Source organism: Ricinus communis, chromosome 1 (assembly GCF_019578655.1).
Source record: "Ricinus communis isolate WT05 ecotype wild-type chromosome 1, ASM1957865v1, whole genome shotgun sequence".
NCBI classification, from domain to species: Eukaryota; Viridiplantae; Streptophyta; class Magnoliopsida; order Malpighiales; family Euphorbiaceae; genus Ricinus; species Ricinus communis.
Genome location: NC_063256.1, coordinates 2,847,610 through 2,970,784, shown reverse-complemented (window position 1 = coordinate 2,970,784; position 123,175 = coordinate 2,847,610). Strand labels below are relative to the sequence as shown.

The 123,175-nt window shown below is 34.0% G+C and overlaps 17 protein-coding genes and 1 long non-coding RNA gene across 37 annotated transcripts; 10 read left to right on the top strand and 8 right to left on the bottom strand.

The window, feature by feature from the left end:
- Positions 1 to 6,708: 6,708 nt before the first annotated feature.
- Positions 6,709 to 15,996, bottom strand: LOC8264553 (G patch domain-containing protein TGH). Of its 5 annotated transcripts, none has more exons than XM_015728977.3 (17): positions 15,689 to 15,985; positions 15,166 to 15,446; positions 14,981 to 15,071; positions 14,618 to 14,712; positions 13,996 to 14,099; positions 13,500 to 13,561; positions 13,332 to 13,406; positions 13,055 to 13,203; positions 12,149 to 12,224; positions 11,967 to 12,053; positions 11,735 to 11,812; positions 10,591 to 10,735; positions 9,859 to 10,345; positions 9,406 to 9,690; positions 9,196 to 9,324; positions 8,255 to 8,473; positions 6,709 to 7,926 (listed from the first exon to the last, which is right to left on the bottom strand). In XM_015728977.3, the coding sequence occupies exons 2-17, from the start codon at positions 15,298 to 15,300 to the stop codon at positions 7,141 to 7,143; spliced, it is 3,003 nt and encodes a 1,000-aa protein (XP_015584463.2). In that variant the 5' UTR covers positions 15,301 to 15,446; positions 15,689 to 15,985; the 3' UTR covers positions 6,709 to 7,140. The 5 variants fall into 5 exon arrangements, with proteins under 5 accessions (XP_015584463.2, XP_015584464.2, XP_002511999.2 ...); XM_015728978.3 differs by having other exon boundaries at positions 15,766 to 15,985; XM_002511953.4 differs by having other exon boundaries at positions 15,166 to 15,985.
- A 2,120-nt stretch (positions 15,997 to 18,116) lies between these two features.
- Positions 18,117 to 22,840, top strand: LOC8264552 (protein Dr1 homolog). Of its 3 annotated transcripts, none has more exons than XM_048375479.1 (6): positions 18,117 to 18,409; positions 18,535 to 18,608; positions 19,457 to 19,546; positions 21,390 to 21,460; positions 22,142 to 22,210; positions 22,490 to 22,840. In XM_048375479.1, the coding sequence occupies exons 2-6, from the start codon at positions 18,554 to 18,556 to the stop codon at positions 22,649 to 22,651; spliced, it is 447 nt and encodes a 148-aa protein (XP_048231436.1). In that variant the 5' UTR covers positions 18,117 to 18,409; positions 18,535 to 18,553; the 3' UTR covers positions 22,652 to 22,840. The 3 variants fall into 3 exon arrangements, with proteins under 3 accessions (XP_048231436.1, XP_015584487.1, XP_002511998.1); XM_015729001.3 differs by having other exon boundaries at positions 18,130 to 18,409; positions 21,366 to 21,460; XM_002511952.4 differs by having other exon boundaries at positions 18,138 to 18,409; positions 21,366 to 21,460; positions 22,493 to 22,840.
- A 148-nt stretch (positions 22,841 to 22,988) lies between these two features.
- On the top strand, positions 22,989 to 25,014 carry LOC8264551 (protein MIZU-KUSSEI 1). The gene has a single exon (XM_002511951.4). The coding sequence runs from the start codon at positions 23,888 to 23,890 to the stop codon at positions 24,656 to 24,658; it is 771 nt and encodes a 256-aa protein (XP_002511997.1). The 5' UTR covers positions 22,989 to 23,887; the 3' UTR covers positions 24,659 to 25,014.
- Positions 25,015 to 30,223: 5,209 nt separating this feature from the next.
- Positions 30,224 to 34,874, bottom strand: LOC8264550 (kinesin-like protein KIN-8A). 2 transcript variants are annotated; one of them, XM_002511950.4, is made up of 7 exons: positions 33,617 to 34,874; positions 32,813 to 33,086; positions 32,471 to 32,521; positions 32,265 to 32,357; positions 31,800 to 32,165; positions 30,967 to 31,641; positions 30,224 to 30,765 (listed from the first exon to the last, which is right to left on the bottom strand). In XM_002511950.4, the coding sequence occupies exons 1-7, from the start codon at positions 34,471 to 34,473 to the stop codon at positions 30,673 to 30,675; spliced, it is 2,409 nt and encodes an 802-aa protein (XP_002511996.3). In that variant the 5' UTR covers positions 34,474 to 34,874; the 3' UTR covers positions 30,224 to 30,672. The 2 variants fall into 2 exon arrangements, with proteins under 2 accessions (XP_002511996.3, XP_015584597.2); XM_015729111.3 differs by having other exon boundaries at positions 30,224 to 30,699.
- A 2,047-nt stretch (positions 34,875 to 36,921) lies between these two features.
- Positions 36,922 to 37,984, bottom strand: LOC107262510 (mavicyanin-like). Its single transcript, XM_015728609.2, has 2 exons — positions 37,719 to 37,984; positions 36,922 to 37,378 (listed from the first exon to the last, which is right to left on the bottom strand). The coding sequence occupies exons 1-2, from the start codon at positions 37,909 to 37,911 to the stop codon at positions 37,041 to 37,043; spliced, it is 531 nt and encodes a 176-aa protein (XP_015584095.1). The 5' UTR covers positions 37,912 to 37,984; the 3' UTR covers positions 36,922 to 37,040.
- A 470-nt stretch (positions 37,985 to 38,454) lies between these two features.
- Positions 38,455 to 42,639, bottom strand: LOC8264549 (piriformospora indica-insensitive protein 2-like). Of its 5 annotated transcripts, none has more exons than XM_048371228.1 (3): positions 42,545 to 42,639; positions 40,020 to 40,277; positions 38,455 to 39,694 (listed from the first exon to the last, which is right to left on the bottom strand). In XM_048371228.1, the coding sequence occupies exons 2-3, from the start codon at positions 40,248 to 40,250 to the stop codon at positions 38,459 to 38,461; spliced, it is 1,467 nt and encodes a 488-aa protein (XP_048227185.1). In that variant the 5' UTR covers positions 40,251 to 40,277; positions 42,545 to 42,639; the 3' UTR covers positions 38,455 to 38,458. The 5 variants fall into 5 exon arrangements, with proteins under 5 accessions (XP_048227185.1, XP_048227187.1, XP_048227191.1 ...); XM_048371230.1 differs by having other exon boundaries at positions 40,020 to 40,272; XM_048371234.1 differs by lacking the exon at positions 42,545 to 42,639 and having other exon boundaries at positions 38,455 to 38,778; positions 38,923 to 39,694; positions 40,020 to 40,931.
- Positions 42,640 to 42,848: 209 nt separating this feature from the next.
- LOC8264548 lies at positions 42,849 to 48,682 on the top strand. Its single transcript, XM_048371223.1, is given in 8 exon segments — positions 42,849 to 43,239; positions 43,498 to 43,684; positions 43,782 to 43,905; positions 44,015 to 44,355; positions 44,599 to 45,537; positions 45,539 to 45,860; positions 47,436 to 47,629; positions 48,013 to 48,682. Coding segments are annotated over 8 exon segments (2,280 nt in total). The 5' UTR covers positions 42,849 to 43,153; the 3' UTR covers positions 48,100 to 48,682.
- Positions 48,316 to 49,869, bottom strand: LOC8264547 (peptidyl-prolyl cis-trans isomerase CYP26-2, chloroplastic). The gene is made up of 2 exons (XM_002511947.4): positions 48,839 to 49,869; positions 48,316 to 48,518 (listed from the first exon to the last, which is right to left on the bottom strand). Exons 1-2 carry the CDS (start codon positions 49,723 to 49,725, stop codon positions 48,416 to 48,418), a joined length of 990 nt encoding a protein of 329 aa, XP_002511993.2. The 5' UTR covers positions 49,726 to 49,869; the 3' UTR covers positions 48,316 to 48,415.
- Positions 49,870 to 50,105: 236 nt separating this feature from the next.
- On the top strand, positions 50,106 to 54,368 carry LOC125369243. Its single transcript, XR_007214882.1, has 2 exons — positions 50,106 to 51,802; positions 52,102 to 54,368. It is a non-coding gene; the product is annotated as an uncharacterized LOC125369243 (long non-coding RNA).
- A 6,197-nt stretch (positions 54,369 to 60,565) lies between these two features.
- On the top strand, positions 60,566 to 65,630 carry LOC8264544 (single-stranded DNA-binding protein, mitochondrial). Of its 2 annotated transcripts, XM_015729105.3 has the most exons (5): positions 60,566 to 61,152; positions 61,464 to 61,690; positions 63,487 to 63,587; positions 65,028 to 65,115; positions 65,321 to 65,630. In XM_015729105.3, the coding sequence occupies exons 1-4, from the start codon at positions 60,889 to 60,891 to the stop codon at positions 65,105 to 65,107; spliced, it is 672 nt and encodes a 223-aa protein (XP_015584591.1). In that variant the 5' UTR covers positions 60,566 to 60,888; the 3' UTR covers positions 65,108 to 65,115; positions 65,321 to 65,630. The 2 variants fall into 2 exon arrangements, with proteins under 2 accessions (XP_015584591.1, XP_002511990.1); XM_002511944.4 differs by having other exon boundaries at positions 60,568 to 61,152; positions 65,028 to 65,630.
- Positions 65,631 to 68,750: 3,120 nt separating this feature from the next.
- LOC8264543 lies at positions 68,751 to 71,774 on the top strand. Of its 2 annotated transcripts, XM_048376630.1 has the most exons (5): positions 68,810 to 68,841; positions 68,906 to 69,180; positions 69,298 to 69,419; positions 70,916 to 71,089; positions 71,487 to 71,774. In XM_048376630.1, the coding sequence occupies exons 2-5, from the start codon at positions 68,953 to 68,955 to the stop codon at positions 71,587 to 71,589; spliced, it is 627 nt and encodes a 208-aa protein (XP_048232587.1). In that variant the 5' UTR covers positions 68,810 to 68,841; positions 68,906 to 68,952; the 3' UTR covers positions 71,590 to 71,774. The 2 variants fall into 2 exon arrangements, with proteins under 2 accessions (XP_015583262.2, XP_048232587.1); XM_015727776.3 differs by having other exon boundaries at positions 68,751 to 69,180.
- On the bottom strand, positions 71,724 to 75,196 carry LOC8264542 (protein YELLOW LEAF 1, choloroplastic). 2 transcript variants are annotated; one of them, XM_015728159.3, is made up of 5 exons: positions 75,047 to 75,196; positions 74,678 to 74,753; positions 73,735 to 73,946; positions 73,021 to 73,099; positions 71,724 to 72,194 (listed from the first exon to the last, which is right to left on the bottom strand). In XM_015728159.3, exons 2-5 carry the CDS (start codon positions 74,727 to 74,729, stop codon positions 71,995 to 71,997), a joined length of 543 nt encoding a protein of 180 aa, XP_015583645.1. In that variant the 5' UTR covers positions 74,730 to 74,753; positions 75,047 to 75,196; the 3' UTR covers positions 71,724 to 71,994. The 2 variants fall into 2 exon arrangements, with proteins under 2 accessions (XP_015583645.1, XP_015583638.1); XM_015728152.3 differs by lacking the exon at positions 75,047 to 75,196 and having other exon boundaries at positions 74,678 to 75,029.
- A 1,954-nt stretch (positions 75,197 to 77,150) lies between these two features.
- LOC107262684 (zinc finger BED domain-containing protein DAYSLEEPER) lies at positions 77,151 to 81,689 on the top strand. 2 transcript variants are annotated; one of them, XM_015728927.3, is made up of 5 exons: positions 77,151 to 78,121; positions 78,226 to 78,294; positions 78,859 to 79,110; positions 79,382 to 80,256; positions 80,407 to 81,689. In XM_015728927.3, exons 2-5 carry the CDS (start codon positions 78,255 to 78,257, stop codon positions 81,316 to 81,318), a joined length of 2,079 nt encoding a protein of 692 aa, XP_015584413.2. In that variant the 5' UTR covers positions 77,151 to 78,121; positions 78,226 to 78,254; the 3' UTR covers positions 81,319 to 81,689. The 2 variants fall into 2 exon arrangements, with proteins under 2 accessions (XP_015584413.2, XP_015584414.2); XM_015728928.3 differs by having other exon boundaries at positions 77,155 to 78,121; positions 78,892 to 79,110.
- LOC8264540 (translation initiation factor eIF-2B subunit delta) lies at positions 81,542 to 87,098 on the bottom strand. Of its 3 annotated transcripts, none has more exons than XM_025160128.2 (7): positions 86,250 to 87,098; positions 85,705 to 85,845; positions 85,201 to 85,559; positions 83,642 to 84,386; positions 83,450 to 83,546; positions 83,281 to 83,335; positions 81,542 to 82,028 (listed from the first exon to the last, which is right to left on the bottom strand). In XM_025160128.2, the coding sequence occupies exons 1-7, from the start codon at positions 86,773 to 86,775 to the stop codon at positions 81,996 to 81,998; spliced, it is 1,956 nt and encodes a 651-aa protein (XP_025015896.2). In that variant the 5' UTR covers positions 86,776 to 87,098; the 3' UTR covers positions 81,542 to 81,995. The 3 variants fall into 3 exon arrangements, with proteins under 3 accessions (XP_025015896.2, XP_015584411.2, XP_015584412.2); XM_015728925.3 differs by lacking the exon at positions 81,542 to 82,028 and adding an exon at positions 82,388 to 82,704 and having other exon boundaries at positions 86,250 to 87,092; XM_015728926.2 differs by lacking the exon at positions 81,542 to 82,028 and adding an exon at positions 82,763 to 83,151 and having other exon boundaries at positions 86,250 to 87,096.
- Positions 87,099 to 88,245: 1,147 nt separating this feature from the next.
- LOC8264539 (protein CHUP1, chloroplastic) lies at positions 88,246 to 90,959 on the top strand. Of its 3 annotated transcripts, XM_048370529.1 has the most exons (5): positions 88,246 to 88,341; positions 88,525 to 88,581; positions 88,678 to 88,739; positions 88,832 to 89,464; positions 89,574 to 90,959. In XM_048370529.1, the coding sequence occupies exons 4-5, from the start codon at positions 88,841 to 88,843 to the stop codon at positions 90,558 to 90,560; spliced, it is 1,611 nt and encodes a 536-aa protein (XP_048226486.1). In that variant the 5' UTR covers positions 88,246 to 88,341; positions 88,525 to 88,581; positions 88,678 to 88,739; positions 88,832 to 88,840; the 3' UTR covers positions 90,561 to 90,959. The 3 variants fall into 3 exon arrangements, with proteins under 3 accessions (XP_048226486.1, XP_048226489.1, XP_025015840.2); XM_048370532.1 differs by having other exon boundaries at positions 88,678 to 89,464; XM_025160072.2 differs by lacking the exon at positions 88,246 to 88,341 and having other exon boundaries at positions 88,366 to 88,581.
- Positions 90,960 to 91,380: 421 nt separating this feature from the next.
- On the top strand, positions 91,381 to 92,165 carry LOC8264538 (oleosin G). The gene has a single exon (XM_002511938.4). It carries the CDS (start codon positions 91,445 to 91,447, stop codon positions 91,952 to 91,954), a length of 510 nt encoding a protein of 169 aa, XP_002511984.1. The 5' UTR covers positions 91,381 to 91,444; the 3' UTR covers positions 91,955 to 92,165.
- Positions 92,166 to 96,114: 3,949 nt separating this feature from the next.
- Positions 96,115 to 96,991, bottom strand: LOC8264537. The gene has a single exon (XM_002511937.4). It carries the CDS (start codon positions 96,886 to 96,888, stop codon positions 96,373 to 96,375), a length of 516 nt encoding a protein of 171 aa, XP_002511983.2. The 5' UTR covers positions 96,889 to 96,991; the 3' UTR covers positions 96,115 to 96,372.
- Positions 96,992 to 102,022: 5,031 nt separating this feature from the next.
- Positions 102,023 to 118,555, top strand: LOC8264535 (suppressor of mec-8 and unc-52 protein homolog 1). The gene is made up of 16 exons (XM_015729063.3): positions 102,023 to 102,181; positions 102,269 to 102,479; positions 103,360 to 103,512; positions 104,747 to 104,795; positions 110,903 to 110,986; positions 111,612 to 111,715; positions 112,984 to 113,070; positions 113,149 to 113,202; positions 113,898 to 113,993; positions 114,567 to 114,694; positions 114,945 to 115,071; positions 115,166 to 115,225; positions 115,379 to 115,486; positions 115,662 to 115,762; positions 117,686 to 117,737; positions 118,291 to 118,555. Exons 1-16 carry the CDS (start codon positions 102,156 to 102,158, stop codon positions 118,387 to 118,389), a joined length of 1,539 nt encoding a protein of 512 aa, XP_015584549.1. The 5' UTR covers positions 102,023 to 102,155; the 3' UTR covers positions 118,390 to 118,555.
- The last annotated feature ends 4,620 nt before the right edge of the window (positions 118,556 to 123,175 follow it).

Sequence of the window (123,175 nt, the reverse complement as noted above, 5' to 3'; positions counted from 1 at the left end):
GCACAGCACATGCAAAAGTCAAAATTGGAGTTTTAGGAGTACCCAATTGAGCCATCCACCTACTCTTCTACTTCCTTCCTGTGACCATATTTCTTAAATGTATTTCTCTTTAAAAACTTGTCCACTTACCTAATTTTATGAATTTCGTTGACTTTAGTTTAATTCCTCACCTTCCCTTAATTTCAATTAACAAACTTATTTCTTTCATTTACCCCTAAATTATATAATTTTCTGACACAAACAAATTACTTTTGCTACAAGTAATAAAAATAGACCGTTTGACTAGTAATTTAGCAATTTCTGAACTTCTAATTATAATTATCCATTATCCTGTTATGATTATAAAATTAATTAAGCTGGTGCAAATGTGTATGAAACAGCACACGCGGTACCTCTCAATCAGGTGTTAATTAATTAATTAATTTTAAGAAGACATCAAATTTGGTGGCATAATTAGGTCAAAAAATAAAGCCTATAAACCAAATTAAAAAAAAAAAAAAGAAAAAAACCTTAAAAAGCGTACTTGGATGGCTGGGCTAATTATATATTTTGTTTAAATAAAACGTGGTCAAATCATTTTGGTTGTTTCCATGGATAAGCTGGCACAAAACACGTTTTCTACAAGTCACAGTGCATCCCAATACTTAAGATCAATAATTGCTTTTATGGAATGCTAATTCCATAGTCAAATGGTCATATGATTATAATTATATCATGCAAATTATAAACTTTTTTTTTTCTCAAGAGAAAATGCGCTTACATCTTCTCTTTTTTTATATTATTATCCCTTTTAGTACTATGTTATTAGCTTAGGTTGGGTTGAATTTCTCCCGCTACCTCATATGAGATTGAGTCGATCGGTCAAACAGAGTAGGAATAGAAGCCCTAGTTTCGAGAAAGACCGGATCAGAACATAAATTTTTAGGCAATACCCTCTAGTTGGCAAAGAGAGACGAGGCCTTAGAAGTCGGCAAGAAAGTTCGAGCGACTGTTTACAAAAAACACAGATCTCTGCAAAATCGTAAGACCATCTATGCGCCCTAGCTGGAGTGCTTCGTCTTTATAGTTACAATGCTAGTTAGAGAAAAAAAAAAGTCCATTCTTTCCTAAGAACCTAACGAACTATGTTGAGCATATTTGACTCGAGAACGATACTCTTTTTCTAATTTTGATATATTTTTTTTAAATATAATTTGCTAGTATTTCTTGGCTGAGATTTTTTTACTGAGGCTTGCTTTTATACAAGTTTTGGATTTCTTAATGAAGTGTGTGCGCTCTTTTGCACGAGCTAAATATGCATTACGAAGCCACACTAATTTGCACTCACCATATTATAATAAGTTACCCCCATTTTCTTTAATTTTTGCCCTCATGAGTTAAATGTGCCTATTCTTAATTTCAAATTTATACATTATGAAAGGATGCATTATTATTTTATCTATTATTAACATGAAAAACTGATGTGATTCTATTTAACTAAATTAAAAATTAATCCATAATATTGGTTTTATGTAGGCAATCAAGACTTGACCTAATGGTCAAGCTTGAGGCTCCAAATATCATCAGGTCTTAGATTCAATTTTTATATGGTGTGGGTTTTATTTAAATTGTTTGTTTCTGTATTTGGTATAATCCAATTATGTAATCTAAAATTGAATAGAGTGTATCTTAAAAGGGATAACCATCTTTGTATGGAACTTCACCTAATCTTGGCTGTCTCCTGTGCAAGCATACCTAATGGCCAAAATAACAATATTAATTTATATTTTTCACCTCTTGGATGGTAACACAACTATAATTTATCTTAAGAGTTAGTTAATTAAATTATTGCATATACGAATTAGTTATTAATTGTTTGCATTATCATATTTGGTATTTCGATTAATTTTATAAGTATTTTAAACAATTATATTTTTATCGTATATGACTCGTTCTTTAGAATTAATGGCAGACAATTATCCTAAAAAATAAAATTTTTCAAATAATTTAAATTTTAATATTTTACTATGAATTACCTTTATATTATAAATTACTTTTTTCTCAACTAAACAAAACTATGTGTATCCTATTTTAGGTAAACTTAACTGATATATCAAATATTAAATTATCATTATAATACAATTAGACTTATTTTTTTATTCTTTTAGTAATAGAAATTTTGAATATTTATTCTTTATCGTTTTCTTATTCTACTCAAATTATACATCCTAATTGGAATTAAATTTATATAAAACTATTTATCCTAAAAAATTAAAATATATTAATTCTTTTGATTACTATAATTATTCTTTAGCTAGTAAATACAATAATTTTTTTATCCTACAAAATAAAATATTAGTCTTAATTTATGTAATTATAGTTCATACATTAGTTACTAAGATAACTTTTTTTATAAGAACAATTAATAAGAATTTAATATGGATTTGATAATGAATTTATTTATCCAATCTTCCTACATCCATACTTTTAATATAACTTCGATGAGTTTGAGAACATACTTTTAAACTCGTGATACATATTAACTATAAGAGTTGAACGCAATATAAAAACAACTAATCTTCTTAATTAAAAAAAAAGTTTGATTGAAGAAGAAAAATAATTTAAATAACTATATCTAATATCCAAACTCGTAATCTTTCATTTGACTGTTTAATAAATAAATTATCATTAAATATAAAATAAAATGTTGATATAAAGAGGCATTAATAACATCCCTAACTAATTTAGAATTGGAGAAATTTTTTATAAATAAAATCATTAATATTTTCAGATAATAATTAAAAAAAGCAGCATGCTAAAATTATAATGTAACTAGTCGTTTATCCGTGCGTTGTACGATCGTTATTATTATTTCAATTATAAAATCAAGTTGATAGATATAATTTAATAAATTTTTAATATTTAATTTAATTTATAATATTTAAAAAACAATAGCAAAGTAACTAATCTTAAATATTTTTAATTTTAAAAAATTTAAAATTTTATTAGTGTAATAATATAAAAATTATTTTAAAAACATTAATTAATTAATTTTAGTATTATATAATTTAATAATATAATTGATATTACTATTTTTAGAATTAAAAACTTATTATATAATTAAAAAATTAATTTATTATTAAAAATATAATTTAAGATGTTTCTTTCTAAATTTTAATTAAAAAATTAATTTATTAGTTAATATAATATTAAAATATAATTAATGAGTTATTTTTTAGAATAAGATTAGTATCATTATCCTGATTAGAAAACTATTTATTAGTTAATATAATATTTAAATATAATAAATATATTATTTTTTAAGATTAAAATTAATGTTTAATTAAGAATATAATTTATTAGTTAGTAAATTAATAGAAAAAATTATAAAATTATATATAAGTTTGAGTCATATATACCAAAAATAGTACATATGTTAAAATAAAATTCTACATGTCAAGAATTAAATTCACGTATCAAAAGAATTGTAAGTCTCAAAATTTATATATATATATATATATATATATATATATATATATATAGATAAATTGATTAAATGGTAAAGGTGGATGTGAAAGAGTTGGATAATGTAATAATTGAGGAACAGTTCAGAAAGGATTTTGCCCTAATTTTGAGAACAAAAAAGGGCAATGCGTATGTATCTATCAATTCATATGAGTTTGGAAGGCCACCGACAAAGTAAAAGGGGGTGGGGTAACATCAGAACGAAGCCTGAACGCTGAAGTTAGGGCAATCCGCACAGCCACTCAATTTGGGCATTTTCTTAAGGCTGCGTATCGATTTGATACTTGGAGATAGGACCTACCATTATTATTATTATTATTATTATTATTATTGATACTCTCAATCCTTCAAGAGCCATAAAGAGAGAGTTTAGTTTTTTTATTATATTATAAAGTTAATGAATTCTAAAATTTCATAGTTATAATAATTTTTAATGATTTTATGTGTTTATTTTGAAAATTTATAAAATTTAGATCAAATTTATATAAAATATTTTAATATATAAAAATATTATTTTTGTGTAAATTAATTTAAACTTTTATAATTTTATTCTATAACTATATAAATGTATTGAAAAATTACTTATCATATTCTAGAATTCACCTATAAAATTATAAGAATAAAATATTAATGAATTCTAGAGTATCGTAGTTATAGTGATTATTTATTGAATAAAAATTATATAATTTAAATTAATTTATATAATTTTTTTTAAAAAATTTACATAAAAATAATTTAGTAAGTAATTTTATATAAAAAAAATTATATATTAAAATATTTTATGTAAATTTAATTAAATTATTGTAAATTTTTTTAAATAAATATATAAAAGTATTGTGACAGTCTAGCTTAGAGAAACAGTCTGATGAAGGTGGAAAGTGGATGTTGGGGTAAAAGATAAGATGCTTAGACAATGAGCATCGTCTGGCAGGCTTTAAGACGACAGTATTCTAAGGTACGAGAATATATGAATGAATCAAGTTGCACGTTGAAACGGGGCGGGAATGGTTGATAACATATATATAAAGAGTTTAAACTAATCATATGAGGCGTGTTTTGGTTATTGAGTCATAGGGGTTCCAAAGTTAAACGTGCTTAGGTTTAAAGAAATTTCAAGATGGATGACCTCCTGTGAAGTGCTTGAACCCGCTAAAGGTACAAAACCGTGAGGTCAATGAGGGGTCAAAGCAGACAATATCTCATGTAATTTGGTTTCGGATCATTACAAATGATATCAGAGTAGGAACCCTCTAGTAGATGTGTGGTTCGAGGATGAACCAAGCGGAAGCTGGTGGGCATGTGATAGTTTGACATAGAAAAACGGTCCGATGAAGGCGGAAAGTGGACACCGGAGTAAAAAAACAGAATGCCTGGACAAAAAGCGGCTTCTGGCAGGCTTCTAGGATGGCAGCACTCTAAGGTATTGGAGTACATGAATGAATCGAATTGCATATCAAAACGGGACAGAAATAATTGATAACATATATGTAAAAATTAGAACTAATCACATAAGACACTTTTTGGTTGTTTGGCTGTGGAGTAATAGGAACTTCAAAGTTAAACGTGCTTGGTTCAGAAAAATTCCAGTGGGGGGCCAAAACAGATAATATCTCATGTGATCTGGTTCCGAGTCGTTACAAGTATTATAAAATCATTGCAATTGCATCACTTTAAAATTCACCTTTAAAGTTTTTATAAAGATATACATTGATTAATATGTAAGGTTTTAATAGACTAGAGCGAGATATAAAATAACGATTAATGAACTAAAATAACTGAATTTCAAATTTTATTATTAAATTAATTATTTTATAATTAAAAACTAAACCATTGATAATCTATTTTCATTGAGATTGATAATTAGTTTAGTAATGTCAAGGAAACATTCCATTTAAAAAGTTAACTTTTGGATCATTGATATTTCGATACTATATTAAAAATTTATTTTACCTAAAAACTGAAGCTATTAGGTGAAACTCCAGTGATAGTTGTGTGTCTTTAACAAGTAAAATATGTCTCAAATTATAAATAAAACAAAGTTGTTCTGCACTTTTTATTCATTGAAGACTGAATCGCTTGTGGATAAATTATATACTAAAAATAGTCAATATAAATAGATAGAAAGACTTAAGACTTGATAATCCTTGACATGCAGTTTTGTTGTTTAACTGTAGGAATGTTGTCAACTGAGTGTGTAAAAGTTTATCAGGGTCCTGGATAAAATGAAATAAAATAAAATAAAGAAAATAAGGAAAGGGAAAGGGAAAGGGAAAGGAAAAGGAAAAGAGCACCACGTAGGCATAAGGGGACCAGAAATTGTCATATTCAAGGTACCAACTACCCAATCGTCACTCCATAAATTCAAACTTGTGCATCTTGGCGGTGATATCAGCTAATCTGAGCTTAGTAACAATAGCTACAGCAGAGACCAACCACTCCAATCCACTTGCACTTGTCAACAAGCGTCCATGTCGGAGAGCTCTCCTTAAACAGCCGATATCAATGCCTGATATTGAACAAAGAATCCGACACATTTTTAAAGTCATACTTACATTTATAGTATAATAGGATAAAGCTTGTTCCTGACAAGAAACTCCAATTCCTGAAAAATTCCTATCCTTCTCAGGCTCTCTTTTAATCATCAGAAACTTCTTTTCTGTAGAGAAATTTTCACTGTCAGTATCAGGGCTTCAAATAAAAAATTGAGGTCTACACTCATTGTTACACTCAGAAAAATCTCATGTTAAAAGAGTTCCCAATGATTCTGAACTTTCTATTTTTATTAAAGTCCATACTGGTTTTGCATGCTCATGTGGACCTGCATGGTTATTAGCTGTTACCAGAAATAATTTATATTATATAACATATCTATATTGAAGCACGTCCACTGAATCAGCTTCCATTTTCTATGCTGACCAATTGCAATTAAATAGACAAAAAGGTAGCATTGTTTGGATCTCAAGTTTTGTGTATTTATTAGCTGGTCTAGAGTAACAATCAACCAAAACAAAAATAAACAAAACCCAATTAAAGACACGCTCCATTACTCTTTCATGATCTACCAAGGAGCTTGTTTTAAGTATATAATACTCGACACAAATTATGGTGCCAGATAATCCAATCTTCCTCTTAGCAGCTAGCAACATACTGCATATCCCTTTGAGATGACTGATATCCTCAACCTGCCAGGAATAAAAATTTGAATGCATGAGAATGACATCCTCCCCATTGTATTCCCATATCCAAAATCGTTACATACCATTACACATAACCAAACTCTCAAATCTTCAATTTCTTTCAATGTTCAAAATAGTACTGCATCATGGCTAAAATACCAGCGCATTTGGATCCAAAGTACCAACATAAACCTATGGACACGTTGTAGATCAAAAATAGAGTTAATTCCCATCCCTTTCTTAACCCTTTTCGTTTATACATTGAGGCATTATTTAGATTTTGCCATGATTTGTAATAAGATATTTTGAATTTGTAAAAATCCCAGCAAAACGATGTGATGGCTATCAGAAGCCCAGGAAATGGCTCAAAGTACATTAATTCGCCCACTGAACTAAGCCATGCAGGCCATGAAGGCATATGCTACTCATTTTTCTGGCAAGTACTTCTATATGACAAAATTCAATCCCTCCATTTCCGCTTTTCTCTCTTGGACCCTGCACGCTCTTTTTCAGTACTAAGATGAGATCTTTCAGGCGAGTCCCTGCTTCTGTGCTTATGGCGTTTTGAATGCTTTTTACTGCTGCTCTTCCTTTCCCGAGAGGATCCTTTCTTCCTTCCTTTTGACCTAGAATGATGCCGACTCCAATCATCACTAGATGACTCGCTATATGAGTCACTACTACTATAACGATGTCTCCTGGAATGTTTCCTGCTCTTCTCATCTTCTGATGAACTGCCACTCAGTTTTCGGTGGCGACTGCGGGGAGATTTAGCTTTACTATCCTCTAGAGATGTCTTATCTAAATCAATAACACCAACTCTACTATTAGGCCCACCATGTTCCATATATCTGCTGCTACCACTTGGGGGGTTGCGAGGGGCGGACTCATTCTTTAGGGATTCACTCCCTTTAGCAATCTCCTGATGAACCCCTTCATTTCTGTAGGTTGCATTGGAAGCATTAGGGTTGGAAGATGACTTATTTTCAATTGGCAGGATATTCACATCCCTCGTATTGGCAATAGCAGAGTCTTTCTTAGAAGTAGAAGTCCCGGTTTTATTTGTTGAATACGGCATATCAGGGGGAACCTCTAGGCCCAGCTCCTTTCCCAATGATTCTAAAAAATCACCTGCTATCAAGCGATTTAACGTTGTGTGAGCCACTTCAACCTTTTTGTCTGGATCCTCCACCTTATTCGCAGTAGAGGCTTCAACCTCATCATCAGAATCATCTGAGAAAATAGCCTGGAAAAAAAATGATCATTAGCAGCAAGTGTTGCAGCACATCGAGCTTTACATGCTTGTATAAGAACAAAATTTTAGCTTGCTTGAACAATTTAGAGTTCTTGCAAAATTTACTCCTGCAGTCAACAATTTCTTGATGAAAACTGCATTTCTCGGCACTACAAATGACTAGCATAAGCTTATCCACATTATGGTGTTACACATGGCAACATAAGCTTATCCACATTATGGTGTTACACATGGCAACATAAGCTTATCCATCTCTTGTGCAAAGTTTTCTTACATGTCAATGAAATTCTAGCATAATCAGTTCAGCAGATTACTATACCTTGTAAAGGTCAACTGGCCTCTCCACATTTTCTACTTGTACCTCAACTACCTTTTCACTATCAGCTGCATCCTTGCTTATTTTTTGCGTGCCAGATTGAAGATTTGAAATTCGATCTCTATTTGCATTAGTAGTTTCTTCCAGTTTTGTGGGTTTGACAGAATCTGATGTGAATATCAAAGAATCCAACTTGCTTCGCATCCGTGGAGGGGGCGGTGGCTGTAAATGACAATATTACACTCCTGAATCATATACAAGCCAAATATGCAAAAATCTGAAATAGAAAACAGAGATCAAACTCCAGAGACTGAACTTTTACACTCCTGAATCATTACAGCTCCAATTACCAAGCTGGGCCCAAATTTAGATATTGGAACAGAGACTGAAGCAACAAACAGAGATCAAACTCCAGAGGGGGAAGTCCCATGATTTTAACAAAAATGACGAGAAATGGAAAAGAAATTAACTTATTCCGAGTTGAACAGCAGTGAAATAATTATAGAAATTAGAGACTCGGGAGAATAATCGCAGCATAGGTGTAGAAAACCACCACGAAAGAGAAGGGAGATCGAGATAGAGAAGAGAGTATTCCACCTTAATATCACATGAAAAACACGTGAAACAATCCAGGATATCGAGATTTTAAAAAGTAGATAGGAGAGGAAGGAACATGACCAGCTATGGTTATGCTGGAAAAAGTCTTGTCCTCCAGCGTATGTGCACGAAGTGGATGTATCAGTTGTCAAACCTCAAACCTACAACTTTGTTATTGCAAGCCCAAGACTTCATTGAACTAAACAATGGTCGTAATCCATGATATCACACACTGGCACAGATATGTACATACAAACAAACATACATACAAACAGAGACAGAAAATACAAATTTCCAATAGCCTTTTTGACAAATACAAACTAAGAAACCAAGCACAAGATGTATACCTTTCCCATATAAGGATCAATTAGATCAAAGCGCTTGCACAGAATAGGTAGAGGACGCCATTGGAATTCTTCTCTTTTGGGATAAATTTTCTTCATTAATAAATCTTCAGCATGAGCATCTTTTACTTGCTGTTTAAGAGATTTCAGTTCAGGAAAATCAACCAAGAGCAATTACCTCATAATCAACACTATTTGCTTTAGAAGTATTACCTCCAATCCACCAGAAGTAAACTGCGTCCCTCCACCGGTCGAAAACGCCATAAACTGTTGTGCAGAGAGTTTGGTCTCCTTGTTCCCCTTCCCTTTCTCTATTGCCTCAGCTGCAGCCTCAAAGTCCAATCTCTCACGTGCACGAGCTGCTTCTGACATATTGCTAGCTCCAACAGAATCCATAGAACGAAGTCCTCCGTAGTACTTTTCCTTGAGAAACTGCTCAAATCTCTCTTGCTTTGCAGGATCATCTTTGAAAGGTTTTGCTACTTCAGGCAACTCACTCTGAAGTACAGGGTATTCAAAAGGAAAAAGAGAATAGTTATACCTTAACCTTACAGAAGCCTCAACCAACCAAGAGAAATTGGTGATCAACAGAAAAAAGTTTCGAGAAAATACAATCTAGACCAGCAATACAGATTCTGTACTCTTCTTAAATTCATAGGTACTTACATAAGAAGCAGGCTTGATGAATGTATCTGAAAGATTGAACTGGAGATTAAAATCTGCAGAAGCAACAGACGAAGTATTTTCTTTCAAGCTTCTTTCTAAAGGCTTTTCCCCTAATAAATTTGCACGGCTCTCTGCAGTCATCCTCTGCACACTTGAAGATGATTTCCCATCCAAAGCAAGATGCTTCTGATCATTACATTTCTGGCATTCCTCCCACAACTTTCTAGCATAATATTCATGGCCATTTCCTCCATTAAGGAAACTAAATAATGGATTTGATTGATTTTTATCCCTGGAAAGGTCCTCAAATAATTTACCACATCGAGCAACTAACGTTGCAACCCCCTCGATTAAGAGTTTCAAATTATTGTCGTCTGGAGGAGGAACCTCAGGTGGAGGAGGAATAGTGTGCTTGTCATCAGCCTGGAGGGAACCAGGAAATTTATGGTGGGGCACAAAATCCTTAGGTATTACTGGAGGATCAAATCTGACAATGATTTGCAAAATGAGTATTACTATTATAGAGCATTAAGGCATACATATTACAAGTAATTTCAAATTATAACTCTCCACTCCATATTGTAACAATAATGATAACAAAAAGAACAGAACAAAGTAATTTCAAATTTACTTCATCCTCGCAATTACACAATTCCAGATGAACAATTGCTATTATACTGATAATTATATGCTCTCGACGAAAACTTGTATAAATACATATTTCCTAATTACCTCTCCAATTGGTAATCAGAATTTGATGCAACCCTAAATCCAGGCAGAACACCTTGCTCCTTCCATACCAGTTTTTGCTTATGGTCTGTGCTGATTCTCGCTGGCTCTTCAACTTCTTCGACACAAGTTTCTTCAAAATCATAAGCTGATCAAGAACTATAATTAGTAAGAACATGACCGTTTTGCTAGAAAACAAGAATGACATGCCCGCAGATATACCCTTACATAAATAACTTAATAACATAGATATCAGCATACAAAAGGAATTATAATAAAGCAAACAAGTATTAACAGGTGAGACACCAAAAACTATAAAACCATGGATATCAACAAGAAGTTTGCAGATAAATCTTGAGAGAAAAAATTAAACGCTAGTAAAGTAGCTGCAATTTTTCCATTTGGATGCTAAAATGATTAGAAAAGGTATTTAACATTTCAAAATGAATTGGACGGAGAAAGCGAGTGGATACACACACAGAGATAAGTGGAGACTAAAGCCAATGAACAGCATAGATGAGATAAATATGAACAAATAAAGAAAAAAAAGACCGATATAATGCTTACTCTACCAATTTTGAGGGAATACAAATGGGTTTCCTGGAACAACTGACCGCTAGTTTTCTTTCTGTTCTTGTCCATAAAAGGGGGAAGGCCAATCCAAATGAAGCATAAATAATGCCTATAGCCTATAAAGTATAGAAGCACTGGCGAACCCAGAAAATGAAGCTGGGGGAAAAATGTAAATTGAAAATAACTTAAGGAGTGGAATAACCATAACATAAAGTGAGAAGCTATAAATAAAAATTTGGGGAAGCAATAACATAAAATACTTATATTGCAAGGTTAAACAACCAATAAATATATTGCTAGGACTGGCCCCCACTGTCCCCTCGGGTTCTGCCGTTGTTAGTAGAATCCAAAGTTGCTTGTCAACATTGATTTGGAAAAGATAAGATTCATGCAACAAAAGAAAATATCCATGCTAACAAATTATAAACTGCAAAAGAGTGCATTTGCGCAAATCTCAATTCCAAAAGAGAAAATCAAGGTGATATTATTCACTTTAAGAGTAACATCTTCCTCACAAAATCAAACATGATGGCGGACAGAAAACATCATAAAGCCAAACGAGAGATGTACTAACCAGTTCCATAGAGATCCTCATCTTCAGCATCATATTCTTCCAATGCTCCAATGCCAAAGCCAGGAGCAGCCTTTCCTGCTGATGCATAGAAAGTAATTAGCTTAATAAAACTGAACATATATAATCTATGGATTGGATGCATGCATATAAATGAACAAATAAATAAGAGTTAAGAACAGAGATAACCAAGTTAACAAGGAAATGAGCACAGACATAAAATAATAGATCTTACACTTGAAACCAAAGAGACCATCTCTCATTAATAAAGCTTTTCTATTCCCTGGCTCTCTATTATCAGATACACGTGACCTTTTCTTCTCTGAAATGGGACAAAAAATAACTGTTAGGAGAGAACTGAATTAGCAAGTACCAAGTTATTCGCTATAGGCTAGTTTACTTTGAGAAACAACACACCTCTGAACTCAGGAGCATGCTTATATGGATCATACCCCAAACCATACAAATCCTGCTTGGGGTTGAGTACAAAAACCTGCAGCAAAGAAAACAAGTGATGCTCTAGTTATACTGCCTCTATGAAATTAATCTTTTATACATTTAATATTATAAGGTTTTTAAATTCATAAGCTTCTAGAACCCCCTATATCACGGAAAATATCTACATCAACTGAGAATCAGCATAATGCATCAATCTTGGCATAACACTCAACATCAGCCTATATCACATAGTTGTAATGAAATGATAGAAACCATAAGTTACATAAAAGTATAACTTTACAGAGAAAATGATCAAATTCTCTATTCCATTAAAATGAGGTGCGAAGCAAAAATAACTTCTCATTTAGAAAATAATCATATAAAATTTTAGCATAATGATTGAATGATGCACTGATTGCATCGCTATTAAATACATGTATGATTGTTGAGAATCCCATATGATGTTTTGGCCATCGTTACAGTAGAAAGAACTCTTTGACAGTTATTATGTATGTCCTTTATTTCTATTATTAGCATAATTAACAATCAGAAACACTTAGTGCCACAGCCACTACTCAACAATGCATCTTGGGTGATCACTAGACCCTCAAGCAAACTGGAACCTTAGTACAAAGAGGACACCCTTTGCATTCAACATTATTTAAAATAGTCATCTCATTCAAAATATGAATAACTTCATAACATTTCATTACGCACGAAAGACTATAGCACTGACATGTTAATCACTAAGAGTAGCAGGCAATACCAATAGCATTTGAAGGCACAAAATATACAATCCGCAAGGTAAAATAAAGTTCCTAAGGGCACAAATCAGCTAAGAAAGAAAGAAAAAATGTAAAGAATTAGCCATTAAAAAGTTCTCACAGGTGTGCTTCTAGAAGTTTGAACATCATCATTCACAGAGAACCCTAAGCTTCCAAGATCATCCTCACCAGGCTCAGACTTAATGCAATGCACATTTGCATCGTCAGATGATAATGCTAAGAGAGCTTTTCTAGCTTCTCTACGAGCATCTGCAAGTAAACATCAGAAATTAATATAATATAAATCGGTCCATTTACTATAATACTGAAAGTACTCAAGGCAACAGATTGTACAGTTCTCAGGCACACATAAGAAACAAGGCACAAAGAAAACCTACCATAGAGTGAATTTGCACGGGAACCCCTGATTGAATGACCATGTCTCCATCCCATCTTCAGCAGCAATTTTACACCTGACCAGCAGCAGCATGATGAGGCTAAAAGTTGCTCAATTTGCAGAGAGAACAAAAAAATACAGTTCCAATTAAAGAGTTGCTGAGACAAACCAATAGACTCTGTGGCTGGAAGAACTAATTCATCAGGAACTGGTCCAGGAATAGCTGATGGTCTACAAATGGAAATGCAGAAAAACATTCATGACACTGGGGTTAAGGTCTAGTAAAAGAAAAGACACAAGAAAACATCTGTAATGGAGATAATTGCTGCAGCCAGTAATGTTCAAGTGAAATCTAAACATCATACAGGACCTATTTTTAAATGCCACCAATACATTGTGAAGTTTGCGGAGAAAGTTACCATCCTATTAAGATTGAGCATTCAGAAACATTTATTAATACTATTCAGCAACATAAATGGAAAAACTAAACCATATTGAACAGGACCTGCAGCAAATGTGGAACATCCAATTTATCATTTTTCCACCCGCATGAAAAGATTATGCTTTCTGGAATTCCTAGTTAAAATGGGCACCAATAGCAGTTCTCAACTCCACATATTTCCAAAAATAATCACCAACTAAAAAACTATCACTACAAACACTACCTCTGTTGTTGTTCTTTCTCAGCTTGTTTACGAGCATATTCAGCAGCGGTAAAGCCAAATGTATCAAACTGCGATGATGTCCCCAAGGAACGATCTTCCAATTCCTAAAGTACATAACCAGAATGAATTAAACAGAAAAATTTCAATTCCAATCAATAGAACTCTAGTTGTCCATACAAATAACCCATCTTCCCCACTCCATCGCCTTTCTTTGGGTGCCTTCTTGTAGTGGTAGTTCTAGTACACAATGTCACAACTAACTCACAGATTCAGTCACACTTCTGAAGTGCCCATGATAAAGACTCATTGCTACGGCAGAAATTCTATGCCAGTGACTATGAGACTAATGGGATACTAAGCACATAATAAGTATGAGAAGAAGATTGTTTACATTGCTCAAAAGGCATTGGCAAACAACTTTAAGCTACTATTTAACAATAATGAACTATCAAACCATTGAAATTTTAGTATCTAGATATAAAATCTTAACTTGAACTCATAAAAGTCAAATGAATATAACAAGATAATAAAAAAATAATAAAGTTGCATATAAAACAAAACATCAGGGTCAGACCAGATTGAATCGAAATATTTAGCTTATAGTCAAGGTGATAATACATACAGCTCTCTCATCATCATCTAAAAAATTAAGAATGTTTTGCTGTTTAACTTCAGCTCTGTTTTTCCGAGATGACGTAAATGATTGAGGAGTCCAACCTGCAAAAATGTTTCATCAAAGGTTTAACCTATTAATCAACTTGACTTGACAAATTTTTAAGCAAACGGCTTAAGCCCTGTTTGGCATTGAGGTTGCAACCTGCATTTGCAAGAAGCTCTTTTGGATATTTTATGACTCAAATATGCAAATAAGAAAAATTAAATATGAATTTGAATGATTTATAATAAAATTAAGGTAATGCTTTATCAAACAGTAACTTTTATTAGCTCAATTTGGGAGTGCTGAAAGCAGCCCACGTTAACATACCCTCCTTTGAGCCAACTGTATTATAATAACCGGCAGAGTATCCTCCAGTAAATGCTCCATGAAATCTTCTTCTTCCTTCTTCATCTCTAACCTAAAATTAATCAAATAAAATTCAGTAAAAGATATAATTAATAACTCAAAATTATGAAAAGAAAAATAAAAAACAAAATCAGTTAATTAATCACCTCTTGCTTCCAAGGAACTAGGGTTCGGAGATGACCAGAGGCTTCAGCGACGGCTTTCTTCTTACGGCTGGTGATCTCTTCCTCGCGCTCTATTGGCGTACCGTAGAACACGAAATCCTCTTCATCCACATCCATCTTTTTTTCTTTAATTTTGATCTTTTTAGTGTGAAATTGAAAGGCCAATGATTCTTATAGGATATTGAGAACGTTAGGGCTTTCTCTGCGCTGCCATGCTTGTAGCAAAGAAATGATGTTGGGAGGTGTGCTAATGATTTTGTTACCTGTATAATGATTTACCTATCTGAATTCTTAAATATAATTGGATGTGTCCATCTGACGTGTTTATTATACCTCAAGTTTAATTAGATTTAATCATTTAAAACTTGAGCAATGATAATAATAATTTTTAATTTCGGAGTTATTCAAGTTATATTGAGATAAGAAAAAGTTAAAAATATAAAAAGAAAAGCACAAATAAAGATTCAAAAAGTGGGGTTTTGTTAAAATCAGCCTGATCACATACACGGTCTTGATATTTAGGGAGTCCGGGGACTCTGATGGGAATGACTACAGCCAGGCAAAGAAGAGATCTGAGATTACCACTCATAGAAAGGATTCATCACGATGACTGCCACGAACAATAGTGCAATCTTCTTTATTTTTGTTGACAATAATTGGCGCAGTCTCTTTCCTTTAGGGGAATAAGTGAATTTGAATAAAATTGAATTGTCCAGTGCAGTGGAACAAATTGGAAAAGACTACAGAATAGAATACAACTTTAAGCATTGAAATTGAAGCCTCTGATATCTCAAAAGCAAATGATCGGTTATTTTGATGGTTTCTAGCTTTTTTATTGTCAAAACGTATTCTACTCTTTTAAGAGAGAAATGATCCAAAATGTTTGCCATGTAAATTGAAATTGATACAAATATTTAAGCATTTAACCATTCATTGGTGAATAATAAAGGAATATTTATTTAACTGATAAATTGATTACTAACAATAGTAGATTTATAAAAATTCTATATCTTTAATATTTATTTATTTTATAAGAACTTTAACATCATTTATAATAAGAATGTTGAGTTCTCTTTTACGAGAGCTGTGAAAAAAATAAATTAATTAAATATGCTATTCAAATGATAGAGTCCGTTAAAATACATCTATAAAGTTGATACGTGGCTTAACACTATTGAATTGAGTGTTATTCCCGTATAATTGCAATTTACTTATCTGTCAATACGATTGATAATTGTTATGAATAGATTTATTTATTTATATTTCTTAATATTTGATATTTATTTTTATTTTGTATATCAAAATATATTTATTAATTATCATTAATAAAATATTTATTTATTTTACATATTATTGCTGTCGATATTTTAATGGGATTAAACAATAGCGAGAATATAGAAATAAAAATTTCTTAAGTGATGCGAAGGTAATAATTTTTAAATGTTTAAATATATTTTTGACAAATAATTTTTAATATTTTCTTAATAAAATTAATAAATTTATTATTTAAAATGCTTTGACATAAAAAAATCATTAACATATATTCATTTCTAATATATAGATGTATATTGAGCATTTTTTTGTGTTTAAATTATTGTCAAACAATGATTTTAATACTAAAATATAGCATATGTTAATCATTTTTAGTTAAATAACAAAATTTTCCATCAAAATTAAATAATTACTATTAATCTTAAAATGTGAATTATATTTTTAATATCAATTTATAAATTAAAAAAATATTATTATCTGATATAAGGCATTACCAATTATATTTTTATCACACAATTATATATATATATATATATATATATATATAATTAGATTTTAATACAAATATTTATAAATAAAATTTTAAATCTGAGTTTTACAAATAAAAATATTTATAATCTAAATAATAATATATAATGCTGCTAATAGTATAGTTAAAGAAAAGTTTTTAGGGATGAAAAGTTTTCACGAAAAGAAAAAATGTGTTATTTGTTTTTCTATAATACTACTGTACTACTTTTGATTTTATAGTATTTAATGATGTGAAAGAGTTTATTAATATATTTTATAATTATGAATTTTAATTTAATATTTTTATATCACAGATAGTAATACATGTCATGAGATAAAATTATTAGTATTTTATAAGAGTTTATTAAATAATAGCTACTTTTTAGTAGAAATAAAATTATGAAAATAAAAGAATAAATTATAATAATTATTTTGTAATAGTAATAAAATTATGAAAAATAAAAGGGACTACCGAATGCCCACTTCCCACTCCACTCTCACGTTATTTAAAATAAATGAGATATAAATATAGAAGATTTTTAAAAATAATCTAAAATCAACAAAAAAAATGTTATTTTTAATGTGTAAAGTTTTTTTTTTAAAGATATTATTTAAAAAAATATAATATTGGTTTTTCAATTATTCTTTGATTATTTAAAAAGACTAAAACCTTATTTTCAAAAAAATATACTTTTTGATATTTTAACATAATAAAAAAAAATTATACTGTAATTTTGATAAAAAATAAAAAATGTGGATATTTTTGGTATTTTTTCTATAAATACTGAGAAACCGGAGAGAGCGACGGGGCCATTGCCGTTAGGCCATTTGCGTTGAGCCTAAGCCCCTCCGTGTCACGTGATATCCAACTGCAAATACCAAATGGGTTAAGTTGCTGGCCCAGGCCCACCTTATATGTTCTTATTATGATTACCTGAAAAAGACACGAAACGACAAACGAATCAATATCACAAAAGTAATCTGATAACAACAAAACGAATCATCAATATCACCAAACAATAAATAAATATAAATATCCCAAAATTCCAAACATTATTCACGCCCCACGATTATCGTGCGCCCCACACTCACCAATGACCTCTCTACTAGTCCTACAAATACTGTTTCCCTTAACCAATATTTTCACGCACCAAACAAAGCGCGTGCTTCATCGAGAGTGTGGGACTATTGCAATAGCCCTAATCGTCTACGAGCAACACCTAGCTTTGTTATCGTGAAGAAGAGAAAAGAAACCAAATCATGACCTTCACTCTCTCTGATAAATCCATATATTATCAACCATGTCCCCGCTCTTCCTTACGTGCTTGATCTCTCACGAGGCATCTTGGATCGCGAATCGCTTTACTCGATTTCGTTTTCGGTTTCTCCGGCCGTAGATATTTTCTCGACGATATTGCCCTTTTCTGTCATAAGTTTCGTTTCGGTGAGTTAAATCTATCGTGTTTTCATTTATTGTGTTTTAGATCTGTTATTTTTTGCTCGGTTTGACTTAGATACATGTATAATTTGTGAAATTTCTTAAATCTTTGGTTTTATTTAATTAATTAGGGTTTTGAATATCGTAAAGATGGAGCCTACGGATATTGTTGGTAAATCCAAAGAGGATGCTTCGCTCCCTAAAGGTAAAAGGATAAAAATCATTAGTTTTGATTTTATTTTAATTAAATATATTTGCCTATGATTTTTTTGGATAATTTCTGTCTTTTCTGTCAGTATATTGGTTTTCTTTTGCTTCAAACTTGAACTTAATGGTTTTTCTTTTCTTTTGTATTATAATGGTTAAAGTTGTTATGTCACTTTGTATAAGGTTATTGTAAACGTCCTTTGTGAATTCCGCTTTGTGGTTATGTTAGTTTAATTGTTTTATGAATGATGTTACAGCTACTTTTGGGTTTAAGATATTTTCTACATCTGATATATTAACTTTGGAAGTTTTTGCACTCATATGTTTATGGATTGTGCAACTGTGAAGTGTTATTGCTAACTACCAGTGCACGACCTTGCTTGGCTAGACGATTATTTCTTACTCTTCGTATACTATTTCTTTTCCCTAATTTTAAGCAACCACTTTGGGAGTATACTGTTTAATGCTTTTTAACTTTACTGCATGCTAACACAAGTTTTTGCCTTAACTCAAGTTATTATTTTGGAGCTTATTTTGCTTTTGGTGATGTTAGCTGCTATTGTATAACTGAAATTCATCATGTACTTATGTCTAAAAAAAAAAAAAAGAAAAAACATGCATAAGCTTTTATCTAGCTCTTGATTATTGTAGGTGGTTGTCACTGTTTGTTTCCTCAAATTATAGCATAAATGCATGGATGTGACAGAGGAAATATTTTTTGTTGGTTGGTGATGGTTTGCGATAATGCTCAATTGTGAACTGTGTTTGATGTCCAAACAATGCAATGAATAATGCTTTTAATATTTTCATTTGATCCATCTTTTACTTATTAATTTTTGGTTTCAGCAACTATGACCAAAATTATTAAAGAGATGTTACCTCCAGATGTTCGTGTTGCAAGAGATGCTCAAGATCTTCTGATAGAGTGTTGTGTAGGTGAGTATTTTTATTTTGTTTTGAGCCTTTATCTAGCTCGAATTATTTGCATTATTTGTTATATATATGTCAGTAATGATCTTCTTCCTGTTGATTTGTATGGCTTTGAAATATTCTTTTGACTTGTTATCTGCTTGATACCCCTTATGGGTTCTTTCATCTTCGCTTTTTTCTTCTTCTTGTGGATGATAGTGTGAAAAAGTGCTGGCTGAGTGGCAAAGTTATTGGTGTAACTTTTCATGTCCCACATTATTAGCTTCTTATCTAGGAACTGTCTTATGTATAAGTGTTGTGATATGGTTTATATGCCTCTAGGTTTCTGCAATATTTTTCTTTGTAGAGAGAGAAATGGTTTATAAGCTTCTAGTTTGCTGCACGTTTTTTCTTTGAGGAATTGAGAGAGATATTATTTTGGCTTAATATTACCAAAGCATATTGTCTTCATACTTATCTTCTATGCTTCTTTATGAGATTTAAATCTTTTTGATAGTCCAAATTTTCCAAGACCAGCTGCTTGAAGTGCAATCCTTATCCGGGGGGCGGTGGGCACACATGCACATGTGCACGTGTGCACTCCAAGAGACAGAGAGGTGGGATTTAGGGCTCCCAAGTCAGACGGGGTCATAATTTATAAATATATTGGAACAAACATCATTCCCATTAACCTATTTCCCTGCAGAGGGATACCGGAAATTTGATATCTTCGGAAATTTCCTTACAGCTATTTGTTTCAATTCCCTATATTGCTGATTAACTCTCTAGTGCACTAAATCTCCTACAGGCCGGAGCTGAACGCACATTTAACAACACAAAAATGTTCCATAATTATATACTTAAACTAGTCAGCTATTATATTATGTTGTTTGTTCTATATGGTATGTTTTTGGAGATAATTTTTCAGTATGTTATTAGCACAGTAATGTAAAACTAACTTTTACTTTCTTCTTATGAAACAGAAAACTTATTTTGGTCAAGAAACTGATTAAACTTTGAACATTATGAATTTTAAGGATCAATAGGTTTTCTTTTATGGATTTCGTCAAGTGGATGTATAATGGATCTTCTAGCATCCATCATTTCATTGAGAAACTTGAGAAACAATCTATGGGTCCAAAATACTTTATCCAGTGAAATTCCTCATTTTTATTAGATGAGTGACTCCATAAACTTGTTCCTCTTTCTAATTCTAAAATATCTTTTAATTCCATGGGTTTGATTTGCATAACCAGTATTGGAGCTTGACCATATTCACAGAATGTAAAACCCCTAGATTCTTTTAGAAGACCTAAATTCGAATGAGGCCTAAGCTCAGCTACATAGATGCTGACATTGGAAAGAGAAGTAGGATGCCAATTGCAATTCACTTTTAATTGGTTTGCACCACCATAATTTCTTTTGAAGAATGTATATTCAAGTGCTTATACATTTCAACTAATTATGTGTTTGATTTTTTTCTCCTCACACAAATTGCTGAATTGGGTATGAAACTCACTCAATCGGCATATGATACGGCAGACAACTAAATTTAGAATGCATTGGATAGAGCCCTTTCAGGACTTTGTGAAAGTGCTTTAGTTTCATTATTCTGTTTTATTCAATATTGTTTCCATTGACTGTTAGGATATCTATAATTTTATGATAACCAGTAAATGTGAATCTTTAATAAAATTCTACTTCATATTGTTCTTTTCTTTTGAATCACTTGATTTTGAATATCTGTCTAGATTTTTGAATATCTAGGAAGACTGAGCAGTCACAAGTTATATCATAGATGCGCAGTTTGTCTTTTACTTGAACTAAAGAAATGATCCCTTTCCAGAGTTTATAAACCTTGTATCATCAGAGTCCAATGAAGTATGCAGTAGAGAGGAGAAGCGGACGATTGCCCCTGAGCATGTACTCAAGGCCTTAGAGGTTTGTGACTAATCTGTTCTTTACCTCTTCCCTTCCCTCTTTGTTGTCTGGGTTTGATGTCATACGCCTAAGTTCTTGTACTTTGTCACATACTGATCTATATTGTAAAAACTTCCTGTTCTAGTCTGCCAGCATATTATGGTGTGATTTTTACACATGATCAGTTAATTTATCCTTTCTTTAGAAATCTTTTGTTGTCAAGAATGTTATACTCCCTGAAATCTATCAAACCCTTAGCATCCTCTAACCCCTTTGTTGGCCCTTAAATTGTTAGACTGCATGTCTTTGGCAATTACATAGTGATGCCGCTCTATTAGTTTATATGAAATACTCAATTTTATTATGTTTAATTTTCACCTTGTCATGTTTGGGTAGCAGCTCCTTTGATTATAAGGAGGATAATAAAAGAATGCAGGGCTGCAATAGCTATTCATTTGACTTCAATTTTTAATTTTATAAGGAATAAATTAATGTTTTCTGGAATTAATGACCAATTTTCATTGACTTCCATACAGTAATCTCAAGACTCAACCAATTATTAGTTTGCATTCTTGATGTTAGGAATGCACAAATTGTTTTGATGAAATCATTATGCTATTATCATGTTTAGGGTGATCTCTCTCTCTCTCTCTCTCTCTCTCTCTTTCTCTCATGTATTCTGATTCCTCTTTGATTTATCAGGTTCTTGGATTTGGAGAGTACATCGAGGAGGTCTATGCTGCATATGAGCAACACAAGCTTGAGACAATGGTAATTCATCATTTCCATTTCCTGTTCTGATTTGCTTTTGACTTTAGCAGAAAAGGATTTTGGAATCAGATCTCACTAACACAACAAAATGATGAAAAAACTGCAATGGCACTTGATCCGTCTGGTTTAACCTTTTGCTTAATCTCTGACATAAAAGCATAAGAGAGAGTTTTTTCTGGCACTTCCTATTACGTGTTAACCCTAGATCGTTTGAGAAATAAGTTTGTTAGTGCAGCCTGAAATATATTAACTGACAACATTCTTGTGGATGCCTTCCAGCAGGACTCGTTAAAAGGTGGTAAGTGGAGCAATGGAGCTGAGATGACCGAGGAAGAAGCGGCTGCCGAGCAACAAAGGATGTTCGCCGAGGCACGGGCAAGAATGAATGGAGGGGCTATTGCGCCTAAGCAACCAGAAACTGATGGAAGTTTAGAGAGCTAACCTTTTTAGGTCTTTTATTTTATTAAATCATAGGCAAGCATCCTTGACTCGTCACGTTTTGTGCATCTAATCTCTTATATATTGTACAAAAATCATTGGCCTATGTGGATATGCACACTTCGATTTGTACTTCAACTTATGGATCATGATGTCTATAACTCAATGTAATTAGCGCAAGTTCGTCCAAAATTAGTCTATGTTTCAGAACTATAATAGTGATTCAGTATAGTGACTGTTCTATAAACGACAACTTAGTTACTTGAATTAATGAAAATGTGAGCAATTAACCAATCAACCAACAATCTTATCCTTTTGTCAAGTCTGGCAGGGGCATCATTTCAAAGAAAATCTGTCTTCTCCAACAATTCATGCCGTGCGGTACTGAACCACCGATGGGGAAAACGGTAACCCCACTGTATAGGCTCGCAACGCCACCATTGTCGTTATGTCGTTAATGTAACTGCTCTGCTCTTAAGCTGCGGTGCGGTGCTACTGGGACGGGTGGGACCCAACGGTTTAGCGATGTGTCAATTTTTGATGAAACTCTAACCCAAAAAAAAAGAAAAAAAGAAAATGCAGCTGGGAGAGACAAAATTTAAAGGGTCCCACAGGAAAATGAGGTGCCAGTTCCTAGGTTGGTGAAATGTAGACTCATCAACCAAATTACTGTTTTGAACCCAACATAGGCCTGAAGCACGTTTAACCCTGGGAAGACAAGGGAGAAGAAACATTGTGCTGGCTTCTGTGTGAGCTTGTCTAGCATGAACTGAATGGTGTTGTATTTGTTTTCCTTTTTCTTTCGTGGGTTGTAATTTGCCAAGCTTTTACTGCTTTTGTATTCAAGTCAAAAGAGTCAGTCAAGCAAATCCTCTCTCTCTCTCTCTCTCTCTGTGCCCCCACAAGAAAGTGAAATTACACACTTACTGTCCCCTTTGATTCCTTTTCTTTATTATTCAAATCTCTCTCTCTCTCACTCTCATTCCTAAATCAGTTGGTGGGACAACCTATGTTTCTTTTGTCAGGATTCTCTTGATCTTACTCCACAACAAGGGCTAGAAACAAAGAATAACACTGATGCCCCACAAATCAATAAAAGATTGTTAAAAAAAAAAAAAACTGCAAGAATGAAGAATCTCCCTTCTCCCCTTCCTTCATTCCAACCAACCCACCATCTATAAGGAGAAGCCTTCTCATTATTTTTTCTTTCTCAAACTGAAAACCCACTACTACTCTCTCATGGCCACTAGAACCTCTCATCAAGACTCCTCCACTTCCTCCAAGAGACACTTCCACTGGACCAAAAAAATTGGAACTGAAAATGACGATGTTCCAACCTTTAACAAGTCCTCCTCAAACACTACTAATGAGGAAGACAAAAAAGAAAATGCAAGAAACCATGCTGCTCTGTTAACCCCGAAGAAGAAGCTACCGGCAGTAGCAGTTGCTAGACTTCGGTCTGTTCTTGCAGCCTTTGGCAAGAACCGGTCTAGCCTACCACACGGGCTCGGGCCTCGGGTTGTAGGCACCCTTTTCGGCTATCGCCGTGGTCATGTTCATTTTGCATTTCAAAGAGATCCCAATTCACCTCCAGCTTTCCTCATAGAGCTTGCTACACCAATTAGCGGATTGGTTAGAGAAATGGCATCTGGGTTGGTTAGAATTGCATTGGAGTGTGATAAAGAGAAAGAAGATCAAGAAAAGAAAGCAGTTAGATTGTTGGAAGAGCCAATGTGGAGGACTTACTGTAACGGGAAGAAATGTGGTTTTGCAACAAGGAGAGAGTGTGGGCCTAAAGAATGGAAGGTGTTGAAAGCTGTGGAGCCTATTTCAATGGGCGCTGGTGTTTTGCCAGGGATTGCAACTGAGCCTGGGACTGATGGTGAAATCATGTACATGAGAGCTAAATTTGAAAGAATTGTTGGGTCTAGAGATTCTGAGGCTTTCTATATGATGAATCCTGACAGCAATGGAGCTCCTGAGCTTAGTGTCTATCTGCTTAGAGTCTAAAGTCTTTGGGTTACTTGCATATTCCTTATTATTTTTCTTTTTCTTTAAATGATTTTGGAATAGTAAGTTAGTCATACTTATTTAGTTCTTGAAGAATCAATCATGAAAATGGATGTCTAGTTCTTCAGGACTTCTGTTTGTTTCTTTTTCTTTTTTCTCCTTTTGAGAAATTGGGGAAAAAAAGTGGGGGCTTTACTTGTATTTTGTTAGATTTAGGTGGAGGGGGCAAATACAGTAGAACATGATGGATAGGTGGGGTCATGAAGGTGTATATGTATAGTTTTCTCTTTAATCCTTTACTAAGTGATGAGACAAGGAGACTAATGCAATTATGAATGTCTTCCTATTTTGTTTTAGTATCTTTCTATTTTTCTATGCTACAATAATTTTTTCCTTTGTGGAGTTTTTTTCCTTCAAGAATGGAAAAATAGTAAGAAAAACAGGACTAAACAAGGAGCACTGCAAAATCTATCAAGTTGTTTGGTGGAATTATCTGAATGTGTCTATTCTCAATCACACCTGAAAATTATGCATCAGAAATGGTCTGTAATCTGCTTATGTTGCATTCGTATGTCCAATAGATTGAACTTTATGGATGATTTCATTTAGATAAGCCATTAACAAACAAACAAATACCTATGAGTCCAAATTTAAAATGAAATGAGTTCTCCTTTTAACTTTTGATGGGAAAGAAAAATTGGTCATTAGGGACTGATTTTTCTTTCTGTTTCTCTTTGAGGGGAAAAATTGAGTTCATCAATGATAAGTCTAGTATCTTTTCTTTAACTTCTTTTAATCATCCTACTCTGCTAGGATATTATGGCAATTATACATGTTCATATATCTATCTCATAATGAAATTTTCAGCATTTGGTCCAAAAGTGTAATATGTTCCAATGATTGTTTTTGGGTGCAAAAATTCTGTGTGGATTGATCCCAAGAATTTTTATTTTTTTATTAAAGCCTAATCATAGAAGTCATCAAAAGCAAAGGATAAAGGGCAAAAACAACTAAAGGAAAATAAATTAAAAAATACACACAAAATATAGAGTTCCTGACAGCTGAATAGAACTTTGTCATTTGTTGACTGCCTTTTCTTACCATGTCATTTGATTCTTCTGCTAAATCTCAAAGCTTCACTATTAAGATCTTAAATTTTTGAATGAAATTGAAGAAAAGAGAAAAAAAAAAAAAGGTAAAGTAAAGAAAAATAAACCCTTTCACATGGGAATTATGGTCAGCTTCGAAAAGGGTTTCTTGAGGCCTTTAGCCTAATGGTGTGACTCTTCAGATATTAGGTAGATTCGAATTATGTTTTCTCTTTTGAATCTCTTCACTTCCTAAGTAAGGTTAAAATGCCTCATTTAGATGATTAGATAATTATAATATGAAGCTATAGAGTCTCTGATTATTGCAGATGGATCCATTTCTCCTAGTTTCAAGGCTTTATCGTCATCGCTAATCCACTTCTCCTATCTCTGAACAGAAAAAGAAAAGAGGACTAAAGCAAGTGGACAACCTTAGTGTGGGATATTAAAAGGAAATTCTAAGGTTCTAATTTTCTATCCGCCAGGTTTATGTGTGAGATCCAAACTAATAATGTTTTATATGATACTTCACCTTAGTATAGGAGATTCCGACTTCAAACTTCTTATCCGCTTAATAATACATCCAATTGATGCAATGGATTTCTTATGAGATAGTAATCTAAAGTGTACCGATTCCTATTTAATATAGCTATTTGTGCAAGTATTTTATGATTAAGAAGTACTCTCTCTTGTACAGATTATTTATTAATCTACTATAACTAAAGGATATCTTATTTTTGCAAATTACTGCATTTATCCGAGTGACCCACAAACGATAAAAATTCATTTTCTATTTATCTCTATCCCGATAGGTCAAAGTCAAAGCTTTTATTTTTTGTTGAATAATAATTCGAGTAAGTCTTGAATGAGCCCCGCGAAAGCTTGATGTGAATAAACGAATTTTTGTTCTACGCCTCCGAGCTATATATCTTCGTCTAATTCTGGTTTGACACGTTCAAAATTTTTAATACTGTTGTGTACTTAAAATTTAAATTCAAAACTACCCAAGAGTGCATAAATGAGATGATAAGAGTCTTTTTTAACTTAACCAAGACTTTGAGTTTGAATCTTGAGTATACAACTGCGTTTAAATCCTTAAGAGAGTATTTAGTCATCCGTAAGAGTACTATCCGACACACACTATACTAACTTTAGATTATATATACTAGAAAAATATTCAAAATTTTAGTTAAATTAAATTACCATCTCATTTATATGTTTTTCAATAGAGGGGCGGATTTTATCCGTGAAACGCGCATTAATAGTGCAGAGTAATTCATATAACTCACACCGAAGCATGTGAGATCTACCATAATAGTATCCTGTGAGAGCAACCGAACAATGCTACATCAGCTCGGAAGAAAAAGGAAAAAGGAAAAGAAAAAAGAAAAGAAAGGGAAGGGAGTTAGTGGCAATATAAACAGATAATGGTGTGGATTACAGCTAGGACCAAAAAAAAAAAAACAGAAAAAAAGAATCCGTTAAGATAATCAACAAGCGCAGAAATCGAGGTTGTGTTTTTAATTTTGCATCATCTGCTCAATCATTCTTCAAAAGATTCAAAAGTTGTTTGCTATACATAAAGCAAAGGCCACATTGCTTTATACCATAATTACTCCACTCCACTGAATGCAAACTTTGCCTAAAAGCCCTAAAGTTGCCTTGCCCCTCTCCCATTAATACTTTCTCTAAAACTCTATAACTCATGTGTATAGACCCTCCTACTCGCTACATTGCCACCTCTCTTGTCTCTGTACCTATTGGATGTCCTCTTTTGTTTATGCTTATAGCCGCTCTAGTGTGTAACATGGTCCATGCCCACTTCAAAGGAAAAGAAGAAAAAGAAAATAGAATTCTGGGTGGAGTTGGATTTTGGGATCTTAAAATGGCAGGCAATCAATGGAACCAAAAATGGTCTTTAGCACCATCTACATATTAAATTCTCAGTGTAAGTATATTGATAAATAATGCAGACGACATGCACACGGTGAGCGTGTTATATATATATATATTAGAAAAAGAAACACCTCTTAAAATGATTATTTAATGTTTTTGTATGAGGGAAAAATTTGAAGATCTACTTATACATAGTGTATTTACTTGTGTGAAGTAACACTCCAACTGTCATGTGAGATTGTCTGAATCTGCATATGATATGTCTACTTTGTACAATATTGGTACCTTTGCATTTAATGGGGATGGAAAAAAATGGATCAAATTTAGATATCATACCAGCCCTTGAAAAGGGTAAAAGCAACAGCATTTATATTTTGTTTGGTTTGAGAGAAAGTGGGAAGTATACCAGTGAGTAGGAAAGAAAGTTTCACAATCACTATTAAATGGTACCATACAGTATCAAAAGCAGTAAAGATTTCGTATAAATTAAGGACTGAAGAATCTACACAAGCTAACTTTTTAGTGTATCATTATATGTTTTATATTGATTATGCAAGGAAAAAAAAAGGTACTTGGCCTGGTAAGGAAGGCTGTTCTGAATGCACATCAAGAACAAATAAAGATTATATTGCAGAGGTACAGCATGCTGCTTTTACCAGTATTCTATGGTAAAGATAGATATTACTTCAGTATGGGGTAAAAAGTGGTCTGCATACCCTAATTCTCCGGTTAAATATAGCATTACTTATTGTTACTCTCCATCGATTTTCGAAGAAAATGCAGAGCCACCATCTTTGTGAACTCACATTTTTATGTGGCAAGCAGATGACAAGTGGTCATACTAAATTTTTCTTAAGTACACCTTTCCTAGTGATCTTTTAACCAAACACCAAGGTGCCATGAGACAAAAGTTAAGTACTGGTCATGAAGAATCACTGGCCAGTAGCAAAGCTTAACTAGGAGATGTAAAATTTGATTGTGATGGTAACAGACAACATATATCAATAGGGTTAGAAATTAAAGAGAACAAGAGAAGGTGGAATGTTCTATCAGTGATGTGGACTATATATTTAACCTGCAAAGCAAGGTGTCAAAAACTTAGATCAAGCTTGTAAGATACAGTCCCTAATAATGATGGATAAAACTTTGTCCTTAAGATATCAGGACAGACATTGCTGGAGTTTAATCATGTGGGCACAAAAATCAGCTTGATCAGATGAATCTAGTTAGGGCCAAAGTGGTCCAGCCGAGCTAACCTTGCAGCGCCAAAGGTGCATCTGCCGAGCTATTTCAGTACCATACTCGAAATAGGTTGAAAAAGTTGAGAAAGAGTACTGCAACAGTACCAATCACTTCTTGGGTAATAGCTCACTTGCCGTCTGTCAACATCCAAGTGACTCTCCAAAAAATAAAAATACTATCAAGAAAATGTAGTGTTGGTCCAGTGGTACACTGGTTAGATCCAAAACATCCAAGTGACTCTCCAACTTTCTATTTTGTTCTGTACAGTTTAATTTTATGTATTGAGTGACACTTGGGGGAGAATAATAAATACGACAAAGTATTCAGTATCTGCAAGTAGTTACATGCCCACTTAAAAGGATTAAAAATAAAATAAAACTCTTCCTAAAACCAGAACGTTCCTTCTAATATAAGTAATGCAGTATATACTTAAAATGGCGATTTGTGGGGAAGTGCTATTGCAATCAGATTTAGGATTTGACGTGACAAGGGAATTTGTGACCAACCCTTCTCCCTTTCTATAAATTTAGGTCAAGTTGGTTTGGACACGTCGCCGAAAGATGTAATGAAAGTTCCCATGCCAAACTGCACCTAAATTTGTGTCCATAATGTAATTTTTTGCTGTCACAAGAGAACTATAAAATAGCTTCTCGAAAAATATGAAGAGATGTTAGGTTGGACAGGGAAATCAAAGAGCTGATATATATGACTTTCGAGGGCTTCATTTCCCTTATTCTATAGTAAAATAGGATTTTCTGCAGATGACAGGATCACAAATGGCTTCTGGCTTTTTCATATATGTCTGATATAATGTCTTTCATATCCTAAAATAACTGAAAGGAGGAAAAAGCTGCTACTTGATATTTCCAAAGGTGCTTATGGGTCAAAAACAATTCTTGATATTTTCAAAACCAGCAATAAAGTAACATTTGTGTAGAATTCTTAAATGATAGTTTTAGCCAAAATTGAAAAACAAGGTAAACCTGAGGCATGCTTAAAATCTGAAAAGAATTTTTTATAATATCACTCGACAGATTGATTGTTCAGGCAAACAATCTCGGAGTAATCTATTGATTTCCATTATAATTAGACTTTTGGCCTGATTCTTGAGCATGCGGCTCTAGTGCCGCCATTTGGCTCTTTACAAGCTAAATAGAGGATGCATGTATATAAAATAAAATTCTTTCTTAGGCATTCTGGAATATTATCTTTCTGAAATACTACCCGACAGATGGAACATATCAGCAGTGAGAGCAAGAAAGGAGTAGCTTGAAATAACAAATTTGGCCAATTCTACTGTTTATAGATGCTCCCAAACAGAAATGAATTGTAGCTCATGAAACTTAAATCAACTGATTTTTTATGTTGATTCTTCAGGGTGACATGGAATATAAATGATTTCTTTTCCATACAGTAAGAGTTGGACAAAGGATGAATAAATACTCATTTCTGGGAGTATGTACTTGATGAACGGGAGGAATCAATTTCAGAAAAAAAAAAAAAAGTTGAACGTAATAACTAGCACAATTTCTTCTGTAAGACTTTGTCGATCACAACAGACTAGTACAGGAAAACAATGATCAACCACCATCACCACTTGCCAAAGCATAATTGTTTCTTCCATGTCAAACCGCCAGCTCGAGCAGAGGATGTCTCAGGAACAGATAAAAAAGCACACCTGATGAACACTGTTATCTTCATGCTTTTTCTTTTTTAATCACCTTCCAATTATTTGGTTTCGTTTTGTATTGCTTCCTCGTCTTGCTATATTGCTACTTCAAAGTATCATCAGGGTCTTTGACGAGCAAAACCTGGCTGAATGATGCAATTGACGATGTGTGGTCCAAAAAGGAACACAAACCAGAAACATGGATATGCAAGCTGCATCAGTTGCAGAAAAAGAAACTCATATTCATAAAAATAAAATATTTGTGCTTGCCCATGTCCATGGATAGCTTTGCGGTCTTTTCTTGTTAGCATAGTTGCATGTTCAAACCTCTTTGAACTGGTATATAGTCTTTCTTTTCTATTTTATTTTTATTTTATGATATAGGGGACATAATGAGAGGTCAGTCACTATACCTGAAGAAGCATGGACGGAGCTGCTGCAGGTTCTACAATCACATGACTTCTAGTTTTCCTTCCATTTAGTGTAGCCACAGATGGGCTGTTAGCTGTTGTTATGTCCCAAAAGCTTCGTTTCTTCGCAGTTGGAATTGGTGATCGAAAACGATGGCTTGGACTCTTCAGTTCACCAATGTTTGATTCCTTTGGTCTTAAGCTAGCCCTAGTGACTACCCTCTTTGCTCCTGAAACTCCTGATGGTTTGTCACTCTTTCGAGAAAGCTCGCGAATTTGATCATCTTTCTGCTTTAACTGGAAAGCATGATCTTTCTTCATTCTCTCAATCTCTGCCTCTAATGCCTTGACATTTTGTTGAAGCTCTCTAACCGTCTCATCTGCTACCTTTCTCCTGGATTCTGGAGTGAAACAGTTCCTACCTAAAAAGGAAGGTCTTGTTTTCCTTTTTTCATTTGGTTGGGCATTAGATGGAGGAGTCAAGAGAGAAGAAACCGATGAGGGGGTTGGAGAGGCATTTGCAGCCAGGGATTGTGCCTGGAGAGTCAGTAGCTTTTGTTGCTGACGAGCTAACTGTACTCGCAATTCGCGATTCTCTTTTTGCAGTTCAAGTAATAACTTGGCCTGATCAGCTTCAGATTCTGGAAGCTGTTGAATTTCTGCATTTGCCTCGCATGCCTGCAATTGAACACGGCTGTTAAAAAGAATTAACAAAAGTTGAAGAGAAAATGCCAATTATCATGCTACAACTACTATAAAAATTATCAAATTAAGTGCAACAGAACTTCAAGATGAATATTGCAACAATGAGTTCAACAAAACCAAATGAATGTAACCTTGGTCCGGATCTCCTTGGCTCGATCAGCCCAATGCAGCGTGTTTTGAGTTTCACCGAAAGAGAGATTGCTTGGGCTGATATTTGCTATCATTATAGTGTTGCAAGTTCCTCCTAATGAGTCCTTGAGGAGTTGAGTCAGCTTTGAGTTTCTGTATGGTATGTGCCTTTTACCCTCAACAAGAGCATTGATGCAGCTGCTCAGTGCAAGGAGTGACCGATTAATATTAGCACCCTCAAGCGATCTAAGTGTTCTCTGATCAGTTGCTAGGGCTCTCTCTGATCCAGCAAGATCAATGAGTGACAGTTTCCCAACTCTATTGACGATATTCATGGAAGCATCCTTTACACGGTATTCAACAATAACCTGACAGCAGCACAATAATATTTAAACAACTGAAATAAAAAACTATGAAGCAACAACCTTTCCATGAAATCATAAGATGCAGAAAGGAATGATGATTACCTGAAGAATAGCATGTGATCTTGAAGAGGTTTCATTGGCACGAGTAGGTTCAGTTGTTCGATTTTGATTTCCTCTTTGAAGCAATGCCATTACCTACCACCACATAGATGATTCTTTCCCAATTACATAACTACTAAACTTCACAAAAGAAAATAAAATAAACCCACTGAACGTTAAAGTTGTCATATATGGAAGTTGGAAATTACTTCATCTGTAGAATAAGCTCTGTACTGAGTAAGACCTGCTGCTATAATTCCCTGTTACATTGCAACAAGATGTCATTCATGTTATATCAAAATCTATAACGAACAAAATTGAACTTGTAGTTCTTCAGATAATCTTCCATGTCTTAAAAGGTTCAGAATTAAGGAAAATTAGGATGCCATAAATTATAGAGGGCACGTTTAGGTCTACGGCAGCATCTTTTATGCAAGAAAATAGTACACAATTGAATGATTTTCAAAGATACCATGTCACGTTGTCGATCCAGCAAAAGTAACAGAAACAGAAAACTGAGGAAATGTGATGAATATAAAGTAGAGGCGGACCTGCTTATCTTCTCTAAGCACCAGCGGTCTTCCAGGAGAGAGCAAATCTCTTACAGTTTCGTTATAAACCTCAAGATAAGAAAGATGAACCACATGGTTGCCATCACAACTTCTCTGTCTAATCTTGGTAAAAAGATCCTTAATTGCCAAAACCATCACTCCAGGATTCTCCATTGTCCCAAGCATTGTATATGTTTTCCCAGCACCTGTGGCACCATAGCAGAATACTGACCCATTCCTCCCTTGTAAAACTGCTTCCACAAGCTCTGCTGTCCTGAAAATTCAGTCCAATTGGTCACCCTTTTTGGTTAAACAATCTAGCTAAAATTGGTACTTCATAGTGACTGGAATTTTAACTTGGTGACAGTGAAATGTGTGGGCACAAACATTATATTGCAATTTAAAGCAGCATGTAGCTACAGATTTTCCTATACTAAGACTTGATCTCCATTTCTGTTGCTCGCAGAATAGAGCAGAAATGGAATTAAATAATCTTAGTATATAGTCACCAATTGCATTAATAAACAAGAAGTCCATAGGAGAATTAACTTAAGGTTCACATTCCATGCTTTTTCTGTTTTCCTTGCAAACTAAAACAGCTAAACTCTTAGACTCATAGGATCATTTTGTTTCAAAACCACTTTACTTTTTTGTCAGTAATTAAACATAATGACATCAAATGTGAATCAAAACAAACACATATAAAATATAAACATCAAAGGGTGTTCAAGCAACTGTACATAAAGCCATGTCAAGTGTAAATTGAAACACATAAAAATCGAACCATGAATTTTAAGCACTCACGTGGTAGAGTAAACTTCCTGTTGAGAAGTAGAATCGGGGAACGAAGAATCAAAGGTAAAATGCCGTCCGCGAAGCCTCTTCAACCTAAGATAATCATTCTCATGAGCAAACTCGGTCAAGTAAACATCTTTTCTATTCACAATCCTCACACAGCATCGCATACCCGCCTCTCTTTCCTTCTTGGACATTGGCCTAAGTCTCACAAATACCGAAATTCGACTGCCACCATCATCATTTTTCCCTGAAACAGCCTCCAATTTTTCCACTTCCTGCAAATTTTTGTTCCCAAGAAACCCTCTTGGTTCTGCTTGTGGCACTGAACTTCCCATTGAAAGCTTCCTTGCAACCGTATTTGAAACACTGGCCTTTCTTAAACCTGTAGAGAACCCAATAACACGATCTGGACCCATCACAAAATTCTCCTTAGCATCATCACTAGGTGGTTGTGGTAATACAAAAGTTCTTGTGACTATAGAATTAGGCTTTGCATTAGGCAATGTAGTGACTGCCGGCACTATATTCTCCCTCATTACATTATCTTGCTCTGAACTCTCTTTACTTTCTTTAAAATCATTCTCTCTTTTGTTGCAAGAACTAACAAGATCCGCACTTGGGTGTGTCAAGAATCGCTTCTCTTCAGGTTTAGGAGATTGGTTCCTATAAGCCAAAGAAGCTCTCTTTTGCTGTTCATATAATAGAGTTAAAGCCTTCATCTTTTCTTTCAACCCATGATGTGGATTTCTCAGTGGAACATTATTATGGGAATCTTCTTGAACTGATCTACTTCTGGTTCTTTGATCTGGGTCTGTGCCACTTTGTTCATGGCTGTTGTTCTGGGACCTGGTTGACACTGGCATTCTATAATTTTCTCGCTATTCAAACATACCCGGATGGATTTTCACTGGCCCAGTTCAAGAAACTGCTCAAATTTCAAGAAAGTTTGAAAATTTTATCAGATAGTGAAAGAATTGATGAAATATAAACCTGGGCTGCAGCTAAAAGTAGAAAGAAAATTGAAAAGAGAGGGAAGGGAAGATCAAGATTCAACTTTGTGAGTTTTTAATTTAGGGGAAAATCTGAGCTATTGATTTGGAGGCAGATCGGACGGTTGGTCGTGAAGCCGGGAAGTTCAGATTTTGAAGTGAAGTATAAGTGTGAGTACTCTTTTTGCTTCTTGCACTCTTCTAGAATTTAATTTGTGAGGGAAGAGAACCAAAAATCTTGAAAAGAAATTGGAGTGGAAAGAGTAGTAAATGGAGGGCTGCTGGGTAAATTATTTTGAATTGAGGGATTCAAAATTTATTGTTTGTAACGGCCAAAATGTGTCAGCCCTAACCGTTTGGAAGCTGTGGGGTCCGCTGGCAAATTTCTCATAATAATAATGTGAATAATTAAAGTAAAATCTTTTTCTAAAGTGAAACAAAGGAAAAAGGTTTGTAGTGGGTTCAGCTACATGATTTCTCTAAATACTGTATTTAGACTTGTATTCTACACCATTGATGGGTTAATATTCCTAGATTTGATGGTGATTTTCCACATCAAGTGGTTATTAATGACTAATTAAGAAATGGGTTTGATTTGATTCAAACCAATAAAACTGAGATGATTTGATTTCTAAGATCAATCTTTGCTTTACTTTCACTTAAATAAAAATGGGTTGTATCCATTAAGGGGTGAATGATGACATACATTAGTTTTTTTTTCTCTTTTTCTTATGCTATCGAACATAAAATTTGTGTCACTTTTTCCCTCAAAAGAAGAACCAAATTAAGTTAATTAAACTCATGTAAAAATAAGTAACTAACTAAATTGGTAACTTTTTCTTTTTATAAACTAATCTAGCTAATTAAAAAAGACATTAACTTCTTCAATTTCATACATATTCTATTGGTTCTTACTAATTTTCAGTAAAATACAAGAAATGATGGTGTCATTAAGTATGCATAAAACTAAGATGTGTAGTTCCCTGGATAATTAAGTTGAGATCATCTTAATTAATACCTTATGCTTATACAATTGGAAAAATGAGAATCATAATTAATTAAAATGAGGAGAATTTATTTACTGCTTTTGCTATTGATATCAAACACTATAAATCAATGAGGACAATTTATTGCTTTTGCCATGGAGGAGGACTTCTTATTCTCCTTCTCCTTTTTATTTTTTTTTATTTCATTTTCTTGAGAAAAAAAGACTTCTACAAAAAAGATTTTCTAATTTTTAAAATATTAATATTAGGGTTACATCAGATAATATATATTATATTTTATTAATACAGGCTTCATCTATAATTATATTCCACCATAAATGAAAATAATAAATAAAAAATTACACTTCTCTAATTGCTTAAATAAATATTATATAGTACTATATATAAGAAAATAAAAAAGGAAAAATTATATAATCAAAGACCCATGAAAGGGAACACCTGACTTGGATTAAACAAGGAAAAATAGAGGGAGTGGGATATAATTATCCACGTTGGGCATGATTAAAATTATAGTGTTAGAAGTATAAACAATGCCTTCTAAGGCAGGCCAATGGAGAACCCTAATTATGAGAATTCATGCCTGCTTTTTTCGCAGTGGAGTGTGCTTTCATCATATATATTCCTTAGCTTTGACAATTCCTTGCCTAATTTATATCTACCCATTCATTATAACTTGCAATCTAGCTTTATATTATTGTTTAGAGGGCTTCTTGCAACAATACTCTAATCAATTTTATATGAACTAATTGAAATCTTTTTTTTTTTTTAATAATAAAAAAGAAAAACCCTATGAGGCCAGACCCCATACAAATGTGGAAAGGAGAGGTTTCCATGTTGGATTCTTTTTTACTTGGAATAATTCTCACAGTACATTAGGGTGTCAAATTATGAGTTTTGAGTTCAAGAACTTCGTAGGGAAAGGCATTTCTTATTGAAATTATGTCATTTTCACAGTATGTGATATCAGCTTATGAAATAGGCTTCTGTCTCTCACCTTTTCTTTTTCTTTTTTCTTGTGGTGGAGGAGAAAATGTACTAGTTTTCATGAGCACAAGGAGATCTCTAGATAATTTTAAGAATATCATCCACAGGGTAATTAATGGGGACAATTTTAATTATATATGTTATGAAGAAGCCATAGAGGTTGCTTTACTTTGATGTTTGTTACTGCAATTTTATGATGATTATTAGCTCTATTTCTGTAATTATATTCTTCACAGGTTCACGCAATGAGAGACTAATTCCCTGCAGGTTCCTGAAGAGACTATTCATTAGAAACTCCAAATTCTTCAATCTAGCATTTTAGTCAAAATCATTAACGAAAACCAAGCTAACAATATTCTGTATTACGCTTCATACATGAAGAAAATAAAATTAAAGGAATTAATATAACAAAATAAAAGCATCATCACTATTGCAAAGAACAGATGATAATTAAAGAAGAAGCAACCCAAGGAAAGACAAGCTAAGAAGGATGGTGATTGTTGATGAAATGGATGCAATTTCAGTGGCACCATTTTTCTTTGTGGAATTGTCTGTTTGATTTCCAGAGTTATCAGGTGGCGGGCTTTCTATTTCCAACACTTTGATGATCATCTTCTGCCCTCTCTCGCAGTGTCCATTAACCCCACTAATGAAATAGAACAAACCAGGTCTATCAAACATGAACACGGTGTCCCCATTGTTGGAGAAGAATATGGGATGTGCTGATCTGCATTTCTTGTACTCTTCCTCTGTCACTACCATAACTGAATCTTTCTCGTACTTGAAGTCTGTATTCATAACCACAAAGAATGCTCATTTTTCAAGTCATGCTCTACTTACTATAAACAAAGAAGAAGCTCAGTTCTTTTATTACAAGTGATTAAATTAAGTGACTTCTGTATGAGAAATAAGCAAAAATTACAAGATGAACACATGATTACTTAAATTAGTGACTGGTAATATGTTCAAATCATGCCCAGTAGTGCTTAAGACTTTTGTTTTCATGTAAACTAAATGACGATACTATAAACACAAGTAAGTAGTAATAGTATTTCATCAACTGGGAAAAATAGATTGCAAGGAATTAAAGAATATAAAAATTGGAAAGAGAAAGAAAAAAGTACTCACAAACAGTGTCATTAACTTTAAACCTATTTCTGGAAGCCCAATCATTAAACATTGGGTCATCTTTCTTAGGGAGAGTCCAGCCATTGTCACCACCAACAAGAAACTGAGTGGAAGTGACAAAGGGGAGCAGAATGGAATAGAAAATAAACGAGAACAAGAAGACTTTGCATGAGCCCATTAAGAAAGATGCCATTAACGTTGGCCTTTTGGTGTGCTTGCTTGCTTAATATTATTGCTTACAGAAAAACAAGATGATTAGAAGAACTGAGAATTAATTTATAGAGGGATTGAAAGGATAATGATGGTGATCATGAGCAGGACGTGGAGGTAACGGTAGGGTAATGGTTTGACTTGGTGTATATATAACTGTTCTGTTGAAAGACAGCTTGGGATTAATTGTGGAACATTATTTTTTGAACTGAACTGTTGAGAAAATTCAGGTGAAAGCATCATACCGACCATTATCATTCACATGTTGTGGAAGACACTTGTGAGCTGTGCTATTTTCAAAATGCATGTTTCTTTTTTCCTAAAAGTTCCTAATATGGAAATTTGATTATTTTAACAAATTAATCTTACTATGTCGCTAATCACTCTTTGTAAATCTTTATTAAGAGATTGAGTTTAGTATTAATCATGTAAAATGAGTGTATTTATGACTGATATGTCAGTTTGGATTGGGAATTGTATATAGCAAGCAGTTTCTTTTTCTTTTAAATTTCCATTATCTCCAGAATAAATCAGAAGAAAATATTATAAAGAAGAAAACAAATTAATCCTTGTACTACTACAAAAGCCCACCAAAACCCACAAAGTGAAAAACTTAAATGTCCCAAAGATGCTTCAAGTAGGGAATTCTGATTCAGATTCCCTTCACCTATTCTGGAATTTGAGACTGCATGAGAAATGCTGGTTTCTTGAAAACAAGGTTTTACCCCAGAGGGAAAATGACTTGTTGATGATGATTCGGATTCCACCTTGTAACAAAGATTTGGATTGTTCCAAGCTCCAAATCTTCTCCCCATTCTTCCATAAAATCTTCCTGAGAATTCAAGAATCCCTGAAAAATTATTTCCATTAAGGTATAATGCACCAATATTAAGCATTTTTTCCATACATGAAGAGACACTACCTGACAGATTGTTGTCATTAAGTCCCAAAAACCTTAGTCTTTTTATTTCTGTTATAGAGTCAGGAATTGTACCTATTAACCCAATACCAGAAAGGTCCAAGATTTCCAAATTCTGCAATTTTTTCCATTCAATTCCCATAAGATCATCACCAAGCTTGGGATTGTTTGACATCACCATCTCTTTCAAAGAAACCATTTCTTGAAGTGACTGGACCATCCCACCTGAGAAATTATTACCCCTCAAGTCCAATAGTATAAGATTTTTAAGTCTTCCAATCTCCTCAGGTATCTTCCCTTCTAACTTGTTGTTACCTAAGTCGAGCTTTAATAATGAAGTCAGTCCTCCAATAGTCAATGGCAAAGAACCAGATAGCAAATTCATACTCGAATCAAAGATTAAAAGCTCAGACAACGCTCCGAAACTTTCCGGAATCCGGTCACTAAACTGGTTTCTAGCAAGCACAAGCCTCTTCAGATTGATTAAACTGCCCAACTCCATCGGTAACTTGCCTGTCAGTCCATTTTCTACTAACACAAGTGATTGTAGTTGTTTGAGGTGGCCTATAGACAATGGAATAGTTCCAATAAGGCCAGGATTTGATCTGAACTCTAAAGATTGTAAGGAGTTGGAGAGTTTATCCCAGTCTGATGTGGGGATTCTTGTAGGATTATGAGTACGTGAAAAGAAGCAATTGAAGAATGAAAGAGATTTGAGGTGCTTGAGCTTGAATAAATGATGTGTGAATTTTGCATTACGAGCACATTTCAAAGAGTTATCCATTACTGGTCCAATGTTGATACTGCTAATATACCATAAGCCGTCGTATAGATCACAAGAAACTCCCTGTGCATTATTATTGTCCAAATCGAAGTATATTAGTATATACAGCATAAACAATAAAACAGATTAAAATTATGAGAATTTTAATTTCTTTTAGAATTATTTTCTTGTTCTTAGAGAGCTCATTAAAAAAGCAATTAGCTAGCTGCTAATTAGATTAAATTCATGTTATAAAATCTAAGAGAAGAACAAAATATGGCCATTTCTTTACATTGTATTCATGAATTTAACAATCAAGACTATTGTAGGTTGCAGTCCTCTGAACTGAAACAGAATATAGAAATGTTATTGGTTGTTAAACTGTTTTCCAGAAGTAGTGAGATTGCACCTGTACTGGAGTCCATCCACAAGGGTCTGGATAGAGATCTGAACCATTCCAAGACTCTCCAACAAAACCCTGAATTGCAGAATAAAGCATTTCTTGTTCTTCCTTCTCCATTGGCGATATTGACGAGTCTGTAATTTGCCCTCTACACACCATCAACCGCCCAGCAGCAAATAGAAGAACACACAGCAGAAGATCAACATGAACACAAGTTTTGGTTCTTGAACCCTTCATGGCCAATCTAATGCAGCCCAAGCTAAGCTTTAGAGAAAGTTGAAAAACATTTAATTAAGGACAGATAAGATTTGATAAAATTCTATATAGGTGGAGATATATTATAAGTACATATTACCGAGAGCAGTACTGCTGGAAGCAAGAAACAGTAAAGGAGAAGAAAGAAATTACAAAGGGTAGTTTAGTTTCCTTAAAGAAGCAAACAATATAGAGAAAAAGAAAGTTGCATGGATTGGGAGAAAACATGAAAGCTCTTCCTTAAAAGCAAACCATATTTCAGTCTCTCCCCTATATGTTCATTAATTAATGTCTGCTCAACAAAACAGGAAAAGCAAAAGTAGATAGAGATAGGAAGCTATATATATATATATATATAGCTAACTAGCATTGTGCAGGCCTTACAAAGAACAAAGTAGTATAAACACTAAGCACTTCTCGAGGCAATTGAAAAAGGTAATAATGATAATAATAATAGTAGCAGTAAACAATAAAAAGATCAAACTGCTGCCAGAGCTGAGAAAATTAGTTTAAAAGGCAAGGATTTTAAATGTGGTTAACTAAAATATATCCTATACAGTCCTGCTATCGATTTTCTGAAATTCTCTTTTATTTTTAGTTCCAAGACTTGCATAACTGTAGATGACAGGGCCATGTTTTGGAAGCCTTGGAGGTGGTTTAGCCGTTTTTGTTATTTCCTGGAATATATATATATATATATATATATAATCTAAAGCGTACAGTACTGAATTTTAACGTAACTTTATATTTAATTTTCGAATTTAAAAACTTAATTAACCTGTAAAAGACTATTACCATTTTATCTTATACGTTTTTAAATTTAAAACAATCATTTAATAATTATGAAATAACGTACATTCATTATGGTATATACATGCAAGAATTGTAGTTTATTTTAATGCATATATCCTTAAAAACAAGTTCTTCCATGTAATATACATTAAAAATATATTTTCTGGAATACTTCTGTCTTAGAAAGCAATCTAAAAAATCATGTAGTTTCCATAAAACAATTAAAACCTCAATGTATATCCTACTGTAAGAACAACTAGCTATGCGGCTGCTACTCTAAAAACTGCAGCCAAGCTTAATAATGAGATTTTGGAAGGATTCTCAATCATATGTACGTATGGATTAATTGTCTCTGAAATCTTCAGTAGCAGCGGCTGATTAATTGGTACTACTATTTTACACTTGCTTCCTCAGACTCTCACCAGATTCTTGCAATGCTTTTCTTCATCTTGTTCTTGTAGTTTGCAGTGCTTGGAAATTGTCCCTTCATTTGTTTTCCATTTTAGGATTTTCTTTATATATATCAAAATGTGAAATTCATAATATGTTTATAAATAATATTAAGTTTTTTCACGAGACTCTATCTTATAGAATTTTATAAAGCCATGTCATGCTGTTTTTTTAATAAAAAAATATAGTATATTTATACAAATATTAATTATAATTTTTTATAAAAAATTAAATGTAGTAATATAACAAAAATTTATAACTTATTTAAATATAAAACTATTATATATTAAAAGAACAATTATTATAGTTACTACATGTTAATAATAAATTTTATTACTTTTATAATAAAAATATATTATATTCATATATATATAAATAAATAATATAATATAAATATTAAGATATTAAGAGTATAAGAATATCAAATTTGAAATATAAATAATAATATTAAAAATAAACTGGTACAATATAGTGAATACAAAGAAAATTTTTATATAATTAAATATGTATCATATCAGAAAATAATAATAAATAAATAGTAAGAATTCTAATAATTTAAGTTATTAAAAAATATTACATATAAGAATTTATTAATATAAAAATAAATAAATATATATACTTTTGGTGCATATTTATCTTATTATATAATAAATATAGAATTTTTAAAGTATTAATATAGATATAAAATAGAATTTTTAAATAATAAATAAAATAGAACTTTTAAATAATAAATAAAATAATCATACTACCAGCTAATAATTATTTTTCTAGTGACGGTTTAATATATAAGTACAGAAAATGGATAATATATATTCATTAAAATGTGGAATAGATGCAAAAGTAAAAAAGGAACCAGGAAGTGCGAAAGGTGGAGACTAACCGGAAGGAGTGAGAGGGTTTATAGTTTGAAGAAAGGTGTTTAATGATGGACTAAACAAACACAGTGGAGTAGGAGTAGGAGTACTGCACCGCAGCCTAGCTGCTGCTACTACTGCCCACAGATATTATTATATACAGATGAAGATTATACTCACATGATGCACCTCAACTCCAGAGCCACTTTTTCATTTTATTTGTACGCTTGGAGATGAGATAGAGAGAAGAGAAGCAGCCATTTAAAGCCTTTATTGTTGTTGTTGTTGTTTTGGACCACTCTACTCTACTTCCAACTAATATCTCACAGCCCTGGTTAATTTATGTTGGTATGTCCCTTTCCATCTTTGCTTTTATCTTTTCTTTTTCTCCTTGCTTTTCTTCTGCTGTGTGTTCGTGCCATTCTGTTTTCTTTGTTTTACCGTAATGGGGTTTCGGGCCCATTCCAATATTTGGTGAATGAATGCGCCATTGGGAACGAGTCTTCGTGCCTAGCCCAGCCGAACACGCTTTGAACCAACCAGGAAGTTCGCTCAGTTAATTGAAACTTGAGATGTGACCCGTAGTTGAGGGGCGAATTTGGGCCTTTGGCCCAGCTCACAATATCAGAGGGCCAAGCCATTAGGGAGAACCGCCATTCATCAGGGAAAAAAAGCGGACAACCGCCGGTTCAATAATCTAATGACAATCGCTGTGACTGAGCCTGGGACTCTGAGAATTTTGTAGGTTCAACGCATCGCTTCGCAGGAAAACGGAAGCTGAAGAAGAAAATGGCAGAAGATCCAGAGAAGAAGTTCCAATCGATTATGGAAAAGCTATTTAGTTCTCCGTCTAAACCCCTTACCAATCCCTCCAGGTATCGCTCACTATATCTCTCTTTATCTTCACTTTCGCTTTTCTCTTTGCTGCTTTGAGAATTATTATCATAGGTTTATGTATATAAGCTGTGTGTTTTACGTGTTTATTGAAAGGTAGTGACGGATTGGTGAATGTTCTGAATGTAGTTTACTAGTTCAATTAAACACATAAATTTTGGATTTGCAAGCGAATTCCATTGAATTTGTTCGAAAAAACACAATGTTAGTCTATTGTTTTGCTTTGCTTTTCTCTGCAGGGGAAAAAAAAGACCTAATCAAGAATCAGCATTGGCGTTAGTAGAACGAGGTGATGTGGCGGTGATAGCGCCATCCCGGCGGTCATTATCTGCAGCTGAAGCTCCATTGTGCAGACCTTGGGATAGAGGAGATCTTATGAGGAGAGCTGCTACTTTTAAGTCTATGACTTGGTTTGCTAAGCCCAGGGTATTCATCTTATTTCATTTTATTTTTATAAATTCATTTGATACGGCTTGATTCTTGAAATTGATATAGTGGATTCTAACCTTTGCATAATTTCTAGGTGGTGAATGCTGTAAATTGTGCCAGGAGGGGATGGATCAATTTAGATATGGATATAATAGGCTGTGAAGCATGTGGAGCTCGTCTCCTTTTTTCCACTCCATCATCTTGGTCGCAGCAGCAAGGCATGTAATACTACTCTTTTTCTGAAGCATGCATTGGTAAATGAATTCTGTAAATAATAAAGCATCTATTAATATCAACTGAATTTGAACTATTCTTCCATTCTTTCAGTTGAGAAGGCGGCCATGGTATTTAGCTTGAAGCTGGATAGTGGACACAAGCTACACTGTCCTTGGATTGATAATGTCTGTGACGAAAGATTGGCAGAGTTTCCTCCTACACCACCTCCAGTCTTAGTTGATAAATTCAAAGAACGTTCTTCTGCTCTCTTGCAACTTTTAGCCCTTCCGGTGATTTCATCTGCGGCCATGGAGTACATGAGAAGTGCACAGCTGGAAGAATTTCTCAGACAGCCACCAACATTGGATTATGAAAATGGTTCTACCTACCTAACTCAAATAGAACCCCTTGAAAATGAGTGTGGAGCTGATTCTGCTAGCTTGTATTATCAGGTTCAATCCTTGTTGGCTGTTTTCCTATATTACTACTGTGCATTATTTTCTTAATACCAACTGTTCCTTTAGGTTTCAATTATAGATTTTCCAATATACAAGAGTGCTATGTTCACTGGGGTACTTGTTCAGAATATATGACTGCTACTAGTGATTCCATTTGTCCTTTAAGAGTATATTGATGGTAGTTTTCTTCATCTAAAATTCTTCATGAAGAGTAATGATGATTATAAGCATTTACAGGCACAAAAGCTCATAAGTTTATGTGGCTGGGAACCGCAATCACTCCCTTATATTGTTGACTGCAAGGACGGACAAAAGCAGCTCATCAAGGATGCCAAGATTTCAAATTCATCCAATATAATGACTGGTGGACGGAGTACAAGCATCAGTTTTTATTCTGCCACTGTCCATGAAAGTATGGAGGCAACTGGCGACTGCCATGCTCTTAATGCACTGCAAGCTGATCCTCAATCTGTTGTTTTAGATTGCAAGCTTTGTGGAGCTGTTGTGGGATTATGGACTTATTCTACAGTTCCACGTCCAGTAGAGTTGTTTAGACTGGTAGGATATACAGAAGTGAATAGTAAAAAGAATTATGGACAAGATTCATGTAACGGAAATAAAGTTGATAATAGGGAAGTCGTTGTAAATTCTGCCTCTAATGGCTCTTTATCTTCCACAGAGAAACCATCAAATTTAAAATTAACAATTGCTGGGGGTCCTCCACCAACAAAACAGAACTTCAAAGCAACAATTTCATTTCCTGTTATTGGCCGGAATTTAAGGGCCAGACTTTCTTATGACTCTGATTTTAGAGATCGCACGTCCAATGACCGAGAAAGGCAATCTGGATCTCATGACAAGAATTTATCTTTGGAGGAAAAGGTTGTTGCAGAAGAAAGCTTAGCGGGACAAGCTTCTCAACCAGAAGCTAAAACACCTGATCAGGGCCAATGTAGTTATGCAAGTGGTGATCAATCTTCTTGTTTGGAACTTGAAAATGTTGAAAAAGGTTCTGCTCTTAGAAAGGAGTCCGACCTTTACATGTTGTTGGAAGGAATGGATTTCGTTATAGAAGGAAACTTTTCAGAAAAATATCTGCAGGATTCTAGTACAGAAGGTCCAACAGAGAGCACACCAGATAAAGCTCAAGGTTTTGGTCTAAGTAATAAATTTTTCTGAAAAATCACAAAATGGTGGTTTCTTTGATTCATCAGTAGGAAGTTTTAATAGTACTCAAATTAGACTATCTTCTGTTTCTGAACCAGGTGCTAACGTCACCACTGGAGATGGGAATAATACCTCTGAAAGTTGTGATCAAGAACAGGTTCCAGGAGCAAATACTAAATCTGGAGAAGATATTGCTCACAAGATACACTCAAGAAAAGGCATCACTCATTCTAATACTCAAGACACATCAAACAGGCAGGCAAAAAGCCAGGAAGGCATCAAACAGAGAGGCCAGAATCCTCTGAATAATGAAATTATTGCGTATGGTATGGGTAAGTAGCCAAATGCCTTGTCTCCATGCTCCTTATCCATTATATTGAAGTTACTTTAATGTTGATAAAGATGCACTAATTAGGGTGAAAAACTGTTTTTTTCCTTTTAACTATAGACATGAATGGAGATATAATTTTCCGTCAAGTCTAACTAAAAGATATTTGTACTTCAAGTGAAATCTATATTTTCAAACCTTCAAGCATTTTTATGATGTTTTCCTGTAATTGCGGACTTGCATATGTATTTGATCACCTTCTCATTTAGTAATTAACTAGTAGTATTGTTACCATACCTCTTCCCAACATAGCTGAACCAGATTTAATATGAAATTCTGGTGTCATATCCAGTACATTCACTTTTTGAGTGTTATGCCGTATTTCTGGTTTTTGAGATACCAATTTCAGGAGGACAGATATAGACAAATAGGCTTAGTTTAGAGTTTTAGATAGAAGTTTCTTCCATGAATCCATAATCTACCTTGTTCCACCTATATTTTGATAGAGTTTAAATGGTGATTAGAATGCGAAAAATAAATATAGAAAGAGGTTTCAAGTGATTCAGCTGTCACATTTGCTTATGATACTGTAATGTAATGAATTCTTCTTCACGTTAGTTGAAATAGCTGAACCAGATGCAACAAATTGAGGAATTTCTTACCTCAATGTTTCATCAACCTTACTTCAAAAGGAGTGACGAATTCTTACATGAGTTCATTATGTTAATAGGGTTCTTAATCTTATCTAGCATAATTATTAAGTACTCCATAAATTATTATGCGGTTTACATTCCATGTTGGCTGCTTCTTACATACTACTCAGTATTGGAAAATGCCCATAGAGTATGATTGCAGCTAGGGAGAATCCGTCATGATGATCTGCCTGCTTTTATGTTTTCCCTCCAAGATGGGAAAATACATCCTGACTGTAAAACATTTTTCACTGCTCGGCCAACTTATGCTCCTTATCAAACTAACTGGACCCAGTTCTAGTACCAGAATTTCCTAATAGATTCCTGAGCATTGTAAGGCAGATTGTTGTAGAAGCTATATCCAAAGCAGAAAACAGGAAGTAGAGGCTAATTTTCCTTCATTCACTGGTGACAGTGGTGATAGTAAAAACCACGTATCTTTAGTAAAAATCTTCTGAAATAACTTCTTGGCGGTAGGAAAGTTTATGTTTTAAGAATTGTTGCTAGAAAATTTTCAGGAGACTGGCTGTGGCATATGTTCTTTTCTAAGGTTTTCTGAGTCCTTGTTAGAATTAATTGAGTTCAGTAGTCTAAGAACCTTCAGAGAATCTAAAACCTTCTCTCAAGGAAGAAGTGTGATCCTTTTGAATAAACTTGATACTGGGTTGGCAAAATGATGAAAATGACAATTTCTGGTTGTCTATATCGTCATATCATGGCATAACAAATCTTTTGGTGTAGTTCTGATCTGTAGTTCATCATCTTAAATTTATTTTTCATGCATTTGCAGAATTTGCTCTTAATTGTCAAATGCTCTTCTTTTTCTTGATTGGCATGAGAGTTTGTTGTGCATGATAGATTTAAGTCAACAGTATTTCTCACTCCAGGAAAGGAGTTAAAGCAACTATCCGACAAAGCAATGGAGTTTGATCCAATTAGGCAGCACAGACATTTTTGCCCCTGGATTGTATCATCAAACAGTGGGGCAGCTGGATGGCAGCAGACGTTATTTGCTTTGTTTCGTCAGAAAGAACACTCTAGTCCTTCTACAAATTCTCCTGCGTCCACCCCCAAAATTAAGGTAGGCGAAGTTTATGTTCTTCTTCTTGAAGCACTAAGGTACTAGTAAAATGAGTGATGTATGGCAATAGGGTCTATTATAGAGGGGTTGTACACACCCAGAACATGTTATACCATGTTTTCCATCAAACCCCGCAGGGGATCTGCGATTATGATGGGAAAGCCACGTAAAGCCTATTGAGCTTGTGACAAAGTACAACATTGTCATGTTAATGCACAGGTTGATGTGATAGTGATGAATGGACTTCAAGATTCCATGACCATGTCCATTAATGCGATCCATCTTGTACCATTATATTTGAGGTTTATTCTGGTCAACTGTCTGCATTCTGCTGTTATCATGTATAGGTTACTGACTTTTGGCTTTCTAACATAATTTAATAGGCGGACGATCCCATTGCATCAGTCAGAAAGCTCTTCAGATCTCCATCGTCATCGAAAAGATTGAAACCCACTCTTGGTTCTAACTGAAGCATCCGGTGCAGCTGATTTTTCAGGAAGTCTAACATGTGTCCAAACATTATATTGGCTTGGACTGCCAGTGTCTTGTACATGGTATAGATGCAGTGATCTCGGAAATGACGAATCAAAACCATGCAGTTGTTGTAACATTAGGTTTGGCACTACAGTAGCCCCACAAATTTTACAGCCCAATTTTACATTGCCACATTTTTAAACACGTGAAACTTTGACAGGAATAGCAATAGAATTCATTTTTGGATGCAATTGTGCTCTGTTCATTAGGGAGGAAAAAGGAAAGAAAAGAGCACCAAATGAGCATTTGGTGTTATTCCATCAAGCCGCAATTTGTGACGACCACCTTTGAGTATGGTCTGTTGAAGCCTCTTTCTGCAACAACAGCTCTCTTGTCCCCTATGAGCTTGGCGACTCTGCTCACCAGGAAAAACAGTATAAAATTTATTATAAGTTCATTCGGTGATAATGCAATGGAGTCTGAAGATCTGACATTACCAGTCGAGGATTTTTGTATCAATTGGGAAATGATTATTTCACCGTGTAATAGTTTGATATATTTAACCGTTTGTTTTGTTTCTCTCGTTTAGTTATTCTTTTCTTGTTCTTTTATGGCCAATTGGCCATTATTTTAACATCGACAAGGACTTAGAGTGCACTGCCTACAGCTACTGGGATTTTTATGCAGGGTATGGGACGATGTTCTGCAAGAAAACTGCCAGAATTGTGAACTCACCTGAAATAAGGGGAACTAGTATTCTCTTGCACCGTCTTCACTTGTCCAATTTTCTCCACAACTTCCATACCTTCCAGCACTCTTCCAATCACCAGATTTGAGGCATCCAGCTCTGGAGAATCCTTTGTGGCAATCACGAACTCTGTGCCATTCGGGTCAGTTCCAACCTCTTCTTGATCAATCTCTAGCTTCCCTTTTCTTGCAATTAACTTCAACTTAGGAGGCGGTTTTAATGGATCCCTTACAATTATGCTAACAGTTCCTGCCAAATTCTTGATGCCTGAACACTCATTCTCTCTGTCCCATTCATCTGCAAGACTTTCAGCCGCCAAGTTACTTCCTGTGCTCTTTGCAAGCTCAGCATCCACACCATATGATCTCACCCCGCCATGTTGCACATAATTTGGCATGATTTTGATGAACTCCTTTCTTCTGTAGCTAATACCAGCAGCTCCACTTACAAGGCTGCTAAACCTAGCAACTCCAGTTGGGGTACTCTCTCCGTTTAATCCAATGACAATGCGGCCAACAGGTTTTCCATCAATGGATATATCAAGAAATGCTTTCTTTGTTGTAGTGTTACTGCTGCAGTTTGAACTAGTACTCAACTTCTCTTCTTGTTGATCATTCTCGCTGGTGCCTGGCAAGTTTTCCTCGGCCTGTGCTTTTGACAGATTGAATGGTTGAAGGGTTTGAGAGCTCAACAGAAGCAGCAACGAAGAGTTGCTAAAGATTGCAAGCTCTCTGCGCGAAAAATTGCAGCACTGTTTGATGATAGGAAAAGATGGTGAAGTGGGTATGTTTTGGATTTCTGGAGGAGATGGTGCTGGCGGTAGTGGGGATTGAAGCTTAAGGGAGGAATGGATGATTTTGGGGCTCTGCAACATTTCTTTCTGAAGAGGCTTTAATAGTTTTTGTTTTTAACTGCTTGGAAATGTTTTTCCTTCTTCAAGGACATCCGCTGAGCTAACATCAGTCTGTTTCTCCCCTCCTTTAATTTGAAGGTATTTTGAGGATAAGAAAGAAACGAATCAAATCCACCCGTAGGAGCAACGATGTTGGGTTTTTATGGCACCAAATGCATTCAATTTATCTAAATAGCCTTGGGTGGGACATCACTTTGATTTTATGAACCATAATCTTTTTTTCTTTTTTCTTAAAGAAAAATATGAAGAGTATTATTCTATTAACAACAACAGAGCTGAACAATTTAAAAGAAATAGTGGTTCATCTTTTCTAACTGGTGTATTAACTATTGATTTGATCAGTAAACACTAATCCCTATGGTTTAAAAAAAATAAAAATTGAACAGATTTACAACTGTTTGCAGAAAAAACAGGATTTAAATTTACTAGTTGCATTTTAAATATATCAAATTAATTTTAAAAAGTGACATTATTTTTTTATTAGAAATGGTTGATTTTTTTTATATTTATTTTACTGGACACATAGAAAACTGAAGAAAATATAGAGATTCTATTTTTCAAATACTTCTATTAATATTATTTTGTTATGAGTAAAATTGAAAACTGAATTATTTTGTCTCTCATCTAACCTCCTTCTTCTTCTAAATTCTGATATTCACTTTTAGTTGAATCATCTGGTATCAGAGCATCAATCCTTGGTGCTTGAATCAATATACTCCTGCTCTCTAACATCCAAACAGCTTACTTTGCTCATCTATGGCGGTGGCAGAAAATACTCGTTTGCAGTAAATGAAGAAAATGGAAGAATCCATTCATAGTATGGTGAAAGGCATATGCTTCAAGAAAATAACCAGAAACAAGAACAATTATTCACCGGCATGATTGGTAAACTTACGACACTCATTTCTTCCATTAACACCCACAACCCATCACCAACACCTACTGCATCTTCTTCTCCATCTCCTAACACCTATCCCAGCACTCAATTGAACCCAGCTAATGAGAATGCCACCAATGATCAAAACCCAGCGCTTGCTAAAAATGCACACCTATTTACTTCTTTCTTTATTGATCTAGCTAGCCAAACACATACACCTAATAATAACAACTACTAAATGGCCACACGATTCACCAAAATAGAATTTCTCAAATTTGATGGAGAGGATTTGGAGGGCTGGTTGTTCAAAGTGTGAGCGCTTCTTACAAATTGATTTTACACCTTCCAATGCTAGAGTGAAGTTGGCTGCGATACACATGGAAGGAAAGGCATTGCAGTGGCACCAAACATTTGTTAAGAATAGAAGTAGAACTGAAAAACCTCCATAGGACGAGTATATAGAGGCTCTTAAAGGGAGATTTGGTGAGAAAATCTATGAAGACCCAATGGCTGACCTCGAAGGTTTTATGCAGACGGGTACCCTCCAAGAATACTTAGAGGCATTTGACAGCCTTTCCCACAAGGTCAGTCTGTTAGGGGACTACTCACTAAGTTGCTTTCTGAGTGGGTTAAAAGATGATATCAAAATTCCTGTACGCATGTTGGTCCAAAAAGCTTGCAACAAGCTTATGCTTTAGCTCGTATGCAAGAATCGTATTTGAGAGCTACTAAATTGCCAAAAACTTGTGCCAACCGACCTCAAATAACTCCAAACCCTTCTTCAATCTCTATCAACACTGGCAATTTTAGTAAACTCACTCCATTAAACATAAAACCTCCATTACTACCTACTTTAATCAATTGCCCAAACAGGCCTCATCCAATACTATCTAAATCACTCATGCATTAACCACCAAATATACACTCTCTAGAACTAGAAGGTTAGGATGAAGAATTAAATGAAAAAGGGGCTAAGAACTTGTGTTTTTGGTGTGATGAGAAGTTTACTCCAGGCCACAAGTGCAAGAAGAGGCATCTCCATATCGTGGTAGTGCAAGATTACCCAGAAGAGAAAGACCTATTCAGATGTCAATCTGTCAATCTAATTACATGCCATGGAGGGCTTAACCGGGAAGGCTTATCAGACTATGAGAATAATTGGTAATCATAAGAAAAGACCTATTCATTTGCTGATTGATTCTAGAAGCACGAATAACTTCCTAGATTTAATGGTTGCTAGGCGATTAGGCTGTAAGCTGCACATAATTAATCCAGTAAACATAACAATTGTTGATGGACACTAGGTGAAATGTAATTACATGTGCCAACAGTTTACTTGGAGTGTGCAGGGCTAAAACTTTGTAGCTGATTTCTTAGTAATGCCTCTTGGGGTTTGTGAAATGGTGTTGGGGGTTCAGTGGTTGTCCACCTTTAGTGACATTCCTTGGAATTTTGAGCAGCTCAAAATGTCATTCTCCATCAAGGGACAGAGGTTCCATCTTCAAGGAGTGAATTCAACTTCGATAAAGCTGATTTCTGATAGCATAATGACCAAATTATTGCAGCATAACTCAGCAGTAGCTTATGCAATAAAAGTTCAGGAGCACTCAAAGGACACTACTCTGGATGTTGCAGACGCTGTTATGGTAAAAGATTCTAAACTCACACAGTTATTATTAGAGTTTAAGTGTCTATTTGAACAACCTAAGGCATTACCTCCCCACAAAACACATGACCACAGGATTCCACTTATAGGGGTTTCCAAACCTGTGAATATAAGACCTTACAAATACTCACCTCTTCAAAAGACAGTAATTGAGAACATGATTCAGGAACTTTTGCAGAAAGGTATAATTCAACCTAGTGTGGGCCCCTTCTCATCTCTTATAGTTTTGGTTAAAAAAAAAGATTATAGCTGGAGTATAGATTATAGGGAACTCAATAAACACATAGTAAAGGATAGATTCCATACACCTGTGATTGAGGAACTACTGGATGAACTTCATGGGGTTGTTGTGTTCTCCAAAATAGACCTTAGATCAGGCTATCATCATATCAGAATGTACCCCGAAAGATATTCACAAAACAACCTTTAAGTCACATATGAAGGTCATTATGAATTTGTGGTGATGCCCTTTGGTCTTACGAATGCTCCCTCTACCTTTCAAAGCCTAATGAATGAAACTTTCAGACCCTTACTCAGAAGATTTGTGCTGTTATTTTTTAATGACATACTCATCTACAACAAGGATATGCAGGCTCACTTGGAGCATTTGAGGGTTGTTTTTCAGAAACTACAGGAACATCAACTCTTTGCTAAGATGAGCATTTGGGGTATCTACTGTGGAAGCTGTAGCAAATTGGCCTACACCTAAGAACTTGAAGCAATTAAGAGGATTTTTAGGATTATCTGGGTATTACAGGAGGTTTATAAGAGGTTATGGGGTGGTAAGCAAGCCTCTGACAGAATTATTAAAGGACAGCTTTGTTTGGAGCCCTGTAGCAGAATCAACCTTTTTATCATTGAAGGATGCCTTAACTGCAGCTCTTGTATTGGCTTTACCTTCACAAGATGAGGTCTTTGTTAGTGTGACAGATTCATGTGACATGGGCATAGAGGCGGTCCTTATGCAAGAGTCTCACCCTATAGCTTATATCAACAAGGCACTAGCACCTAGACACTTGTCACTTTCTGATATATGAGAAAGAACTACTAGCTGTAGTTTATATAGTAAAGAAGTGGGACCACTACATTGCCTACAGACATTTCTTGATCAAAACGGACCACCACTGCTTGAAATTCCTTTTGGAGCAAAGAATTACAATTGCTCATCAACAAAATTACATTGCTAGGCTGTTTGGATATGATTTTGAAATTTCTTACAAAAAGGGAAGGGACAACACAGCTGCTGATGCCCTTTCTAGGCTACCAGCATCCCGATTAGCTGCTATAACACTTTCTTCTCCTATGAGTAATTTGCTTTCGGAAATTGAGGCTAGCTGGAAAAAAAGATTCCAAAATTCAGGCTATCAGGCAGCATTACAATCTGGTACACTAACTCAAAGTCTTTATAACTTAATTAATGGCTTGTTGAGAAGAAAAGGAAGGTTGATGGTTGGGCTCGATTATCAGCTCAGGCATAAGATATTGCAACCCATGCATAGTTCTGCTATGGGAGGACATTCAGGTATGCAAGCTACTGTAGAAAGAGTTAAGCTGTTGTTTTATTGGAAAGGCATTGACAGGGATGTGAGGAATTATGTAAGGGGTTGTACCACATGCCAAACCTATAAGCCTGAGAATGTGAATGTACCTAGACTCTTGCAGCCACTACCTGTACCAGAAGGCATATGGATAGATATTAGTATGGGTTTCATTAAGGGTTTACCAAAGTCATAAGGAAGGATGTCATCTTGGTGGTAGTTGACAGATTGAGCAAGTATGCTCATTTTCTAGCTTTCTGTCACCCTTATACTGCTACTACTGTTGTCTAATTATTTCTTACCAATGTATTTAAGCTTCATGGTACACCATCCTCGATAATGAGTGACAAGGACCCTATATTCATCAGTTCTTTTTGGGAAGACCTGTTTAAATTGCAAGGTGTGGGGCTGCTAAAATCAACTGCCCACCCATAAACAAATGGCCAGTCAGAGGTCGTTAACAGATGTCTTTGTTAACAAATAATACTATGAGTAAAGAGATAAGATGAGAATGATTTTTGGATGATTTATTCTTGGGCAACAGCCCTGTATTTATATTGTACAAAGTCAATAATAGCTAATATATATTGCACAATTACAGCAGCTAATATATACATAAATATAGCAGTTAATTTACAATGGCAAATCTGGCAATTACTTTAATTTCTGCTCTTTCCTTGCATACTCCCCCTCAAACTGATGATGGAACAACATCAGTTTGTTGCGATAAAAGTTGTGAGAAGATTTGGTCTGTGATTTTGTAAAGAAATCAGCCAATTGTTCTCGAGATGAAATATAAGAAAGAGTAATGAGGCCTTGTTCAAACTTCTCTCGAACAAAATGACAGTCTACTTCAATGTGCTTAGTACGTTTGTGAAAAACTGGATTACTAGCAATTTTAGTGGTGCTTTCATTGTTACAATACAAAGGAGTGGGGGAGGTAAGGAAAATGCCAAAATCTTGTAACAGTCTTTGTAGCCAAATAATTTCACCACAAGCTGATGACATGGATCTATATTCTGATTCAGTAGAAGATTTGGACACGGTTGGCTGCTTTTTGGACTTCCAAGAAAGAAAAGACTGTCCAAGAAAAATGCAATATTCGGTGGTAGATCGTCGAGTATCTAGACAACCTGTGTAATCAGCATTAGAAAAGGCATGTAAAACTGAAGAAGAACTCGAAGGATAATATAAACCCATGGTTGAAGTAGATCGAAGGTAGCGAATGATACGGTGAACGACAGTGAGATATAAAATACGAGGATTTGACATAAAATGACTAACAATATGCACAACATGTGCAATATCAAGTATAGTAACAGTGAGATATACCAAGCTACCAATAATACTGCGATAAAAAGCTGGATCAGAAAGTGGTTCACCATCAGTGCGACTATATTTGACATTAAGCTCAAGTGGAGTATCCACAACTTTATCATCAATAAGACAAACTAATAACGTCTTTGGTGTATTTCCGCTAACTAAGAAAATACCCAGTTGAAGATATAAAAATCTCAATTCCAAGAAAATATGCAGCAGGCCCTAAATCTTTCATTTGAAAAGATTGCTGAAGTAGAGTCTTTGAGTTGTTGGCGTTATGAAGAATCACCTCCGGTTATTAAAATATCATCAACATAGATGAGAACAAAAACCCTGCCTTGAGGGGAGGAATGAATAAACAAGGAGTAATCATTGTGACTTTGTTGATAACTAGCGGCTAGCAACACACCTTCTAATTTAAAAAACCATGCACGTGGTGCTTGTTTCAAGCCATAAAGAGCCTTGCGTAATTTGCAAACCATATTTGATGCTGTAGGATATCCAGGTGGTGGACGCATATAAACGGTCTCAGATAAATCACCATTGAGAAAAGCATTTTTGACATCCATTTGGGTGATGTCCCAATTTTGTACTGCAGCTATGGCTATCAAAGTGCGAACAGTAGTCATTTTTGCAACAGGAGCAAAAGTCTTATCATAATCGATGCCATATTCTTGAGTAAAGCCTTGAGTTACCAAACGAGCTTTATAATGATCTAATGAACCATCAGCCTTAACTTTAACAATATAGACCCATCGACAACCCACCGTAGGATGGTCTATAGGAGAAGGAACCATTTCCCATGTCTGGTTATTTTCTAAGGCCTTGAGTTCCTCATTCATAGCACTGTACCACTCTGCACTTTCTACTGCTTGTTTATAAGATTGAGGAATATAAAAAGGATCAAGTGCAGTAAATAAACAAAGACGATCAGGAGTTTTAATTACATGAGTGGTTCTTCGAAATAAAGGTTGTGCAGTGGGTGGTAATGGTGGCGAAGTATGTATTAATGATGGTGGAATGGATAGTAATGGTGGTGGAGGAGAGGAAGAAAGATTACCTGAATCCAGAGTTGGTGAAGATAGAGGCATAGTTGGGGGAACTCGAGGCCTTCGCTGGTACGTCAAGATAGTCTGCACATGGTTGGGAAAGCAAGACAAAGGAACACATGTTTGTACAAATGACAAAGAAGAAGAGAAAGTAGAAAAATAGAAAGTATCTTTAAAAAATATGACATTTCTAGAAATCCTTAATTTCTTTGCTTCCCAATCATAACATCGGTAACCTTTTTGGGTCTCAGAGTATTCCAAAAATATACAACGAACAGATTTTGCATCCAATTTTGAACGTTCTGAAGGTGGCAAAAGAGCATAACAAGTACATCCAAAAACTCGAAGTAAATTTTACTTGGGAGCATAGCCAAATAATTTTTGCAAATGAGAGATGTTACCTAACAATGGAGTGGGTAGATGATTAATCAAGTAAACAGCTGTGGAAATACTCTCAGCCCAAAATATCTTGGGTTATTTGACATGCAGCCGAAGAGCTCGAGCAGTCTCTGAAATATGTCTATGCTTCCTCTCAGCTATGCCATTTTATTGTGTCTGATGAGGACAACTTCGCTGGTGAATGATCCTTTCAGAAGATAGAATTTGAAAAATTCAGTAGAAACATATTCTCCCCCTGAATTTGTATGAAAAATCTTAATCTTTTTGTTAAACTAAGTGTTCACCATGGCATGGAAGTTCTTAAAAACTTTCATAACTTCATATTTGCAACGTAAAAAATACACCTAAGAAAAACGGGACCAATCATCAATAAGGAGAACATAATATAATTTTTCAATTAAAGATGCAACAGAAGATGGACCCCATACATCATAATGAATAATGACAAATGGAGAAGAAGAAAAATTTAGACTATGGCTAAAAGGCAATGTATGAGCTTTTGAAAGAGCACAATCTTCACAAGACATGTTAATATCTGATTTTTTATTAAATTTTTCCAACACACCAGAGGAAAATAAAGAACGTAAATTAGAAGAATTAAGATGTCCTAAACGACAATGTCAAAGCTGCCAAAGTTTATTAGCTGAGTTCATATCATTGGAGGATGGAGCAAGTAAACAAGTAGCTGAGTTGGAAGAATGTCCCAAATCCAAGACGAAGAGTTCTCCTTTCCTATGGCTGTCCGTCCCGGTCCGTACGTCTAGGTCCCTGTGATATGATCTACAACCAGAAGAAAAATGAGACAATGCAATTATTTTTCACCAATTGGCTTACAAAAATGAGATTAGAGTTTAGGAACATAGAAAACATTAGAAAGAGATAAAGATTGCCGGGAGGTTTAATGGTTAGTTGAACCAATTTCTTTGCAGGGAATAGTTCTCCATCGCAATGTGATGTGTTGTTCTAATCTAAAATCCATAGAGGTTTTGAAGTAATCTTACCAATACCAGAGGCATGAAGAGCTTGAATGACTTGTTGCAATAATTCTTGAGAAAGAGTTGAACACTGACCAGAATTGTTATCAGATGAATCAGAAGGTATGGCTGCAACGGTACCGTTGGATGAGGATGAGGCAGCATATGCTTTAAAATTTTATCGTGGCGACCGTTTTCTGCAATTCTCTATGACATGCCCATCTTGCTTACAATAATGACAATAAGGAGCTGTTGAATCTTTCTTTTTCTTGCATTGAGAAGCCATCTGCCAAATCCCATGACAATTAAAACATTCAACCTTGCTAATGTCACAAGCTTTGGGCTTATAAGTGCTAGCAATAAGAGCCATATCCTGTGTTGAATCATGAGATGATAATGACTGTAGGCGAGTTTCTTTAGCAAGTAATTCAGCCATGATGTCATCAATGCAATGGTTGGTTTTACGATTAAGAATGGATGCACGAATATGTTCAAATTCAGAACGAAGCTTCATAAAAAATTGACGTGTTCGATGTTGTTGTCTGAGTTGCACAACTGTTTCAAGAGCTTTTTTAGGAATGTTGTTATTGATCATATCCATCTCATTCTAAAGTTTAGCCATAGCCAAATAAAATTCTTAAATATTACAAGAGTTTTGGGATAGAATACTTATCTCTTGTTCTATCTGATAAATTCGAACCTCGTTACTTTATTTGTAGATTTTCTGTAAGTAATCTCACATCTCTTTGGCTGTCGTTAAAGAACTGAGATTTGCAGCAATAGAACTCTCCACAGACTCCATGATCCAGGTTTTAAATTTTGCATTATTGATGACCCATTTGGAGATGGATGATTCTTCTGTAGGTTTAGACATGGAGCCATCAATATAACCTCAAAGATCCTGTTCTTCTAGGAAATTCTTCATATAAATTTTCCATCAAATTTGATGGTCGGCCGATGATTATGTGACTCCATCAAGAGAAGACTGAATAAAAATGAATTTCTGCAAAAAATAAGAAATTGGGGATGAAACCCAACTGTTGCGAAAGAGAAATTTTTTTTTTAATTTATTTTAGAGATGATGGATCAGACCTGGTGCTCTAATACCATGTTAACAAAGAATACTATGAGTAAAAAGACAAGACGAGAATAGTTTTTGGATGATTGATTCTTAAGCAACAGCCTTGTATTTAAATTGTACAAAGTCAATAATGGCTAATATATATTGCACAATTACAGCAACTAATATATACATAAATGTAGCAGTTAATTTATAATGGCAAATCTGGCAATTACTTTAATTTCTGCTCTTTCCTTTCATAGTCTTGATACTTATCTGAGATGCATGATGGGGAAGAGTCCTTACCAATGGATGGAGTGGTTACCCCTAGCTGAGTGGTGATATAATACCAACTGGATAGAGTGGGACGGGGAGCCCGGGCCCTCGACAATCCCCGCACCTCCACGGGAGAACAATCCCTGAGAACTTACTTACTTCTTTCTTTTCAATCATCAGCGGCTTTTCGTAAATTATGCCTGTAGTAGTGTATGGTATGCTAACTTCCACTCAGCAATTCAATCAACCCCTTTTGAGATAGTGTATGGTATGCCTCCTCCACTCCATATTCCTTACTTTTCAGGGGATTCCAAGATTGCTGGAGTAGATCAGTTCTTACAAGACAAAAAATATGCCTTGCAAGTCATGAAGTACCACTTGTCTAGAGCTCAACACCGCATGAAACATCAAGTTGATAAGCATTGAACTGACAGAGTTTTTGAAATAGAGGACTGGGTTTACTTGAAGTTATAACTCTGCAAACTACTGCTCCAGACTGTTCACTTCTCACCCGATGACCTTACGTCTTGGGCCAGACTTGACAACAATTTGTGTACAAGTGGCTCTGAACCCATAAAGAGCTCGAACTTTTCTAGTCGGGCTTGGGATTTCCATAAAACTCTGGCAACCTGCCCCTACCGATGTTTAATTTAATTAGGAAAAAAAATGTCATACCTAGCATTCAAACCTGTAACCTTCAACTTATAATTAAGTGCTACATACCACTTAGCTATCTATTATTTTTGTTTATAATTTTATTGTTATTAATAATATATTTAAATAAAACTAAATTCAAGCCTGACCGAGACCGCATGGGACCGATCCGATTTAAGTTTAACAATTGGTTAGGTCGTGGGCCTTTTAAAAATTTGCGAGATATTAAAAATTGATGCATGCTGAAATGTACTGATTCAAAATAAGCAGCGCAGGCCCTATGAACAGGTCTACAGACAACTGAGTGTGGCACAAAGAAAGAATGCTAAGCTTTCTCCTCTATATTGTGGTCCTTACTACATTGAGGACAAGATAGGATCAATGGCTTATAAGCTCAAGCTACCCCCAGAAGCTGGTGTCCGTCCTGTTTTTCATGTTTCACAATTAAAAAAATCTATTCCTGCTTCAACCACTACTGCTGCTTCACTTCCTGTACCACCTCAATCAACTCTTGTTCCTATAGCAATTTTGAATAGGAAATTGGTAAAGAAAGAAAATCAAGCTGCCATAAAAGTTCTCATCCAATTGTTGACATGCCGCCGGAGGAACCTACTTGGGAGTGTTACTTTGACATTCAATAAAGATATCCTCGTATTAACCTTGTGGACAAGGTTTTCTAAGGAGAAGGGATTGTTATGAGTAAATTGAGTGCAATGTCGTTTAGAATCATAGAGTGTCATTTTGGGTTGTTAGTTACCTTACCTATTATTTCTATTTCTTATTATTAATTAGTTATTTTATTATGAGAAATGATGAGCTGGCTAATACTGCCAAAAGACTGTAATAGATATATTGCCACTCTTTTGCCCGAGGATAGACAGCTTATTGAATAAAGAAATTATTCCTCTCTCATCTAACCTCCTTTTTCAAATTCTAAGATTCACTTTTGATTGAATCACATTCATGAAAGGGAAAGATTAGTAAACCTATTATAGAAGATTGTATCACACTCGTATGCAACCCAAAAGAAAGAAAGAAAAATGGTAAATAGATAAGATTCTTAAATAAAAATTAAGGTAGTGTTGATTTATTTTTAAACACTATAATTTGCATCGTAAATAACCCCTTCTTTTCTGCATTAAATTTAATAAATCAGGCCGTAGCTTTATTGAGAAATAAAAGAAAAAACAAAAGGAAAGCAGAGGAAATGCTAGTGTGCCAGAATCAGTAAGTAGGGTTTAACTCTAAGCCGCGAAGAAAAGGAAAAAGAGAAAAAGGTCTTGGAGAAAAATTAAGAACATCAAAAACCAAATGGCTAATATCTCGCGTAGACTCTGTCGTTCCCTTCTTTCTAGCTCCAAGATTTCTAAATTTTCTAAACCCTTTTGCACTGGCAATCTCTCCTCTCGCGAAGAAGAGCATGACTCAGATGAATCCACTCATAATTCGGATACCGACTCAATCTCAACACAATCACCATCTTCCACATCATCACCACCGCCGCCAGAGTCTAGTCCGCAGCGAGAAGTCTATCAACGGCCACTCGAGAATGGCCTTGATTTGGGCGTTTATAAGGTTTCCAACTTTCAACCCCAAATCTAGAAATGAAAACTGCTTCTGATTACTTTTCTGTCTCTAGTTTTTTTTTTTTTTAATGATTTTTAGTAAGTGGGTTTTGTATCTTTATCTTGTTGGTGATACATACTAAATGCGTTTGATGTTGTGTGATTTATTTCATTTTTATGACTTCTGAGTTTATGGATGGGAGGCAAATACAAAATGTTGCTAGTGTATTGTGTGCTAAATTTTGCTAAAGATTAAATGTATAAAAATGCAAATTTGTTTAGGATTTTGGTTGGTGACTTCTGTTATGTGCGGCTTTCTAGGCAATATTGGTGGGGCAGGTGGGGCAGAGTCCATTGCAGAAGAAGTTGAGGAGTGGAAAGAGCGTCACTATGTTCTCATTAGGTACAGGTGGAATTCGCAATAATCGAAGGCCAATGCAGAATGAGGAGCCAAGGGAATATGCAAATAGGTGTGCTGTTCAATGGCATCGCGTTTCAGTTTACCCTGAAAGACTGGGGAGTATTGTTATGAAGCACCTTTTACCTGGGTAAGCTCTTAAGCCAATGAAAATTATGTAGCAAACACATGAACCCAAGATTCAAAACTTTGATTCTGTATACAAGGATGGCAAGTAATTTACTATCACATGACAGAATGACTAAAACCATTAGCCATTTCAATATAAGTTTTATTTTGTGATGGACTATCATGCAGATAGTGTAAAGTTCTTCTCCAGATACCTGCTAATATTTTGCAATAATGGGATAGGCCATGTTAATGATTTATATTGGAGTTTGCATTGCGTTAATAAAGCAGCATGTGATGGATCATCATCATTGGGAATTATTTGTTTTATCTGTTTGCATGAGTGATTTGGACCATGGGGCTTGCTGTCTAACTGCTGCGACTTGGAAACTTAGAAGGTGTTCATTGGGCATGGACCTGTATGGTTGTGTGAGTTGTAGATCGTTGTAATTGGACGTCCAGCATTGCATTGATTTTGCTAATTGCTATATACACCAAGGATGATACTTTTAGTGTACTGAGTGTGATTGGTTATATATGATTTGATCGACTATGGAGAGCTCGTAGGTTACAAAGATTGTTTAGTGGTCAGTCAGATTGAATTCAGACAAAGTACACTTGATGCCCTGTATGTAATGTAGGGATTATGTTGTTTTTTATTAGATACGAACAGTAGGATTATGTTGGGTTGCTGAAAAGAAATAGGAATATAGTCAAAAAGTATAATGGCGTCAAGAATTGTAGTGTTGTATTATTCAATAGCAATACAGAAAAATAGAAAAAGGAGTTTTATTCAAATTATTTTAGGATATTTTCTGTCTTTTATTATTTATAAACCATATGTAAAAGTATTCTTCTGTTATTATTTGCATATGTAGGAGCAGGACTAGATTTTTATATGTTGGGGATATTTTCATTAAATAATAGAAGTACCATAAAATTTAGGAGTGGGCAAAATGTTTAGGATTACTTTAAGTTGTAGAGCTTAACTAACCAATATAATGGATTAGAGAACTATTTCAAATATCTCCAGCAGTTATTTTTTGGGATGATGTGATGCAAATTTAACCTTTGGAGTGATTCCGAGTTTAGATATGAGATTTTTGTTTCATCAATCTTTAATGTCAAATAGCTTATAGTCGATTTACTTGTTTTACGTAGTGAAAGATGGGTAAAGATATTGCTGTGATTTGACATACTGAAAAGCAGCTGAAGCCCCATGATGTGTTGGTCTTAAAATTCAAATCAAGATAATGTTTAAATGCTGAGAATATCCTCAACTTGTTGCATCATTTTTTATAGGTGCTGTTTCAGTGTTTCTACATAATTTTGGAATGAATTGTTGTAATGAATATCCTCAACTTTTTGCATCATTTCTTATAGGTGCTGTTTCTTCATAATTTTATATTTTGCTGAATTATGTTAGCTGTCTGCAATGCTAATGCTATTTTGACTCGTATCATGGTAGACCATTTGTTTAGTAGCTTGAGTTGTGGCCAAAATGATGCAATTGAGCTTTTCCACTGGCTTTTTGAGTGCTTATTTGCATTTCTGTGTTGTATATTGCAATGATTCATTCTTGTATTCAAAGATCCTCTTTCCTTGCCTCTCTTTTCTTTTTAAAAAAAAAAAAAGAACAATTGAAATACCTAACCTTCTATTGTTGGGGAACTTTTTGATGTTGTTATTGAAGTGAAATGATGATCTTTCTCTTCCGATATTCAAATTGTCTTGGCTTTTGGGCACTGCTAATACTTGCTATTGATTATATCAATTCCTGACTTCGGCAGCAATGCTTTAATTTTCTGGTTTATGTAGATCAATTATGTATCTTGAGGGGAATCTGGAGACCAAGGTCTTCACTGATCCGATAACTGGTCTTGTACGGCGCATAAGAGAGGTTGCTATTCGTCAAGATGGTATATTCATTACCTTCAGTCTTTCTATATTTGAATTGCTGGATGATGGGAAGTAAAATAATCTGGTCTTAGGCGATTATGTAATTATCTATTTATTGTTGCTCTTGCTAATGTTAGCCTAGGAATTGGGACTTCAATGATAATTTAACTTCAATGATGAAGATAAGATGGCCATGTACTCTCTTTCATACCTATCTATAAACATTGATATATATCCTGGCTGATAAAACAAAACTGCTATTACATTGTCGGGAAAGATGGCTGTGAAGTGCTATTTTTTTTAAATTAAAGCTGAACTTCCTTGTTGCATCTTGAGAATGGTACTGGTTATTCTCTCAGGCAGCTTTTATCTTTATGGCTTTTAACCGTCCATGATATATGGTATTTGGCCTAGTAATTTGGCAGTGTGGTGACTCTGTAGTCTGTTTATCTTTAGTGGATGAAGTCCTGAAATTATCAATTAATTGGAAGGGTCAAAATCGCTACCTGCTTGATCCCAGAGCTTCATTATACAATCCCTTTTGATATGCCAAAACCTGGCAAATATGAACAGCTTTAGCTGTGTGTTTGTTCGTGTCTGTGAGAGAGACAGTGAAAGAGAGACATATTTTTGTTTTCAATAGATAGATTGCTTATTGAAGATGGAATATAGATTTCCTCATGCCAAATTGAAGTCATGTTCGGAATGCTGCTTATTAAGGGGGGGTGTAATCTAGTCGAGCCAACTCAAGAGTCTAATCAAGCTTAGGCTTAAAAAGCAATACAACTATTGTATGGAGAGTAGGGTTTGAACTTACAATCTCACAAAGATATTTTTTTGATTATATGTATGATAGATATTTAAAAAGTATATGATTTTATATAAATATTGATGGTCACATGTATATTGACAATTATAAAATTATTTAATTAATTTAGATGTAATAATTAAATAATCTAAATGCTAAAAAAATAAAATAAAAATTAAATTTATTACTTAAGCTCAAGTTCCACTAGAATAAGCTTCAGCTCGAGCTCTTTAGAACTCGACTCGACTCATTTATATCCCTACTGCTTGTTAGAATTGTGTTAATTGGTTGTTGATAATGCATTGTAGTTTTCCTTGTCTGATTGAAGGAGAGGAATAGAAACCTATTAAAAGTATGTTGTTTGGCGGAGTCGATGTCAAAGGCAAGTAAATAATAGAGTAAGATTTGTGTCTCCTTGAATTTGGACCGTACAAGCATTTGGTTTGGATAACTAATTTCAAGGTTCAAATTCCACATGCTTAATGATCGAATTAAGTTCTGCTAGGATTGTTTCTCTGACCAGCATGTCTCCTGATTGTCTACAAGACCTAAACTATTTGTTTTTATTTATCTATAAAGGAACACTATTTTCAATTTATTGATAGTTCCTAATAAGACTGCTAGATTAACTTTTGTTAAGTAAACTTTCCAGGTCGGATTGTGTTTTTGGCAAAAGGTGGCGATGAGAAGGAAGCAAGTTCCAAAGAACTGAAAGGTCTTGGCTATTACTAGGAGCAGAGGTAGCAAATTACTAGAATGGTGGTTTTTAACGGAAAAGCCTATTTTCTCATTTGTAATTATTTTGGAATTTCCTTCAAAGATAGCAGTGATAATAGATGGAGATGGTTATTTCTGTCGCCAAATGCTTGGCAAATGGTATTTTTACTTTATTTTGCCCTAGTTTTACATGTCCTTGTTTCAACGTGACTTGTTCTATGGAAGCAGGAAAAGTTTGAGGAAATGATTTATGAGTAGCTGTGAGGCTGCTGGTGTTGGGACTTTTCCAGGTTAGGAGAAGCATTTTGACAAGACAACTGAAATGTGCCACTGCGATTATATAAAATTTTTCTGATGTGCACACACACACACAGACACACACAGAGATAAGAGAAGAGAAGCTGCACATGTGGGTGTCTATGCAATTATTTTCTGTTTCAAACAGTAATTATTTTAAAGTCTTCTTGTTATAAGATAATATTCCGATGCACTATTTATTTTTGGCAGAATGCATATTTAAACATTTCAATTTTGATTATTTAGTCATTTTGATATCTTAATTTTTAGTTTAATTTATTAAACACTCTAATTTTATTTTTATAACTTCATAAATATTTTTTATTTTCTAATAATATTTAAATATTTATGAGTAATATATGTGTATGTATTGAATGAAGTCATATATATTAAAAGTGTTTAAATATCATAAAAAAATAAATTGAGGTATTTATTAGGTTATATTAAAAGTTAAAATATTAAAATGACCGAATGAATAAAGTTTAGCTGATTAAATATGCATTTGGTTTTTATTTTTAAATATAAAATAGGGGTTGGTTGAGTTAAATTTTATATTCTATTTTGTATTTGCTAGTTTTTATATAATTGATATTTGTATTTTTTATTTTTCTATTGGTAAATTTAAAAAAAATTATGTTTATAAAATATAATGAGAGTATTAAATTTAAATTAAATATTTTATTTTTTGTGCTCAAATATTTTTTAAGGTATTTTTTATCATAAAAATTATGTTTTTAAAAATAATTTATAAATTAATCTGGAAAATGGAAATCACGGCAGCGACGGCCTTGATTAATATAAAAGCCCAAATAAACAGAAAATGATGTGCTAAATACATACGACAAGCAAGAAGGTGCCAACGACACAAAAACAGAACTAACTGACGGCACCGCGGCTTTAGTGTCGTCGCTAGATCAACTAAAAATTACAAGGTATGGCAGCAGGCCATAACAACCGTACACGTGTTGCATTTCCTCTGTCAGCCTCTATAGATGTTTTGATAACAATTAGTCAGAGAATGGAACACTTGGCGTTGGCGTTGGCGGTGATCGAGGGGCATTTTGGACTTTGAATCTGAAAACGTTGACGTTGACCCGCACGCCTCATCTACGAAAAACATCCTAATAACAGATATAAGTTTTGATTGACCATAAAAATGTTATCAATTTATTACAATAATGACTTCCAACCAAATTTATTTAATCCAAAAATGCTTTGTATTCTCAATTTATTAACAACTGATAACACAAAAATACACATTCTTTTTATAGTTACATTATTATTATCTTAGAAAATGCAATTAGAAGATAATTTTATCTTCATCTCATCATTTCTAGCTCAACCACTTGTATGTATAATTTGTAAATAAAATTTATTTTTAATGTAAAAAAATATATGTATAAAACATATATCTAAAATTAAATGTTGAATATAAATTCTCTTAGTGTCATTATTAAAATTATAAATTGCATCTACACCAATCTTTCTTTCTTTTTCTTAAATAGTGTATTTTCATTCAAGTCATATCATGCATGCAAGGAACCCACTAAATAAGGTTAAAATAAAATAAGATTACACTGTATTTAATTTAGATCCTATGGATGATCCATTTATAGATAAAATTCCTTTATTTGTTGTGATATGTAATCAATATAGGATTTTTATTTTAAAAAAAAAATTATTATATTTAAACAAATAAGAAATATGAGAGATGAATTAAGAGAAAATTAATAGAAAGACATATTTAAATTAAGAATAATTGTATTATAACAGAAATAGTCTCATAAATTTACATTTTATTCGAAAAAATTAATAGAATTTAATTTAATTATATTTTACTGTAAAAATCGAATGAAATAAAATCTTAATATATAAATTAGCAAATATACTTCACAAAAATGTATGAAATACATTCATATCAAACATCATTAAAGATATAAAATTAATAGAAAATGTAAATTTAGTTGTTCTAAACAATATAAAAGAGGGCAGTGTACCCCTTATAATTAAGATTGTGATATAGATACGGTCGAGGTTCATGAGGTCATTACTCCAACATGTTAATATCAAAATTTTAGATATTATTTTTGAAAGATAAATAATTGGGATATATATATACGATATATACTCAATATTAAAGAGAACTTATATTATATATATTAAATTTTCTAAAATTAAATAATTGATATTGCAAACGTGGCTGATCACCCATTACGTGCACTTAACACACACACACACACAAAAGGGAAAAAAAAGAAAGAAAGAAGAAGCTTAGTTAGATACATGATGAAAGCACTAACCTACTAAATTGTCTTTTATTTTTATTTAATTATTTAGTTCTTTGGGAAACACATCAATTTTGTTGTCATAAAAAACTTGGGTTTGGTAAAAAATTAACTGTTAAATAAGATTTTGGGTGAGTGAGTTGGGTTTATTAGGAAATCAATTTGCTGCTGTTTTCAATCATTTTCATTTTCATCAACATAAAAATTATTGTGGGTCAAATGGGTAAAAATTTATTCATATTATTTATTATTTATAACCAACCATGACTCAGTAATGAAAATTTCATATCCAAATATTGAACATTTTCTTTTACATTATGTCATTTCTTCCTCAGTTTTTAATTTCAATTTTTCTTTATCCATTATAAGAAAAACCTGTAAGCTTTTAATGGTGGAAATTAACATAATATGACAAGCCTTGTCATTTCGAAAAACTGAAGCTTTAGAATTTTCTTTTGTATTACTCCTGCAAATTAGATAAGGTGTTTCCCTTCAGTAATGAATTACATGTTATTTCTAGTTGCCAAATTGACTAATATGATTTAGATGTCAAATATGGCATAGGGTAGTGTTTGTTTTTAGTCATTACTTATCATGATAATGAATAATAAATTTACCCAATAAGAACTTCTTATATAATTATCTGATAAAATAAAATACTTGTATAAGTCTTTATGATTTCTCTTTCCAGTGTTAAAAAGAGAACTTAGTAGCTTACTTATTAAAGTCTCACAGTTCAGAAAATCATTTATTTAAATTTGATAACAGTTTTCTGTGAGTTTTCAATATGCAAAAGAGGATGAAAAAATATTTTATTTTAATTTTCAAAGAAAAGCCATTCTTAAATTACTACCTTTATCCAGAAGATTTGAAAATTAAATCTCATGATAAAGATTTTAAGATTTCCATAGAGAAAACCCAAAATTTATATGTAATTCCCCAAAAAAGAAATCAATATTTTATAAAGTTTTAAAAATTTCCAAACTTTCAAGTAAACTTGTCATTGGTTGACACTCACCATTCCAGACTTTGGTCCCATGCAACTCAAAGATAGAAACAGAGACAACTCATAACCCCTCAAGTTTATATAATTAACATTTGCATCACTTCACACAAACAACCCCAAAAGGAAACACCAACTTTTTTTAAAAGAGAGAGAGAGAGAGAACTCACAGAGTTAACATGAATTTGCAAGAAACCAGACTCTAAAGGGAGAAACAAAAAGGTCAGGGAGAGAGAGAGAGAGAGAGAGAGAGAGAGAGATCAAGAATAGGATTAATGGATGTGAGGAAAATAGTGGTAGTAGTAGAAGATGTAGAAGCAGCAAGAACAGCATTTAAGTGGGCACTTGACAACTTCCTTCGCTATGGTGATCTTATAACTCTTCTTCATGTTTTCTCTCCTTCAAATTCAACATCAAGAAGCAAGAAAAAACTGAGGCTGCTTCGCTTGAAAGGCTTCCAGTTGGCTCTTTCTTTCAGAGATATATGTAACAGCTTCTTTAATGTAATCTAGTATTACATAATTATTGTGAAATGACTTAATTATCAATTGTTTCTTGATAAATTTTGATCTATTATCAAAGATCACTGATATATGTAATTTTTTCTTTTGCTGCAACAGACAAATATTGAGATTATAGTAACAGAAGGGGATGAAGAGGGTGGAAGAATCGCAGCTATGGTTAGAGAGATTGGTGCTTTTGCTCTTGTTGTTGGTCTCCATGACCACAGCTTTCTATACAAGTAAGTAAGTTTGCTATGTCCTTTCCAGTTTCTTTTATTTGCTAATTCATTACAATTTTGGCAAGTGAATTGATCGATATTATATGTGTATATTCAGGGATGGATTTTACCCTTTTTACCCTTTTTCGTATATAAAGTCAGAATGTCTTTGAATTGATGCTCATAAAAGTTGTAATGATGATAGGATTATTATTTGATTCAGCTGTGCCAATAGGGTGAGCTCAGGATGGAGCCCTTAAATTAGCTAGGGGCTCTTTTTGTCTCCTTATCGGGTCTAATAATGGTAGATCAGTACCCCATCTGAGATGATCATCAACCTACTAATGTATTAGGTTTATAAGAAAAAAGGATATAAATTTTGGCCTCTTTTAAGTGATTCATTTAAAGTACATATAAGGTTAAGGAATTGGTCAATTGGTTGATGGTGCTTAGGTTGTTTCCTACATTCAATTGCAGGGTCAAATTTAAGGGATTGGACCCTGTGATCATATATTTAAAAACTAATCAAGATGCCTACTAAAAGGACCAACAAGGAGGTCGTTTTGCTATTGGGATTAGAAGTTGAAGTTGAAGGCAGTCATAACATGAAATCATGAACCATGTTTCTTTATCTCTTACCCTGAAAGGGAATAGTGGAGAATTAGAGAAGGTGGGGTTGAATGAGCAGAGAGTGAGACTGAGATAAGACATTAGCTATAAAGAACCATGGGGACAGCACGTGACATGTCCATAGAAGTGAAAAGGGCCAAGAGTGCTTTTGGGATCCACCTTTGGAAATGGTCCGTAGCAGAGTGGCAGTTGTCAGTTTTGTTAGTGAATGATGACTAACAAGTGGATTCCTTGACTTACATTATTTTCAAGTTCCAAAACACACTTTATGGAAGAAATTTCCCTTTGTCAAGTTCTTAAAATTCATAGGCCCCTCTCAAGTCTTAACAAATAAATAAATAAATGAAACTAATTTCAGATCATCATTTGTTTAGCACAAACTAACTTCTAATACCAGGTGATGCATAAACATATGCTGCTGACACTTAATGTTACATGTCTTCTTTTGTTTATGATATTTGTATTCACCCCACTCTATGCAATTGATTTACTGTATCTATTTCTTGCATATTTATAACAGAAGAATTTTGATTATTACTGCCCAATTCTACCCATTAATGGTATTGTATGCTGAGACAAAGCATCCTTTGCATAATTGGCTTCACTGCCTTGGTAGGTATACACATGAGACAGCATATGTACCCATCTCTTCTTATGGGAAATCAATAGCTGTTTCAAGGCAAAATCAATCATGCAATCTGCAAATCTTCTTTTAAAGCTTTATTTTTACTCTAGAGAATAGCATAAAGACAATTGCTCATGAACCCATCCTAGATATGATGTTGAATAATATATTAAATGCATTGATCCTTGTAAACTATTCTGCATTATTTAGCTAAGGAAATAACTCAGATCAATGTATTTTTTTCACCCCTTTGTTTGTATAGGTTGGCAATGGCTCACAACAATAACGCAAACAACTTAAATTGCAAAATCCTTGCCATCAAACAGCCACCTGCAAGACCACCATTGAAGACCAAAGCAACACCAGCACCAAGAACAGTAGTTCTAGACAGTTCAACCAACATGGACTTTTCACAGATCGAGATTGCTAGATTAAAGTAAGTCAAAAGATATAAATCCTTGTCACTTCCTCTTAACATTCTCAATGCATTATTTACCGGTTTCTTTATTTGTTAAGTTTGTCTTATTTTCCAACAGTTGATGACCAAAGATGTAAACTATTCACATGCATGATTTACCTACCCCACAAAGACCAGTTCATCTCTATCAGTTTAGCACATCTTTTATGGGTTATCATAGTCATTCATCAAGCAAGGACAAAAAATGGATTAAAAAAATAAATGAAAATGAAAAGCCCAAACTAAAGTTAAATGGAGTTCATCATTGTCTTTTACAAGTTCCACACCATTTAATTTTTTGTATTTTTTTTTTCTTTTCCAATATGTTTAGAGACTAGTTTCTATAGCAAAAACTTGAAGCTTGAGATTTTTGCAGGGTTCCTGATATTCCTCCACCAAAGGTTCCATACAAGATCTGCCCAGATCCATCCTTAGTAATATGGAGATGGAGGAAGTCGAGAAGGAAGAGTGGCTCCTGAAATTCAGCATGGTTGATATCATCTCAACTGCACACAGTTTATGCTGATCATAGCTACTGCAATTCTTGGACATGGCTGCCTGGCCTTTGGCCTCTAGCTTTTTAAAATTGTCTCACAAACATCAAACCTCAATATACAAAATGAATAGTGGAATTGACAAATGAATAGCTATTTTTGCTTACAAATACCGGGTGCTGCGAAAGACTATATTTGCCTTGGTCTTTGCACAAAACATTGAACCATCATTTAATTATGTCACTGGAAGTTGGTGAAGCATGAAAGATAAGTTGATTTCTAGTCTATCTCATTCAACTACTCCAAAGTTGTGAGTCGGTCAAAAAGAATACAACATGATCTATGAATCAAACCGCCCAAAAAATATATAGACTCCAAATGCACTTTTTTTTATCTTCTCCTACTACCATCCCGGTACTCCTCCTCGCTCTCTTTATCTTTTAAGAAGCCAAGAAATGCAAGAAAACCAAAGAAGAAGAATCCGCCTGACCAGTTGCCTCCTCCACCACCCCCACCACCTCCACCACCATCGTCACCACCAGGTGGAAACCCAGGTCCACCATCATCAAGTTTCGGTGTCTTAGTTGGTTCTGAAATGCAATTGTCAGCCATCTTAAACAAGACATGAATTTACAGGGGAAAAAATCTATTATAGAAAGATTAATTGTTCAACAGCAATCATAGAACTAGCAACTGGGAAAAAAAAGAGTGCTCATGAGAAACTCAATTAAAAAAAGATCTAAACAACCAAAATGTCAATTTATGTTTTTGATTTTGATATATTGGACGGCCCCTTGAACCTATGTTAACAAGGAGTCTACCCCATTGAAGACCAAGTACCACCACCCTTGCCTATAAGAGAGTTTCTAGCTCAAAAATATCTTAGGTCCTAATCTTACTTCATCATGCATTAAAGTAATTAATTTTATTTTTATTCTTTTAAAAAAGATCAGATGTGGCAACTTAACAAATAGAATTGATCCTTAGCACAATTGTGTACTATTTGAACAGACCCAACCCAAGCAATGGGCACAGCATGGCCAAGTGAAACACAAAACAGGTTTACTACAATGCCTTTAAAAAATTCAAAGAGATTGTAGCTAAACCCAGACAAGCTATCACATAGTCATAATGGCAGATGGTTAGAAACAACAGTTCCAGCTAGGCATGAAGTTGACCATCCATGCCAACCAATTTAACAAATGGCCATAACCTTGTACAACAGCAGATTGGTAGAGCCAGCAGCTCAACATAATAGGCCAATTAATTTGTCAATGTAGATATGCAAACTTCCTTGGGACATAGAGAATTCTAAGCTAAAACCACGCTTACTATGATGTATGGTAGATGTTTGAGCCAGAGGTAAAATTGCTAAGCTACAACATGCAATTTCAGCTTAATAGATATGAAAATTACCTCGAACAGGAGCCTTGGTGATTGTTGGTGCCTCACGGGTAATTGTTTGAGTTTGCCCTGAAGCAGAGCATCTAGCATTCTGCAGCAGAGAGTTAAGACCATAAAATTCTATAATACTCAAAAGCATCAAATCCAAATATCATCCAGACAGCTTTTTCAGAATATGCAAATGTTGTAAAGCATGTGTATATGACTTTACAATATGTGTACATACATATATACCCCTTGTATTCCCATGGCTTTTTCTGAAATGAGCATTTACCTTTTCTCTTCTTCTTTTATTTGTTTACTACCAACTTGGTTACTATAATTTTCCTTAAAACTATGGCATTAAGGCTGCCCTTGGGAAGTTTTAGTATAAGCATCCAGACGTAGGAGAACTAAGCTTGACATAATAGACGGTCAACAAACTGAACTCTAGGCCAACTCTTCCACTTCATGGTTGTTCAAACATACACATCTTAATAAACTAAAGCAATGAAAGTTCAGAAATGCATGCATCTTGGACAGAAAGTTCAATTATTTCAAAGTTGATGGAAAAGAATTAGAACCTCCTACATTTGAAATATACAAAAGAAACTGAGAGAGTCCAATTATTTCAAAGTTGATGGAAAATAACTAGAACCTCCTAGATTTGAGATATATAACAAAACATAGAGGGAAATCTTCCAAAAACATTAATACATATACAGAAGTAAGAGTACTTAATCTCACCACAGCAGCAAAGCATGTTATAGAATCAGATAGCTTTCTATTCGAATATTTGCTTCCATAAATAGGACGTAATTGCTTGCCAAGCCCTATTGGTGCTGTCAGTGAAAGCTTTTTAAACCCAGTTTGAATACAAGCTTGAAACTGCAAAGATACATAGACAGGAGTGCAGCCTGTTTGGTTAATTCGATCCTTGCATCCAACCCTCAGTCTAACTGCATCCAGTAGCAGGGTCTAAAATCAGAAGAGAGAAATTATTGTGCATATGAAATTGATATCCAATGAATCTGAGTAGTAATTCAAGTTTATGACAATAAACATGATGGATGTTTGTTCAGAAAGAAACTCGATCAAAGGCACCTAAAAAGTATCTTGCAGGTTGCATATAACTTTACAAGTGGTGAGTTAAAAGTAAGTTTCTTCATACATTGCATATAAGTGGTAATGTCACCAAAAGATCAATCTCCCAGGAAGAGAGAACCAGTACAAACCATTAAACAGAAACAATATTAAACCAAACCAAACTCTAAAATCCAGGATGGCTACAATTTCAAAAATCTTTTCTTTTTCAGCTTTGTCTGTGCAACCGTTACCCTACATAGAAGAGGAATGGAGTCACGGAGATCAAGCAGAAAAAAGATGTAACCATATTCATCTCCAGTCTCCACTTCCAACATAATCTTTTAGTTTGTAAGAACAAATTACATCAAACATTTATCCATTTATCCAATTACGCTCCGCATCCAAGCTTCATGATAGTACAAATGATCCTAACCAAGACACGTTTAAAGCTATGAACCTACTGATTGCGCACCAACACATCCAGAAACATTCATTTCCATCATCAAACATGCTCACAAAGCGTATGAATTAAGAAAAAACCTTAGTCAGTACATATGTAACTTACACCTTCCAAGTGATATAAATTAAATAAAACATTACATACCTGGTGCTACCAAAGGCAGGCTCCCAACAGTGCTTGCAGTCAATGTCAACATCTCAATTCCCAAGCAACAATTAACCTAAGAGTTTTAGAAATTAATTGTTTATAGAAGAGAGAAATTAACAAACACAATTATTTTCCAGAAAAATCAATTTTCCTAAAATGACCCAGAAATTAAACAAAAAACCAACTTAATAAACAAACAAACCTAAAAACCTAAAAGGATTACAACCAAAAGCTCTCAATTTTTTCACAATCAAATCAAAAAAAAAAAAAGACTAGTATTTCTGCAAAATACACACAATTGAATACTCAATCGTTAACCCTAAATTGTAAACCAACAAGAAAACAGACGAAAAATTGAGTGTTCACCTTAGCTCAAGTATGGGCATTTATTTAATTTTAACGAAATGGAAGAGAATTTTTGTAGTAGGGCGTATTTATATTTTTGACAAATGAAATTGCAAACAAACGAAGGCGGTCCTGGTTATTGGGTCGCGTAGAGTTAAAACTGGATCGGGTTTTTATCCCATAAATCTCAGCCCATTTGAAAGTCGGGCTTCACTTGAATCGTGTAAGTATCGATAGAGATTGAAATTTCAAATATAGAGAGGGCTTTGACCGAAAAAAAATAATGGGGGCGATAAACGATATTTATCTTGATTTTAAATATTAATAATAATTTTTAATCACGGTTTTAATTTCATTGTTGAGCAAGATCTCGAGTTTGAATATTCCTCCTTTCGTTTATAATTAAAAATTATTAGAACAATTTCTTACTCGAAATATTTTTTAAAATTTTACTAGTGATTACATAACTTATAAAGTGTAATAAATAATAATTTTTAAAATTACAAAAAATCCATTGGTTATTAAATTTTAAATATTTTTAAATATAAATTTTTCTCAAACCGACTTTAAGTGTTAAATAAAATTATGCTTGAAATCTGTCTAATTTTTAAAATATGAAATGACTAACAAAATTAGTTCTAATCATGATTAACATACAATCTAGTTTGGGTGTGAAAAAATAAGCAAAATGAACTCAATAAATGTTGCATTAATCCATTCAAAACCAGCCAATAGATTTAGTTTTAGATGTTGCATTAATCAACTTAGGAAGCCAATAGATTTACTGTAATAAAATTAATAATAATAATAATAATAATAATAATAATGTCTATTTTATTTCAAAAATATAAAATTAAATTATATAAATTTTTAATATTTTGATTAATTTAAATATTTTTAAAATATTTAAATTTGATTAAAACTTTATTATGCTAAAGATTAGAATAATTAAAGAACACTAATTAATTATTTTTGTACAAACACTAAAATTGATTCTTGTGTAAATATTAGACAATGGGGTATAATAAATAAACTATAAAAGGTAATTTGTATATTCACCAAAGATCAAGGGACAAATAGTATAAAACAAAACCTAATTAATGGTTGTTTAATAAAAATTATAATGGAAGAGGTTTTTAGTATAAAATTATAAAATAGAATAATGAAAAGATATATATTTTTCTAAATGTTATAGGATAACTAGTATAATATGGACAAATACATGGGGTGAACAGTAATTACCTCTTTAAAAAATTTATATATAGTATTAGTATTTTTATATTATTAGTAAAAAAATTAAATTTCATTATAATACTTCTATTTTTTATATAAATATTAAATTTTGAAATTATAAAAATAAAGATAAGATTATATAATATATTCAAGTATAGAAAATTTATTCTATATTTCTAAACACAACAACACAATGCATACACTTATTAATGTTTGATTTTAATAGTAAAAGTGAGATCAATTAGTTAAAATTAGAAAAAAAGTTGAAATTTAGATTCTAATGTAATAACAAAATATATTATATCATATGTTAATTAGTTAAAAAATATATTATTAGTAAAAATTATTTAATAAATATAATTAATATCATATTACCGCTGTATAATTATAAATTAATAATGCTAATAAATTGGGTTGGGTACTATAATAACATTTTTAAAAAATATTCAGTATTTTTTTCTCTTTTAGTCTATAATTGATATTTAATTTACTAATAAAAGAATCTTATAAGATTCTTTTATATCCTAGTATGTATTGCGCCAATAAGCCATTCACAGTTATAATAATTAATGATGTTGATTTTATTGAAAGATATTAATAAAAAAAATTATATTAATTAGCTAAAAAGAAACATTAATAATAAATATTACTAAAAAATATAATTAATATTATATTAATACTACATAATTATAAATTAAAAATATTAATAAGTTGGATCGTGATGATAATTTTTTAATGATACATATTATTTTTAATAAATAAAATTTAATTTTTTATTTATATGGAGAAATATTTATAAAATAATAAAATATTTACTTTCTCTCAGGAAAAAATTTAAAAATATTTTTACTTAGCATTTTTATTATTTTTCTCATTAAAAATAGCCGAGAGGAATTTAAATCGGTTAAGTCAGAAATACGAAGAAAAAGAAAAAAAAAAAAACAAAGTGAAAGTTGGGGCTTATGAGCCAGCCACTACGATTTTAAATAAAATTAATTAATAAATTTGAATATATATAAATAAAAGAAGAGAAGTTGAGCTGGCTCAAAAGAAATTGTGGTGTGGCGAGTCAAGTTTATAGGTATAACGTGAGTCAAGTCAGTGTGAGCCACTCAGCTCGAGTTTTGGGTTTAGTAACGGTTCTATTGAGTATCTCACCCACCTACACAGACACAGACGGAGACAGAGCCGAGCCCCTCTCTCTCTTCGCTTCTTTTCTCTCTCTCTCTTACATTTGGCGTCAAAATTAGCCGTCAAGAAAGAAAAAAAAAAAAAAAGCAGAAGCCAAACATCAAATTGAAAGATTAGATCTTTCAACTCCAAACAGCGCAGCGGCTCTGCAAATACTATAAACAAAAGCTTTTCTCTTTATATTTCTTTTTGGGTTTTCTTTTAATCTTATTATTATTATTATTTAAAAAAAAAAGATTATTGTCTGTCTTTGCTCGGCTCAGATCCGGCTTAGTTAGATCTAAACCAGCCAATTCTTTCTTTCTTTATCTCTGATCTCCCTCCAATTTTCTCTTCTTTTTCTTTGGCTTCCGTGTTTGCTTTAGCTTCTTGAAAATTTCAGTCATTTGGGTTGGGATATTTGGTTTTTGCTTCTCTTGACTTGATGAATGCTTTAGCTCTCAGCAAATAGAGAGTCATAAAAAAATTAAAAAAAATAGCTCCCAATTCGAGTGATCGATAGTTAGCTGACATTACTAGCCTAACCAAATACCTTAACTTTCCTGATTTGCATCTTCATTTTCTTTATTCTAATGTTTCAGATGCTTGTTTTTAGAATTGGCACTTGAAACTCATATAGAACTTGATTTGTATTCGGGTCGCGGTTTCATTTTTCTCATGATTATTAGGCCTGTAAGTGCTTAGCCTAATGCTTCTTCTTTTTTTTTTTTTTTTCTAGTTATCTGTTTGCTTAATGGTTTTGTGTGTATATGTCATGGAAACTTTATGATGGACAGAAACAGTAAGTGGGAGACCTGCAAACCAAATGGACTGGACTGTTAATAACGCTTTTAAAACTTATAAAGGTATTCATTACTTTTCTTTTCCCCATTTCTTTTTGTAACCAAGATTGACCATTTAGAATCCGTCTTATTGATAGTTTTCAATGCAATCTTTCCTTCTTATTCGATAATTTTCAATCATCTTTTGGATCTTGACGCGGTATGTGTTGAATTTAAGTCTCACAATCTTTGGGAACATTGATCTTACCTCATGACTTATTAAACCATAATGACCCATGATTTTCTCGACATGTCCTTTTTATATGTTCAATTCTTCGTACTATAATATATTCAAATGTAAACTCTTTGTTCTTTTTCTTCTGCTGATTCTTTACTACAAATCCTCTTGCTGGTTTGCAATTTTATGCTGTATTTGTAGGCATTTTAAAACCCTGAACTTTATTTATCAAGCAATGGAAAATATATTTGTCTGTCTTAAGTTGTTATATGATTTGACATTATTCTTTTATTCTGCTAGTACCAGCCACAAGCGCCACTCTAGCATGCATTTTAAACTCAATAATTGTTTTCTTGGAGCTTTCAGCATTTGACTAAATTTTCGTGTTATTCCCTTAAAATATCACTCAGTTGACTGTAAAAGATTATTACTTGTTGGAATAGACATGGAGCCCAAATCAGTGATGGACATGGCAATCATTCAAAGTGTTGATCCCATAGATATTGGATTAGGCTCTTCGGAGAAGGGAAATGCTGTTGTCCCAACAAAAAGAAAAAAGACGATGACATCAGTTTATCTGAAGTATTTTGAGACTGCGGCTGATGGAAAGAGTCGGAGGTGCAAGTTTTGCGGACAGAGCTATTCTATTGCCACTGCCACAGGTTAGTTCCTTGCACCTGTTCTGTTCTCTTCTATGCTGTTCTGTTTCTCCTTATCCCATGGGAAAAGATGTCTTCTATCTCGCGAGTTAAAGCACCGTAGTAATGCATCATGAGTTGTTCTGACACATTAAAAGTGGTTGTGTACTAAATTGAATTTTCCAAATAACTCTTTCTTTTTACTTTCTGACATATTATTCAGATGAATTTCAATGTGCTATATGATGATAGGCACAATTTCTTATAAATATGTTATTATCCTTCATTGTTGAAGGTAATTTGGGAAGGCACCTCAGTAATCGACATCCAGGATATGACAAGTCTGGAGATTCTGTCACAAGTTCCACACCACAGCCCATCACTGTGATAAAAAAAGCTCAATCTCAGGCTCAGGGGAAAGCACAGGTTGATTATGATCATCTGAATTGGTTGCTCATTAAGTGGCTAATCTTAGCTTCTCTTCCTCCTTCAACCTTGGAGGAAAAGTGGTTGGCAAACTCATTTAAATTTCTGAATCCATCAATACAACTCTGGCCAGGTGACAAGTACAAAGCAGTATTTCGTGAAGTTTTCAGAAGCATGCGGGAAGATGTGAGGGCATCTTTGGATCAGGTTTCTTCTAAGGTCTCAATTGTTTTAGATTTCTGGAATTCCTATGACCAAATCTTCTATATGAGTGTCACATGTCAATGGATAGATGAAAACTGGTCCTTTCAGAAAATGCTTCTTGACATATGTCATATACCCTTTCCTTGTGGGGGTTCCGAGATCTACCATTGTCTAATAAAGGTTCTTAAGATGTACAATCTAGAGAGTAGAGTCCTCTCTTGTACCCACGATAACAGCCAGAATGCCATTCATGCTTGCCACACCCTGAAAGAGGATTTAGATGGACAGAAAGTAGGACCATTCTGCTATATTCCTTGTGCAGCTCGTGCTTTGAATTTGATTATAGATGATGGTTTAAGAACCACAAAACCAGTTATCTCTAAGATTAGGGAGTTTGTGCTAGAGTTAAATTCCTCAGTAGAGATGACAGAAGATTTTCTTCAATTAACAACAGCTTATCAGGAAGGAAGCTGGAAATTTCCACTTGAAACATCAACGCGGTGGAGTGGTAATTACCAAATGCTTGATCTTGTGCGCAAGGTACCTGCTCTGTCACCTGGGATCTCTAGCATATGATTTAAGAAAATTATTTGTGCTAGCAGTTGCTCTTTAACACACAAGCACGCATAAGCACACTCTAAAAATGGATGCAATCAGTAATACTGAACTGAAACTTTGTTCTGAATGCAGGCTGGTAAGTCTATTGATGGTGTCATAAGAAAGAATGAGGAGACGTTAGGTAGCAGGTTGTTGCTGAGCTCTGCAGAAAAGAATGCAGTTGGTGTTGTGCATGGGTATTTGGAGCCTTTTTACAAAACCACCAATAACATATGCACGAACAAGTTGCTTACCATCGGATTGGTTCTCTTCTTTATGGATCATATTTCCGAGATGATCACCATATGCAGAGAGGCCCGTCACAGTCCAGATTGGCTTAGAAGTGCTGCAGAAGAAATGGCAAAGAAGGCTAGGAGTTACAACAGTCAGGTTTGCAACGTATTCACCTACATGACTGCAATTTTGGATCCTCGAATCAAAAGTGAGCTTATACCAGAGAGCCTTAGCACAGAAAATTATCTAGATGAAGCCAGAAACCACTTCATAAGAAATTATTCTTCAAGCCATTTTTCATCCATGACGAGTGGGTATAGTCAAGAGATTGAAGATGGAAGCAGTGTTTCTTTTGCAGAGGAGATAGCTAGAAAAAAGCGGAGAGCAACCATGAGTAATGCTACTGATGAGCTGACTCAGTACTTATCAGAGCCACCTGCTCCGATACCAACAGATGTTCTAGAGTGGTGGAAGGTCAACAGTGCACGTTACCCGCGGCTTTCTGTAATGGCTAAGGATTTTTTGTCTGTGCAGCCAACTTCAGTGGCACCTGAAGAACTTTTTTGTAGTAAAGGTGATGAGATTGATAAACAGCGGTTTTGTATGTCACATGATAATGCACAAGCTATTCTTTGTATTAGGTCATGGACTCAAGGAGGGATCAAGTTGAAGTATAAGTCTACAGAGATAGATTATGAGAGGTTGATGGAGTTGGCAGTTGCTTCTGCAGCAGATAACAGCATTTCTGGGTCTGACAAAAAACAAAAATGACAACAGAGACATTTGAAGAATGGAAAACACTAATTGTGATTAGTGAATGGAAGCGAAGGTTGGTGGGAGTAATTGAGGTTGCTTCCTGCTCAATCCAAGATTTAGCTTAACACTTTGCAAGAAGAAACTGGTTTTGGATACTTTCTTCTGAATGTTGTACCCTATCAAATATCTTGTATTTATGTACAGCTCAAAATTCTGAGAATGCTGACGAGAGAGAGGCTAACAGATAAGTCATATGTGATAATGTAAACGTACAATTAATGTGCTCAGGAGTCATCATATTAGACAGTTTAACACATCATATGGCCGGTATTTTGCCAGGCCTGTGTTTATTTAAATGCATTTTTTACGCAAATTGATTTGGTGAAGCATTGTGATTGGGAATTACAGCAGTTACATTTTCATTAAAATGATCCCAAAGCAAAAGTGAAAGTGATGTCTATGCTCTGAGTTTATTTGCGGAACTTGAAATCTTGCGAGGGCTCATATGTAAAGTTGACATTTGAAATATGAGAGTAGATAGCTGGACACTCTGTAAGCAAACAAACAGAGTCTGGTATGTCCTCACTGATGAACAAGCCCTCAATTTCACATTGACAGCTTCTTTTTTGTTTTCTTTCCTCTTCTGACAATAATGATTAACAGGATTGATATTTGACACTTCAACACCTTGATCATAGGATAACGACCCAGCCGAAGTATAAGACCTGCTATGCAAATGTAAGCCGGTTATTCTAACTGCCCATCTCGCATGAAGTACAATCATAAATATATATCTGTATTGCCATATTTTTGTTCAGTTAAACTAAAAAGTTTTTAAGCATATTTCATGATTGATTTTTTTTTTTTTTTGAATCAATGATATTTTTATTAATTTTAATGAATTTCTATATTTTCATTTTTCAATTAAAAATGAAAAAATAAAATAAACCTGAAATATTAGAAATTTAATTATATATTTTGCCGAAAAAAAAGAAGATCAATCATGCAACTGAAACTCAACAAGATAGACAAATGAAGAATTAACTGCTGGAAACAAATTCAAAAGAGAGAGAGAAAAGCAAGGGGAACAAAAAAATCATTATTGTATAACAACCTCCAAAACTGTCAGGAGAGGCGACAAACCGCACCCTTCCGTGAGAAAATTAATACAAATTAAACTTGGCATGGGACAGGATCATCAGTGTACAAACAAGGAGAACACAAACTAAATGCTATAAAATTGATACATGCAATTTCTGGGCTGCGAGATACAGATTATACAATTGAAAGCCTGAAGACTCCTTATTTGACCAACAATCATGTTCATACTATTCTGAACTATATCCACAAGTGCTCTCTCCGATATTCACGCACAATAACCGGCACGCTTGTAGGTGGGATCTGCCCATAGGACAATTATATAATATAAACAGAAACTATTAAGTTGGGAGCATTTAAATCATCACAAACAGTTGTTTAAGCCAACAGCTCAAATGTTAACATGAATCCCAAAGGAGCTAGGGAGAATCAGAATGAGCTTAAACATTATTTCTCAACGGGTATGTGGGTGGGTGGGTGTATGTGCATGCATATCTGCATCTGTGTGTTTACATATATACATTCATCTGATATACAAACTTCACAGAGATGTACATTTCTTATGTGCTCCAGATAATCTATTAATTAAATCTTCAGGCAAATAGATCTGATATGCGTAGTTTACAGAGCCTTGCCAACTGTGTGGTTAGAAGTGACAACTCTGGATAACTTATCTCAATATTTAGGTCCCATACTCTGGATAACTGTGTGGTGTTTGCGGGTATCACTGAGTACCAGATCGTTCCCCTACTATAGATTCATATTGTCATACATAATATGATTAAATCATCTAACGAAGGCATTACCAGTAATAATGCTGCCTATAGTATCAATTGTAAGTGGTAACAACAAAAGGCAGTTGGGAACAAAATGACTTACCATGCCATAATCAGTGACAATCATAGAAACATATTCTGAAGGAGTGGCATCATACCTGTCCAAATATATCATCATTATAAGTAAATTAAGCACTATATATTTTTTCTAAAGAAAAAAATCACCATTTCTTTTACTTCTTCCTTTTTGGTAAAAAAGGTCTAAAGCTTACATCAAATTTAACAACTGCAGATTTTCCTTATTAGCTAGATTGTCCAGGCAATTTAAATCCCTTCGTCCAGGAACCTTTGCAATGGCATTTGGAGAACCTGCAAGAAAGAAAATACATTGTTATGATCTCTTACAGAACAGGAGAAAAGTAATCACAGTAGATAAAGAAGTCAGCTTTGCATGGAAACACTACCTAGTTCATTTGAGCATATTGAATCAAGTTGAACCCTTTCATGAAATTTATATGCTTCACAGCATACTAAAACAGGAACATGGAATGCATGAGCAACCATAGCAACACAAGCTGTACCAACCCTTGAATATACAGTTCCATTAGATAATACTGAGGAAGCCCCCAGAAACACTCTAGTGACTTCATGCATTATATAAGAAACAGCATTTATGTGAGTATATGTACAACTCAGGCCCTTTGCCACCAGTCTACGAAGTAAAGCTTGGCCTTCAAGCATTGGGCGTGCATCCACTATCACAACCCGGAACTGTTTCCCAAGCTCGTGGGCATATAAAAGAATCATCTCAACAACACATGATGATCCATATGTGAGAAGAACATCCCCATCCCTGACCTTTGAAGCAGCATGTCTAACTATCACCTTGTCAGCAAGTAATATCTTCTCATTTATGAAACGATCAATATCTGAACAAAGGGATGCTTTTGCCTCTGATTCAGCAAAAGTTATAGGAAAGTTTGCAATACGGCTTTTCAAAAACCTAATCGCATTTCCCATACTCATAGAAAGTGGTCGGCATTCTATCAAAAAGGAAACATAACTATTGATTTTTGCAGTTAGATCCCTGGTAAGGGATTTTTCAGGTGGTGTGGAGTAATCTTTAATGGCTTCCTGAAATGCCAGAAGCATTGCTATACAACGAGCATTACCTCCAGAGATATCTCCTGCCAAATACTGTAAGCCAACCTGAAAAATTTGTAACTGCACAATTAAACAAGCAGCTTACACCACATTTCCTATGCCAATTTCATTAAAAAGTGTGAAATGTGACATCATATATGTATGTGCCCTTATATGGATGTATCTTTCCTTCAAAGTAAATCAAAACGGCACTTTTTTACACACTCATATTTTTTATCTAGTTTCCAAAGCATGGTTTTTGTTCATATCAACATTAACATCCTTAATGTAATTAACACAAGGAAACAATTAGGCTAAGAAAAATTTTCCATGTCATTCACATGAGGAGCGATTTGAGGTTGCAAGGCAGATTAAATAAGAGGCAATCAAACATGGCAACTCAACCTACATGACCTGCAAAGTATCTTGATACACTTCTTAGAAGTCATATTTTGGTATAGAGTGGGTAACAGACCCAGGTATAAGGCAAATAAATGAAAGAAACCATCAATCAAGAAGCCATATTTGCTTCTCCAATATGTTCCAGAAGCAACTATAGTACTTCTTTCGGGAAAAATATGGGAGGGTTTATGAAGTATACAATTAGATGACCCTTGGACAATGTTGGCAATTTGTATAACAGAACTCGGGAATCGATAATATGATTAGCGAGAACTATAATAACACAATCACCCGAGACATTTAGGGTTGTCATGTCACCACCATATGCCGATACATTGATTTGTGTGTCTGCATACATGTTAAGCAGCTATGTTCATTTGGTATTTGTTCTGGACCTAATAGTTTGAACTTCGAAGTTAATCATTAGAAAGCTAGGGAGATGAACTGACCATGACTAGTTACCTAATTGGAGTACTACCTTGCAAACAGCAGGATGCATCAGATCAAGTTGGAAAAATTTAGACTCGAGATCAGGAAGCTGAGTCCCATGCTCATACTGAGGCAAATGCCGGAACAACTCAACCCTATTCCTCGCTTCAGTTTGATTGACCACTGCACGCCTTTTAGCTTTTTCCACTCGATTTTTATCATCAAATTGCATTCGTGGTTGAGGAACGTCTTTTTTCCTCTCTTTCTCAGATGGACGGTCAACTCCTTTCCTTTCAGAAGCTGCAATTGATGGTGCAGATGGAGGAGCATCTTTTTTTTGTGGTGGTTGTTGCTTTGCAGGTTTAGATGCTCCCTCAGAAATGGTACTGGGTTTACCAGTAGCTTCTCCTGCAGATGGATTACAACGTTAAGCACGTTAAAAACATTTATTGCATAAGGCATAAAGCATATTGATACGTGGAACACAGCTTAAATGTACAATAGGAGAGACTGTTGCAGAACAATTAAATAGTGGAAATAAATATTTTAAAACCTTTTGAAGCAGCTTTTGCAGCTCGTTGAGACTCCTGCAAGGCGCGTCTTTCAGCCTTTGTTGTTTTAGCTTTCAGGGGCTTGGAACTACTTAATGCCAATTCATTTTGCAATACTGTGCCATCAGCCCCTCCACTTTTTTCTGCAATATATTATTCCTGGTTATATGTAGCATCAATATTTTTGAAGAGAGACACAGAATGAGAATCCAACAGAACAAACTGACAAAATATCCTCCAGAATGCAATCTGCATCTATCCATCAATTAACACAAAGTAACCAATCTCCAACCTCAGAAAAAAATAAATAACACTTTGACAAGCTTTCACTGATATGTAGCAATATAGTTCTGTTACATGTAAGCATTGTTCCCCAGTTAAAATCACAGTAAATTCCATTTCACGGATACAGTTAACAAGATTCAATTAAAAAAACAATGTTTAGTTTGTTTTCTCTATGTCTACAGTTAAATAAGACCAAGTTAATAAACAAAAGCACACTCGTATAAATCAATAAAACTATAATGATATCAATATAAACAATTACCAACAACAGGCTTCTTTTTAGCATCAACGACTTCACTTGACTTGATAGAAGTCAAATCAAAACCACCACCAGGAAAACTCGAAGCAGCAAACTTAGCAGAATTACTCCTTCTAAACCAACCAGGAGAAGACTCTTCCGAGAACAACTCTCCATCTCCATCTCCACCTCCGTCGACTCTACTAGACGGCGACGTCAACGGCGGAGAGACAACGAGCAGCGACTCCGTCGGATTATAACTGCCTATCACCGGCACATGCTCACCGCCGGTCATCGGTCGGCGAAAGGCCGACGATTCAGGGACAGGAAGAGGTGAAGTGGCCCGGTGAGCGAGATTATCGGAGAGATGACGTGGCGGAGGAATCATAACCGGAGATAATGAGTTGCTAGCGGGAGAGTTGGATAGAGGAGGAGAGGTCGCATCCGGTGGTCCGGATTGAGTACGGCTAGGTGCCGGTGGTTCGTTCGGTGTAAAGAATCCGACTTGCCGGACCTTTGGAACGGCGCGATAGCCACGGCGATTATCCATAGAGAGAGAGAGAGAGAGAGAGAGAGAGAGTAAATTTATGAAATTGAAATGCTAGGGTTCGCGGATAGAGGGCATCTTGAGAAGTAGAAATGTGATTAGAGATTCATGTTTACGGGATTGGATTGTTGGGGATTAAAATGCTTCGTTTTTGGCGAAGGATATTATTAGGGTTTTGCAGGGGTTGATTTGTTGCGTAAGAAGCACACAATTGGAGATGGCATACACTGTATTGTAGAATAATTGATTAACAGAGAAGACAGAGAGAATATTAGGTTAAAATCATAGTCTTACACTTTTTTTTTTTTACATTTTATTTATTTTATTTCATTAGAAAATGACCGGGTAAATCCTACGTTAGGCTGTGAATCAGATAATGACAGTGATTGTTTCAAAAGAAAATTAATAAATGATGGATTTACCCATTTGTGATTCACAAATATATATATTTATATATTTCCTATAAAAATCTTTTTTGACATGTATATCTTTTCATATGAAAAAATTATTATTAATCCATAAAATTTAAATTTAAATATAATTTATTTTATTTAAAAAATATAAAAATAAAATAAAATTAAAACTATAAAATTAAAAAATATTTTAATTTTATAAAATTTTAATTCGGTAATGTGGAATTTTTAAAATTTTATTTATTTTAGTGGAATTTAATTTAATTATGATTAATTTTATTTTTATGTAAAATTTTAAATTAATTTATTTTATTTAAAATATATAAATTTTAAATTTATAAATAAATTCTATAAATTTTATAATTTCTAACCAAACATTGTATAATTTTAAACTATAATCTTAAATCTAAAAATAGTATTTTACTTATATTTTAGATGTTATATTAATTAATCTATCAAAATAGTATTATTTTAATTAAAAATTAGAATCTTAAATGTATAATAATTTTTAAATTTAAAATATAGTATATTAATGATATATAAAATAAATTAAAATATAAAATTTAATAATATGTATGATATATGATATGTGTATTTATTTTTTATACATAATTATTATATATTAATATATAATTATTATTTATTATATAATTAAAGTAATAACTAATAACTAATACCTTAGCTAATAAGTTAATATTTTAATTAAAACAAAAAATAAATAAATTTCAAAAGATAATGTAGTAGCAATATTTGTAGTAATATATATAATAAATAAATAAATAATCAGTAAATATTTTAAAATAAATTATATTTATTAGTAAAACATTAGAATATTAGAAATTTTATTGAGGTAGAATAAGTGCGTGCCCGAGATCAAACGCATAGTCACTTGCTTTCTCAGTTCTTTTGATGCGAGTTTGTGGACCTCTAGAGTCTCTTGTCCTGGGACCACCATTAAAGAACAAAAGAATTTCAGAGTCATTGCCTTCCAAATATTTGGCTTTCCAGTATATAATTGTTCAATGATATTAATACCTTTGACTTGGGCCATCAGGCATTTGCATCACGTTGTTCCAAAAAGCATTAAACAGATATTCAGAAGTAGCTGATATTTTACACTGAATGTGATCATGTCTGCAAAGAAAATCAACCACAGGTTAGTGATGAGATTTATCATCCAGTATGCTACTCCGTATGACATGCATGTATATACACATACACTAAAAATGATAAAGACATATATAGCGATGGTGTTGGTGAAGACATAACCGACATATTTTTGCTTTGGCCTGTGATAACTACATGATATTCAGGGTAAGTTTTCTGGTGTTGACTGCAGCTGCAGCTGTTTCAATTTCTCAGAAAAAGGAAAACCCTTCAACCAAGCACTCCTCAGGTACCATGGTGACCCTATCCTTTTATATTGTGATATGTAATACTCTACTGTTATGCCAGCAATTGCCAATCTTTTTAGTTTGATCAAACTGTTCAGATAAAGATGGCCCTGGTCTCCAACAGATTGAAAAGGAAGAGAAATATACAGATAGCTTATCAGTACAGACACTCTCTCTGTGTTTGTGCTTGTCTTTGTGCCTTTCTTAGGAACTCAAAAAATATTAACCAGAAATTAATCAAACCTATTGCAGGCTGAGGAAATGCAGAAAAAGGAGGAGACTTTGATTGAGAGTGAAGTGTATGAAAAGAGTGAATCTCTGGTAGGTGATAGGAAGTTGAAGAATACTAGAGAAATCGATCCTTTATGGAAGGTAGTAAAAGAATTTCAACAGAGGAAAGTGACACTTGAAAGGAAATTGATGGAGCTGTATAGTCTAAAAAAACAATTGTCATACATTACCCTGTTGCGAACAAACTTGGAGGAGAAGATGGTGGAGATTGACAAGCTTAATGTCATTATTAATTCGTTTCGGGCAGAAAGCAATAATCTTCAGAAAGAAATCAAAGAGTGTATGTTGGCAGAACGGCAGCTAGAGATGGCAAACAATATAATAAATAAATTGCAGAGGAAAATTGATGCCAATGGAAGGCATGTTAAGAGTCATTTGATGAAGCTTCAAGAAGAAGTTTGTGGATTTCAAAGCGACCAATTATCGGATAATGATTCTGCACTTGAGGAGAGAAAGCAAGCTGTCAAAGGTGTCGAGTTAGAATTTATTGAGATGAGGAGGACAAATAAAGAGCTTGAGTTGGAAAAGAGGGAATTAGCAGTTAAATTAGCTGCTGCTCAAGCCAGAATGACTTCACTTTCCAACTTGACAGAGGTAAATATAATATTTAGCTCTATAAATACAATCAATTTACTGATTTTTGCAAAAGTATGCTCGAAGCTTCTTTTTGTTTACCTATGTGTATGTGTATGAGATGGCGCAGAGCAAGATTATTGCCAAGATTGAGGAGGAGTCGAGTGCTTTTAAATATGCGAATGAAGATCTTTCGAAACAGGTAGAGAGATTGCAGAATAACAGGTTTGACGTGGTAGAAGAGCTAGTGTACCAACGCTGGTTAAACGCTTGCTTAAGATTTGAAATTCAAAACTATCCGTCTCTATCAAGCAACCATAATATTAATTCAAGCCAAAGAACTCAAGAGAAGTCCGAACAGCTATTGATTGATGACAGCATTTCGTCGCGTACTTCTTGGACTGAGAGCGAGAAGAATGACAGCAGTAGTACTACTGGGAGCTCCTCAAGTAGCCAAAGAAGCAGTATTAGTAAGAAGTCCAGTTTGATTCATAACATAAAGAAGTGGGGAAGAAGCAAAGATGACTGGAGGTCTTCCTCTAGAAGTAATCCTGCGACAAGAAATGGCCTAATTCGGAGATTTTCCACCTCAATGGTTCCATCCAGGCCACAGATAGTAAGCGACGAACGTAATCACAGTGGGATTTGTACTCCATTTAGCGAGCAAAAGTTGCAGGACTTGACCAAATCTGTAGAGGCAACATATGTTCCACGAGCGAGGAGGAGAGTTTCTTTCACCGACTCAGCTAGAACTATATTATTCTCAACATGCCAAGAGATCCAAGAATCAGTACAAGGAGATTCACATAACAAAGAAACAGCTATGATGAGTACAAGCCCCGTTTCCGGAGCAGAACTGAATAGGGAGAAACAGGAAATATCTGCTGCAAATTCTGGCAATTCAATTGATGACAATGAGCATCCTGTCAAGAAAGATAATGAGGATACCAAACTGGAAAGCATCAAGGAAAATGCATACATACAGAAGCAACGTTCAAGGGTTCCTGATATGCTTAGAAGTGAAAATAAGTTTGACCCAGTAACCTTTGTCTTCATTTTTTGTTTTGTCTTGCTTGTTTTGTACCTCTTGCTGCTGCTGGATCTCACCGAGATTTGAGTATTGTACTTGCTACAACCATCTTATAGTTTGTTCTTTGGTGCAGTGGTAGTTTTCACATAGAACTAGTACAATACTTATGCTTGTGAATGTTTTTACAAGAGCACTTGATGACAGAAGTTTTACTACATTCCTGAAGGGAGTGCTATGTACAGCAGCATCTGATGTGAACATCCTTTCTACATGGAAGATATTAGTGTGACATTGAGCTAACAGTTTCACGACTTTATTGACGATAGTTTTGATGTTCGCGCCCCTTATTGAGACCCTAAACGCAGTATTTTACTTCTCATAAATACGGTTTAATGCGAATGGAATCTGATCTGTAACATGATTTAGTCTCTTCTTACTTATTCTTGTTTATACATAACGAATGAATAAATTATTCTTTTATTGTTCCATTGTACCTTATTTAAAATGAGGGTACTCATTAAACAACTGAAATAAGTAAAATTGACAGTGGTGAATGAATTTAAGCACGCATCCGATCGATCTTCCATTAAATGGGAAAGACCAAAACAGAACAATGTTCTATAAAGAAAAGGACATCCCTTCAAAGGAATCCCAATTAGATGTTCCCGCAGGCCGGGCCAGAAAATGGGCCCGAGACCAAAAACACCTGTAACAACACACGACAAAAAAAAATTGAAACAAAAGCCTAAGAAAGAGAAAAGACAGAGAGAAACAGTCAGTAAGATCACACTCATATCTAGGAGTTACAAAAACCTAGAACCTTCCACGTGTACCTCTGCATGTCCCATCTGTAACACCTGTCCCATCCCCCGTCCTTTCACTTCTTCTTTAACGCTTCTTCTCACTTCTCCCTTTCTCTTTCTTTATCAATTAATAGTTAGCTTGACAATAATAATAATAATTCTCCAAAAATGGCAGACCGGGATCGTGCTTCCAATCCTGCTCAAAGGCCTACAAGAACCGCCACATCGAATGCTACACCTAACAATCATGTGTCCACATTTCTACGTAAACTCCAAAGCCATGCACCAAATTCAACCCAGTTCATGGGTATCTTGACTCTTCTTATCTCTGGTTCCATTCTCCTCCTTCTTATAGGGATCACTGTCACTGCTCTTGTCATGGGTCTTGTCTTTTTCACTCCTTTGATTATTGTTTCGAGCCCCATATGGTTCCCTATTGGTGTTCTTCTGTTCTTTGCTGCTGCTGGGTTCTTTTCCGTTTGCGGGTTCTTGGTGGCTACTATTGGTGGATTGTCTTGGATGTATAGGTATTATAGAGGTATGCACCCGCCTGGTTCAGATCGGTTTGATTATGCCCGTAGCCGGATTTATGATACGGCTAGTCATGTTAAGGACTATGCTAGAGAGTATGGTGGGTACTTGCAGAGTAAGGTCAAAGATGCTGCTCCTGGTGCATGATGATGATGATGATCAGGACGAGGAGGCAGCGGCGGGGGATGACTGATCAATCAATCGGGTCGGATTTTGATAAAACGGGTCTTGTTATTGTGCTTTTCTTCTAAAAAAGAAGTCTAATTTTTGTCTGTGATGGAATTTTATTTTATTTTATATTTTCTAGTTAATTATGTATGGTTGTGTTTGGTAAGGAAGTTTTGGATGCCTTTGGATATTCTTAAGGATGTCGAATTGTTTGATTGATGATTTTTTTTTATTTTTTTTTTTGGGGGAATGGCTTGCATGTGTGTTATACTCTGGAATAACAAATATTTGCCCCCGTATTTTTATTTTTGCCGATTTAGTCCTTGCACTTTTATTTAGATGAGAGTGAAGCCTTATAATACTTTGATCATTTCGGTCATATTCTAACAGGTATAAATGTCGCTGTGTCGGTGAGCAAAATGCATTATTTATTCCCTTTTTTTTTTTAATTTATCTATAGTTTCATGTATCTTTAATTTTTAATCAATTGAGCTCTTAATTATTTTCTTAGCTCAGTTATCATTTAAGAATTTTTTTTGACGCAGTAATATTAGTTAATTTTTTTAAAAAATATCGATTAATTATTTTAATAAAATTACTAAGTTATGTAATTTATATAAATTTTTGTAAAAAAGAAAGTCTATTGGAGTTATGTGTAATGAATATTCAAGCTCATGCGTGCGTGTATATATATGTGTGAATTTTTTAGTGGGTCATTATGATGTATATCTTGTTTTACTTGGGATTTAGTTAATCTTAATTCTAATTTATTAAAATAGTTAAAGTCTTTTAATTATTTGTTAGATGTAGAATTTTTTTAATCATTCGATTTATTAAATAGCACACTTTGAGCCAAACGTGACTGCAGTTACGTGTGGCATCAGGTTGTCGTAGAAGAGTGGCAGATTAATATCTGGTGAGATCTTTGGCTTGATGCTAATGTTCAGACAACTGAGGATGAAGGACTGGAAACAGGCAAAATCTGCTCTTTAATTGATGCAAATGAGAGTGTAGGATGGAAGATGTGGCTCGTGATTAAAATTCAAATGAGAGGCACAAAGATTTGATTGGGGGTATGCCCCTCTGAAGCTTGCATAACTACCATCATGATTATGGTTGGTATTGGTTTTGGGATTAGACATGAGAGGGACAGAGATTTAATTCTTATAGTAGTATCCCACTGAGGGGAGCAAATACAATGTCGAGGAGGAGGTGTCGTTGTTTAACTAGCAATCAGCAAGGGGATCAAGTCTATGCTTGTGGGGAGGAAAGATGTGGCATAATTTTTTATCTCTCAATGTACCTCCTGAAGTAAATGAAATCTGCAGTGTGGAGAGCATGCTGAGATCGTCTCCCTTCCATATGTAGAGGTTCGCAAGTGTAGATGTTTTGGACCTTTGTCGGGTCTGCCATGGAGAAGGGCAGTCGATTTTTCATCTTCTACTAACTTGTCCCTTTCCTAGAAGTTGCGACTGTTGTCTGGAGGGGTCATGCACGTTTCTTCAACAGTGGTTCTTAGCCGAGTCTCATCGGTATTCTGGTTTTACCTCTTAAGAGAATTGCAGGATGTGTTCAATGGTAGAAACCACTGCTGGCCCAAGTGCATCAATAGGAGTGGTTTGCCACAGAGTGGGTCGCACTTTATTTAATAATAGAACAATCTATATATGAGTTCTTAAAATTAAATTTAATAATTGAATAGCTGCTGCAAATCTACTGTCACACCAATCCATCGCCACCACCATTCCATCAGCGTCATGAACAACAGCAAGTCAAATCTGAATATTAACCTAAAATGGTGAAAACGGAAAGAAGAAAAAGATGAAGAACGACTGATGGAGAAGAAGAAAAATTACAGCTCGGATGCTGAAGTTGGAAAACTAAATTCGGGGGCTAAATTGAACTATTTTATTGCAGGTTTTTGCTTAGGCCTAAAACTGGAATAAATTGATAGGCAAAGCTCGGGTGCTGAAGTTGTTTTTGTTTTTGTTTTTTCATTGTCTTATAATTAAAAGGTAAAATAATGTTATTGTTCATAACATAACATGAAACAAATGTAAGAATGAGACTGTCCAAATTGAGTCCATCATCTTAATAAAAGATAGAACAAACTTAACCCAAAGTTTACCAAAGAAATGCTAAAACTAAGAAAATAAAAAAAGCTTCTAGGAACAGTAGTAGGGTCTCAACGGCGACGTTCTGGTGCCGCCACCCTCATGAGACCCTAAATTGAGCACCTACAACTACAAGACCAGAGAATGTTAACCTACTTACACAAAAGCAGCCTAATAATAATAAATTGTATCCAATCCTTAAAAATGCAAAAATTGATAATTTGGTTAAAGAAGCATTTAGAAGTGGCATCATTGAATTTGGTCAATGGGGAGAAGGCAAACCCAACTCATAGGGTTGACTTCACTCGTTCTTATGTTTTTACTTTGAACAGGGGAATCAGACATTTTGACTTTATGCTCTTTGCTCATTTCAATAGATCATTCTTCTTCTTCTTCTTCTTCTTCTTCTTCTTTGATTGTTTGGCAGCCTTAATCAATCATAATAGAAGTAAACGCCACGCTAATTCAGATGAATAAAATATTCTCGTCCTCTCTTGTCCCTACAGTTTTCTTTTTCTTTCTTTTTCTACACGCTGTTTTGAATTTTTCAATATATGAATAAAAATTATAATTAAGACTATTTTTTAGTCGCTCATAATATATGGTAAAACATTTCTATAATAATACTCTATGTACGAATAATCTCTATATAATAATAAAAAATTACAGTTCCAATTTATGTCAATTATAAATAAAAATATTACCTATTCTAATAAGATAAAATTTTTTAAGTCATATTTTAAGAAAATATTTCTTTATAATATATATATATATATATAATTTTGATAAAAATATAAGTTATGTTACGTTTTAGTACTCAAACTTTTATTAAGTTATAACATCATTATCGTCATAAATTTTATTTGGTTCTAATTGTATGACTATAAAAATATTTTACTGTTTTACATAAAATTCACAATAAATAAAATGAGTATACATTCTATTCCTTAAGCCATATAATAATCAATACATAAAATGCGAATCAAATATATATATATATATATATATATATATGAAATTGACGGCCTAGAAGAAGTCAATAATAAAATAGTGAGTTTATGAACACCAAAATTGTCTACTGAAAGGTCGATGAGGTGTGGACTTTCTAGAGGCTCAAGATGTTCAATATGTGTCCTCCCTTTATTTTTTCCATTTGAGTAAATTTAGATGTTAATTGTTGAGAGCATAAATAGTAACTTTTTCAAATTTAAGGAGTGCAAGGTAAAGACGACATTTAAAGAAAAAAAAAAAAAAGATTAACAATACAACAATTGCATGAGAAATTCCATAACTATTATTTGCCATTGCATCCTTACAGTTATTTTCTTTTTTTGTGTGTGTTTGGAAAAGCCCATAAACTATTCGTTTTTATCAGTTTAAACACTTTTTTATTATTTGATTGGGATGGATGGTTGAATTTAAATAAATTGTTAATTTTGATAGTTCCGGTTCTTATAAAAAATGTCAAGGACTTCAATAACCGGATTTTCCTATTTTAATTATATCCAATTCATCCATGAAAATGTAAGGCTTTGTCATAATTTAATCAAGTTTATATGGTAAAAGATTATTCTAATAAAGCAGAAGATTATAGTTTATATGATGATAATCTTTTTTTCCAAAGAGAAATGAAAAGCAGTGAAACTTGCTGATTTTGCAAATTGAAGAGAGGGATAAATGGCTACTATCAAACATGCTCGCATATGTACATTTATTCCAACTTTGAAGCAGTCCGAAGGTTGGGATATTCAACTTTGTCAAACACGAGTTGGGGACTAATACAGTCAACTTATATCCAAACCCTCACGAAGTTTCATTGAAGAATTGTTCTATCTCTTTTCTTTTTCTTCTAGAAAATACCCATTTTCTACGATCAAGAGAAGTCATCAAAAGAGTACAATTTTTGTTCCGTAAATTGAAAGAATTACCAAATGTATATATTACTTAATTAAATATAAAATATTCATGTCAGTTATGAATATCACTCATTTAATTTCAGAATTAGGCAAGTGTTAGGGGAAAGAGTGAAAAGAAAAACATTTTTAGAAAAATAGCAATACACATTTTGCAACATCCCCAGGTGATAATTCATGGGTAAGAACTGGTACATGAAATTAATATCAGGATCAAAACAGATGCTTCGTTGATGCTATACAATTTTCCTTTTCTTTTTTTCCATTTCATAAGCAATACATAAATTAAATCGCAAACCTCCACTCGCCAGATAGAATCACAATTCACAGCACAAAAGCATGCGAATCAAAGCTCTACTGAGAAAAATATCTAATTCCCACGAGTCAAGTAGCCAGGTAAAGGACTGGCACGTGGAGACCGAAGAGGCAGCTCGTTAAGTTGCTTCCCACAACTATCGTAATAAATTACACCCGAGAAATCCAACGGCTGACATTTATCCCCCATCAGGATCGCTTTTTGCCAGACCCCACCATCTCCAAACTCATCAGGCGCCACAACATCGGCAGTGCCGTCTCTTTTCTTTTTGCTGTGAACAAACGTGATGGCCTTATTGCTTATTTGCGTCAACAGCTGCTTAGGCCTTACCAAAGGCGATTTCGGGGATAATAATAATAGCTTTGGACTTTTATGACCCTCGTGATCACGGTGGTGGTGGTGGCTGGTCTTGAACGATGCCGTCTTGAGCTTGTTGGAAACGCGACCTGCGTGCTTAGCACAAATAGCCATCAGAGACGAAATAGACATGAGAAAGCCTAGTGTTAACCGCTTCGGTGATGAAGCGGAGGCATGCTCTGATTCAGGTGGTGATGATGATGCTAAGACCATGTTTGGTCGGTTTTTTCTTTTTTTCTTTATTTTTTTTTTTTTTTTTGAGAGTTTCTCTTTTTTTTGGTAAGACTCTGAAGAGAAATGGCGGGTAGGTCTTGTGAGGAATATATAGAGGGGAGTTTGGAAAGGGAAGGAGGTGACCGGTAATAGCCGGTAAGAAAAAATTGGTTTTGACAGTTGACTTGTTTCCTTTTCTTTTTCTTTTGGGAAAGATTTGTTTTTTTTTGGTTTGGTATTTTGAGATTTATTAAAGTGGCAAGGAATATGAAAAGGGAGAAACTGATCTGAGTTTATACAAGGGACATATAAAATTGTGAAATCTTTTGTAATTAATGTCAAAACCAGATTAAATTTGTAAATAAAAAAAGGGTTAGGACAAAAATAAAATCTATTGAATGAATAATAATGGATATAATTAAAAAAAAGGTAATGAATATATTACCATCATTATGATTATAAAAATTGAATGAATAATATGTGTGCATGTCGATTTTTGTACTTGCAAAATGGACCTGCATTTTGTATTCTATATGTTCTACTAAAAATTATGATTATAAAAATTGGTAAAAGCTAGTAGCACTGAAATATTCAATAGAATTATATATTTTATTTACTCTAAACTTATTCTATCTTAATAATATAAAAAATCTTATAATATTTAAATTTTAAAATTTTTATTATTTGTAAAGAGTGTTATATATATATATATATATATATAAAGTAAGCATGCTTTATTAATAATTGTTTTGCAAGACTAAAAATATATTTTTAATAATAATAATAATTTATATATCGATTCATATCATATAATTTTTAAAATAATTTTAAGAATATAAATTTTATATCAATTTGACATACGTGTATAATAAATTTTTGAAACGTTATAAAAAAAAATTAGATCTTAATAAATATAATATTTTTATAATTCATTGACAAAGAATTAGGAAGAATAGCCACTAAAATTAGGATAACCATCAAATCGTAACGTGGATGACCTAAACCAGGCACATTGAATTGCCACTGGTCTAGGTCCACTGCATAGTTATAGTGGAACAAGATTTACATCCAACTATAGTAACTGCTAACTACTAACAAATAAAAATCTATTTTTTATACGAAATGGTGTTGGAGGTTCATGATCCTACGGCAGCGAATCACTACCTCGCCGCCGCCACCACCATCAGATCATGACATCCACGTGTCAAACATATGCAGCGTGCAGTGGCGAAAACGCACATAAGAGAGCGAGGAAGATGCGGCTGAGTCATTCCAGGTGGGGCTTTGTGTGGACCGAATAGCAAAATCTTTCCAATTCGGTTCGGGTTTTTATTAATATATTAAAAATAAATTATTGTTGGTTTAAATAAAAGAAAAAGGGAAAATATATATTGTTTTGGCGGGGGGCGTGGCTCTTGCAATGCGATGGTGGACCGGTGTGCGTTTCTCGTTTCCATAGGGCCCACCATATTGCGCGGACCAGTTCTTTGTTTGTTGTATAGTCTATATCCACTAAATTAATATACAATAAAATTCCCACATTATACACACCAAACTATATATTAATTTTTATATTAGGCTGATGCATTTGTTTGTGCTTTCTATTTTTGTACTTCGATTAATCAGTATTTTAGAGGTGGGTTTTGGAATTCAAAAATCTTGCAAAAATAAAAGAAAAAGAAATATTAGCTGATTGATTGACAAATGTTTGGAAATGAGAAAGCCCTAAAGGATTCTCCTAGTGCTAGTGGATGGTCACTTTTCACTGCATCAAATGGTGATCACTTATTGTGATTCCATGAATGAAGACCACACTCTTTCTTTTTTTTTTAACAATGGGATGAGTAAATATGTACCACTCTTCTTATTATGTTTATCACCTGTTTCATCATCACAATTAGTCTACCATTAGCCAAGTAGTTACCTTTGTTAGGTTGCATAAGTTTTTCCCTTGTTGAGTATTCAACTTTATTTAATGTTTTTCTACTTGAGAAATGGGAAATCTCTTTTCTTATTCCCCTTTTGATAGAAAAAACAAAGGTGATGGCATATTACCAGATTATTATGGCTAACGATGGGAGTTTAAAACCACTTGCAATGAGTGGTAGGTTACCTTCCATTTCCCCCATTCCATTTGTATTAGCAGTGCTCGTTAGGTTCCTTCAACGCACAAGTAAAGTTTACTACACCTTTGTCTAATTATTTTGCGACTCGAAAAAAAAAATATCTAAAATTAATTTTTTATTATTTAATTAAAATTTTAAATTCGAACTTTAGATATACAGTTATGTTAAAAATTTTAAAATAATATTTTTTCATTCGTAAGAATTCTGTCTAATACGCTCTAAATTAAATTTAAATATATATATAAACGATAAAAAAAATTAATATATACTTGTATATAGAATTAATTGATATGTATAGATGCATTTTAAAAACTAAGACTTAATTTAGAATCTTATAATCTTGAAATTAAATCAATTATATGAACATGAGTCTCAATGGATGGGTCAATGATATAAAACCTACACAAAAACTTTAAACATAAGAGTAGAAAGTAGACTTAAAAACATATTATGGGGGCAAATGTTAAATGACCTTAGGAGTTAATAGAAGCCTGCCATAATCATTTAACATCAGGATTCAATCGGAAATAAGAAAAGGGTACTCAAAATTGTATGGAAAATAATAAAAAGATGAGGAATTAAACTATCTCAACTGATTAAATACTTCAACTGGTAACAGAGAAATGCCAGAAATTGCAATGAAAAGGGTACATAGTAAGATTGCCATATGATAAAGCTATTTATTTAGCTTCACATCCTTTGACACTTGTGAAAAGTCAAGCTTTAAAGGATGTGAACTCATGAAGAGTCATAAAGCTGTGTTCAAAGGGTTCTAAGTGATGTCTCAATTCTCAAGCTCACAGGAAGTGAAAATGACACACTTTTAAAAGACTCTGTCAAAGGTATAAAAATATTGAATTATTTTCCAGCATAGGTCTACCCTTTCGAAATCGTCACACACTTTTACTTCTTCCCCTTTAGCAAACGGCAAAAATTACGATTAAGGATAACTTCTTCAAAAAAATCTAATTATAATAAAAAATCTATTATTCTATCTGGTGAATCAGGTAATTTAAAAGTTTATTTGTATTATTTTTATGGTATGAAACAACATAACTAACATTTTAAATGTCGTGCTTAATTTTATTTATAAATAGTATTATGCTCTTTTTTTATTAAGATATTATCAATCATAAAATTAATTGTTCACTGATTAATAAAATATAAATATAATAAAATTATATTAATTGTCTTTTTAAAATGCCACTATTGGCAAGTTGTCTACTCACAATTTGTTCCTCCTTTCCGAATTAAGAGCACTATTGGACGAACTATTTGATCTATCGAAAAAAGGCATATATAACAAAGGAAGAAAATGGTCTATATGCTTTGGCTTTCCCGCAAAGCCTTTCCCGAACTATAGAGATTAGCACATACTAACCCGATCGAAGAGAGAAAGGATCCTACACTTAGACGACTCCATCGATAACACTCGAATGCAGTTTCATGTATTTTGTATTATTTTCTCTAGTTTTATAAATATTTTAAACTATAATTATAGTGAATTCAAAAATTAATTCTGTTATATATAGTTTCAAAAATATTATGTAGATGTCAATTTAAAGTGTGCAATATGAACATTGTGACCATAAATATAAATTATAACCTTAAAAGCCACATTTATATAATATAAAATATAAAAAAATCTTGATCTTATAAAATTAATTTAAAAGAATATTTGATTTTTTAATTGAACAAAATAGCTCGAATTAAAAGAAAAAATATCAAATTAGCTCGCGATTAATAGGAAAATCTTACATGAAGCTAATATTAGCGAAATTGAATATTCTATTAGCCAATTACACTTAACTTTCTTAAATTCGGTATATGTACTATTATAAATCAAAATTCTAGCTGTACTGGTATTGTGTTTACAAAAGTGTTTTTTATTTTATTTATTTTAATTGTAAAATATATTTATGGAATCGTTAAAAGTTAAATATGATTATCTAATTATTGAAAAATTTGAATATTTTAAGCCCTCAAGCATTTGATATAAGTTTATAAAATTTCATAAACTAACTTACTCATTGGAAAGAATAGTTTAATCCAACATCCAATTTTTATTTATTTTCTTAAAATTTCATATCACTTTTTAAAAGATATGTTTATCATCCAATTATCGGTAATTTCAATGAAATAAAAAATAATGATATATATATATATATATATAATGTTTTAAATAATATGAAATACAAATATTTAATTAATAAAATTAAATACTCAACCCTATTTACCATGAGAAAGAGAGGAAGAAGTTAATAAAGTGGTTAAAGTAAGAACGTGTTACGTAGGAGGTTAAAGAAGATTAATATTGATGAGTTGATATTTGTTTTTTTTTCTTCTTTTATTATTGTTTGTTATGCATTTTTGTTGAAGTGGTAATTATAAAGAGCCAGAAATTAACTTGAATGCAATATATATTTGTTGATTTTCTTTATCAATTGATTAAAAACAAAAAATATATTATTCATAAATAAAATTTTAATTATATTAATAAAATTTTAATTTATTAAATTTTAATATTTACATTAGGGTCATAACCCAGACTTAATTATGTAAATGTAACACAATTAATTTTTTTTATATTTAATATTTTAATAAATTAATAATCTTTATTAATTTATAAAGTTTTGAAGAGTTAATTCCTTTTTTTAGATAATTGAATCCAATAATTTAAAATCATTTAAATATTTTATAAATTTTTTATCCGCAAGTTATATTACTTATAAGAGAATTGTACTGTGATTAATACATAATATAAGCTTAATAATTATAAACTTATTAGACGAAAATTCTATTATGATTTGACCTATTTTAAAATAATTTCTACTGATGTATTTATCTATTTATTCTAATAAAAAATTCATTAACTGAAGAAGTTTCCTATTTTAGTTATTTTAAATTTATTATTTTAAATATGGTAAAATTAAACCATTAAAATTTATACTCTGGTAAAAGATTTTGTTTTCCGATAAAACCAACAAATAATTAATGTTAAAAAAGATAAGAGTAATTATGATAAACACCATAACAATATCAATTAGACGTTGTGGAAATTGAAAAACCCTAATTCTCTCTCTCTCTCTCTCTCTCTCTCTTACACTCGACACTCTTGAGCGCATATTCATTCTGTAAACAATGACACTTGAAATTGAAGCTCGAGAGTAAGTTCCCTTTCTCAATAGTGCTAAATCACACTGTTCTGTTCCTTAATTCTGTACTTTGATTCTGATAATTGGAATTTTTAACAGTGTAATAAAGATTGTGCTTCAATTCTGCAAAGAGAATTCACTGCACCAAACGTTTCAAACATTACAGAATGAGTGCCAGGTGTCGCTAAATACAGTGGATAGCATTGAAACGTTTGTTGCTGATATAAATAGTGGAAGATGGGATTCTATATTGCCTCAAGTTTCTCAACTTAAACTTCCAAGGAATAAGTTAGAGGACTTGTATGAGCAGGTTTGTTTTCAGGGTTTTTGTTACTTTTTCTGTAAATTAGTTATAAAAGTGAAACTCGTCTTTTTCACTTAATTTCATATAATTTGTTATTACATTTGTTTTTAAATGTCACGGAATGGGTTCTTACACTGCCATTGTTTAAATTTTATAAATTGTGCTTTATTATAAAGTATTTCTTCAATGACCTAATTCTCAAAAAATGCAGTCTTTTTATGTTGGTGATGATGGAAATACTTATCATAGTTTTTGGAAAATGGGAAGTGTAAAAATGCAAGAGTCAATTGAATTCTATTTAAGTCTATTCTCATGTTCTGCAAAGCACATTGTCGATATAATGCAATTCTTCAGCTAAAAGAAAACAAGGCATTTTGAAAGAAAGAGAGTCATGCCATAAGTGACATAATTTTGCACGAATTCAAGTGAATTTAAATCTTGCACGTGATATATTCCAAAATAAGGCCAATAATAGCTTTTTCTATGTCTTGAATTTGAGTTCTTGCATGACTTCTGATATGACTGTTCTGTGTTGTTTACTCAGAAGAGGGAAATGGGAAAATAAGCTTTTGCTAATTCATGACTTTTGTTGCACCTCTATGTTCTCCATCGGCATTATCTAACTTTATTTGAGCCCTTTTATGTTAGCTGGAATTTCTTCTTTTTCTTCTGCACTAGGCTCTAGGCACAAAGTTTCCCTTGTGTTTTAGACCTTTTACAATGAGATGCATGTTATAGTCTAGGTCATGGTTGATTTAAAAGCCTCAACGAATGTAGGTGTGACAAGGTTACATGTTATATATTGTATCCATTTTGGCAACTTTAAAGCACTCTTCTTCTCTTGCGCTTCTTTCAAGTACAATATAAGTTTCCTTGAAATTTGCAGATTGTGCTAGAAATGATAGAACTCCGAGAGCTAGACACTGCACGTGCCATTTTGCGACAAACTCAAGCCATGGGTGTTATGAAGCAGGAGCAACCTGAGAGATATTTACGACTTGAGCATCTTCTGGTTAGGACTTACTTTGATCCGAACGAGGTTAGCCAATTTCTTCCTTTCCATGCCTCATTGTTTTGTGTTCTCTTTGAGCTTTGTGGAATGTGTAATGTGACATGTATATCAACTGCATGTTAACTTCTCTAACTTTTATAATGATCCATTGCTTGCTTGTCGGTGGATAGTGCTTAATCTTATTATAGACATGACTCATGCTTTACCTCATTACATTAAGATTACATTGATGTGCATATTTGCAGAATTTTGTTTCTTGTCCTAGTATTTCTTTTGCATCCAGCTGAGGGTCTGAAACATATTTTGTTTGAACTGTGAAATATTGATTATCAAAATCATCTGCAGAATACTGTTATTTGTCTATCATAATTCCTTCATATTTTGGTCGTCATTTAGAGTAGTGTTAAGAGGATATTGTTTTGAGGGATGAAATTCGTTGCCATATGACAAAGTTGTGGGAGGTGAGTTGATAATCAGGAATAGCTTCGCTTGATATTAGTCTGTCTTCCTTTAAAAGTATGGGGACTAGAGAAGGGAAGTTTAGGTCTAGATGTCATGTTGGTGGTCTCCGAAGAAGACCATGATGAATTGGAAGGCTTTTGCATAAAGAAAGGACTGCTGCAGGGATGTGGATATTTTTTTGATTGATAAGAATCTCTAATGTCTGAAACTGACTCTACTCAATATATCAAGATTGGCTCAAAATACAAACTTGGGCTTCTTTAGCTACCATGCCGAAGTTAATACTTCTGTCTAAATTATGTATGCGTAAATTTGCTTTGATATGGCAGAAAATGATCTCTTTCTAGTTGCAATTTCTTTTTCCTCGTGTTGAAAATAAAGTTATCTTTGTGTGTGCATGTATATTTTGTAAATGTTGAACAGTATAGAGGATGGCCAAATTGGTTATGTTGCTGTGTGGCATAGGTTTTTTCCTTAATAAACGAAAAAGTAGGTATCTCCAAATGCTTCAGTGGATTTTTTTAGGTGATTAATATTAGGGTTTCCAGGAAAAAGAATTAAGAAAAGGTAGTTTCTTTTCTGGTATTTTATTGCACTTCCCTGGTTGAATTCTTTGTCTATCTTAATTCAATTGGCTCAATATTTTTTACATTTGCTTATATCAGACTGAGGGAATGAATCCTTTCAGTGAGTCTAAAACTGGTTTTCTATTGCTTAAGTTTTGCCTATGTAATTCACTGCATTTTTGTTGTTTCATTTAACGAGTAATACTTTGCTAAGATTGGAACCATATTGATAGGCTTACCAAGATTCAACCAAGGAAAAACGCCGTTCACAGATTGCCCAAGGTTTTTCCTCATTCTCCTTCATTTCACTTTTCCATATTTTGTTTTGTATGTTTCTTACTTTATAGTTTCTTCCTTTTATTTAGAGATTCGTTCTACTTTGTTTAATTGTTTGAAGTAGAAGTTATTGTTATTTTCTCTCCTTAACCACCTGAATAATTGGATATTTATATTGTCTTCTGATTTTTCTTGTTTCATTGGTACGCAAGGAGTGGAGCACTGAGATTACTTATCAGTGTGTGTCCATTTCTGTTGCTCTTTACATTGGTTACTAAAGTTTTTAGGACAAGAAGAAATTTAATGGTTTTTCTTGTTTATTTCTACACCCATTAATCTCTATTTATAGGATTCACACATCTCTGAAAAGAAAGAATCACTACTACCTAATTTACAGTAATATGCATGATTAGCTCCTACAATCAGGAGTCAATACTAATTAACTCCTAAAATTAAGGCCTAAAAACTTGGGAACAACTGTCAACACTCCCCATTAAGATGGTGTATGTGTATCAGCCATACCTATCTTGCATACGAAAGAATGAAACAATCCAGTACATAACCCCTTGGTAAATACATCAGCTAATTGATTTTTTGAATTTGTGTAGCTGATTCTGAGACTTTGATCTTCTAATTTTTCTTTGATAAAGAATCGATCAATCTCAACATGTTTTATACGATCATGTTGTACTGGGTTATGAGCAATACTTATGGCTGCCTTATTATCATAATGTAACACCACACACTCTTCTTCTAGAAGATGTAGATCTTGCATTAACTTCTTAAGCCATAACAGTTCACATACTCCTTGCGCCATTGATCTGTATTTTGCTTCAGCACTTGACCTAGCCACCACACTTTGTTTCTTGATTCTCCAAGTGAACAGATTTCCACCCATGAAGGCAGAATAACCAGAAGTGGATCTTCTACCATTAGGAGAGCCCGCCTAATCAGCATCAGAATATGTTTCAATTCATAAATGACCATTATTCACCAAAAGTATTCCTTTACCCGGACTAGACTTGAGATACCTTAAAATTCGAAAAATAGCATTAAGATGTATAGTTCGGGGATTATGCATAAATTGGTTGACTATACTTACCGCATAAGCAATGTCAGGCCGTGTATGAGAAAGATAAATCAATCTCCCAACCAGTTGTTGATATCGATCAATGTCAACTAATTCTCCGACATTTTCTTTCAGCCTATGATTAGCTTCAATGGGAGTGTCAACAGGTTTACAACCTAGCACTCCTGTTTCCTTTAGCAAATCAAGGACATGTTTTCTTTAGGAGATGAATATACCCTTTTCTGATTGAGCAACTTCTATCCCAAAGAAATATCTTAAGTTACCCAGATCTTTAATCTCAAACTCTGTGGCCAAATACTTCTTCAGCCTGATCATTTCTTCTTGATTATTACCTGTTATCACTATATCATCAACGTATACAATGAGAATGGTAATCCTCCCTTGGAGATATTTGATGAACATAGTATGATCTGCATGGCTTTGTTTGTAACCAAAAGCAATGATTGCTTTACTGAACCTATCAAACCAAGCTCGAGGAGACTATTTCAGACCATATAAGGCTTTCTTTAATCTGCATACCTTCCCTTCAGTTTTTTGATTGGAAAAACCTGGAGGAATTTCCATATAGACTTCTTCTTCCAAGTTACCATGTAGGAAAGCATTTTTAACATCGAACTGCTGAGGATCCCGTCCAAGATTTGCGGCACGAGATAAAAGCACTTTTATTGAATTCATCTTGGCAACAAGTGCAAATATTTCTTGGTAGTCAATGCCATAGGTTTGGGTGAAACCTTTTGCCACTAGTCGCGCCTTTAACCTTTCAATGGAGCCATCTGCCCTATGCTTCACTGTGAATACCCATTTACATCTTACTAGTTTTTTTTTGAATGGCATGTCGACAACTTCCCATGTTCCATTCTTTATCAAGGCTTTCATTTCTTCCACCATAGCATCTTTCCATTTAGGATCATTAACAGCTTCCTCCCATCCTTGTGGTATAGAGATAGAATGCAAAGAAGACAAGAAGGCTCTATAGGAGGAAGACAAATCATTATACAAAACAAACTTAGAGATGGAATTTTGAGCACAAGATCTAACACCTTTCCTGACAGCTATTGGAAGATCAAGATCATTATCACATGAATTAAGAGATGGAAGTTCATTAGACAAGTTAGAAGGAGGAGATAGATTACCTGAATCCACAGGAGTTGAGTTCGGGTTGGGTGATTGGCTATGAAGAGTAGTATCCTCCTTTTTCTTGCGTGAGTACCTTAATAGATTGGGTTTGTCCAATCTTTTCCTTGCCTGTTCAAGTATCTTTTAAGCATCAGTTTGAACGTGATCTCCATCATAAGTATTATCATCACTTCCATGCTCCCCCTGACCATTATACATAGGCAACTCAAGTATAGGTTGAGCAAGAGGAATCACATCTTCTATATGATTATTCTCCCCCTGAAGAGGTGATGGTGGATAAAGGGCTTCTGACTCCTTAAAGGTGACATCCATACTCACATACACCTTTCTAGACGAAGGGTGATAACATTTATATCCCTTTTGAGTAGGTGAGTAGCCAATAAAAACACATTTTAAGGTCTAGGATCTAATTTTCTTCCATTGTTCTTATGCATAAAACAAACACGTCTAAAAACCTTTGGAGAAATAATGTGTGAGTTATTGCCCTGGATAAGTTCTATAGAACACCTAAAATTCAAGGTTCTTAAAGACATGCGATTGATTAAATAAGCAGCTGTAAGAACCGCATCACCCCAATAAGCCTTAGGAACATGCATGGTGAACGTAAGAGCCCTAGCAACTTCTAAGAGATGCTTGTTCTTTCGTTCAGATACTCCATTTTGAGCAGCAGTATTAACACAACTAGTTTGGTGAATAATCCCATGACTGTCTAACTAGCTATGGAAGGTTTTCTCCATATACTCCGTACCATTATCAGTTTGGAACATTTTCACCTTAGCACTAAATTATGTACTGATCATTCTATGGAAAGACTGAAAGCAAGAAAAAACTTCATTTTTGGCACTCACTAAATACACCCATGTCATCCTACTGTGGCAATCAATAAATGTCACAAACCATTTATACCCAGATAAAGAAACTACTGGGCTGGGGCCCCACACATCTGAATGAATCATCTCAAAAGGCACTAAAATTTTATTATTAGTTGAAGGATATGAAGTTTTAGTATGTTTAGCAAATTCACATGCATCACAAACTAAGGTCTCTAGATCACATTGCTTAAATAAATGAGGATAACACCTTTCTAAAACAGAAAATGAAGGGTGTCCTAAACGCCTATGCCATTGAATAATTTGATGAGGAGCTGATTCAGATTCACCTAGTAAAGCCTTAGAAATTGGTCCTTCATGTAACTGATACAAGACATTATGTACTCTACCATAGCCAATCGTTTTCCCGGTGCTCAATTCCTGTATGACACAATGAGAGGGAAAAAACTCAATCTTACAGTATAAATCTCTTGTAAGAGCACTAACAGATAACAAATTATATGAGAAACTAGGAATATGCAAGGCGAGTGATACGTTAATAGATGAAGTACAACTTATAGAACCTTTCCTGATGATGGGAGACAAGGACCCATCAGCAATACAGACTCTTTCATGACTTGAGCAAGAATTGTAAGTGAAGAATTTTTTCCGAGAATTGGTCATATGATCAAATGCTCCAGAATCTAAAATCCATGATTCACTAGAGTATCACAGGTATTAGTATGCCTAGCATGTAAGGCTAGATGTGGTATACCTGAATGTGCAAGGTAAGATGAAGGAGTGGAAGCAGTAGCTGCAGTGGAAGGGGACTCAAACTTAGCTATAAGAAGTTTAAGAGTTTTCAATTCTTCATTGGTAAGTCCACCAAAAGGATTGATTTCTCTTGGCAATTCAATGTCGAGAGTTTCGAAGACATGAGCTTGAGGCCGTGCACTACTAGATTTTTTTCCCACTCGACCACGTGGTGGGCGACCATGAAGTTTCCAGCATGTTTCTTTAGTATGCCTTGGCTTTCCACAATAGTCGCACCTTCTACTGTCTTGTTCTACTTCCTTCAGAGAGTCAATTCTAGTTAAATCAGGTTTCATGGATGATGATTCGGCCATTATAATTGATCTTTCAATTGAAATAGTTGGCAGCATAGCATTCCGTTGGCTCTCTTCTTGCTGCACATGGCTAGATGCTTGTCGAAAGGAGGGAAAAGGGTCACGTCCGAGCACTTGAACTCTGATATTATCATACACATCATTTAATCCTGCCAGGAAGTCATACACACGTTTCTTTTCCATTATTTTATGGAACTTTGTTGCATCAGCTGTACAAGATGCTTGTAAATCCTGATAATAGTCAAGTTCTTGCCACAAGCCATTAAGTTCAGAAAAGTACTGGGCAATAGTCAGCTCACCTTGTTTGGTTTCATGAACTTTTTTCCGCAATTCATATACTTAGGCATCATTACCTGACTGGAATAAGTTTGGGCAGCTGCATCCCAAATTTTCTGAGCTGTATCAAGGAGTAAATAGCCCCGAGCAATCTGTGGTTGCATTGAATTGAGCAACCATGACATGATGAGAGAGTTTTTTGAGTCCTATTTGCTGCATACAAGATTTGTTCCATCAGGTCTTCTCTTGTCATTATTGATATAAATTTGCAATCTCCTAGCCTGAATATATAGCAAGCATGATTGCGACCAAGCAAGATAATTCATTCCATCTAGTTTGACTGGACTGATTTGGAGAGAAGGGTTGTCATTCATAGTGGTTATCATGTTTCTACCACCATGCTCAGTAGGATTAGAAGATCCTTCCTTCTTTCCGTCAGACATGTCTAAAATACTGCTGGAATAAAAATTTGATTTGGTTGAAATATGTAGAGAGGCTGATACTAGGTTTAGCAATATGAGAGAGTCATCCTAAAGGGATCTAGCTCTGACACTGTGAAGCTTTTAGGACAAGAAGAAATTTAATGGTTTTTCTTGTTTATTTCTACACCCATTAATCTCTATTTATAGGATTCACACATCTCTAAAAAGAAAGAATTACTACTACCTAATTTACACTAATATGCATGATTAGCTCCTACAATCAAGAGTCAATACTAATTAACTCCTAAAATTAAGGCCTAAAAACTTGGGAACAACTGTCAACAGTTACATTTCATATTTTGATTCACTGCATATATCACCATATCCATCTAGACGATTATTTAGGATATAATAAAAAGAATGTAAGTGGATGAATGCGGAAGGATGGAAGAATTTTTAGCATGTTTTCTCCATTAGAGATCTGAAGTTCTTATGCTGCTAATCATGAAATTAGCATCTTAATTATTGCAACATTATTGAGGTATCACTAGAGATTGATATTTTTGTTCTTCTCATTTAGATTTTTTAAAATCTTTTAGGGATATCATCTATGGTGTGTCCTATTTGTTTTGGTTCTAGTTTTAACTTCCATGCTTTATTACTTTGAGAAGAAAAGGGAAAAAATAATTGGTCAACTTTTAAGTTTCCAGATTCGCATGTCTGTTATTTAAAAGGTTTTTCCCAGAAGCAATTCTCTCTGTTGATGAAACCGTAAAGATTTCAATTGTGAAAAAAGGAGAAGAAAGAAAGATATAAGTTGGGCTGCCGTTTGAGCTGTGTTTTTAGAGCCTATCTCAACTCTGATGGTTGTTTGAAAACGGACTCTTTTGGGATATGAAGCATGGAGGTAGTGATTGAAGAAATGGGGTTGAGTTGTTTTTTTCTTTTTTGGTGGGGGGCTGGGAATTCATGTTCTTTGTTGTTTCTTATGTCATGTACAGTGCATATCAGTTAGAGTCAACTGTCAAGCTATTTATCTCTATACAGAATGCATTGAATGAATCACATTGAATGAATCACACACATGTTACAAGATTTAGGCAGCAGTCAAATGGTCATAGTGTAATAGGGGTTCAAAGATTGGATTCTTTGTTTTTCTTAAAGCACCTGCTGCTTTGCATGCATTACTGTTTAAACTTTAATTATCAATTATCTAGACAATGATGATCCTCTTTACCTTTTACGTCTACAGCTCTTGCTGCAGAAGTTAGTGTAGTTCCACCTTCACGATTAATGGCTTTAATTGGTCAAGCTTTAAAGTGGCAGCAGCACCAAGGTAAGCTTCTGAAATTAGCATATCTGTATGAATATTTATATTGGTGTGTGAATGTTTACCAATTGAAGAAGCATCATATGGAAATTTTTTTTTTGCTTATGAAAACAATTACTATGCTACATTCCTTTCATTTCTGTGGGTGGATAATTGATTTAGATAAATCAAGTAGTTTTAAAATGCTTATTTCTCACAAAAAAATTGTTTTGTGGGCTTGATACCTACCTGAAATATTCCAGGCTTGGACATATATATATATATTTTCATTTATGCTCACCCAAGCCTGAGTTGGAGAAAGTCCGATTGGTGGGCTTGGGAATGTCATTTTTTGAATTCTGCCCACAAATTACATATTATATGATTTAGTTGCAGGCCGGGCTTGATCAAAATGTTAGGCTTGAATAACCAGGCCTATACTTGAAAATTCAAGCCCAGCCCAGTCCAGCCCAATTTTTGAACAGGTATAGTGGCAACATTTATCACCACACTATTGTTTTTGGCTTTTCGCCTCTTCCTGCAATCCTGGTGCGAACATAGACAAGAGATAAATGATGTGGGTTGGTTGATTGGTTTTGGGTTGAGAATGGCTTGCCATATTTACTGAAGCATTTGTATTTGGCACTTCCAGGATTGCTTCCGCCAGGAACACAGTTTGACTTATTTCGAGGAACAGCTGCTATGAAACAAGATGTAGATGACATGTATCCAACGACTCTTTCACACACCATTAAGGTTGATGTGTATATGTATATGTATTTCTTGCGCATCAACTTTACCTGTTTTACAATATGCCAAGTGTGTTGACTGATTGGGCATGATAACACGGTAATGCTGCATGCTCCATTGTTGTTATAGTTGACTGGACTGCTTGGTCTGGTTTTCTCCTGCCACCTTGGAAAAATTGAAACCAGACATGCATACTTATTGGTTGATAGAATCACTTTTACCTTCTCTAAATCATCCTCAGTGTTGGAAGCTAGGATTCTTGTGACAGCTATAGGAAACCATGGAGCAGTACCATTGGTCAAATGATGCGACATGCAGGCCACATCTTGCTCTGAATTCAAAGGCACTTAAGAACTGTCGCAACAAGTTCTTAAGTGCCTGCTGTGTTGAATTCGTAGCAAGGTGTGGCCTGCATGTCGCATCATTTGACTGAGGCTTTACTGTCTGTACTTAAAAGCAAATTTCTGAATTAGTTGTAGGTTAATCCAGTTTTTTTCAGCTGTCATGATATCAACTTTGGCTCTTATAGTAATTTCAGCCTCAACAATAAATTTCATTTCAAATGGATGATTCAGCTTTTACTAGAAGAATTATCTGGTCCTCTTTGGTAATGTTGTTATCTGAGTGACAACCTACTTCTTGGCCTGAACTATAAATCAAACAAATATAAAGTCGCTAATTATATGTGAGCTGGAAGAAAAATGAAAAGGTAAGCAGAATTTTTTAGATTGGACATGTAATTCTTATTTGTATCTTGTTGTAAATCTAGTAGCTTCATTGTGTTACAATCCCGACTTAAGGATCTAGTGATAGAGGATCAATTGAGAAATCACAATTTGTATTAATTTCTCAATTATGTTTATGTCTTTTCTTACTTGTATGACCTATGGCTATTTCTGAAATAAGGGCTCATTTCGAGATAAATGTAATGATCTCTTTGAGTTTAAGGAACTCAAAACCTGACTGAAAGTCTTCTTTTTATTATTCTATTAAAGATCTTCCACTAAAATACATTCACTGTATAACTTACTAACATGACAAAGAACTATCCACTTCTTAATAATTACCTAGCATAATAACTTGGAAATTCAATGGAAAACAAAGCTGAAGTGAACTTAAGAAATAACTGCCTAAACAACTTTTCCTAGAAGTGTAACTGCTATCCCAAGCTTGGAACAGCCTGGATATTCCTGGCTGATTCATTAGCATATTGTTTGCTGTGTATATTGAGTGTAAGCTCTCCTCATATAATGACTGAACTTCTTCTGCTGCAGTTTGGAACTAAAAGTCATGCAGAATGTGCTCGATTTTCACCGGATGGGCAGTTCCTTGTCTCATGTTCTGTTGATGGATTTATTGAGGTATAATTTTATTTTTTCCAATAACTAGAACTTTATGGATAAAATGTTTATGCCCTTGAACTTCTTGATTGCCACCAGGTCTGGGATTATCTAAGTGGAAAACTCAAGAAAGATCTTCAGTACCAGGCTGATGTGAGTTCCCTTTTTCGTTCTTTTCATTCACTATTGTTATTACATTTTTTACTTATCATAGAAGTGACAAGAACATCTGATGTGTTTCTGTCGTGATTGGTTGGGCTCTAGTGCAATTATCATTATTGTCTGTCCAAATACTAGCTGTCATTTCATATTTGTCCAATACAATGGAAGCTAAACTGGAAATAAGCTTTTAAGGTTCATCACCACACCGTAGATCATGCCAGGATAACTCTCTTGCTTTTCTCCTTTTGGAACTAATCTTATAAATGAAAACACTGCAACAGTTTGTGCTATCTTTGCAAAGCGTAGGACCATATTCATCTTCCCTTACAATCAGCCACTTATTTAAGCCTTATCAATCTTCCGCTTTAGGAACCACCTTCCAGAATAGTCTTCTTAACCACTAATCCAAAAATGGTTATTGAAATATTTACTCAGCTCATGAGCCTCACCTTAAAAGAAGATGGATCTTTCTCCAATTTGGTGATATGAAATCCATCTGTCACCTCCCAAAGTATGAGGGAATACTTTTCTTTTCTTCATTCTATGGCTGCTAAAAACTTTTTTAAGATGGAATTTTTGAGAAAAAGATATTTGCTATTAACTTAATTTTAATTTAATGTAATTGTATAGCTAATAGTGCAGCTCTTTATCTTGTGCAATTACTGATGAATAGTATGCTGTTCCAGGAAACTTTTATGATGCATGATGATCCAGTCCTATGTGTTGATTTTAGTCGAGATTCTGAGATGATTGCCTCTGGCTCTCAAGATGGAAAGATCAAGGTAAGTTTAGTTTTGGGGTTGGAACTAGGTTATTGTTCTGAATTTTATTTCTTTTATTCAGTCTATATAATAACTGTCCTTTGGTTTTTGTTTTTGTTTTTGTTCTTACTTTTTCTTTTTCGGTATTCATATTATCTGCATCTATGAATCTATAGGTAGCTTTATCTAATTCTGATAGATTTATCATGTGTAAGACTTTGTGAAATTTGTATTTTTGTGAAACTAGGGAACTCTTATAGATTATAAAATTATGAATTTCTTTGCGGAATTGGTAAAGGTAAAACTAAAAGTCAAGAAAGGAGAGAATAGGTGATAGGATCCAATGCATGGAGATGTTCTGGTTACAGGTTGGTTGGTCTGTGGTTGAGTATATTGTTTGGAAAGATTGTGAGGATTAAGAAGATGCCCAATGAATGAAGAAAAGTGTTTTGGTGCCAATTCTAAAACTATAACACGAAAAATTGACCGCAGCAATTTGGACTTTTGGTTTAGGTATCTGAACCACTGATGAAAAGTATCTAACAAAAAATATATAAGACTTTTCATATTGAAATGTATACTACCTCATTTCAGGTTTGGAGAATCAGAACTGGTCAATGCTTGCGCCGTCTGGAACGTGCGCATTCTCAGGGAGTCACTAGTGTTGCATTTTCTCGGGATGGAAGCCAGCTGCTAAGTACATCCTTTGACAGCACAGCCAGGTTAGTTAATGAGTATGTCCTGTGACATATATTACTGTTCATGTCTTGATAGTTTATGATTCATGTCTGGCCCTGATGATCACTATTAGCCAGGTCATGATTTTGGATAATACACCTTGTTTCATTGTAATGTTTTTTACTATCCCATTGTCTTTATTGATGCTTGTAGTTTTATGTATGTTGATGTTCATAGAACATGCTTTTCAATTTGCTACAGTTTTTAGATAACTATTATTTGTGTTTCATGTAGAATACATGGCCTAAAATCTGGGAAGTTGTTGAAAGAATTCCGCGGCCATACATCTTATGTGAATGATGCCATCTTTACTACTGATGGAACTCGTATTATTACTGCCTCCAGTGACTGCACAGTCAAGGTAAGTTACATGTGAATTTTAAATGCTGGTCTTGTGATTAGATGGCATTTCTTTTCCCCTATTTGTATTACAGATATTGTTTTTCCTTTTATAGGTTTGGGATGTGAAGAGCACAGAGTGTATACATACTTTCAGGCCGCCGCCACCATTGAGGGTATTTAGAATTTTAATCTGCATTCTCTTGAGATTGAGTAATTTAACCAATTTTCTTGTGTTGTATCATCTTCTGGGATGAAAGATCTATATATAGGTGAATTCTGTTTTCTTCTATGTTCGTGGCTAATTTTTGCTCTCTTTGAATTGTTAGGGAGGCGATGCTTCTGTGAATTCTATTCATCTGTTCCCAAAAAACACAGATCACATTGTTGTCTGTAATAAGACATCAGCAATATGTATCATGACACATCAAGGACAGGTAGCTTCTCAACTCGAACTAATCCAAAAACATTGTGTTCCATTATGAGATGTGCATCTGAAAGTTCTGCTGTGAAATTCTTCTTTTGAGCTGCAAATTCTTTGGAAATACTTCTGAGGCTAGAGGGTGATGATTGAATAATTGATTTTTTTGCTTTTGAAACATTATAATGCAGGTTGTGAAGAGCTTCTCGTCTGGTAAAAGAGAAGGTGGAGATTTTCTTGCGGCATGTGTATCACCTAAAGGAGAATGGATATATTGTGTTGGTGAAGACAGGTATTGCTTAGATTCTGTATTTATTGCAAATTCCTCTACCTTCTGCTATTTGATTCTCTGATTTTGATATACTCTTATTTTCTTTTTGATTTATATAAAATTAAATAGCAACACTGCAATGAAGGTCCTTGGTGTTCTATGCTCCAAAACTTGTTATTTCAAATTTGCACTATCATCTTGTCGGTTTTTTTCATTCTTTTCTTGCCCCCACTGGGTGTATAGTCGTCTCCGACTTCTGAATTCTGATGTTGAATTTGCCGAGACCAATAGCTAGAGAAAATGTCCAAGTTAAATTGTTCTTGAATCTGTAACATGGGAGCAGATGTACCGGCAAATGGGGTTGTAGGTAAACAGCCAGAGCCCCTCATATTTGTCATTCCTGACTATTGATGTGTTTGATCTGTGGTTATTTCCATGCATATCCAATAAAAGAAATTTATCTTGTTGCTAGGTCAAGGGGTAGTTCACAGCCCGTTCAGTTAGGTCTAGGAAAAGAATTCATAAACTGAAAGTAAACCATTTAATTAGTAAAAGGAAAACGAACTAAACTATACTGTTTTATCATGTTTGGTTTGATTTGGTTTTCAGTAGGGCCTAAATTAAATTTAAGATTCTAATTGAGAAAATGTATTAAAATAAAATAAATCTGAAACTATGTACATAGATCACGTTAAATAAAATATAGGTATTATATAATTATCAAAAGACATTGTTAATATATATCTTATATAGAAATACAGTCTGATTTGACTTTCATAAAAATTAAAGATGAAACCAAACCTTTAATTTTAGTATACCTAGCTGAACTGTTGAGCACGTTTTAATTATCTTTCGGTTTACAGTTACACTCAACAATGAAAAGGCCTAGTGGCTGCAACCAGCTGGTTTTTATATAACACTGACCATATATACGGTCTGGGTCGCAATGGATTCTTGGCCTAACGACAAGGGGCGCAGCATATCGTTTGGAGAGTTTTCAAATAACATAGGAACACTAAAAAAATAGCATTGCATATATGTGAAGCTTTAAAAATTTGAAAATAAAAAGGGATTCCACTTCACCTTTACTTTAAAACTGATGCTATAGTTTTATCATTGAGGAATTTTTGTTATATTAGTCAAATTCTCATTTTATATTCATTTAAAAGATTCTGCATATTTTAAACAAAGTCATGAAAGGTGGTATCATACAAGCCAATACAACTGGATACTGTTACATCACAATTGATTCTGACGTGTTATTTGAAACCCTACCAACAGCAAATGCATTGGTATTTAGGTTGAGAACCTTGATCTCTTAGGAGATAAGACAGTTGTGGGCAAACCTGGTTCATGTGGGAACTAGTATTGTGACAGGATTCAGTGGCCCTAGATTTTTGCTTAAAAGATATATCTGCAGTGAGTGCCGTGCTGGCAATATGTTAACATCATATTGCTCTTATTGTCCAAAATCTATGAGGAAACTCTGGTAATTTTTCTGCTGAAGGATAGACACCAAACCAACTAACTGCTTTTCAAGTAGTGTTACAAGACTTGAACTTTAGCTACTGTTCTGACTAGGTCATTTGGATGGACCCTGTCAGCATGTCTTATAATTATAGATGCAGATTTATAGGGAAAGTGTTGCTGTATGAAAATTTTGCCCTTCAAACCAACCCTGTCAACTGTTTCCTATTGGTGTTCAATTTTTTATGTGTCCTTGGATGGCTTTGAGACATTCAACTGTACTGCCTCATGCAAAGATCTCGTATTTCTTGTCTTGTAGGGATAATTGAATTTGCGCTCGCCATAAAGTGTAAAATTTGCAATGGATTTTTCTGAATGATATTCTATAGTGAAACTAAGAGGCTATTCTTTTTTGTCGACAGCTCTGTCCCTGATTTGATTTGTACTAATTGGTATTCTTTTAAAAAATATCTGCAGAAATATTTACTGCTTCAGCCATCAATCTGGGAAACTGGAGCATCTGATGACGGTATGTGAAATTGATGTTATTTTGCTCTATCTCTTCCATTTGCCATCACAGTAGCTAACAATTACTCTACAATTCTGTCACATGGTTTTTCAATTGAATTTTGTAAGGTTAAGAAATTCTTCCCACTATTAATTAGTAATTCGACCCACATTTAGCAATTCTTGTTTGACTTAAAGAGGGGAAAGGCAGGGTCATAAAACATGACATTAGCCCTAAATGAATAGTTGTTAGCTGTGTAAGACGAGTAATACATCCATGCTTAACTTATTATTTTCATGGGGTCATCAGACAGTGTTATCGAAGTTTGTGTTGTTGTTTGGTATTGGACAAAGTGTATTGATATTAGTATAATAGATTATTCCCTATGCATGTACTAAATTTGTGCATGTATTCTGCTCTGCTCTGGCATTAACATTCTGCCATTAGAATGAGTTGTATGAAGTTGCAAACCTGGTGTCATTTATACTGCAGTCTTTTCCACTTAACTTTATCAGCTGAGTCGTAGATCATGTGGTTATGTGCATACATATTTTGATTTTTCTTCAAACGGCAGGTTCATGAGAAGAATGTAATTGGTGTGACTCATCATCCCCATAGGAATCTAATTGCTACATACGGTGAAGACTGCACAATGAAATTATGGAAGCCTTAAATTGCTTGTATTTATTGTATTTGTATCCCTAATGCAAGAAAACTTTGCGTGAAATATGAGTATTTTTTTCTCCTTTTTATCGACGTTCCAGAAGGAAAAAAAAATTATTTACATCAATTTGTAATTTGCCTGCTAGATTACCAGAAGTAGGAAGTGCCTTTAGAAATGACTCGTCGTTTCATTTGATTCATTCTTAACGTAGGAGGGGTTGGTTTGGTTCGCTGCAGCCAAGAAGCCATTAGAATTTTCGGATTTATGTACAGGTGGCTAATTCAATATTGTTTTTCTCACATTTCTCTCTGCCAAGGCATGTGTAATTGCACCGAGCCTCCAATTGGTTCGAGCTTGGGAGCCTATGAAGGGTTGAGCGGGCATTTAGGGCTGCTCTATTTGGATCGCCCATGGTTGGAACATGTCGTTTGAGCTGTTCTTTTGCCCAGGACTGTAGGATTAGGATTACATGCTTCAGTTGGCAAGAAATTAAGCCTCTTCTGCTCATACAGTTTGGGACTCGTTTTTCATTCTTTTCTCTCTCTCTATCGCACTACCGTTGGTTGTGAAAGGCTTCCGCAGTTGGATTTGCACTGTTTCATTCTTTTTAAAGCAGTCTGAAAAGGGATATTGCAGAAGCTTGATTGAGCCCTTAATCATTTGCAGCACGGGTCACAGAAATAGAATAGTTAAAGTTACTGCTGTGACGATTAAGTGCATTTTTTATAGGGAAAAAATTCGCGTGCTAATCATGAATTGCGTGATGGTGCACCATTCTGCAGTCTTATGGTTTAGGTCTAGTGTCCAATTCTCCACAAACTAGCCGACCATCTACTTTTTTGATGCTTATTTCTCAGAATCGTATCATGGCTGGGGCTATTCCACAACATTAATTGGAAGATTTATCAATCGCCACATTCATATTTATGCCTTTTTGTGTTTTGGAGCCTCTTTGTAATGATGTCGCATAACGCAAAAGGGACATTGAGGAGAAGAATGAATCAGCTATCACATGCTCTCTCCCCTGTCATGAAGAATGTGCTTGTGCTGTTGCGTGTTGAAAAAAAACAGGTACATAATTTTTTATTTAATTTAATTATATTAATATTTAAAATTATTTTATAAACTATTTTTGTTAAGCCTATTTTTAGAACGAAAAAAGACATCAATTTCTATTTTATTTTATTTTGAAACTTAGAAAATAAAATAAAATATAAATTGAAAAACAACTTTTTTCTAAATTTCAATGCCGAATAGCCTAATTAAAATTTGCTTGTAATCGGCTGTCCATCATGATGACCAAAAGAAAAGAATCGTCCACCAGCAAGTGGTGTGGCCACTAACCACATACTTAAAAAAGTCAAACCAATAAGCTCGCTAATACTCTCAAACAGTGCATGAATGCTACAAAAGTAAACTTATCAACTAACCCAAATATGAGAGAATGGTGACAAGAAGTCGCCCACATGAACAATGAAATAATGGGCACATCATGATTTTGGATTCCCTGAACAATTTATGACCTGTTTTGAATTTACTGTTCGGCACTGACAAAAATAGGTTTATAATTCTTCTTTAATTTAATAAATTGTTTTGTTTTATGAATTACTTTTATCTAACTTGCTTTTCTCTTAAAATAGTTTTAAAACTCAAAAACGTTAAATTTATCTCTTTAAAATTATTATTTCAGGACGGGCTTAACAAGAAAAAGTCAAAAAAGTCTTTAACCCCGAAAGGACGTGTTAGTTCAACATTTTAACCTTCTCTAAACTAATACCAAACCCTGTTGAAAATCCTGGAAATCCATCATGCTCAGGACAAAGAAAAGATGTTAAAATGTTACCAAATCAACAAACACACAGTTGGGATTTGACAATGAGAGCACAAAATACATACCCTATAAAGGATCCTAAGTTTAGGCTACATAATTTATATTGTTACAGGCCAATCGTTTGTATTAATTTAATCATATGTGCACAAAAGTGTATTCTGATGTAATTATCTCTATATTAGTCAACCCGTACATGAAATATTAATTTAATGCACTCATTACTCAAGGATCAATCACATAACTAACATGAATGGACCTATAAAATAATACCCGTAAGTAAAATGGTGCTAAATTTCCGGTTCCCTTGACATGCCGTGACGCCACTGGTACTGTTGCTTCTTTCACACTTAATTAATTAATTACAATTAATAAACTGAAGCTAATTAACATGTCGTTCTGTGAAACGATAATAATGAGTCATATAGAATACAGAGCACTAACTGATAAACAATTTGTGTAAAAGTATTCACACATTTGTTGCGCAAATGAATAAATAATTAATGTATCTGAATGGAAGATTTTTCTTCTTCTTTCCATTCTCCTAATTAACAAGTATATAGAATCATACAACTATATTCCAGAATTAATTCCCACTAGACATTGTTTTCTTCTTCTTCTTTTTTTGCAAGAATAAATAAGATGATTACATATTAATTAACATGAATAATACAAAAGCTTTTGTATGCAACAAAAAAGGGAAAAAGAAAAAAAAGAAAGAAAGAAAGAAACCTCAATGGTGCAATGGGTTTGGACCGGTTGGAACAAGCCGTTTCTCGGCACCATAACGTGGATCAATCTCAGCTCCTGCCGGGGACTCAGGTTTCATCCTGTGGTAGCGGGGGCGGTGGCGGTGGTGTTTATTCAGAAAAGGGGCGAAGTCAAATTTGCTGGCCAACATTTTTCTACTGCTGAAAGATGGATGATGTGAAGAAGATAGAGAAGAAATAAGGTAGTAGTGGCCGCGAGAACTGGTGGTAGTATTAGTTGAAAAGAAAGAAGACCAACCAAAAAAGAAGGATAAAAGGAAAAGAGAAAGCCAAAGAACGGTAGTAAAGAAAAGAAGGAATCTGTTCATGGTGAATCATGAAAGATGGAGAAAAGAGATTGCATGGAGAAAGCAGGAGAAAGAGAATATAGAGGATAAAGAAAAGGGTATATGGAAAAGAAGATTTGACAGCTTACATGAGGTATAGATGATGGAGTAGCACAAGAAATGGTGCAAAAAGTTGACATGAGAGTGTGTTTGCTTCCATGAGACTCTGCTCTGCTGGGTTTTATTTATTGATATTGTACTTTGCACACACTACGGAGAGGTATATATATAAATATATATGCATATAAGGTCCAGTAGATGCGGAGAGGGAGCAGAATTGTCGAGCATTCTTCTTCCAATGAAACTTCCCTTTGCGTTCAAGGAACTTAAGGGCCATTAATACTACAGATTGTCAAACCCCTCCATTTTATATACATTCAGTTGCCTACAACTAGGAATATCTTCATATCTATATACATATATACATACTCAACCATAATCTACTCTCCGCTCACACATAAACTACAGTTTACCCTCTAGTAATTATTATAGTTGATAGATTGACAACTTTAAAAGTATTAAAAATGAGAAATATGTTGAAAGTAAACCACGTAAACAGATTTAATGCCAATGATATAAATAAAATATATTTACTTTTGAATGTGTTTAAAAAATTCAAACTATATATTTATATATATTTACTTTTGAATTCAATAAGTTGTTATTGAGAAGGTAATTTTGCTCGTATGAGAACCAAAGAAAATATAATTTTGCATCCACACGTTAGAAATGACACCATGCCATATAAAAAGAAAAATAGAGAAAGGAGAAAAGAAATCACACCTCGAAATGATTTTAGGCACAATGAAATGTATTTTAATGCCTAAAAGTTGAAAGTTGCTATCAATTGTCAAAGGCAACAAAATATAGCAATCAATTTTGAGGATAAACTCTCATTGAGTGGCTACAAATTAAGGCCACAGTCCAGATTTCTAATGCCCAAACGCTTATGGGAACTCATTCATATAATTAATTACATGTATTTAGATATATAATAATAAATTGTATATATTTGAAGGGTATATTATATTATATAAGCTAATATTCCTTGCTGAAGTTTCAAAATGTTTTATTAAAACACACGTTACGCGGCTCTCCTTGCTCCAGATTTTTTCAAGTCTACCTTTAAATACACACTACTGAAACTCCCCATCTCTTCCTTTCTTTCTATATATATATATATATATATAAAGAAATAATGATTATCTTTTTTCTTTTTTATATATAGAAAAAAAAAAACAATTCATACTCTTCAAATTAATAAGGATATAGAATAGTACTTTGTCCCTATCTTGATATAGCATGTGTATGGAGTTGACCTTAGCATCAAGAAAACTACAAAAAGAAAAAAGAAAAAATGGAGTTTCTTTTGGGGCACAGTCTGCCGAAACTAAAGCTTTCTAAAATCAAAATAGGCAGCTTTTGATTGTTTTAATAACATGAGAAGGCAAGTGGAATTCTTTATGTGTTGGTGAACTTTTTTCTTATATCTTTCTTTCATTTATTTGTTCAAATAAGACATTTTTAAGTACTTAAAATTTCAGCGTTATAAATTCAATATCATTGAGACAATATTTTTGTAGCGAAAGTTGAAATATCAAAACTATTGATAAGTTAAAAATTGCAATGCATATAGTTGGATTTTTACTTGAATACAAATCGAATACAAGTAGCGAATCGATAAAAGTCTTCCGAAAATATTAAAAATATGAAAGAAATTGAATAATATAATATTATGTTTGACCTTTAATTAGTTTTGTTACAAAATAATTAAAGATGCATCGTATACTAACAAATGACTATTGACATTAATACGATGTTGCCAGCCCTCATGAGTCTAAAGATGGAGGACAAAGATCCATTATGGTTGA

Coding starts and splice junctions, on each gene's coding strand:
- LOC8264539 (XM_025160072.2), top strand. CDS start 88,488: ATGATATTCAGGGTAAGTTTTCTGGTGTTGACTGCAGCTGCAGCTGTT. Junction 88,582..88,677: donor TTCAACCAAGCACTCCTCAG/GTACCATGGTGA, acceptor CAAACTGTTCAG/ATAAAGATGGCCCTGGTCTC. Junction 88,740..88,831: donor AATATACAGATAGCTTATCA/GTACAGACACTC, acceptor AACCTATTGCAG/GCTGAGGAAATGCAGAAAAA.
- LOC8264542 (XM_015728159.3), bottom strand. CDS start 74,729: ATGTTGACATTGACTGCAAGCACTGTTGGGAGCCTGCCTTTGGTAGCA. Junction 73,100..73,734: donor TAACATGCTTTGCTGCTGTG/GTGAGATTAAGT, acceptor TCTCTGCTGCAG/AATGCTAGATGCTCTGCTTC. Junction 72,195..73,020: donor CACCAAGGCTCCTGTTCGAG/GTAATTTTCATA, acceptor ATTGCATTTCAG/AACCAACTAAGACACCGAAA.
- LOC8264537 (XM_002511937.4), bottom strand. CDS start 96,888: ATGGTCTTAGCATCATCATCACCACCTGAATCAGAGCATGCCTCCGCT.
- LOC8264535 (XM_015729063.3), top strand. CDS start 102,156: ATGACACTTGAAATTGAAGCTCGAGA. Junction 102,182..102,268: donor CTTGAAATTGAAGCTCGAGA/GTAAGTTCCCTT, acceptor AATTTTTAACAG/TGTAATAAAGATTGTGCTTC. Junction 102,480..103,359: donor TAGAGGACTTGTATGAGCAG/GTTTGTTTTCAG, acceptor TGAAATTTGCAG/ATTGTGCTAGAAATGATAGA.
- LOC107262684 (XM_015728927.3), top strand. CDS start 78,255: ATGGACTGGACTGTTAATAACGCTTTTAAAACTTATAAAG. Junction 79,111..79,381: donor TTCTATTGCCACTGCCACAG/GTTAGTTCCTTG, acceptor TCATTGTTGAAG/GTAATTTGGGAAGGCACCTC. Junction 80,257..80,406: donor TGCTTGATCTTGTGCGCAAG/GTACCTGCTCTG, acceptor TTCTGAATGCAG/GCTGGTAAGTCTATTGATGG.
- LOC8264547 (XM_002511947.4), bottom strand. CDS start 49,725: ATGTTGCAGAGCCCCAAAATCATCCATTCCTCCCTTAAGCTTCAATCC. Junction 48,519..48,838: donor ACTAGTTCCCCTTATTTCAG/GTGAGTTCACAA, acceptor CCTGGTGAGCAG/AGTCGCCAAGCTCATAGGGG.
- LOC8264551 (XM_002511951.4), top strand. CDS start 23,888: ATGGCCACTAGAACCTCTCATCAAGACTCCTCCACTTCCTCCAAGAGA.
- LOC8264553 (XM_002511953.4), bottom strand. CDS start 15,300: ATGGATGTGGATGAAGAGGATTTCGTGTTCTACGGTACGCCAATAGAG. Junction 10,736..11,734: donor TGAGGATCTCTATGGAACTG/GTTAGTACATCT, acceptor GTTCTTGATCAG/CTTATGATTTTGAAGAAACT. Junction 7,927..8,254: donor GGCCAGTTGACCTTTACAAG/GTATAGTAATCT, acceptor TTTTTTTTCCAG/GCTATTTTCTCAGATGATTC.
- LOC8264544 (XM_015729105.3), top strand. CDS start 60,889: ATGGCTAATATCTCGCGTAGACTCTGTCGTTCCCTTCTTTCTAGCTCC. Junction 61,153..61,463: donor TTGATTTGGGCGTTTATAAG/GTTTCCAACTTT, acceptor GCGGCTTTCTAG/GCAATATTGGTGGGGCAGGT. Junction 63,588..65,027: donor GGTTGCTATTCGTCAAGATG/GTATATTCATTA, acceptor TAAACTTTCCAG/GTCGGATTGTGTTTTTGGCA.
- LOC8264543 (XM_015727776.3), top strand. CDS start 68,953: ATGGATGTGAGGAAAATAGTGGTAGTAGTAGAAGATGTAGAAGCAGCA. Junction 69,181..69,297: donor TATGTAACAGCTTCTTTAAT/GTAATCTAGTAT, acceptor TTGCTGCAACAG/ACAAATATTGAGATTATAGT. Junction 71,090..71,486: donor ATCGAGATTGCTAGATTAAA/GTAAGTCAAAAG, acceptor AGATTTTTGCAG/GGTTCCTGATATTCCTCCAC.
- LOC8264540 (XM_015728925.3), bottom strand. CDS start 86,775: ATGGATAATCGCCGTGGCTATCGCGCCGTTCCAAAGGTCCGGCAAGTC. Junction 85,846..86,249: donor TAAAAAGAAGCCTGTTGTTG/GTAATTGTTTAT, acceptor AATATATTGCAG/AAAAAAGTGGAGGGGCTGAT. Junction 85,560..85,704: donor TGCAAAAGCTGCTTCAAAAG/GTTTTAAAATAT, acceptor ATCCATCTGCAG/GAGAAGCTACTGGTAAACCC.
- LOC107262510 (XM_015728609.2), bottom strand. CDS start 37,911: ATGGCATCTTTCTTAATGGGCTCATGCAAAGTCTTCTTGTTCTCGTTT. Junction 37,379..37,718: donor TAAAGTTAATGACACTGTTT/GTGAGTACTTTT, acceptor TTATGAATACAG/ACTTCAAGTACGAGAAAGAT.
- LOC8264538 (XM_002511938.4), top strand. CDS start 91,445: ATGGCAGACCGGGATCGTGCTTCCAATCCTGCTCAAAGGCCTACAAGA.
- LOC8264550 (XM_002511950.4), bottom strand. CDS start 34,473: ATGCCAGTGTCAACCAGGTCCCAGAACAACAGCCATGAACAAAGTGGC. Junction 33,087..33,616: donor CAGGAAGTTTACTCTACCAC/GTGAGTGCTTAA, acceptor CTGAATTTTCAG/GACAGCAGAGCTTGTGGAAG. Junction 32,522..32,812: donor TGCTTAGAGAAGATAAGCAG/GTCCGCCTCTAC, acceptor GCAATGTAACAG/GGAATTATAGCAGCAGGTCT.
- LOC8264549 (XM_048371228.1), bottom strand. CDS start 40,250: ATGAAGGGTTCAAGAACCAAAACTTGTGTTCATGTTGATCTTCTGCTG. Junction 39,695..40,019: donor GTGGATGGACTCCAGTACAG/GTGCAATCTCAC, acceptor AATAATGCACAG/GGAGTTTCTTGTGATCTATA.
- LOC8264552 (XM_015729001.3), top strand. CDS start 18,554: ATGGAGCCTACGGATATTGTTGGTAAATCCAAAGAGGATGCTTCGCTC. Junction 21,461..22,141: donor ATGTACTCAAGGCCTTAGAG/GTTTGTGACTAA, acceptor TTGATTTATCAG/GTTCTTGGATTTGGAGAGTA. Junction 22,211..22,489: donor AACACAAGCTTGAGACAATG/GTAATTCATCAT, acceptor GATGCCTTCCAG/CAGGACTCGTTAAAAGGTGG.